We start from the raw sequence: 144,179 nt of genomic DNA on the forward strand, positions 1-144,179 counted from the left end.
ATATATTTTTTTAAATGTTATTATTTTTATAGTTGTATAATTAAATTTTTTAAATATATATATATATTTGTATTTTTTGTTATTATTTGTATAGTTGTTGTATAATTGCTTTTAAATTATTTTTTTTATACATATATATATATGTTTTGTATTTGCATTTTTTTAACTCACATCCCATCCACTGACCTCCCAAGTGGATTTTGGCTCCCGAGTGGTGCAGCTGTCTAAGGCACTGCATCTCTGGTTTAAATCCAGGCTGCATCACATCTGGTTGTGATTGGGAGTCCCATAGGGGGGTGCACAATTGGCCCAGCATCGTCTGTGGTAGGCCGTCTGTCACGTCCTGACCAGTAAAGGGGTCTATTTGTTATTGTAGTTTGGTCAGGACGTGGCAGAGGGTATTTGTTTTCATGGTTTTGTGTATGTGTTTAGATAGATGGATATTTTGTGTAGAGTGTTTCTGGGGTTTATTGGTGTAAGTGTCGATGTAGAGGGGGTAGTTGATTTAGGTGGTTCGGGGCGTGTGTGTATTGTAGAGGGGTATTTGATTTATGTGTTCCGGGGTGTTGGGTATGTTCTTGTGTTTGTATTTCTAAGGGGCTGGTCTAGTGTTGTATTTCTGTGTGGGCCTGGTGTGGCTCTCAATCAGGAACAGCTGTACATTGTTGTTGCTGATTGAGAGTCATACTTAGGTCGCCTGTTTTCACCTGTTAGTTTGTGGGAGATTGTGCTGTGTATAGCTTTGTGCCTTATCGGCCTGTTATTCGTCATTGTGTTTGTTTTGGGTTTTCCCTTCTTTGCCCCAATAAAAGAAGATGAGTGTACATATTCCCGCTGCGTTTTGGTCCTCTCCTTACGACAATCGTGACACCGTCACTGTAAATAACAATTTGTTCTTAATTAACTGACTTGCCTAGTTAAATAAAGGGAATAATAAGTGCCGACACTCATGCTAAACTCCTCAGAAACCCATTCTCACGAACAGTTAGCCTACTCAGTCACTTTTGTGATTTAAAGTCGATCTAATCATATGTCATCAGATAAACAGCTATACATATTCTGTACGCTACAGTGTTTCCAATCAGAAAACCTCTCCAGTCTAAAACAACTACGGCCCAAATGTCACCTTATTCCATATGCAAAGTAGTGTACTATACGGGCTTTATGGGCCCTGGTCAAAAGTAGTGCACTATATATATAGGACGTATCCCCAAATGTGTCAGAATAGAAACACCTGCCATCTTGACCTTCTCTTGACACCAGGAAGTCCTGAGAGGTAGGCATTAATAAGTCATAACACCTCTGCTATCGTGACACATGACACAGGGTTCACTAAGGCTCAGTCCCAAAGGGCATCCTCTTCCTTATATATGTATATATGGTGTGTGGGACCTGTGGTCTCTGGTCAACAGTAGTGCACTATATAGGGAATAGGGTGTCCTTTGGGATGAATTCTGTTCACCTCCACACTCAGGATCTGCACTTCGAACAGCCCTGCCTGCCGCAGTGTGTTTGACAGATGATAGTTAATGAACAAGCGGTACAGTACTCTACATATAGTAGAGTACTCTATATACAGTATAGTACTCTACAAACAGTACAGTACTCTACACACAGTACAGTACTCTATATACAGTATAGTACTCTACAAACAGTACAGTACTCTACACACAGTACAGTACTCTACACAAGGTACAGTATTCTACACACAGTACAGTACTCTATATACAGTACAGTACTCTACACAAGGTACAGTACTCTACACACAGTACAGTACTCTATATACAGTACAGTACTCTACACACGGTACAGTACTATATATACAGTACAGTACTATATATACAGTACAGCACTCTACATAGAGCACAAAACTATACATACAGTACAGTACTTTACAGTACAGTACTTTATACACAGTACATTACTCTACATACAGCACAATACTCCACATACAGTACAGTACTCTACATATGGTACAGTACTCTATATACAGTACAGTACTCGGTACACAGTACAGTACTCTACATACGGTATAGTATTCCACACACAGTACAGTACTCTACATACAGTACAGTACTCTACAGTATAGTACTCTACAAACAGTATTCTACTGTACAGTACTCTACAGTACAGTACATTACTCTAAAGTACAGTACTCTACATACAGTACTCTACAGTACACTACCCTACGTGCAGTACTCTACAGTACAGTACTCTACATACAGTACAGTACTTTACATACAGCGCAGTACTAAACAATTCAGTATTCTACATTACAGTACTCTACAGTACAGTACATTACTCTACAGTACAGTACTATAAATACAGTACTATAAATACAGTACTCTACATACAGTACTCTACAGTACAGTACATTACTCTACAGTACAGTACTATAAATACAGTACTATAAATACAGTACTATAAATACAGTACTCTACATACAGTACTCTACAGTACAGTACATTACTCTACAGTACAGTACTATAAATACAGTACTATAAATACAGTACTCTACATACAGTACTCTACAGTACAGTACCTTACGTACAGTACAGTACTCTACTGTCACGACTTCAGCCGAAGTCGGCTCCTCTCCTTGTTCGTGCGGCGTTCGGCGGTCGACGTCACCGTCTTTCTAACCATCGGCGCTCCATTTTTCATTTATCCATTTGTTTTGTCTTGTTCCCTGCACACCTGGTTTTCATTCCTCAATCAATCTACATGTATTTATTCCTCTGTTCCCCCTCATGTCTTTGTCTGTGATTGTTTCGTGTTACGTGTCATTTCTGACGCACTATTTTCTGCTGTGCGTTTATTCCGTGTTTTATATCACGAGGTATGTTTATTTGTTTGTACTTTATTATTGTGACTGTTTGCGCATTTTTGAACTTTGGCATATTGGATGGAGGTTTCGACGCAGTGGCGTCCGTCTGTTGGTTTCTCCTGCCTTAATAAAGTGTGCGCCTGTTCACAACTCTGCTCTCCTGCTCCTGACTCCGCTCCCAGTACGCACACCATTGGCATCTACAGTACAAAACGGTACGGTACTCTACAAACAGTAATCTACAGTACAGTACTCTACATACTGTACATTACTCTACATACAGTACAGTACAGATCTCTACATACAGTACTCTACAGTACACTACCCTACGTGCAGTACTCTACAGTACAGTACTCTACAATACAGTACAGTACTCTACAGAACAGTACACTACAAGCAGTACAGCACTCTACATACAGTACTCTACAGTACAGTACTCTACATAGAGTACAGTAATCTACAGTCCATTACTCTACATACAGTACAGTATATTCTACATACACTACTCTACAGTACAGTACTATACAGTTCAGTATTCTACATACAGTACAGTATATTCTACATACAGTACTCTACAGTAAAGTACTCTACAGTTCAGTACTCTAAGTACTATATAGCACTCTACATACAGTGCAGTACTCTACGTACAGTACCCCTCATATAGTACAGTACCCTACAGTACAGTACTCTACATACAGTACTCTACATACAGTTCAGTACTCTACCGTACAGTACTCTACATACAGTACAGTACTCTACATACAGTACAGTACTCTACAGTACAGTACTCTACATACAGTACAGTACTCTACATACAGTACTCTACATACTGCACTCTACATACTGTACTCTACATACAGTACTCTACAGTTCAAAAATCTAGTACAGTACAGTACTCTACATACAGTACTCTAGTACTGTACAGTACTTTACATATATTTCTCAACACACAGTACAGTACTCTGCATACAGTACTCTAGTGCAGAACATTACTCTACATACAGCACATTACTCTACACACAGTACAGGTCTCTTCATACAGTACAGTAGTCAAAACACAGTACAGTACTCTACATACAGTACAGAACTAGGACTGAGGTCAGGGCTTTGTGATGGCCACTCCAATATCTTGACTTTGTTGTCCTTAAGCCATTTTGCCATAACTTTGGAAGTATGCTTGGGGTCATTGTCCATTTGGAAGACCCATTTGCGTCCAAGCTTTAAGTTCCAGACTGAAGTCTTGAGATGATGCTTCAATATATCTACATCATTTTCATACCTCATGATGCCATCTATTTTGTGAAGTGCACCAGTCCCTCCTGCAGCAAAGCACCCCCACAACATGATGCTGCCACCCCCGTGCTTCACGGTTGGGATGGTGTTCTTCGGGTTGCAAGCCCACCCCTTTTTCCTCCAAACATAACGATGGTCATTATAGCCAAACAGTTCTATTTTTGTTTCATCAGACAAGAGGACATTTCTCCAAAAAGTACAATCTTTGTCCCCATATGCAGTTGCAAACCGTAGTCAGGCTTTTTTATGGCGGTTTGGAACAGTGGCTTCTTCATTGCTGAGGGGCCTTTCAGGTTATGACGATATAGGACTCGTTTTAATGTGGATATAGTGAGGAAAAAAAGTATTTGATCCCCTGCTGATTTTGTATGTTTGCCCGCTGACAAAGAAATGATCAGTCTATAATTTTAATGGTAGGTTTATTTGAACAGTGAGAGACAGAATAACAACTAACAAATCCAGAAAAATGCATGTCAAAAATTTTATAAATTGATTTGCGTTTTAACGAGGGAAATAAGTATTTGACCCCCTCTCAATCAGAAAGATTTGTAGCTCCCAGGTGTCTTTTATACAGGTAACGAGCAGAGATTAGGAGCACACTCTTAATAAAGGGAGTGCTTCTAATCTCAGCTTGTTACCTGTATAAAAGACACCTGTCCACAGAAGCAATCAATCAATCAGATTCCAAACTCTCCACCATGGCCAAGACCAAAGAGCTCTCCAAGGATGTCAGGCACAAGATTGTAGACCTACACAAGGCTGGAATGGGCTACAAGACCATCGCCAAGGAGCTTGGTGAGAAGGTGACAACAGTTGGGTGCGATTATTTGCAAATGGAAGAAAGACAAATCTCCCTCGGCCTGGGGCTCCATGCAAGATCTCACCTCGTGGAGTTGCAATAATCATGAGAACGGTGAGGAATCAGCCCAGAACTACACGGGAGGATCTTGTCAATGATTTCAAGGCAGCTGGGACCATAGTCACCAAGAAAACAATTGGTAACACACTACGCCATGAAGGACTGAAATCCTGCAGCGCCCGCAAGGTCCCCCTGCTCAAGAAAGCACATATACATGCCCGTCTGAAGTTTGCCAATGAACATCTGAATGATTCAGAGGACAACTGGGTGAAAGTGTTGTGGTCAGATGAGACCAACATGGAGCTCTTTGGCATCAACTCAACTCGCCGTGTTTGGAAGAGGAGGAATGCTGCCTATGACCCCAAGAACACCATCCCCAACGTCAAACATGGAGGTGGAAACATTATGCTTTGGGGGTGTTTTTCTGCTAAGGGGACAGGACAACTTCACTGCATCAAAGGGACGATGGACGGGGCCATGTACTGTCAAATCTTGGGTGAGAACCTCCTTCCATCAGCCAGGGCATTGAAAATGGGTCGTGGATGGGTATTCCAGCATGACAATGACCCAAAACACACGGCCAAGGCAACAAAGGAGGGGCTGAAGAAGAAGCACATTAAGGTCCTTGAGTGGCCTAGCCAGTCTCCAGACCTTAATCCCATAGAAAATCTGTGGAGGGAGCTGAAGGTTCGAGTTGCCAAACGTTAGCCTCGAAACCTTAATGACTTGGAGAAGATCTGCAAAGAGGAGTGGGACAAAATCCCTCCTGAGATGTGTGCAAACCTGGTGGCCAACTACAAGAAACATCTGACCTCTGTGATTGCCAACAAGGGTTTTGCCGCCAAGTACTAAGTCATGTTTTGCAGAGGGGGTCAAATACGTATTTCCCTCATTAAAATGCAAATCAATTTATAACATTTTTGACATGCGTTTTTCTGGATTTTTTTGTTGTTATTCTGTCTCTCACTGTTCAAATAAACCTACCATTAAAATTATAGACTGATCATTTCTTTGTCAGTGGGCAAATGTACAAAATCAGCAGGGGATCAAATACTTTTTCCCTCACTGTAGATACTTTTGCATCTGTTTCCTCCAGCATCTTCACAAGGTCCTTTGCTGTTGTTCTGGGACTGATTTGCACTTTTCGCACCAAAGTACGTTCATCTTTAGGAGACAGAACGCATTCCCTTCCTGAGCGGTATGACGGCTGCGTGGTCCCATGTTGTTTATACTTGCGTACTATTGTTTGTACAGATGAACGTGGTACCTTCAGGTGTGGAGGTCTTGGCTGATTTATTTAGATTTTCCCATGATGTCAACTAAAGAGGCACTGAGTTTGAAGGTAGGCCTTGAAATGCATCCAAAGGTACACCTCCAAATGACTAAAATGATGCCAATTAGCCTATCAGAAGCTTCTAAAGCCATGACATATTTTTCTGGAATTGTCCAAGCTGTTTAAAGGCACAGTCAACTTACTGTATGTAAACTTCTGACCCACTGAATTTGTAATACAGTGAATTATAAGTTAAATAATCTGTCTGTAAGCAATTGTTGGAAAAATGACTTGTGTCATGCACAAATTAAATGTCCTAACCGACTTGCCAAAACTAGTTTGTTAATAAGAAATTTGTGGAGTGGTTGAAAAACTAGTTTTAATGACTCCAACCTAAGTGTATGTAAACTTCTGACTTCAACTGTACACGTACACACACACACACACCTGATCCATCCGGTGACGATGAGCAGAACAAACAACACTAGCAGGATATTATAGCTGCCTTGGTCTATAATGATGTTAATACTACGTGTAGCTGGTCTATAATGATGTTAACACTACGTGTAGCTGGTCTATAATGATGTTAATACTACGTGTAGCTGGTCTATAATGACGTTAATACTACGTGTAGCTGGTCTATAATGATGTTAATACTACGTGTAGCTGGTCTATAATGATGTTAATACTACGTGTAGCTGGTCTATAATGATGTTAATACTACGTGTAGCTGGTCTATAATGACGTTAATACTACGTGTAGCTGGTCTATAATGATGTTAATACTACGTGTAGCTGGTCTATAATGATGTTAATACTACCTGTAGCTGCCTTGGTCTATAATGATGTTAATACTACGTGTAGCTGGTCTATAATGATGTTAATACTACGTGTAGCTGCCTTGGTCTATAATGATGTTAATACTACGTGTAGCTGGTCTATAATGATGTTAATACTACGTGTAGCTGGTCTATAATGACGTTAATACTACGTGTAGCTGGTCTATAATGATGTTAATACTATGTGTAGCTGCCTTGGTCTATAATGATGTTAATACTACGTGTAGCTGGTCTATAATGATGTTAATACTACGTGTAGCTGGTCTATAATGATGTTAATACTACGTGTAGCTGGTCTATAATGATGTTAATACTACGTGTAGCTGGTCTATAATGATGTTAATACTACGTGTAGCTGGTCTATAATGATGTTAATAGTACGTGTAGCTGGTCTATAATGATGTTATTACTACATGTAGCTGGTCTATAATGACGTTAATATCACCTTTTTGGAGCCATCTGTCAGGAAGTCCTGTAAACTTTATTCCAGGATTCGTCTAAATTGGCACTGGTTTAGTGGCAGTAGCTCCATGCTGAGTGTATATCTGAGCCTCAAATGGCACCCTATTCCCTATGTAGTCCACTATTTTTGACTAGTGCCCATAGGGCTGATAGGGCTGGTTTAAAGTAGTGCACTACATAGGGAATAGGGTGCCATTTGGAATACAGCCTCTGGCTTAGTTTCATTTGCCATTTGGGATGTGGACCTGTGTGGAGAACAATAAGACTGATTAATCCCGACTCTAGCCGGGGCTCAATAACCACGCAAATATTTGCTAATGGTATTAAACCTCAGATGAACAAGGTGTACAGTAGCTGCATCTCCTTGGGTCTGAACAGTCAGTCAGCGTTGATTACACTGAACTCCATGTGTACTGTACTGTATGTCCCAAATGCACCTTATTTCCTCTAAAGCACTACTTTTGACCAAAGCCCATATTGTTAAATAGGGGCCTTGTACCATTTGGATGCATCCTATGACAAACGGAATTATTGTCTAGTCTAAATCATATGCTTGTCATATATATATATATATACACATTACTGTGAATTTTATACAATATAAGTTAATTGATGGTTGAAATGACTGCTGTGTACTGTATGTTTTGACATTTTTGTGGTAGGTGTATTTGTGGTTATACAGGCGGACAAGCCTATGAACTAGTGCATTCATAGCAAACCAAACTGCTACAGTAGTTTTTTCATCTAAGTACTTCTCAGATACCTGTTTGTGTCATTCATAAACTTAACGAGAGCTTTTCATATCAATCAAGAAGCTTCTATAAAATACACCTGCAATCAAAACATAAACAATAAACTGTACAGCCAGAGGGTTAAAGTTATAAACAAACAAATCCACAAGCTCAGATGCTTCCCTTAGCCTTGTTAATACAATGCAATCACTAGTTAATCATATACAGTACGTTATCTGATAATTCCACTTGATAAACAGTATATTCCCCGCAATTGTAATTTCATCCTTCTCTAATTCCCGAGAGGAATATTATTAAATTTCATCTACCATCAAAGTGCTTTATAATAAAACACTGGCTATGTAGCTAGCTAGTTGACCACTGTCTTGCTTTTTAATGCATCAATGGCTAATTAGTAGCTAGCTAGCTGACTGTGTTATATACAACACTGACTGTGTAGCTAGCTAGCTGACCGTGTTATAAACAACACTGGCTGTGTAGCTAGCTAGCTGACTGTGTTATATACAACACTGACTGTGTAGCTAGCTAGCTGACCGTGTTATATACAACACTGGCTGTGTAGCTAGCTAGCTGACTGTGTTATATACAACACTGACTGTGTAGCTAGCTAGCTGAGATAACCACTGGTATATATGGTAAAAACTAAATTTAAAGGCTAAAAAAATAAGCAGCACTCAAGGCCATTCTATGACTGCAACATTCTAGAAGTGGTGAGATGATGCTTAGCCAATTACACATTGGTTTGGTGTGATTGAAAATGACACCAAATGACACCCTATTCCCTACACAGTGCACTACTTGTGACCAGAGACCTATCAAAAGTAGTGCACTATGGAATAGGGTGTCATTTGGGATGCAACCCTACCTTCTAGGGGCTTCGTCTTACTCTACCAAAGGAGGTTGGTAGCTCCAAAATTAGGGAGGACGGACACGGGTAATGGCTGGAGCGGAATAGTGGAATGGTATCAAATACATCAAACATGTTTTCCTTATGTTTGATGCCATTCCATTCCACTGTACTCTACTCAATCTACTTTGTATCTCTGACCCTCTAGAACTGGGGTATTCAACTCTGACCCTCTAGGACTGGGGTATTCAACTCTGACACTCTACGACTGGGGTATTCAACTCTGACCCTCTAGACCTGGGGTATTCAACTCTGACCCTCTAGAACTGGGGTATTCAACTCTGACCCTCTAGACCTGGGGTATTCAACTCTGACCCTCTAGAACTGGGGTATTCAACTCTGACCCTCTAGAACTGGGGTATTCAACTCTGACCCTCTACAACTGGGGTATTCAACTCTGACCCTCTACAACTGGGGTATTCAACTCTGACCCTCTAGGACTGGGGTATTCAACTCTGACCCTCTAGAACTGGGGTATTCAACTCTGACCCTCTAGGACTGGGGTATTCAACTCTGACCCTCTAGAACTGGGGTATTCAACTCTGACCCTCTAGGACTGGGGTATTCAACTCTGACCCTCTAGGACTGGGGTATTCAACTCTGACCCTCTACAACTGGGGTATTCAACTCTGACCCTCTAGAACTGGGGTATTCAACTCTGACACTCTACGACTGGGGTATTCAACTCTGACCCTCTAGAACTGGGGTATTCAACTCTGACACTCTACGACTGGGGTATTCAACTCGGACCCTCTAGACCTGGGGTATTCAACTCTGACCCTCTAGAACTGGGGTATTCAACTCTGACCCTCTAGACCTGGGGTATTCAACTCTGACCCTCTAGAACTGGGGTATTCAACTCTGACCCTCTAGAACTGGGGTATTCAACTCTGACCCTCTAGAACTGGGGTATTCAACTCTGACCCTCTACAACGGGGGTATTCAACTCTGACCCTCTAGGACTGGGGTATTCAACTCTGACCCTCTAGAACTGGGGTATTCAACTCTGACCCTCTAGAACTGGGGTATTCAACTCTGACCCTCTAGAACTGGGGTATTCAACTCTGACCCTCTAGGACTGGGGTATTCAACTCTGACCCTCTAGGACTGGGGTATTCAACTCTGACCCTCTAGAACTGGGGTATTCAACTCTGACCCTCTAGGACTGGGGTATTCAACTCTGACCCTCTAGAACTGGGGTATTCAACTCTGACCCTCTACAACTGGGGTATTCAACTCTGACACTCTACGACTGGGGTATTCAACTCTGACCCTCTACAACTGGGGTATTCAACTCTGACCCTCTAGAACTGGGGTATTCAACTCTGACCCTCTAGAACTGGGGTATTCAACTCTGACACTCTACGACTGGGGTATTCAACTCTGACACTCTAGGAAAATTTCGATTTTGTCTCATCACTGCAACTCCCCAACAGGCTCGGGGAGTCTCCAACAGGCTCTGCACCAATGTTTTGGAGGAAGCACCGTTCAACTGGCGACCAGAGTCAGCCTGCAGGCACCCGGCCTGCCACAAGGAGGCGCTACGAAGCAATGAGCCAAGTAAAGCCCCTCCCGGCCAAACCAACCCTAACCCGGACGACGCTGGACCAATTGTGTGCCGTCCTATGGGACTCCCGACCACGGTCGGTTGTGGGACAGCCCGGGATATGAACCCGGGTCTGTAGTAACGCCTTAGACCACGGCACCACTCAGGAGGCCCCTACTGCTTTTCTGTTCTACCTGATAGTAAATTACACACACCTTGTGTCCCAGGTCTAAATCAGCCCCTGATTAGAGGGGAACAATGAAAAAAAACTCAGGTCCAGAGTTGAGTTTGAGAGATCTAGGAGCTATTGTAATGGGATCAATCATGGGTTCAAATACTATTCAAAATAATTGTAAATACTTTTATCTGCGTTTGATTGAGCTTGCCTGGCACAATGGAACCAATAGAATAGTCACAAGGAGTGCAAACCCCACCCATTTGGCACTTCAGGCAGATTAGAACAAACACTGAACATATTTGAAAGGTTTTGAATACTATTTGAACCCTGGTCTGAATAGGATGTCGCTGAACTGTGACCACTTCACTACAGTACATAAACCAACACTCCACTCATCCCGGGAGACAGACCAGACCCGCAGCAGGCTACTTTACTCAGAGAGAGACAGTCAGCATCCAGCCAACCCGCCAGCCAACCAGCCAGCCAGCCAACCAGCCAGCCAGCCAGCCAGACAGCCAACCAGCCAACCAGCCAGCCAGCCAACCCGCCAGCCAACCAGCCAACCAGCCAGCCAGCCAACCTTCCTAACCACCAAATAGGTAAGTAGGCATAAACCCTTGTCTTTCTGTGGCTTTCTTATGTACTGGTAACAGAAACAGGATTGTTGGAAATATGTTTTTTTAATTAATAAATCTAGATGTATTTTTTTTTCTTCACCTAGCCAATTGTAAACTTTTCCTACTCTCATTTTAAAAGTTTCATTCGTCCATGCTTATTAAATTGATTGGCAATGTTTACCTTTTGATTCCTGAATTCTGATCGGCATGAAACCTGTTGTTTATACAGTTGTGTTTACTGAAGACAACCAGAGCATCGTACATCCCTGACCTGTACTGCATCAGTCACTGCTTCCTCTATATCTTTCTGAGTTCTATGTTTAAACGTTTAAAATCTGTGGTCAGGATTAAGATAAACGGGAACAACTTAATATTTTGAAGTCATAAAGCGCAATTGTTCCTGGAGACATTAACGTGCTAATATCATCGGCTGTTTGATCATTACTATGTACACACACACACACACACACACACACACACACACACACACACACACACACACAGACGCACACGCACACGCACACACAGTACAAGTCATGCAGTGAACTGTTAAAGGTAACATATTGCATGGAGGCAAAACAGTCATGTCATTTCCTGTGATTATAAACAAAACATTATGAACACCTGTTCTTCCCATGACATAGACTGACCAGGTGAATCCAGGTGAAAGCTAAGATCCCTTATTGATGTCACTTGTTAAATCCACTTCAATCAGTGTAGATGAAGGGGAGGATTACAGGTTAAAGAATGATTTTTAAGCTTTGAGACAATTGAGACATGGATTGTGTAAGTGTGCCATTCAGAGGGTGAATGGGCAAGACAAACGATTGAAGTGCCAGGCGCACCGGTTTGTGTCAAGAACTGCAACGCTGCTGGGTTTTTCAAGCTCAACAGTTTCCTGTGTTTATCAAGAATGGTCCACCACCCAAAGGGCATCCAGCCAACTTGTCACAACTGTGGGAAGCATTGTAGTCAACATGGGCCAGCATCCCTGTGGAATGCTTTCGACACCTTGTAGAGTCCATGACCTGATGAATTGAGGCTGTTCTGAGTGACTGCAAACTCAATATTAGGAGGGTGTGCTTAATGTTTAGTAGACAAAGTATTTGTTTCACAAATTAAAGAGGGGAAGATATAGAAGAGAGGGAGAATAAGAGAAAAGCAGAGTTAGGAGAGAGATGATGGAGAGAAATAGAAGAGAGAAAGAACAAGAGAGAGAGAGAGAGAGCGAGAGAGAGAGAGAGAGAGAGAGAGAGCGAGAGAGAGAGAGAGAGAGAGAGAGAGAGAGAGAGAGAGCGAGAGAGAGAGAGAGAGAGAGAGAGAGAGAGAGAGAGAGAGAGAGAGAGAGAGCGAGAGAGAGAGAGAGAGAGAGAGAGCGAGAGAGAGAGAGAGAGCGAGAGAGAGAGCGAGAGAGCGAGAGAGAGAGAGAGAGAGAGAGAGAGAGAGAGAGAGAGAGAGAGAGAGAGAGCGAGAGAGAGAGAGCGAGAGAGAGAGAGCGAGAGAGAGAGAGAGAGAGAGAGAGAGAGAGAGAGAGAGAGCGAGAGAGAGAGAGACAGAGTGAGAAGTGTGATGAGAGAGGCAGTTATGAGGGCAAAAGTGGGTGCAACTCAATATTAGGAAGGTGTTCCTAATGTTTGGCACACTCATTGTATACTAAGTTGTGTGAATAGGGTGCCATTTTGGACACAGGCTCTTCCCATTGTACTGGCAATGACAGAAAGTGTAATAACACTGAGCTATATCGCAGTTAAAAGTGGAAAAATGTGATGTTATTTTCTGACTGTGTTAGTAGATTAGTATCTTTGTCCTTTTCTAGGGTTCTATTAGGTCCTATCTAGTCAACAATTCATCTCAAAGCTCATTGGAGGAGTAGGTCCAATTAATCTCAATGCTCATTGGAGGAGAAGGTCCAATTCATCTCAAAGCTCATTGGAGGAGTAGATCCAATTAATCTCAAAGCTCATTGGAGGAGTAGGTCCAATTAATCTCAACGCTCATTGGAGGAGTAGATCCAATTAATCTCAATGCTCATTGGAGGAGTAGGTCCAATTAATCTCAAAGCTCATTGGAGGAGTAGGTCCAATTAATCTCAATGCTCATTGGAGGAGTAGGTCCAATTAATCTCAAAGCTCATTGGAGGAGTAGGTCCAATTGATCTCAATGCTCATTGGAGGAGTAGGTCCAATTAATCTCAAAGCTCAGTGGAGGAGTAGGTCCAATTAATCTCAAAGCTCATTGGAGGAGTAGGTCCAATTAATCTCAATGCTCATTGGAGGAGTAGGTCCAAAAGAAGGACCTTGGAATCCTCTCTTCCAATGGTTTGGAAATGAGGAAATTAGCACGGCGGAAGGAAAGCTTTCAGTCACAGCCTGGACTCAAAAGTCTTGATCGACACAATCAGTGTCCCATTGGAAAAACACCTGTCCGTATAATACAGTAATACACAGTCAATAGCTTGAAGGTCATTTAGCAGACACTCTTATCCAGAGCGACTTACGGTTTAAGTGCTTCGCTCAATGGCAAATCAACAGAATTTTCACCTTGTTGGCTCGGGGGAGTCGAGCCAGCGACCTCTCTGTTACTGGCTCAACTCTCTTAACGGCTAGGCTACCTACCTGTACAGGACAGGTGCATAGGACAGGAGATGTGACTTTTACATGATGCAAATGAAGTTCCATCCAGGCAGCTCTTCATTATATAAATAATGTCTGTCTGTTTGTTCAAGGTTCGCACAGAAACAACACCCTCGTTCCACATCAGTGACATCACTGTCTCAGACATGCGTTCCCGAATGGCACCCTGTCCCCATAGGGCTCTGGTCTAAAGTAGTGCACTATGCAGGGAATAGGGTGTCATAGGGCTCTGGTCTAAAGTAGTGCACTATATAGGGAATAGGGTGCCATAGGGCTCTGGTCTAAAGTAGTGCACTATGCAAGGAATAGGGTGTCGTAGGGCTCTGGTCTAAAGTAGTGCACTACGTAAGCAAATAGGGTGTAATTTAGGACGTAGCCTGACTGGGAGGGACAGACAAAATCAACAGTGTAATCAAAACCATTGAAACGACCATGCAAATGTTTGGACATGTTGAGGCAGCAGGTAGCCTAGTGGTTAGAGCGTTGGACTAGTAAACAAAATCCCTGAGTTGACAAGGTAAAAATCTGTCGTTCTGTCCCTGAACAAGGCAGTTAACCCACTGTTCCTAGGCCACCATTAAAAATAAGGATTTGTTCTCAACTGACTTGCCTAGTTAAATAAAGGTAAAACAATAATAAATTACAGTTGAAGTAGGAAGTTTACATACACCTTAGCCAAATACATTTAAACTCAGTTGTTCACAATTCCTGACATTTAATCCTCGTAAAAATTCCCTGTCTTAGGTCACTTAGGATCACCACTTTATTTAATAAGAATGTGAAATGTCAGATTAATAGTAGAGAGAATGATTTATTTCAGCTTTTATTTATTTCATCACAAGTTTACATACACTTTATTAGCATTTGGTAGCATTGCCTTTAAATTGTTTAACTTCGGTCAAATGTTTTGGGTAGCCTTCCACAAGCTTCCCCCAATAAGTTGGGTGAATTTTGGCCCATTCCTCCTGACAGAGCTGGTGTAAATGAATCAGGTTTGTAGGTCTCCTTGCTCGCACACGCTTTTTCAGTTCTGCCAACATATTTTCTATAGGATTGAGGTCAGGGCTTTGTGATGGCCACTCCAATACCTTGACTTTGTTGTCCTTAAGCCATTTTGCCACAACTTTGGAAGTATACTTGGGGTCATTGTCCATTTGGAAGACCCATTTGCGACCAAGCTTTAACTTTTAAACTGATGTCTTGAGATGTTGCTTCAATATATCCACATAATTTTCCTACCTCATGATGCCATCTATTTTGTGAAGTTCACCAGTACCTTTTCCAAGCTGTTTAAAGGCACAGTCAACTTAGTGTATGTAGACTTCTGACCCACTGGAATTGTGATACAGTGAATTATAAGTGAAATAATCTGTCTGTAAACAATTGTTTGAGAAATGACTTGTGTCATGCACAAAGTAGAAGTCCTAACCGACTTGCCAAAACTATAGTTTGTTAACAAGAAATTTGTGGAGTGGTTGAAAGACTAATTTTAATGACTCCAACCTAAGTGTATGTAAACTTCTGACTGTTAAGTCTCCTATTTAGGGAGCTTTGAGTGGTTCTGGACCTGTTCACCGACTGACATATTTGTCTAGAGTCACAACTGATCCAAATGGAATGAAATATAAATATTTTTTTAAATCACAGGGCTTTTTTTGCGCCGTTATTAAAATGACATTTTTCACTGCAGTTTACAGCGTTCCCCAAACTCGGTCCTATTGACCCTAAAGGGTGTACATTTAGTTTCTTGCCCTAGCACTAAACAACTAATTCAAATCATGACCTCATCATCAAGCTTCGATTATTTGAATCAAAAACCAAAACGTGTACCCCTTTTTGTACTCACTTGAAATCAATAACGCAATTATTCAGTGCAATGTGGTGTTGTAGGCTAGTCTAGGTAGGATCATTGTTTTGTCCCTAAACAAGATCGACAGGGATCTTGTTTAGGGACATGACTTAAATGTAAATGTAAACAGGGAGCTTTTGAAGCTGAATGCCTCATGTCTTTACTGTTCTTTCATGTGCAACGAAGAATGTGCAACGAAGAATCATTACACAGGTGCACCTTGTGCTGGGAACAATAAAAGGCCAATCTAAAATGTGCAGTTTGTCAGACAACACAATGCCACAGATGTCTCAAGTTTTGAGGAAGCGTGCAGTTGGCATGCTGACTGCAGGAATGTCCACCAGAGCTGTTGCCAGATAATTTAATGTTAATTTATCTACCATATGCCGCCTCTATAGAATTTGGCAGTACATCCAACCGGCCTCAAAACTGCAGACCACGTGTAACCACGTCATCCCAGGACCTCCACATCCGGCTCCTTCACCTGTTGGATCATCTGAGACCAGCCATCCGCACAGCTGATGAAAGTGTTGGTTTGCACAACCAAAGAATTTCTGTACAAACTGTCAGAAACTGTCTCATATGTGTACTTGTCATCCTCACTAGGGTCTTGACAAGTTTGGCATCGTAACTGACTTCAGTGGTCAAATGCTCACCTTCGATGGCCACTGGCACGCTGGAGAAGTGTGCTCTTCACGGATTAATCCTAGTTTTAACTGTACAGGGCAGATGGCAGACAGCGTGTATGGCATTGTGTGGGCGTTTTGCTGATGACAACATTGTGAACCGAGTGCCCCATGGTGGCGGGGGGGGGTTATGGTATGGGCAGGCATAATTTAATTGAGCATGTTTGGAATGCTCTGGATTTACATGTTCAAAAGCATGTTCCAGTTCCCTCCAAAATCCAGCAACTTCACAAAAGCCATTGAAGAGGAAAGAGGAGCGGGACAATATTCCAAAGGCCACAATCAACAGTGTGATCAACTCTATGCAAAGGAGATGTGTCGCGATGCATGAGGCAAATGGTGGTCACAACAGATACTGACTGGTTTTCTGATACACATTCCCTGCTTTTTTTTTGTATCTGGGACCAACAGCTGCATATCTGTATTCCCAGTCATGTGAAATCCATAGATTAGGGCCTAAGGAATACATTTTTAACTGACTGATTTCCCTATATGAACTGTAACTCAGTAAAATCTTCTAAATTGCTGAATAGTGCATTTATATTTTTGTTCAGTGTAGAAAGTATTTAAATCATTCAAGCCCTTTTCCACCACATTTTTGAATAATAATAAAAATATGTATGTATGTATGTATGTATGTATGTATGTATGTATGTATGTATGTATGTATGTATGTATGTATGTATGTATGTATGTATGTATATATATATGTATATATATATATATATATATATACACTGCTCAAAAAAATAAAGGGAACACTTAAACAGCACAATGTTACTCCAAGTCAATCCCACTTCAGTGAAATCAAACTGTCCACTTAGGAAGCAACACTGATTGACAATAAATTTCACATGCTGTTATGCAAATGGAATAGACAACAGGTGGAAATTATAGGCAATTAGCAAGACACCCCCAATAAAGGAGTGGTTCTGCAGGTGGGGACCACAGACCACTTCTCAGTTCCTATGCTTCCTGGCTGATGTTTTGGTCACTTTTGAATGCTGGCGGTGCTTTCACTCTAGTGGTAGCATGAGACGGAGTCTACAACCCACACAAGTGGCTCAGGTAGTGCAGCTCATCCAGGATGGCACATCAATGCGAGCTGTGGCAAGAAGGCTTGCTGTGTCTGTCAGCGTAGTGTCCAGAGCATGGAGGTGCTACCAGGAGACAGGCCAGTACATCAGGAGACGTGGAGGAGGCCGTAGGAGGGCAACAAACCAGCAGCAGGACAAGCACTGCCAGAGCCCTGCAAAATGAGCTCCAGCAGGCCACAAATGTGCATGTGTCTGCTCAAACGGTCAGAAACAGACTCCATGAGGGTGGTATGAGGGCCCGACGTCCACAGGTGGGGGTTGTGCTTACAACCCAACACCGTGCAGGATGTTTGGCATTTGCCAGAGAACACCAAGATTGGCAAATTTGCCACTGGCGCCCTGTGCTCTTCACAGATGAAAGCAGGTTCACACTGAGCACATGTGACAGACGTGACAGAGTCTGGAGACGCCGTGGAGAACGTTCTGCTGCCTGAAACATCCTCCAGCATGACCGGTTTGGCGGTGGGTCAGTCATGGTATGGGGTGGCATTTCTTTGGGGAGCCGCACAGCCCTCCATGTGCTCGCCAGAGGTAGCCTGACTGCCATTAGGTACTGAGATGAGATCCTCAGACCCCTTGTGAGACCATATGCTGGTGCGGTTGGCCCTGGGTTCCTCCTAATGCAAGACAATGCTAGACCTCATGTGGCTGGAGTGTGTCAGCAGTTCCTGCAAGAGGAAGGCATTGATGCTATGGACTGGCCCGCCCGTTCCCCAGACCTGAATCCAATTGAGCACATCTGGGACATCATGTCTCGCTCCATCCACCAACGCCACGTTGCACCACAGACTGTCCAGGAGTTGGTGGATGCTTTAGTCCAGGTCTGGGAGGAGATCCCTCAGGAGACCATCCGCCACCTCATCAGGAGCATGCCCAGGCGTTGTAGGGAGGTCAAACAGGCACGTTGAGGCCACACACACTACTGAGCCTCATTTTTACTTGTTTTAAGGACATTACATCAAAGTTGGATCAGCCTGTAGTGTGGTTTTCCACTTTAATTTTGAGTGTGATTCCAAATCCAGACCTCTATGGGTTGATAAATTAGATTTCCATTGATTATTTTTGTGTGATTTTGTTGTCAGCACATTCAACTATGTAAAGAAAAAAGTATTTAATAAGATTATTTCTTTAATTCAGATCTAGGATGTGTTGTTTAAGTGTTTCCTTTATTTTTTTGAGCAGTATATATATATATATATATATATGTTTATAGCTTAATCATATTTGTACTATGCACTTGAGCTTGTGTCCTGAACAGTGACCTAAACAAATATCATTATGTTCCAGACCTTTCTAGAACTATTCAGCATTACTACACTATATATTGTTCATGGTCCTCTCATGATAAGTAAATACTTTTTGTTATGTCTATTTAGCTGAAAATCTACATTATACCGTTCCACTTATTTAACTTTAATTTAATTAGGCAAGTCAGCTAAGAAACAAGTTCTTATTTACAATGATGACCTACCGTAGCCAAACCCTAACCCGGACGACGCTGGGCCAGTTGTGAGCCGCCCAGTGGGACTCCCAATCACAGCCAGTTGTGATACAGCATGGAATCTAACTATGGTCTGTAGTGACGCCTCCACCACTGAGATGCAGTGCCTTAGACCGCTGCGCCACTCGGGAGCCCCTCTCCACTCGGGAGCCCGATTTAACAGGCTAAAGCAGTGGTGGAAACCAATGATGTAGATCAGAGGTGCATGGTGGGTAATTTATAGGAGGACAGGCTCACTGAAATGGCTGGAACGGAATCAATGGAACGGTATCGAACACATCAAACATATGGAAACCACCAGCCATTATAATGAGCCCATCCTCCTACAACTCTTCCCACCAGCCCCCTGTATATAATTGCTGATGCTGGATTGCTGATGCTATGTGTTGAAAGAAAAATCTAATTCCAAATGTTCCCCCATTAAAACCATTTATGATCATTGGAATTGAAATTTCAGTGTACTTCCTGTATTGACAGGAATTTAAATGCCAGTGTACTTCCTGTATAGACAGGAAGTGAAATGGAATTGACATCAACCTTGGAACTTTCTGTAACCTATTTCAGCTCAGTGCAGGAAGTAGAAAAACAGCCAACAACCACTATAGTATATACTCTTTCAACTCTTTCAGTGATTTTCAACTCTTTCTGATTGAAACCAAGTTAACACTCAATATTTCACCTCTAGCAGACACTTGCTATTTAAAATGCTATTTTAAGTATGGCTCCATGGCTGATGCCCTTGCCTGAGGACAATGCTATTTCATACTTCTATATGCATAAATCAAGCCAATACTTCTCTAATCTGAAGAGAACTGAAGTTAATGCCAGGAGGGATAATTAATTGGATAGCTACGACCACAGTCTCCGAGAGAGGCCAAGTCCAATATTGATCCCCATTCATAAAATACTCATTATTCTCTCAATAAAGGAGGGATCAAATCAAATCAAATTGTATTGGTCACGTACACGTGTTTAGCACAGATGTTATTGTGAGTGTAGTGAAATCCTTGTGTTCTAGTTCCGACAGTGCAGTAATATCTAACAATTCATATCAAATTTCTAATACACACAATCTAGGTATAGGATGAAGCCGTTTAGGGCAAAATATTGATTATATCGCAAAATCACCCTCTTCCCTATATTGTGCACCACTTTAGACCAGAGCCCTATGGCACCCTATTCCCTATACATAGTGCACTACTTTTGACCAGAGCCCTATGGCACCCTATTCCCTACATAGTGCACTACTTTAGAACAGAGCCCTATGCCACCCTATTCCCTACATAGTGCACTACTTTTGACCAGAGCCCATAAGAAACAAGGTGCCATTTGAGACACATTTAAAGTTCCATAGGACTCTGAATGTTAAAAACATTATGAACACCTGCTCTTCCCATGACATAGACTGACCAGGTGAATCCAGGTGAAAGCTATGATCCCTTATTGATGTCACTTGTTTAAATCCACTACAATCAGTGTAGATGAAGGGGAGGAGACAAGTTAAAGAAGGATTTGTAAGCCTTAAGACAATTGAGACATGGATTGTGTATGTGTGCCATTCAGAGGGTGAATGAGCAAGACCGATTTTTTAAGTGTCTTTGAACGGGGTATGGTAGTAGATGCCAGGTGCATCGTTTTATGTCAAGAACTGCAACACTGCTGGGTTTTTCAAGCTCAACAGTTTTCTGTGTGTATCAAGAATGGTCCACCCACCCAAAGGACATCCAGTCAAGTTGACACAACTGTGGGAAGCATTGGAGTCAACGTGGACCAGCATCCCTGTGGAACGCTTTCGACGAATTGAGGCTGTTCTGAGGGCAAAATGGGGGTGCAACTCAATATTAGGAAGGTGTTCTTAATGTTTTGTACACTCAGAGTATAGGGAATTGGGTGCTCTTTAGGACACAACCCTTTTGTAGAGTTTAAACTCCAGAGTAATGATGGATTATGGCTCCACTAGAAAACAGATAGGCGGTCCATACAGCCTTACCTTATACATCAACAATATGGCCATGTTGTCATCACATCCTTCCTGCAGACACGACCAACGGCTAACGTGGGATTGTCACTTTATGCTGAAACAGTTGTTTGAGTTTTAATGTGACACACACAGTGGAGTTGGATAACAAACAGAAGCCCACACACATCTACCTTCGTGACTAGATGTTGATAACGTCGATCATCATTTTCCGCTTTAGGTACACAACAAGAAAATGAAAAAATAAATAAATAATTGAAAACGCGACAGGAGGAAACTCTGACACGAAAGTCATTATCATTTTAGTGCCAAACCGTAACAAACCATTGCAAAATGTTATGCAACAGAAGGTACGTATTTCTATTAGTGAAAATCAGCTAGGTCACCTTTCCGATTGGGCAAGTTTCCTTAAATTTGGGTCCTAGTGAACACAACCCTGAACTTATTCAATGATAAATTCTGCTTTTCGTTTCTGTTTCCTACACAAGATAATGTGGACCAGGCATTAAGGAGAATGCCATGTAATAGTAACAAAAATACCTAGCTTGTTAGCTAGCACCTGTTAATGCTAATTTCTGTTTTCCTTATCTGTTCGTGGGCCTACGCTAAACACGACCCAGGACTGAGGTAACAGCCAGCCTCTCTCTCCAGTCTTTACCAATGTCTTCCAGTATAGTAGCTTGGTCCTTGGATTACATTCAAGGAGACATCACCTGTACTCTCCTCTCCTCCCCATATCATCCCTCCTCACCTCCCGTCCCTCCCTCTCCACCCCTCCTCACCTCCCATCCCTCTCTCCACCCCTCCTCACCTCCCTTCCCTCTCTCTACCCCTCCTCACCTCCCTTCCCTCTCTCCACCCCTCCTCACCTCCCTTCCCTCTCTCCACCCCTCCTCACCTCCCTTCCCTCCCTCTCCACCCCTCCTCACCTACCTTCCCTCTCTTCACCCCTCCTCACCCTCTCCACCCCTCCTCACCTCCCTTCCCTCTCTCTACCCCTCCTCACCTCCCTTCCCTCTCTCTACCCCTCCTCACCTCCCTTCCCTCTCTCTACCCCTCCTCACCTCCCTTCCCTCTCTCCACCTCTCCTCACCTCCCTTCCCTCTCTCTACCCCTCCTCACCTCTCCTCCCTCCCTCTCTCTTCCCCTCCTCACCTCCCTTCCCTCTCTCCACCCCTCCTCACCTCCCTTCCCTCTCTCCACCCACCCATCCTCACCTCCCTTCCCTCTCTCTTCCCCTCCTCACCTCCCTTCCCTCTCTCCACCCCTCCTCACCTCCATTCTCTCTCTCCACCCATCCTCACCTCCCTTCCCTCCCTCCACCCCTCCTCACCTCCCTTCCCTCTCTCCACCCCACCCCTCCTCACCTCCCTTCCCTCTCTCCACCCCTCCTCACCTCCCTTCCCTCTCTCCACCCCTCCTCACCTCCCTTCCCTCTCTCCACCCCTCCTCACCTCCCTTCCCTCTCTCCACCCCTCCTCACCTCCCTTCCCTCTCTCCACCCCTCCTCACCTCCCTTCCCTCTCTCCACCCCTCCTCACCTCCCTTCCCTCTCTCCACCCCTCCTCACCTCCCTTCCCTCTCTCCACCCCTCCTCACCCCTCCGCACTCTTGCTGGGGGGATACCTAGTGAGTTGTACAACTGAATTCCTTCAACTAAAATGTGTCTTCTGCATTTAACCCAACCTCCCTCTGAATCAGAGAGGTGCAGGGGGGCTTCCTAAATGGACATCCACGACTTCAGCGCCCGGGGAACAGTGGGTTAACTGCCTTGCAGGAGTATATGTCTATGTGTTATCCTGAGTGCACATACGTGTGTTGCTGACATCATTCTACGCTTCTTCCATTCAGTGATTGTTTCTGCATTGGATTGTGCGACCTCTAAAAGGGTCCCCCATGCAGCTCACCGAGGAAGTGGCACGGCAGAACAGTTCCTATACGTGTGTGATCGATGATGCAACAACATCTCATCAACTCACTGCAGAAACAGACGTCACGCTGGCAGCTATAAACCTGTTTGAGGTTAGTACAAGTTCCAACGCTTTATTGTTCATTGAAATGTCCATTTAAAATATGAAATGTGTCTTTGGCTTGTCAAGGTAGTGGGGGAGGGAGGGAGGGGAGTGAAAGGTAGTGGGGGAGGGGAGGGAGGGAGGGGATTGTGAGTAGGAGGGGAGGGGAGTAGGAAATGAGGGGAGAGGATAAAGAAGGATGCATAGCACTTTTTCAAAACATTTACAGAACGTCACCAACCCTCTCGCCTCATGATGTACAAAATAGATAATCTACAGTTAAACCCCATCCACTCATAGGCCACACCTCCATGACACCCCCACAGGGAACCAAAGATGCAAAACAAAGTGGAGCCTCTTTGGTTATATTATCTTTGTTCTGTTGTTTTGCTGTACTCAGTATTTTCCAGGGTTCACTGCTTATTCATGAAGGAAACTGAACTTTTCCATTCCAATACCTGTTGTCCTCAATGCCTCTCTACGTGAGGAGTTAGGATCTAATACAAACGTGCAGAAACAGGAAATGTGATGTCATCCAATACATACAAATCTTTCAGTTTACCTGAATTGACTGAAGGGAAATGGAATTAACCCTTTCCTTACCTCGGTCCCCATCGTTTCCTTACCTCTGTCCAGTGGGCTAGGGGAGGTGAGGTGTCCCAGCTGGAGGGCTTGGTGAGGAGGAACCCAGGGGTACTGAGGGAAGAGGATGACTCTGGTGCCTCTCTGGTCCACCACGCTGCTGGTGCAGGAAACGTCCCTGTTATTAGGTTCATCTGCAGCAACACACTCAGAGATGGTGAGGCTCCCGCTCAGCGCCATGTCATTCTAGGATCTGCATCCTAAACGGCACCCTATTCCCTATGTAGTGTACTTCTTTCGACCAAGGTCCATAGGGTTCTGGTTAAAAGTAGTGCACTATATATGGAATATGATCCTATTTGGGACGCACACTAGAACATGGTTGTTCAACTGAGTTCTGTTTGTTTTTTTAAAATGTATATTGCTTATCCTTTTCCTCTGCTAAATTGCGTGTGTGTGTGTACCGTCATTGTGCGTGTGTGTATGCGTCTGTTTATACATATGTCTGTTTATCCGGTGACTGTGTGTGTATGCATATGTTTCCTACCTCTGTCCTCTCTCCCCAGAGTGGAACCTGTATGATGATGAGGGGTCTATGCCGCTGCATTGGGCCGTGGAGAGGAACCAGTCAGAGAGCTGCAGGGCTCTGTTAGAGTTGGGGGCCGAACCCAACGTCCTCAACAAGGCCTTGATGTCTCCTCTACACCTGGCTGTCAGCCACCAACACAACCACCTGGTCAAGGTGAGACACAGCCTATACCGGCACGTACCTTCCCCTTCCAAAACCCTGCTGATTTCCCATCCTCTCAGGGGAAAATGTATGAATTTATGGTTGGATCAGAATCACAATTATAATCATTGACCGGTACGGAGAATTAAGCAAAACCACAAGACCAAATTCTTATCTCTGTTAATGGCGAATTTAGCAAAGGGACGATTTTAGCTACCTAGCCAACGAGATGCAACAATTAAAATAAAAAAAATTCTGTCAGTGAAATTTGGCTTCTGATGTAATGTGATTGGTGGGAAGCCAAATCCAATCTGGCTTCCCTTCTTTTTTTTCCCCCATTTTTTGTTGTTGTTGGGCCAAGACCATTCACAGCTGAACTCACTCAGTTAGGCTCAACGCTGATTGGCTATTATTTTTATACATTTTTTATCAAGGGTGGCCAAATTCTCACTAGCTTCCCTTGCATGCTGCGGGCGACAACAATGTCATACTCTTTTTGACCAGACAGAATCAAATAGATGGGTTACACATGCTGAGACAGAGGGGGCGCTGTTTCTCTCACTCAGATGCTTTTTCCGGTGAGATACATTCAGCCTCTTGCAAATTGAAGGAAATGTATGAAACACAGAGACGAAAGATACAAATAATGTATGTGTTTTTATTTTTTGCGGGTACATTTTTGTGGGGGAAGCCTGGCTTCCCTTGGCATCCTGGAATACCCGCCACTGATTTTAATAGTAATGTTAAATAATACACATTGCCTGTTAATTGGGATAGAATCCCACTGACGGGATTGCTAGCATGGCGCGAAATTCAAAACAGAAATTTCTCAAACAATCAACTATTTTACACCATTTGAAAGATAAACATCTCCTTAATCGAACCACATTGTCCGATTTCAAAGAGGCTTTACGGCGAAAGCATAAAGTTAGATTATGTTAGGAGAGTACATAGCCAAAAAAGTACACACAGCCATTTTCAAATCAAGGACAGGCTTCACCAAAAGCAGAAAACCAGCTAAAATTATGCACTAACCTTTGACAATCTTCATCAGATGACACTCCTAGGACATTATGTTAGACAATACATGCATTTTTTGTTCTATCAAGTTCACATTTATATCCAAAAACAGCATTTTACATCGGCGCGTGTCGTTGAGAAAATGTGTCTCCCCCAAAACTGCCAGTGAATTTACAAAAAAATACTCATTATAAAACGTGGTTAAAGTATTAAACTGTTATTCAAAGAATTATATATTAACATCTCCTGAATGCAACCGCATTGACAGATTTCAAAATAACTTTACTGGGAAAACACACTTTGCAATAATCTGAGTACTCTGCTCAGAAAAATACACTACGCAATACAGATAGCCGCCATGTTGGAATCATCTAAAATCATAAATAACATTAGAAATATTCCCTTACCTTTAATAATCTTCATCAGAAGACACTTCCAGGAATCCCAGGTCCACAACAAATGTTTTTTTTTTTATGAAGTTCATAATTTATGTCCAAATAACTCCATGTTGTTCCGTGTTGTTAGCGCGTTCAGTAGGCTACTCAAAATGTAGGGCGCATCTAGTGGAAGCCATAGGAAGTGCAAAATGAATCCTTTGTCACTGTGTGGCAATTACTCGAAAATAGTACAGCCACAAGATTTTAATTTCCTGCTTGTACTTTTTCTCAGGTTTTTGCCTGCCATATGAGTTCTGTTATACTTAGAGACACCATTCAAACAGTTTTAGAACCTTCAGAGTGTTATCTATCCAAATCTACTAATAATATGCATATTCTATTTTCTGGGCCAGAGTAGTAACCTGTTTAAATTGGGTACGTTTTTCATCCGTCCGTGAAAATACTACCCCCTAGCCCCAACAGGTTTTAAGCTAATTATATTATTTGACTGTTGGCTCCCGTTTAAGTTGATTCTGACGTTAATGACATTTGTTTTCTATGATAATTATTAGGTGGAGGTCACTGGCTACAATGATATCTTCAACCTAGCCTTTGCTATAAAGTTAGAGAAAAAAGTCGAGGAAAAGGTAACTTAACAGAACATGTTTTAGTTTCACCTGAAACAATATATTTATCCGGTCATAGACACGTTGTCCTCCATCTTGCCTTACAAACACTACACTTGTACGTTCAGTAGAGGGGCAAGACTCCGGGAAGATGATATACGGTGTGATGAAAATACGTTACGATGTAAACAGGCCATGTTCAAAACAACTGGAACTGGGACCTTGGAAATCTCTAACTTCTGACTTCAGTGCGTTCAAGACAACTGGGAACTCGGGGAAAAAAACGAGCTCTGACTTGTAAAAATAGTTTTTTAATGGTCATCCAACTTGGAATTCAAACTTGGGAACTCTGGACTCTTTTCTAGAGCTTTCCGACCAGAAGATCACTGACGTCATGATTTGACCTTGTATTTTTCAGTTTCCAGTTGTCTTGATATGACGAGGGCCCGTATCCACAAAGCATCTCAGAAAAAGTCTACGCTAGGATTTGTTGTTGTTGTCTTGAAACAGGTTTTTAACAGGATTCCTAAGAGTAGGTTTTAGGATGATGTAAAATCACTGACCAGATAAAAATCAACTCATAACGTTAATTTCATCATGACAGTTTGAGGTAACGCAAAGAAAAGATAGTGATGACGCTCATCGATATTGTTGGAAATTGGGGGATAACCAATCACGATGAGGCATCGCCAGCTGTGAACTCTGTAGCACACGTTGCTTCAGACAACCGCGTGAATGTGACGGTGCGTCACATTTTTTCAATAGTAAAACATTTGAAAATATTTTCATCTGACACGATCACCTTGCCTACTCTTAATTATTGCCTAATATGTTGGCATGCGTAACGTTTTTTTACCAATTCTGATGGTTGTTAAAAGCTGAATTTTGACAAAAGTTCCCATTATATCAACACACTCATCCCGTTTAACAACTCTAAATCTCTTTGTCACAGTAGACATCAAGTCACTTGCTGATAATGTTGAACACAATGTTGCATAAAATGTTTGAAAGGCATATCATTATCTACTAAAACATTTAAAGTTAAGTTATGCCCTAGATGCCTTAAGTTGCCTGATTTATAGGCATGCCAAAATAAGACATGTTTTTTAACAATGTGATGTTGCGCTCCAAATGAATACCATGAGAACATGATGTACAGTTGAAGTCGGAAGTTTACATACACCGTAGCCAAATACATTTAAACTCAGTTTTTCACCATTCCTGACATTTAATCCAAGTAAAAATTCCCTGTCTTAGGTCACTTAGGATCACCATTTTATTTTACGAATGTGAAATATCAGAATAATAGTAGAGAGAATGATATATTTCAGCTTTTATTTTTTTCATCACATTCCCAGTGGGTCAGAAGTTTACATACACTCAATTAGTATTTGGTAGCATTGCCTTTAAATTGTTTAACTTGGGTCAAACGTTTCGGTTAGCCTTCCACAAGCTTCCCACAATAAGTTGGGTGAATTTTGGCCCATTCCTCCTGACAGAGCTGGTGTAAATGAGTCTGGTTTGTAGGCCTCCTTGCTCGCACACGCTTTTTCAGTTCTGCCCACAAATTTTCTATAGGATTGAGGTCAGGGCTTTGTGATGGCCACTCAAATACTTTGACTTTGTTATCCTTAAGCCATTTTGCCACAACTTTGGAAGTATGCTTGGGGTCATTGTCCATTTGGAAGACCCATTTGCGACCAAGCTTTAACTTCCTGACTGATGTCTTGAGATGTTGCTTCAATATATCCACATAATTTTCCTACCTCATGATGCCATCTATTTTGTGAAGTGCACCAGTCCCTCCTGCAGTAAAGCACCCCCACAACATGACGCTGCCACCCCCGTGCTTCACGTTTGGGATGGTGTTCTTCGGCTTGCAAGGCTCCCCCTTTTTCCTCCAAACATAATGATGGTCATTATAGCCAAACAGTTCTATTTTTGATTCATCAGACCAGAAGACATTTCTCCAAAAAGTACGATCTTTGTCCCAATGTGCAGTTGCAAACCGTAGTCTGGCTTTTTTATGGTGGTTTTGGAGCAGTGGCTTATTCCTTGCTAAGCAGCCTTTCAAGTTATGTTGATATAGGACTCATTTTACTGTGGATATAGATACTTTTGTACCCATTTCCTCCAGCATCTTCACAAGGTCCTTTGCTGTTGTTCTGGAATTGATTTGCACTTTTCGAACCAAGTTACATTCATCTCTAGGAGACAGAACGCGTCTCCTTCCTGAGTGGTATGATGGCTGTGTGGTCCCATGGTGTTTATACTTGCGTACTATTGTTTGTACAGATGAACGTGGTACCTTCAGGCATTTGGAAATTGCTCCCAAGTATGAACCAGACTGGTGATGGACTACAATAGGTCTTGGCTGATTTATTTTGATGATGTCAAGCAAAGAGGCACTGAGTTTGAAGGTAGGCCTTAAAATACATCCACAGGTACACGTACAATTGACTCAAATGATGTCAATTAGACTATTAGAAGCTTCTAAAGCCATGACATCATTTTCTGGAATTTTCCAAGCTGTTTAAAGGCACAGTCAACTTAGTGTATGTAAACTTCTGACCCACTGGAATTGTGATACAGTGAATTATAAGTGAAATAATCTGTCTGTAAACAATTGTTGGAAAAATTACTTGTGTCATGCACAAAGTAGATGTCCTAACCGACTTGCCAAAACTATAGTTTGTTAACAAGACATTTGTGGAGAGGTTGAAAAACGAGTTTTAATGACTCCAAGCTAAGTGTATGTAAACTTCTGACTTCTACTGTAGTTAATAAAAAAATGGTGGACATAACATGTTTATTTATTAGCCTAGTATTTAGGCATATAATTGTGAAATAGGCTTCATGTGGAATCATTGTCAAAAGCTCAAGAGATACTGTTCCATGTACGTCTGGATTATTTATAGATAAAGTTCCATATAGAAATATTAAAATATTATTTTGAACAACTCTAAATCAATTGTCTGAGGAACTAATGACTCACTGCATTTTACTATTAGCGTTTTTGCCTCAAGGAATCATCTGTTTTATGTAACCATACGAAACAGAGGGGTTAGAGAGACAATAGAGCCCTGGGCACCAGGTCATTAGGACCTGATGGAGGGACAATAGAGCCCTGAATACCAGGTCATTAGGACCTGATGGAGGGACAATAGAGCCCTGGGCACCAGGTCATTAGGACCTGATGGAGAGACAATAGAGCCCTGGGCACCAGGTCATTAGGACCTGATGGAGGGAAAATAGAGAGCCCTGGGCACTCAGGTCATTAGGACCTGATGGAGGGACAATAGAGCCCTGAATACCAGGTCATTAGGACCTGATGGAGGACAATAGAGCCCGGGCACCAGGTCATTAGGACCTGATGGAGGGAAATAGAGCCTGGGCAGCAGGTCATTAGGACCTGATGGAGGGAAAATAGAGCCCTGGGCAGCAGGCCATTAGGATCTGATGGAGGGACAATAGAGCCCTGAGTACCAGACCATTAGGACCTGATGGAGGGACAATAGAGCCCTGGGCACCAGGTCATTAGGACCTGATGGAGGGAAAATAGAGCCCTGGGCACCAGGTCATTAGGACCTGATGGAGGGAAAATAGAGCCCTGGGCACCAGGTCATTAGGACCTGATGGAGAGGCAATAGAGCCCTGAGTACCAGGTCATTAGGACCTGATGGAGGGACAATAGAGCCCTGAGTACCAGGTCATTAGGACCTGATGGAGGGACAATAGAGCCCTGGGCACCAGGTCATTAGGACCTGATGGAGGGACAATAGAGCCCTGGGCACCAGGTCATTAGGACCTGATGGAGGGACAATAGAGCCCTGGGCACCAGGTCATTAGGACCTGATGGAGAGACAATAGAGCCCTGGGCACCAGGTCATTAGGACCTGATGGAGGGAAAATAGAGCCCTGGGCACCAGGTCATTAGGACCTGATGGAGGGACAATAGAGCCCTGGGCACCAGGTCATTAGGACCTGATGGAGGGAAAATAGAGCCCTGGGCACCAGGTCATTAGGACCTGATGGAGGGACAATAGAGCCCTGAATACCAGGTCATTAGGACCTGATGGAGGGATAATAGAGCCCTGGGCACCAGGTCATTAGGACCTGATGGAGGGAAAATAGAGCCCTGGGCAGCAGGCCAATAGGATCTGAGGGAGGGACAATAGAGCCCTGAGTACCAGACCATTAGGACCTGATGGAGGGACAATAGAGCCCTGGGCACCAGGTCATTAGGACCTGATGGAGGGAAAATAGAGCCCTGGGCACCAGGTCATTAGGACCTGATGGAGGGACAATAGAGCCCTGAATACCAGGTCATTAGGACCTGATGGAGGGACAATAGAGCCCTGGGCACCAGGTCATTCGGACCTGATGGAGAGACAATAGAGCCCTGAGTATCAGGTCATTAGGACCTGATGGAGGGACAATAGAGCCCTGGGCACCAGGTCATTAGGACCTGATGGAGGGAAAATAGAGCCCTGGGCACCAGGTCATTAGGACCTGATGGAGGGACAATAGAGCCCTGGGCACCAGGTCATTAGGACCTGATGGAGGGAAAATAGAGCCCTGGGCACCAGGTCATTAGGACCTGATGGAGGGACAATAGAGCCCTGAATACCAGGTCATTAGGACCTGATGGAGGGAAATAGAGCCCTGGGCACCAGGTCATTAGGACCTGATGGAGGGAAAATAGAGCCCTGGGCAGCAGGCCATTAGGATCTGATGGAGGGACAATAGAGCCCTGAGTACCAGACCATTAGGACCTGATGGAGGGACAATAGAGCCCTGGGCACCAGGTCATTAGGACCTGATGGAGGGAAAATAGAGCCCTGGGCACCAGGTCATTAGGACCTGATGGAGGGACAATAGAGCCCTGAATACCAGGTCATTAGGACCTGATGGAGGGACAATAGAGCCCTGGGCACCAGGTCATTAGGACCTGATGGAGAGACAATAGAGCCCTGAGTACCAGGTCATTAGGACCTGATGGAGGGACAATAGAGCCCTGGGCACCAGGTCATTAGGACCTGATGGAGGGACAATAGAGCCCTGAGTACCAGGCCATTAGGACCTGATGGAGGGACAATAGAGCCCTGAATACCAGGCCATTAGGACCTGATGGAGGGACAATAGAGCCCTGGGCACCAGGCCATTAGGACCTGATGGAGGGACAACAGAGCCCTGAGTACCAGGCCATTAGGACCTGATGGAGGGACAATAGAGCCCTGAATACCAGGCCATTAGGACCTGATGGAGGGACAGTAGAGCCCTGAGTACCAGGCCATTAGGACCTGATGGAGGGACAACAGAGCCCTGAGTACCAGGCCATTAGGACCTGATGGAGGGACAATAGAGCCCTGGGCACCAGGCCATTAGGACCTGATGGAGGGACAATAGAGCCCTGAGTACCAGGCCATTAGGACCTGATGGAGGGACAATAGAGCCCTGAGTACCAGGCCATTAGGACCTGATGGAGGGACAATAGAGCCCTGAATACCAGGCCATTAGGACCTGATGATCGTTAGCGAGTTGGGTACTACCAACGCATGTCCAGAGCGAATAAAATGAGATTACCGTGACTCAGCGGTCAAGTGGAACTTAAATGCGGTCATTACTCATGACTGCCCATGTGGTGCTAATACGGTCACCACAACAGCCCTACTTACGATAAATGTTCTATTCTGAGATGCTTTGTGTATATGGGCCCAGCTTTCAGTCACTCTTTAAATATCCCCACCAGCACTGGGCCCAGCTTTCAGTCACTCTTTAAATATCCCCACCAGCGCTGGGCCCAGCTTTCAGTCACTCTTTAAATATCCCCACCAGCGCTGGGCCCAGCTTTCAGTCACTCTTTAAATATCCCCACCAGCACTAGGCCCAGCTTTCAGTCACTCTTTAAATATCCCCACCAGCACTGGGCCCAGCTTTCAGTCGCTCTTTAAATATCCCCACCAGCACTGGGCCCAGCTTTCAGTCAACCTTTAAATATCCCCACCAGCACTGGGCCCAGCTTTCAGTCACTCTTTAAATATCCCCACCAGCACTGAGCCCAGCTTTCAGTCACTCTTTAAATATCCCCACCAGCACTGGGCCCAACTTTCAGTCACTCTTTAAATATCCCCACCAGCACTGGGCCCAGCTTTCAGTCACTCTTAATCTATCGCCACCAGCACTGCCTGAAATTGCAACTTTAGAGCATGTTTTTAAGGACACACCTCACATATTGCCCCTCCCACCTCAGATATTGCCCCGCCCACCTCAGATGTTGCCCCTCCCATCTCAGATATTACCCTTCCCACCTCAGATTTTGCCCCTCCCACCTCAGATATTACCCTTCCCACCTCAGATGTTGCCCCTCCCATCTCAGATATTGCCCCTCCCACCTCAGATTCTGCCCCTCCCACCTCAGATGTTGCCCCTCCCATCTCAGATATTGCCCCTCCCACCTCAGATTCTGCCCCTCCCACCTCAGATGTTGCCACCCCTCTCACCTCATCACAAGGACCACATATACGAATCTAGGGTTTGAATAGTAGAATAGATGCGGGCATAGTTTGAAAATAGAAATTGCAAACATGTGTACATTTGACAATAGTGCTGGCTTAACACCAGCCGAAAAACAGAGGCCTATGACTCTTCTGTCCTTACCCTCCCAGACACCTGCTACTTTCCAACAACATATTGTACCTGCCCTTGTGTTTCCTTTACACCTGGCTGTTAGCCAGACATTCAACAGCCTGGTAGAGGTGAGTTACTGTTACCCTAACCTGTCCTTGCTTTCTACACCTGGCTGTCAGCCACACACTCAACAGCCTGGTAGAGGTGAGTGTCCAGTTCCCACTGAACCGAAACTGGTGGGGCAGGGGCATCTGGTAACCCAGTGGTCTGCCAGGGGTCAAGGGTCAATGGATCCAAGACATGAATGTATCCATTTGAATGGACATGAGTGGATGAATGTAACCGGCCAGATCACCCTGGAGAGACACATGAGGGAAGGCATCTTGACCAGAAGCTGGTCTCCCTAAGCCTTAAGCTAAGAGTCAGTTGTGTTCCAGAGGTGTGTATGGATGTGGGTGACTGAGTGTGGGTGATTGAGTGTGGGTGACTGAGTGTGGGTGATTGAGTGTGGGTGACTGAGTGTGGGTGATTGAGTGTGGGTGATTGAGTGTGGGTGACTGAGTGTGGGTGACTGGGTGTGGGTGACTGAGTGTGGGTGACTGGGTGTGGGTGACTGAGTGTGGGTGACTGTGTGTGGGTGACTGAGTGTGGGTGATTGAGTGTGGGTGATTGAGTGTGGGTGACTGAGTGTGGGTGACTGAGTGTGGGTGACTGAGTGTGGGTGACTGAGTGTGGGTAATTGAGTGTGGGTGACTGGGTAGGGTGACTGAGTGTGGGTGACTGAGTGTGGGTGACTGAGTGTGGGTGATTGAGTGTGGGTGATTGAGTGTGGGTGATTAAGTGTGGGTGACTGGGTGTGGGTGACTGAGTGTGGGTGACTGGGTGTGGGTGACTGAGTGTGGGTGACTGGGTGTGGGTGACTGAATGTGGGTGACTGGGTGTGGGTGACTGAGTGTGGGTGATTGAGTGTGGGTGACTGGGTGTGGGTGACTGCGTGTGGGTGATTGAGTGTGGGTGACTGAGTGTGGGTGACTGAGTGTGGGTGATTGAGTGTGGGTGACTGAGTGTGGGTGACTGAGTGTGGGTGACTGGGTGTGGGTGATTGAGTGTGGGTGACTGGGTGTGGGTGACTGCGTGTGGGTGATTGAGTGTGGGTGACTGAGTGTGGGTGATTGAGTGTGGGTGACTGAGTGTGGGTGACTGAGTGTGGGTGATTGAGTGTGGGTGACTGAGTGTGGGTGACTGAGTGTGGGTGACTAAGTGTGGGTGACTGAGTGTGGGTGACTGAGTGTGGGTGACTGAGTGCGGGTGGCTGGGTGTGGGTGACTGGGTGTGGGTGATTGAGTGTGGGTGACTGAGTGTGGGTGATTGAGTGTGGGTGATTGAGTGTGGGTGACTGAGTGTGGGTGATTGAGTGTGGGTGACTGTGTGTGGGTGATTGAGTGTGGGTGATTGAGTGTGGGTGACTGAGTGTGGGTGACTGAGTGTGGGTGACTGAGTGCGGGTGGCTGAGTGTGGGTGACTGAGTGCGGGTGGCTGGGTGTGGGTGACTGGGTGTGGGTGATTGAGTGTGGGTGACTGAGTGTGGGTGATTGAGTGTGGGTGATTGAGTGTGGGTGACTGAGTGTGGGTGATTGAGTGTGGGTGACTGTGTGTGGGTGATTGAGTGTGGGTGATTGAGTGTGGGTGACTGAGTGTGGGTGATTGAGTGTGGGTGACTGTGTGTGGGTGACTGTGTGTGGGTGACTGAGTGTGGGTAACTGAGTGTGGGTGACTGAGTGTGGGTGACTGAGTGTGGGTGACTGAGTGCGGGTGGCTGAGTGTGGGTGACTGGGTGTGGGTGATTGGGTGTGGGTGACTGAGTGTGGGTGATTGTGTGTGGGTGACTTAGTGTGGGTGATTGAGTGTGGGTGACTGGATGTGGGTGACTGGGTGTGGGTGACTGAGTGTGGGTAACTGAGTGTGGGTGACTGAGTGTGGGTGATTGAGTGTGGGTGATTGAGTGTGGGTGACTGAGTGTGGGTGACTGGGTGTGGGTGACTGAGTGTGGGTGTAAATAATGTGGTCACTCTGGGGTTAGATCATGTGGCTGGGGAAACCTGAATAGAAAGGCTTCAGCCACACATTGTGCTAAAGATGATTGAACATGAGAACCCTTGGCTCTAGGAACTTGTTGGCTCGTAGGACCTTGTTGGCTCGTAGGACCTTGTTGGCTCGTAGGACCTTGTTGGCTCGTAGGACCTTGTCAGCCTTTCTGTTGTCTGTTCTGGGGTGACAATACCAGCTGTCCCTGTGGCAGGAAGCCGAGAGCGGAGAGAGGTATTTATGTATCACTGAAGGACTCATTATTCCTTTGTGTGTGTGTGTGTTCATGTGTGCGTGTGTGCGTGCGCCTGTCTGTCTGTCTGTCTGTCTGTCTGTCTGTCTGTCTGTCTGTCTGTCTGTCTGTCTGTCTGTCTGTCTGTCTGTCTGTCTGTCTGTCTGTCTGTCTGTCTGTGTGTGTGTGTGTGTGTGTGTGCGTGCGTGCGCCTGTCTGTCTGTCTGTCTGTCTGTCTGTCTGTCTGTCTGTCTGTCTGTCTGTCTGTCTGTCTGTCTGTCTGTCTGTCTGTCTGTCTGTCTGTCTGTCTGTCTGTCTGTGTGTGTGTGTGTGTGTGTGTGTGTGTGTGTGTGTAGCTCCTGTTGTCCCACTATAAGACAGAGTCTAACCTAGAAGGCTGTCTGGGCAACACTCCTGTCATGTTCGCCTGCTCCATCAACAACACTGAGGCTCTCTCTATACTGGTGAGTATTCACAGTGACATTCGTACTGTAAGTGGCTGTAAATGTACAGATATACAGTAAATACGAAACACATAATTGTTTTTACAAGTTGAAACTTTGCTGGGGCTATACTTGTGAACATTATAAAAAGTTTAAGTTTAACCATGAGACGATTAAAAAACGTTAGCTGTTCCCATTACACAACCTGGCGCATTTAGCCATATGCTAACTTCACCAGGTGGCCGTGATTGTATCCGGTTCAAATTCTGTACGAGCAAATGAAAATGATCGACGTAGTTAGACGTGACAGAAGACTTTTCTATCAGAGCGTTCTTAATTTATAGCAATCATACGGCACCATCTGCAAATCAAAGTCACTAAAACGAACATCATTTTTCAGATGGATGTTAATCTCAGGGTTGCGAGCCTGACTCCTGGTGATTTTATACCGACGGTATAACTCAGCCTCCGACGGTATAACTCAGCCGCCGACAGTATACCTCAGCCTCCGACGGTATAACTCAGCCTCCGACGGTATAACTCAGCCTCCGACAGTATAACTCAGTATAACTCAGCCTCCGACGGCATAACTCAGCCTCCGACAGTATAACTCAGTATAACTCAGCCGCCGACAGTATAACTCAGCCTCCGACGGCATAACTCAGCCACCGACAGTATAACTCAGCCTCAGACGGTATAACTCAGCTTCCGACGGTATAACTCAGCCTCCGACAGTATAACTCAGCCTCCGACAGTATAACTCAGCCTCCGACAGTATAACTCAGCCTCCGACAGTATAACTCAGCCTCCGACAGTATAACTCAGCTTCCGACGGCATAACTCAGCCTCCGACGGCATAACTCAGCCACCGACAGTATAACTCAGTCTCAGACAGTATAACTCAGCCTCCGACAGTATAACTCAGCCTCCGACAGTATAACTCAGCCTCCGACAGTATAACTCAGCCTCCGACAGTATAACTCAGCCTCCGACAATATAACTCAGCCTTCGACGGTATAACTCAGCCTCCGACAGTATAACTCAGCCGCCGACAGTATAACTCAGCCTCAGACAGTATAACTCAGCCTCCGACAGTATAACTCAGCCTCCGACGGTATAACTCAGTATAACTCAGCCTCCGACGGTATAACTCAGTTTAACTCAGCCTCCGACGGTATAATTCAGCCTCCGACGGTATAACTCAGCCTCCGACGGTATAACTCAGCCTCCGACAGTATAACTCAGCCTCCGTCGGTATAACTCAGCCTCCGACAGTATAACTCAGCCTCCGACGGTATAACTCAGCCTCCGACAGTATAACTCAGCCTCAGACGGTATAACTCAGCCTCCGACGGTATAACTCAGCCTCAGACAGTATAACTCAGCCTCCGACGGTATAACTCAGCCTCCGACAGTATAACTCAGTATAACTCAGCCTCCGACAGTATAACTCAGTATAACTCAGCCTCCGACAGTATAACTCAGCCTCCGACGGTATAACTCAGCCTCCGACGGTATAACTCAGCCTCCGACAGTATAACTCAGTATAACTCAGCCTCCGACAGTATAACTCAGCCTCCGACGGTATAACTCAGCCTCCGACAGTATAACTCAGTATAACTCAGCCTCCGACAGTATAACTCAGTATAACTCAGCCTCCGACAGTATAACTCAGCCTCCGACGGTATAAGACAGCCTCCGACAGTATAACTCAGCCTCCGACGGTATAACTCAGCCTCTGACAGCATAACTCAGCCTCCGACGATATATCTCAGCCTCCGACAGTATAACTCAGCCTCCGACGGTATAACTCAGCCTCCGACGGTATAACTCAGCCTCCGACAGTATAACTCAGCCTCAGACAGTATAACTCAGCCGCCGACAGTATAACTCAACCTCCGACGGTATAACTCAGCCTCCGACAGTATAACTCAGCCTCCGACAGTATAACTCAGCCTCCGACGGTATAACTCAGCCTCCGACGGTATAACTCAGCCTCCGACAGTATAACTCAGCCTCTGACGGTATAACTCAGCCTCCGACAGTATAACTCAGTATAACTCAGCCTCTGACGGTATAACTCAGCCTCTGACGGTATAACTCAGTATAACTCAGCCTCCAACGGTATAACTCAGTCTCTGACGGTATAACTCAGTATAACTCAGCCTCTGACGGTATAACTCAGTCTCCGTCGGTATAACTCAGCCTCCGACGGTATAACTCAGCCTCCGACGGTATAACTCAGCCTCCGACGGTATAACTCAGCCTCCGACGGTATAACTCAGCCTCCGACGGCATAACTCAGCCTCCGACGGCATAACTCAGCCTCCGACGGCATAACTCAGCCTCCGTCGGCATAACTCAGCCTCCGACAGTATAACTCAGCCTCCGACAGTATAACTCAGTATAACTCAGCCTCTGACGGTATAACTCAGTCTCTGACGGTATAACTCAGTATAACTCAGCCTCCAACGGTATAACTCAGCCTCTGACGGTATAACTCAGTATAACTCAGCCTCTGACGGTATAACTCAGCATAAGTCAGCCTCCGACAGCATAACTCAGCATAACTCAGCCTCATGTGTTTAGCACGTGTGAGCTAGTTGACAGGTGAGTGCTAGACTCTTTCTCAATTCATCCATCCTCGATTCCTTTCCTAATTTCCTTCTACCCCAGCACATTGACTCCGTACCATTACTCCTTGTATAAAGCCTAGTTATTATTACACTTGGGACAGACCAAATGAAGGAGAAAAGAAGTAAACCTTGACTTGTATAGGCTGATACTGAATTTGTTAATGGAACTAATCAGTGCCACATGGTGAGGTTAGCATAGGGGCTAAATGTGCCAGGTTATGTAATGGGAACAGCTAACATGTAGCCTTTCATCACGCGCAACTACGTTGACAATTTTAATTGGCTGATGCTTAAACTTGAACTAACACTTAAAGGCCCAGTGCAGCCAAAAACAGCTAGTTTTCAGTTTCCCCCTCCCAGTCAAACCACTGCCAGACAGTCATAGCTACAGTCTTGCTTGAGAAATGGCATTTTTGCCAAGAAGCTATAATTGTTTCTTGTTGACTAGTTGAAGGGAAGGTACTTGTTACCCAGAAATGGTTTGATAATGAGATAAAAATGGCTGCATTGGACCGTTCAACTTTGTGTAATGTTAGCAATGGGCCGCTTTGATTATAGAGGAGATATTTTCCTGATAACCAATCTTTCTTTTCTTAATTTTTTTACCAGTAGATAATAAAAGGAAATAGCTTTTCTCGAGAAAGAGACAGTTCTGCGATTGACAATTGTATGAAAATTGCATGACAAGACTATCAATGCTATTGCAAACCACTGCCTCTTCCCCCTAACACATCTCTGTACCTGTTCTCTGTCCAAACCACTGTCTCTTCCCCCTAACACATCTCCTTACCTGTTCTCTGTCCAAACCACTGTCTCGTCCCCCTAACGCATCTCCTTACCTGTTCTCTGTCCAAATCACTGTCTCGTCCCCCTAACGCATCTCCTTACCTGTTCTCTGTCCTGTAGCTGAAGCACGGGGCACAGCTCTGTAGTCAGAACAAGCTAGGCCACTTCGCCATCCACGCAGCTGCCTTCGCAGGTGCAAAGAAAGCCATGGAAGTCATCCTCAAAGCTGGTACGTCTTTACGATGATAACAATAAAGGACTGCATTTGCTTTTCCACTTTGTCTATGGTCCTACTGTAAGGATAATCATAAAGTGTGGTATCTATAAAAGGTTTTTCATTAGGTGTCCCCTATTATGTGTCCCCTCCCCCCCATTACCATTGTATAGTTACCATCTGACTATGTATCCAGGGGCGTCATGCACACCAAAAGTCTGAGGGGGCACAAAGTACATGAGGATAGCTGGGGTGACAGCCACTGTTTACTTCTGAAGTTAACTTTAGCGCCGCCCTAAATAACCTGATTCAAATTCGACATAAACCTTCAAATAGGTATGTAATGACACATTATATAAACTCTTTATAGTGTTTTATTGACACTTTAGAGGTGATCACTTGGACAAATCGGGTGAAAAAAAGCCGTTTCCTCACACAACATATCTCCCCTTTTCACTATCACTCAGTAGGTTTCGCACCCCCACCCTCCCCCCCACGAGTTCCCTTCACTGGAACTAAGGGGCCTAGCCCAAACCATGTAAAAATGCCCAGGACCATTATTATTCCTTCCACCAAACTTTACAGTTGGCACTATGCATTGGGGCTGGTAGTGTTCTCTTGGCATCCGCCAAACCAAGATTCATCCGTCGGAATGCTAGATGGTGAAGCATGATTGATCACTCCAGAGAATTTCCACTGCTCCAGAGTCCAATGGCGGCGAGCTTTACACCACTCCAGCCGTAGCTTGGCATTGCGAATGGTGATCTTATGCTTGTGTGCGGCTGCTTGGCCATGGAAGCCCATTTCATGGAGCTCCTGGCGAACAGCCGTTGTGCTGACTGACGTTGCTTCCAGAGGCAGTTTGGAACACGGTAGTGAGTGTTGCAATCAAGGACAGATGATTTTTATGTGCAATGCGCTTCTGCACTCGACGGTGACATTCTGTGAACTTATGTGGCCTACCACTTCGTGGCTGAGCCGTTGTTGCTCCTAGACGTTTCCACTTCACAATAACAACACTTACAGTTGACCGGGGCAGCTCTAGCAGGGCAGAGACTTGACGATCTGATGAAAAGTGGCATCCTATGACGCTGCCACTTTCAAAGTCACTGAGCTCTTCAGTACGGGCTATTCTACTGCCAATGTTTGTCTATGGAGATTGCATGGCGGTGTGCTCGATTTTTATACACCGGTCAGCAACGGGTGTGGCTGAAATATCCAAAAACACTAATTTGAAGGGGTATCCACATACTTTTGGCATTGTATCTATATATACCACTACAGCTGCCAAACACAGAGGAGAAGAGCAGATGCAGGTTTGAATGAATTTAGCTCTATGGTCTCTTTTTCGTGGATGTACATTGTAGCTCACCAGCGTCTAAAACACTTGGTTTGGAATGTAATTACATGCTAACATGGCTAGTATCTAACCTTAGCCAGCTGGAACCAGCTACATAGCACAGGTTCTCCATATGACGTTGAGAAACAGTGCATTGTGGGTAGTTCCGAAGATATCTGTACTTATGTTATTAAATAGGTTAAAAACCTCAAAATATAACTATGTCTTTAACCAGATCGTAACTACAACTAAGTTACTAAGTCTTTAACTACACAGTGTTGTTACTTTGGTGAGTAAAACTCATGCTCCCTACCCTTTAACTCTAAAACCTTTTTAATTTAAAAAATGTCCTCTCCGCTGTCAGGAAGGGGGACCGCTAAAATGTTTTGCTTGCAAGGTGGGGGACATTTTTGTTGTTGCTTAGGACCTCCAAAAAGCTAGGGCCAGCTATGAATACATGTGTGGGTATGGAAGTAGGTATGCAGACCCGTGAGCCACTGCGGACCCCCTTTGATGAAGTCAGATTTTATTGTGGCCCACACCCCCCATCAACGTTGTTCCTCTTTGCACTGACTTTTACACGGCGGTCATTTTGTGTCAGAATGGTCATCCACGGAGCCACACGAAAAACCAGAGATCACATCACGGACTCACTGTTTACCAAACCTGTTTACACATCATCATAACAGGACACAGGATGTGTTTAATCCAACAGCTAAATATTTGTGAAGGTTCTGTCGTCAGAGTTGGACCAAATGAGAATTCACATTCTTAAGGCCAGGCCTAGCCAGATATCCACAGATGGCAAGACTAAGGGGAAATGAGTTGAGTTAGAATACTCAGATGATCGTTCACTTGTCATCCTAGTTTCCATTAAACTGAAAGAAAAAACAGAACACAGTATAGAGTAATTATCTTGAACATGATATACACTGATAACTTAGAAGTTCAACTTAGTGTATCTCCTGTAAACAGAACAGCTCTCCGTGTAGTGTCTGGCCTCAACAGAACAGCTTTCCGTGTAGTGTCTGGCCTCAACAGAACAGCTTTCCGTGTAGTGTCTGGCCTCAACAGAACAGCTTTCCGTGTAGTGTCTGGCCTCAACAGAACAGCTCTCCGTGTAGTGTCTGGTCTCAACAGAACAGCTCTCCGTGTAGTGTCTGGCCCCAAAAGAACAGCTTTCCATGTAGTGTCTGGCCTCAACAGAACAGCTTTCTGTGTAGTGTCTGGCCTCAACAGAACAGCTCTCCGTGTAGTGTCTGGTCTCAACAGAACAGCTTTCCATGTAGTGTCTGGCCTCAACAGAACAGCTTTCCGTGTAGTGTCTGGCCTCAACAGAACAGCTTTCCGTGTAGTGTCTGGCCTCAACAGAACAGCTCTCCGTGTAGTGTCTGGTCTCAACAGAACAGCTTTCCGTGTAGTGTCTGGCCTCAACAGAACAGCTCTCCGTGTAGTGTCTGGCCTCAACAGAACAGCTCTCCGTGTAGTGTCTGGTCTCAACAGAACAGCTCTCCATGTAGTGTCTGGCCTCAACAGAACAGCTCTCCGTGTAGTGTCTGGTCTCAACAGAACAGCTCTCCGTGTAGTGTCTGGCCCCAAAAGAACAGCTTTCCATGTAGTGTCTGGCCTCAACAGAACAGCTTTCCGTGTAGTGTCTGGCCTCAACAGAACAGCTCTCCGTGTAGTGTCTGGTCTCAACAGAACAGCTTTCCATGTAGTGTCTGGCCTCAACAGAACAGCTTTCCGTGTAGTGTCTGGCCTCAACAGAACAGCTTTCCGTGTAGTGTCTGGCCTCAACAGAACAGCTCTCCGTGTAGTGTCTGGCCTCAACAGAACAGCTCTCCGTGTAGTGTCTGGCCTCAACAGAACAGCTCTCCGTGTAGTGTCTGGTCTCAACAGAACAGCTCTCCATGTAGTGTCTGGCCTCAACAGAACAGCTCTCCGTGTAGTGTCTGGTCTCAACAGAACAGCTTTCCATGTAGTGTCTGGTCTCAACAGAACAGCTTTCCGTGTAGTGTCTGTCCTCAACAGAACAGCTCTCCGTGTAGTGTCTGGCCTCAACAGAACAGCTCTCCGTGTAGTGTCTGGTCTCAACAGAACAGCTTTCCGTGTAGTGTCTGGCCTCAACAGAACAGCTCTCCGTGTAGTGTCTGGCCTCAACAGAACAGCTCTCCGTGTAGTGTCTGGCCTCAACAGAACAGCTCTCCGTGTAGTGTCTGGCCTCAACAGAACAGCACTCCGTGTAGTGTCTGGCCTCAACAGAACAGCTTTCCGTGTAGTGTCTGGCCTCAACAGAACAGCTCTCCGTGTAGTGTCTGGCCTCAACAGAACAGCTCTCCGTGTAGTGTCTGGCCTCAACAGAACAGCTCTCCGTGTAGTGTCTGGCCTCAACAGAACAGCTTTCCGTGTAGTGTCTGGCCTCAACAGAACAGCTCTCCGTGTAGTGTCTGGTCTCAACAGAACAGCTCTCCGTGTAGTGTCTGGCCCCAAAAGAACAGCTTTCCGTGTAGTGTCTGGCCTCAACAGAACAGCTTTCCGTGTAGTGTCTGGCCTCAACAGAACAGCTCTCCGTGTAGTGTCTGGTCTCAACAGAACAGCTTTCCGTGTAGTGTCTGGCCTCAACAGAACAGCTTTCCGTGTAGTGTCTGGCCTCAACAGAACAGCTTTCCGTGTAGTGTCTGGCCTCAACAGAACAGCTCTCCGTGTAGTGTCTGGCCTCAACAGAACAGCTCTCCGTGTAGTGTCTGGCCTCAACAGAACAGCTCTCCGTGTAGTGTCTGGTCTCAACAGAACAGCTCTCCATGTAGTGTCTGGCCTCAACAGAACAGCTCTCCGTGTAGTGTCTGGTCTCAACAGAACAGCTTTCCGTGTAGTGTCTGGTGTCAACAGAACAGCTTTCCGTGTAGTGTCTGTCCTCAACAGAACAGCTCTCCGTGTAGTGTCTGGCCTCAACAGAACAGCTCTCCGTGTAGTGTCTGGTCTCAACAGAACAGCTTTCCGTGTAGTGTCTGGCCTCAACAGAACAGCTCTCCGTGTAGTGTCTGGCCTCAACAGAACAGCTCTCCGTGTAGTGTCTGGCCTCAACAGAACAGCTCTCCGTGTAGTGTCTGGCCTCAACAGAACAGCACTCCGTGTAGTGTCTGGCCTCAACAGAACAGCTTTCCGTGTAGTGTCTGGTCTCAACAGAACAGCTCTCCGTGTAGTGTCTGGCCTCAACAGAACAGCTCTCCGTGTAGTGTCTGGCCTCAACAGAACAGCTCTCCGTGTAGTGTCTGGCCTCAACAGAACAGCTCTCCGTGTAGTGTCTGGCCTCAACAGAACAGCTTTCCGTGTAGTGTCTGGCCTCAACAGAACAACTCTCCGTGTAGTGTCTGCCCTCAACAGAACAGCTCTCCGTGTAGTGTCTGGCCTCAACAGAACAGCTCTCCGTGTAGTGTCTGGTCTCAACAGAACAGCTCTCCGTGTAGTGTCTGGTCTCAACAGAACAGCTCTCCGTGTAGTGTCTGGTCTCAACAGAACAGCTCTCCGTGTAGTGTCTGGTCTCAACAGAACAGCTCTCCGTGTAGTGTCTGGTCTCAACAGAACAGCTCTCCGTGTAGTGTCTGGTCTCAACAGAACAGCTCTCCGTGTAGTGTCTGGTCTCAACAGAACAGCTCTCCGTGTAGTGTCTGGTCTCAACAGAACAGCTCTCCGTGTAGTGTCTGGTCTCAAGAGAAGGACGCAAGAGAAGGACCAAGAACAGGACAGGAAGACACTTAGGAACATTAGTGTTGAATATTTTCCTGGTATTTTACAAATGTTCCATCCTGAGTAACACTGTATTTCCCAACAAAACCAGAAGTGACATTCAAAAGCATATAAATATGTCTGGATTTGATTAGAGTTTTTACCAGCATGAAGATTCCAACCTGATGCTACCTGAGCCTGATGAGACATATATTAAATACATTTAATGAGCCCTACGTTAACAACGTTTAATGAACCCTACGTTAACAACGTTTAATGAGCCCTACATTAACAACGTTTAATGAGCCCTACATTAACAACGTTTAATGAGCCCTACATTAACAACGTTTAATGAGCCCTACATTAACAACGTTTAATGAGCCATACATTAACAACGTTTAATGAGCCCTACATTAACAACGTTTAATGAGCCATACATTAACAACGTTTAATGAGCCCTACGTTAACAACGTTTAATGAGCCATACATTAACAACGTTTAATGAGCCATACATTAACAACGTTTAATGAGCCCTACGTTAACAACGTTTAATGAGCCATACATTAACAACGTTTAATGAGCCATACATTAACAACGTTTAATGAGCCCTATGTTAACAACGTTTAATGAGCCCTACATCAACAACGTTTAATGAGCCATACATTAACAACGTTTAATGAGCCCTACATTAACAACGTTTAATGAACCCTACATCAACAACGTTTAATGAGCCATACATTAACAACGTTTAATGAGCCCTACATTAACGACATTTAATGAGCCCTACGTTAACAATGTTTAATGAGCCCTACGTTAACAACGTTTAATGAGCCCTACATTAACAACGTTTAATGAGCCCTACATTAACAACGTTTAATGAGCCCTACGTTAACAACGTTTAATGAGCCCTACATTAACAACGTTTAATGAGCCCTACATTAACAACGTTTAATGAGCCCTACATTAACAACGTTTAATGAGCCCTACGTTAACAACGTTTAATGAGCCCTACGTTAACAACGTTTAATGAGCCCTACATTAATGACATTTAATGAACCCAAGCCCAAAAAGCCCAAATGATTTTTCCATTATAAATGCCCATAGATGTGCTTTCATACTGTATATGGCCTGGATATACTGCACAACTTTCAAACCGTGATAAAACAGAGGAGAACATGTGATTCTGGTGCAGCACATGCTGCCTACAAAGCGAACTTGATTTGAAAAAGCCATATCTCAGACTGGCCAATAAAAATAAAAGATTAAGATGGGCAAAAGAACACAGAAACTAGACAGAGGAACTTTACCTAGAAGGCCAGCATCCCGGAGTTGCCTCTCTTCACTGTTGACTTTGAGACTGGTGTTTTGCGGGTACTATTTAACGAAGCTGCCCGTTTAGGACTTGTGAGGCGTCTGTTTCTCAAACTAGACACTCTAATGTACTTGTCCTCTTGCTCAGTTGTGCACCGGGGCCTCCCACTCTTTCTATTCTGGTTAGAGCCAGTTTGCTCTGTTCTGTGAAGGGAGTAGGACACAGCGTTGTACAAGATCTTCAGTTTCTTGGCAATTTCTCACAAGGAATAGCCTTAATTTCTCAGAACAAGAATAGACTGACGAGTTTCAGAAGAAAGTTATTTGTTTCTGGCCCTTTTGAGCCTGTAATCAAACCCATAAATGCTGATGCTCCAGATACACAACTAGTCTAAATGAGGCCCGTTTTATTGCTTCTTTATTCAGCACAAAAGTTTTCAGCTGTGCTAACATAATTGCAAAAGGGTTTTCTAATGATCAATTAGCCTTTTAAATTTTTTTTTATTTATTTATTTTATTTCACCTTTATTTAACCAGGTAGGCAAGTTGAGAACAAGTTCTCATTTACAATTGCGACCTGGCCAAGATAAAGCAAAGCAGTTCGACAACATACAACAACACAGAGTTACACATGGAGTAAACAACATACAGTCAATAATACAGTAGAAAAAAAATAAAAATAAAATGATGATGATGATCAACTTAGATTAGCTAACACAATGTCCCATTGGAACACAGGAGTGATGGATGCTGATAATGGGCCTCTGTACGCCTATGTAGATATTCCATTAAAAAAAAGCTGTTTCCAGCTACAATAGTCATTTACAACATTAACAATGTCTACACTGTATTTCTGATCAATTTGATTTATTTTAATGGACAAAAAATGTGCTTTTCTTTCAAAAACAAGGACATTTCTAAGTGACCCCAAACTCTTGAACAGTAGTGTGTATATATATATATAAGCTCTAATAGGTGTTTTGAATTAGTCGTCACCCTAGAAAGCGGCATCCATTTTGTTGTGTTTGGCTTTGAAACAACATCCACAACGACCATGTTTTACACTTAGTCTCTGTTGTTGAACTTCTTTCTTCAAATTGACCAATCACAGTGAGGTGAGTTTTAAAAGCCTGATTCTGTTTTGGTGATGTGTTTTTGATGTGATTTTCAATGTGCTTGCATTGACGTCAGAGTGGTTAGAGGGACAATAGAGCCCTGAGCACCAGGCCATTAGGACCTGATGATCGTTAGCGAGTTGGGTACTACCAACGCAAGTCCAGAGTGCATAAGACTCGTGACTCATGACTGCCGGTCACCACAACAACCCTACTATTGAGATCCACTCTTTGTGTGTGAGTTTAGTTTCAAATGCAGTGTACACACATCCACTGACTTTCAGGTGCTGGCTATGAAATGAACACTCCTGTGTTTGTGTGTTGTCCAGGAGAAGAGATGGGTCATTCCATAGAGGAACACATTAACGTCCTGGATAAGTCGTGCTGTAGTCCTCTGCACATGGCGGTCAGGGGAGGAAACGTGGACATCATTAAGTTCTGCATCCAGAAAGGAGCTAAGATTGACCAGCAACAGGTAACAGAAGAGATTATATGATTGGTTCAGAAACAGGAACATAAACATATGTGATCATATGATTGGTTCAGAATCAGGTACATCAACATATGGGATCATATGATTGGTTCAGAAACAGGTAAATCAACATAAGGGATCATATGATTGGTTCAGAATCAGGTACATCAACATATGGGATCATATGATTGGTTCAGAAACAGGTAAATCAACATAAGGGATCATATGATTGGTTCAGAATCAGGTACATCAACATATGGGATCATATGATTGGTTCAGAAACAGGTAACAGAAGGGATCATATCATTGGTTCAGAATCAGGTACATCAACATATGTGATCATATGATTGGTATTTCTAATCTAGGAAATTCATTTATTCATTCGTTTAGATGAGGGGCTCATTGGACTGCACCAGAAGACCACACGCTTAAGTAATGATCTCCTCAGGATATTCCAGGCAAATAATCATTTTATTTTAGGATTTATAATCTCTACTCCCACTCCACCGGTGTAGCAGAGTCTGGGACTGATCCCACCATCTGTAAGATTGCTTTCCAAATGACACTTACTGTACTGACCTCCACTTCCTGTACTGACCTCCACTTCCTGTACTGAGCTCTACTTACTGTACTGACCTCTACTTACTGTACTGATCTCTATTTACTGTACTGACCTCTACTTACTGTACTGACCTCTACTTAATGTACTGACCTCCAAATCAAATCAAATCAAATTTATTTAAAAAGCCCTTCTTACATGAGCTGATATCTCAAAGTGCTGTACAGAAACCCAGCTTAAAACCCCAAACAGCAAGCAATGCAGGTGTAGAAGCACGGTGGCTAGGAAAAACCTCCACTTACTGTTCTGACCTCCACTTACTGTTCTGACCTCCACTTCCTGTACTGACCTCCACTTCCTGTTCTGACCTCCACTTCCTGTACTGACCTCCACTTCCTGTACTGATCTCCACTTACTGTTCTGACCTCCACTTCCTGTACTGACCTCCACTTCCTGTACTGACATCCACTTACTATACTGAATGGCATGTGGTGTGGAGCTGAGTGGAGTGGGGAGATCTCTGCTCTGTTCCTGCCCTTCATGCTTATGACCGCTTAACATTTTACCGCGAAGGTCTAAATCAGGGTCACACACACCGTTTCTTAATAGTCTTAAACAAATCAAATCAAATCGTATTAGTCACATGGGCCGAATACAACAGGTGTAGACCTTACAGTGAAATGCTTACTTACGAGCCCCTAACCGACAATGCAGTTTCCAAAAAATATGGATAAGAATAAGAGATAAAAGTAACAAAAGAGCAGCGGTGAAAAACCAATAGTGAGACTATATACAGGGGGGTGCCGGTACAGAGTCAATGTGCCGGGGCACCGGTTAGTCGAGGTAGTATGTACACGTAGGTAGAATTATTAAAGTTACTATGCATAGATGACAACAGAGAGTAGCAGTGGTGTAAAGAGAGGGTGATGGGGGGGGGGGGGGGGGCACTGCAAATAGTCTGGTTAGCCATTTGACTAGATGTTCAGGAGTCTTATGGTTTGGGGGTAGAAGCTGTTTAGAAGCATCTTGGAACTAGACTTGGCGCTCTGTTACCGCTTGCCATGCGGTAACAGAGAGAACAGTCTATGACTGGGGTGGCTGTTGCGGCTGGAGTCTTTGACACGTTTTATGGGCCTTCCTCTGACACTGCCTATTATATAGGTCCTGGATGGCAGGAAGCTTGGCCCCAGTGATGTACTGGGCCGTTCGCACTACCATCTGTAGTGCCTTGCGGTCAGAGGCTGAACAGTTGCCATACCAGGCAGTGATGCAACCAGTCAGGATGCTCTCGATGGTGCAGCTGTAGAACCTTTTGAGGATCTGAGGACCCATGCCAAATCTTCTCAGTCTCCTGAGGGGGAATAGGTTTTGTTGTGCCCTCTTCATGACTGTCTTGGTGTAATTGGACCATGTTAGTTTGTTGGTGATGTGGACACCAAGGAACTTGAAGCTCACAACCTGCTCCACTGCAGCCCCGTCGATGAGAATGGGGGCGTGCTCGGTCCTCTTTTTCCTGTAGTCCACAATCATCTCCTTTGTGTTGCTTACGTTGAGGGAGAGTTTGTTGTCCTGGCACCACACTGCCAGGTCTGTGACCTCCTCTCTATAGGATGTCTCGTCATTGTCGTTGATCAGGCCTACCACTGTTGTGTCATCGGCAAATTTAATGAAGTTGTGCCTGGCCGTGCAGTCATGAGTGAACAGGTAGTACAGGAGGGGACTGAGCACGCACCCCTGAGGGGCCCCCGTGTTGAGGATCAGTGTGGCAGATGTGTTGTTACCTACCCTTACCACCTGGGGGCGGCCCGTCAGGAAGTCCAGGATCCAGTTGCAGAGGGAGGTGTTTAGTCCCTTAGTTTACTGATGAGCTTTGAGGGCACTATGGTGTTGAACGCTGAACTGTAGTCAATGAAATGCATTCTCACATAGATGTTCCTTTTTGTCCAGGTGGGAAAGGGCAGTGTGAAGTGCAATAGAGATTGCATCATCTGTGGATCTGTTGGGGCCGTATGCAAATTGGAGTGGGTCTAGGGTTTCTGGGATGATGGTATTGATGTGAGCCATGACCAGCTTTTCAAAGCACTTCATGGCTACAGATCAAATCAAATCAAATGTATTTATATAGCCCTTCTTACATCAGCTGATATCTCAAAGTGCTGTACAGAAACCCAGCCTAAAACCCCAAACAGCAAGCAATGCAGGTGTAGAGCAGATGTGAGTGCTACAGGTCGGTAGTCGTTTAGGCAGGTTACCTTAGTGTTCTTGGGCACAGGGACTATGGTGGTTTGCTTGAAACATGTTGGTATTACAGACTCGGACAGGAAGAGGTTTAAAATGTCAGTGAAGACACTTGCCAGTTGGTCAGTGCATGTTCGCAGTACACGTCCTGGTAATCCGTCTGGCACTGCGGCCTTGTGAATTTTGACCTGTTTAAAGGTCTTACTCACATCGTCTGCGGAGAGTGTGATCACACAGGCTTCCGAAACTTCTGGTGCTCTCATGCATGTTAATGTTGCTTGCCTCAAAGCAAATAAGTATAAAAGTAGTTTAGCTCGTCTGGTAGTCTTGTGTCACTGGTCAGCTCTTGGCTGTGCTTCCCTTTGTTGTCTGTAATGGTTTGCAAGCCCTGCCACATCCGACGAGCATCAGAGCCGGTGTAGTATGATTCAATCTTAGTCATGTATTGACGCATTGCCTGTTTGATGGTTCGTCGGAGGTCATAGCGGGATTTCTTATAAGCTTCCCGTGTTAGAGTCCCGCTCCTTGAAAGCGCCAGCTCTAGCCTTTAGCTCAGTGCGGATGCTGCCTGTAATTCATGGCTTCTGGTTGGGGTATGTAAGTACAGTCACTGTGGGGATGACGTCATCAATGCACTTATTGATGAAGCCAATGACTGAGGTGGTGTACTCCTCAATGCCATCGGAGGAATCCTGGAACATATTCCATTCTGTGCTAGCAAAACAGTCCTGTAGCTTCCTTTCACCACTTTTTTATTGATCTAGTCACTGCTTCCTCCTTTAATGTTTGCTTGTAAGCAGGAATCAGGAGGATAGAATTATTGTCAGATTTGCCAATTGGAGGGCGAGGGAGAACTTAGTATGTGTCTCTGTGTGTGGAGTAAAGGTGGTCCAGAGTTCTTTTTCCTCTGTTTGCACATTTAAAATGCTGGTACAAATTTGGTAAAACGGATTTAAGTTTCCCTGCATTAAAGTCTCCGGCTACTAGGAGCGCCGCCTCTGGGTGAGCGTTTTCTTGTTTGCTTACTGCGGAATACAGCTCATTCAATGCTGTCTTAGTGCCAGCCTCTGACTGTCGTGGTATGTACAGTAACAGCTAACAAGAATACATATGAAAACTCTCTCAGTAGGTAGTGTGGTCTACAGCTTATCATGAGATACTCTACCTCAGGCGAGCAATAGTTTGAGACTTCCTCAGGTATTGTTCACCAGCTGTTGTTTACAAAAAAATACATAGACCGCCTCCCCTTATCTTGCCAGATGCCGCTGTTCCATCCTGCCGGTACATCAAAAACCAGTATGTTGTATGTTTTATGTTGATGTTGTCATTCAGCCACGACTCCGTGAAGAATAAGATGGTACAGTTTGGAATGTCCCGTTGGTAGTTTAGTCCTCCACGTAACTCGGCGATTTTATTGTCCAAAGATTGCACGTTTGCAAGCAGAATGGAGGGAAGTGGGGGTTTATTCAATCGCCTGCGAATTCTCAGAAGGCAGCCCGACATTCGCCGCCTCTTTCTCCGCCTCCTCTTCACGCAGATCACGGGGATCGGAGCCTGTTCCCGAGGAAGCAGTGAATGCTTCGCGTTGGGCTCGTCAGAGTCGTGAAAGGAAAAAGAGGATTCTTGTAACGAGTGCACTGAGAGTTGGGAAGCAAGTTCAGGGAGTGAGTGCTTTAATAAATGAACGTAACATACAGTAATACAAAACAAGAAACCATGAACAACGCACAGACATGACATAGAAACAGAAACAGTGATGCCTGGGGAAGGAACCAAAGGGAGTGAAATATATAGGGAAGGTAATCAAGTAAGTGATTGAGTCCAGGTGAGTCTGACGATGTGCAGGTGCACGTAATGATGGTGACAGGTGTGTGCCATAACGAGCAGCCAGGTGACCTAGAGGCCGAAGAGACATGACAATTCTGCCAGTTCGTGGTGAGTAATCGCAGTTCTGATGACCAGAAGTTATTTTCGGTCATAAGAGACGGTAGCGGCAACATTATGTACAAAAATAAGTTACAAACAACGTAAATAAACAAAACAAAAAAACACAATCGGCTGGGGGCACGTAAAACGGCTGCCATCCTCTCCGGCGGTATCTACTTTGGTTATGGGTTATTGGCCTAACAAAAGAAGACATCTGTACCATGTCAGATATAGAGTTGAAATAAATAACATTTTATGTTTGCATCCCAATATGACCCTTTATATACATAAAACAATTTTTTTACATAGAAATTACCATTTTCTGCATTAGATTTTTTTAAATGTATTATTAATTATGGAATTATGAATAACGTTAATAACATTCCACCCATGAGGTCATTTGACTTCAGGAAAGGGCTACGGGCTTGTGTTACCACCTCTCACCAAGAGTGTATCCCAAATGGCAACCTATTCCCTATGTAGTGTGTTACTTTTGACCAGAGCCCTGGTCACTGTGTGTGTGTGTGTGTGTTTGGTGCGTGTGTGTGTGTCTGTCTGTGTATGTGTGTGTTCTCACTGTGTGTATATTGTACCGTACTCCAGATGGACCGGTCCACAGCTCTGCACTTTGCCTGTTCCCAGGGAGCTACAGAGGCAGTTAAACTGATGCTGTCTTCTTACAGTAGAGTGGACAGCATCATTAACCTACCTGATGGAGCCTACCAAACACCTTTACACAGGTGGGAGACTTTGTTCAATCATTTATTTATTTGATTTATTCATACATTTTCCATACATTTATTTGCATGTTTGTTCATTAGTTAATTAATGAATTAATGAAATACTTTGTTCTTTTGTTCGTTAATTTGTTCATCCATTCGTTCAATCGTTCGTTTATCCGTGAATTCCTTTGAATGTTAAAGTCATGAACCGATCCATCATAATAAGAAATCATCATTCTATTCTATGGTGTGACAGAATCAAACATGTTTCAGGAGTCAAGGTAACGGTTGCTCGGTGACAAAGCTTGTGTTTGGTAATGTAAGAACTGGGGGAAATAGCTTGAATAATATTTGTAGTGAAAGATAGATAAGAGACATTGCCTCAAAACGTATACCTTTTTGACTGCGTCCCAAATTGCAGCCTAGTGCCTATACCCTGTGCGCTACCTTTGACCAGAGTCCTATGTTTCTAGTCCTTTGTCTCCATGACTAGTAACCGCGGTAACTATCCAACAGCAGTGTGTGCTGTGTAAAGAGGAACATGACTTGGCTACACCTGGCTAAAACCTACATCATAACATATCTACCCTCATAGAAAAAAAAAGGGAATGATACTTTAGATATAAAAAGCTATACTGCGTGGTTAAGAAAGTATGGGATGACTGGTTATTCAATTATATTTGTGATCGTAAGGATATGCCTCAGTCTCACATCCACTTTATTTAACAGCTGTGTGATGGCAACAGGAAACAGAATAGAAACAGGTTCTGACTCAACGGAAAAGGAACACGCTTTTTATTTAAAAAATTTTTAAAAACATTTAGCTATTTAGACTGTATTCTTCAGCTACGCGTTTTATGAACGCTTAATAACAAGTCAATGGAAAATCAAAACCTCATTATTTTCATGATGTTCAGCCTGACTTCATTTCAGATCCAAATGTAAAAAAAATCGAACGGACTAATAATTCTGTTGTGTAGTACAATAAGAAGTAGAATGGGAAAAATGGACATCTAAAGATTCTCCCTGCCTAGATCTACAGATCAGTACAGATCAATGGAAGGAGTTGAAAGGAGAAAGTCACTTTCTTCCCTATACACAGCAGTGCACTACTTTTGACCAGTGACCAAAGGGGTCTATAGGGTGCCCTTTGGAATGATATGGGCTCTGTTCAAATGTAGTGCACTATGTAGGGAATAAGGTGCCATTTGTGCCACAAACATTAAGCAGTACCCCATAATTTACATTTACATTTAAGTCATTTAGCAGACGCTCTTATCCAGAGCGACTTACAAATTGGTGCATTCACCTATAATATCCAGTAGAACAACCACTTTACAATAGTGCATCTAAATCTTTTAAAGGGGGGGGGGGGTTAGAAGGATTACTTTATCCTATCCCAGGTATTCCTTAAAGAGGTGGGGTTTCAGGTGTCTCCGGAAGGTGGTGATTGACTCCGCTGTCCTGGCATCGTGAGGGAGCTTGTTCCACCATTGGGGTGCCAGAGCGGCGAACAGTTTTGACTGGGCTGAGCGGGAACTGTGCTTCCTCAGAGGTAGGGAGGCGAGCAGGCCAGAGGTGGATGAACGCAGTGCCCTTGTTTGGGTGTAGGGCCTGATCAGAGCCTGAAGGTACGGAGGTGCCGTTCCCCTCACAGCTCCGTAGGCAAGCACCATGGTCTTGTAGCGGATGCGAGCTTCAACTGGAAGCCAGTGGAGAGAGCGGAGGAGCGGGGTGATGTGAGAGAACTTGGGAAGGTTGAACACCAGACGGGCTGCGGCGTTCTGGATGAGTTGTAGGGGTTTGATGGCACAGGCAGGGAGCCCAGCCAACAGCGAGTTGCAGTAATCCAGACGGGAGATGACAAGTGCCTGGATTAGGACCTGCGCCGCTTCCTGTGTGAGGCAGGGTCGTACTCTGCGAATGACATCACAATACCCCATAATGACATCACAATACCCCATAATGTCAAAGTGAAAACAAGTTTTTAGAAAAACCTTATTTACATAGGTTTTCAGACCCTTGTCTATGAGACTCGAAATTTAGCTCGGGTGGATCCTATTTCCATTGATCATTGTTGAGATGTTTCTACAACTTGATTGGAGTCCACCTGTGGTCAATTCAATTGATTGGACATGATTTGGAAAGGCACATACCTGTCTATATAAGGTCCCACAGTTGACAGTGCATGTCAGAGCAAAAACAAAGCCATGAGGTCGAAGGAATTCTATGTAGCGTTCCGAGACAAGATTGTGTCAAAGCACAGATCTGGGGAAGGGTACCAAAACATGTTTGCAGCATTGAAGGTCCCCAAGAACACAATGGCCTCCATCATTATTAAAAGGAATGAGTTTGGAACCATCAAGACTCTTCCCAATTGAGCAATCGTGGGGAAGGGCCTTGGTCAGGGAGGTGACCATGATCCCGGTTGTTACCCTGACAGAGTTCCAGAGTTCCTCTGTGAAGATGGGAGAACCTTCCTGAAGGACAACCATCTCTGCAGCACTCCACTAATCTGGTCTTTATTGTAGAATGGCCAGACGGAAGCCTCTCCTCAGTAAAATTAACATGACAGCCCGCTTGGAGTTTGCCGAATGGCATTTAAAGAACTCTCAGACCCTGCTCCAGAGCGCTCAGGACCTCAGTCTGGGGTGAAGGCTCACCTTCCAATAAGACAACGACCCTAAGCACACAGACAAAACAATGCAGGAGTGTCTTCGGGACAAGTCTCTGAATGTCCCTGAGTGGCCCCGCCAGAACCCGGACTTGAACCTGACGGTACATCTCTAGAGAGATCTGAAAATAGCTGTGCAGCAACGCTCCCCATCCAACATGACAGAGCTTGCGAGGACCTGCAGAGAAGAATGGGAGAAACTCCCCAAATACAGGTGTACCAAGCTCGTAGCATTATATCCAAGAAGACTTGGGTATGCTGTAATCGATGTTGGAGTCACTGTCAAAGGTGCTTCGACAAAGTACTGAGTAAAGGGTCTGAATACTTACATAAATATGACATTTCCGGGGTTTTTTGCTAAAAATATGTCAGGCAGCATATTATGTTAAAGCCTGCTCTTAACACGCTGAGCGACATAACACCCTTATATAGGCTACATAACACCCTTATATAGGCTACATAACACCCTTATATAGGGCACATAACACCCTTGTATAGGGTACATATACCCTTGTATAGGGCACATGCACCCTTGTATAGGGTACATAACGCCCTTGTAAAGGGTATATAACACCCTTATATAGGGTACATACCACCCTTATATAGGGTACATAACACCCTTATATAGGGTACATAACACCCTTATATAGGGCACATAACACCCTTATATTGGGTACATAACACCCTTATATAGGGCACATAACACCCTTGTATAGGCTACATAGCACCCTTGTATAGGGTACATAACACCCTTATATAGGGTACATAACACCCTTATATAGGGTACATACCACCCTTATATAGGGTACATAACACCCTTATATAGGGTACATAACACCCTTATATAGGGTACATAACACCCTTATATAGGGTACATAGCACCCTTGTATAGGGTACATATACCCTTGTATAGGGTACATGCACCCTTGTATAGGGTACATAACACCCTTATATAGGGTACATAACACCCTTATATAGGGTACATAACACCTTTATACAGGCAGCAGGTAGCCTAGTGATTAGAGAGTTGGACTAGTAACCGAAAGGTTGCAAGATCGAATCCCCGAGCTGACAAGGTAAAAATCTGTCGTTCTGCCCCTGAACAAGGCAGTTAACCCACTGTTTCCAAAAGAAGAATTAATTAAACAAATAAGAATTTGTTCTTAACTGACTTGCCTCGTTAAATAAAGGTAAAATAAAATAAATAAAAAATGTAACATCTCTCTGTCTCTCAGTGGAGGTTACTGAGGGGAGGATGGCTCATAATAATGGCTGGAACGGAATGACATCAAACATGTGGAAACCATGTGTTTGATGTATTTGATACCATTCCGCTTCAACCATTACCACGAACCTGTCCTCCCCAATTAAGTTGCCACCAACCTCCTGTGCTGTCTATATATGGAAAATGGCAGTGTAAGCCAGTGTTACCCAACTCTAGTCTTCGAGTACCCCAAACAGCCAGTGGTGGAAAAAAATACCCAACTGCCATACTTGTGTAAAAGTAAAGAAACCTTAATAGAAAATAACTCAAATAAAAGTGAAAGTCACCCAGTAAAATACTACTTGAGTAAAAGTCTGAAAGTATTTGTTTTTTAAATATCAAAAGTAAATGTAATTACTAATATACCAAAGTAAAAGTAATCCACATTTCAAATACTTTACAATAGGCAAACCAGAAAGCACAATATACATTTTTTTTATTCACAGATAGCCAGGGTCACGCTCCAGATATAATTTACAAATGAAGTGTTTAGTGAGTCCCATAGATCAGAGACAGCAGGAATGTTCTCTGTTTAGTGAGTCCTCCAGATCAGAGACAGCAGGGATGTTCTCTTGAATTGGACCATTTTCCTGTTCTGCTAAGCATTCAAAGTGTAAACGAGTACTATAGGTTTTCAGGGAAAATGTATGGAGTAAAAAGTACATTATTTTCTTTTAGGAATGTAGTGAAGTAAAAGTAAATGCCAAAAATATATATAGCAAAGTAAAGTCAAGTCACCACAATGCTTAAAAATATGCATGTTTTGGAATATTTTTATTCTGTTTAGGCTTCCTTCTTTTGAATCTGCCAATTATGTTAGTATTGTGGATGTAACTACAATGTTGTTATCCAGCCTCAGTTTTCTCCCATCACAACCATTCGACTCTATAAGCATTTTAAAATGACCATTGGCCTCATGGTAAAACCCCTGAGCGGATTCCTTCCTCTTCTGTAACTGGAAGGACGCCTGTATCTTTGTAATGACTGGGTGTATTGATACACCATCCAAAGTCTAATTAATATCTTCACTGTGCTCAAAGGGAGATTTAATGTCTGTTTTTTTTTTTTACCCATCTACCAATACTGTATGTGTCTTTATTTGCGAGGTTTTGGAATACCTCCCTGGTCTTTGTGGTTAAATATGTTTTTGAAATCCACTGCTCGACTGCAGGAACACATATTTTGTATGTGTGGGGTACAGAGATGAGGTAATCATTTAAACATCATGTTAAATACTATTATTGCACCCAGAGTGAGTCCATGCAACTTATTATGTGGTTTGTTAAGCACATTTTTACTCCTGAACTTATTTATCCATAACAAAGGGGTTGAATACTTATTGACTCAACACATTTCAGCTTTCCATTTGTTATGAATTTGATTAAAAAAATCAAACCAGCATAATTCCATGTTTACTTTATGGGGTATTGTGTGTGGGTGCCACTGACAAAAAACATGTTTTTATCAATTCTAAATGCAGGTCGGTAACACAACAAAATGTGGGAACAGTAAAGGGGTGTGAATAATTTCAGAAGGCGCTGTAGCTTTGGTTGATTCTCTTTTTCCAGGTCAACCATATTCGATCACACAGAGTTGGCGGAGTACCTAATTTCAAAGGTAAATACAGTACACACACATGCATAAAACCTACGCACGCACACACACACACACACACACACACACACACACACACACACACACACACACACACACACACACACACACACACACACACACACACATCAGAGTTGGCGGTAAACCTCATTTCAAAGGGTTAACACTACAGTAATATAGTAAAGTCCATATAGAATAAGAGCACCTCCTCCCAGCTGCCCACTGCTCTGAGGCTAGGAAACACTGTCACCACTGATAAATGTACCATAATCGATAATTTCAATATACATTTTTCTACAGCTGGCTATGCTTTCCACCTGGCTACCCCTACCCGGGTCAACAGCTCTATACCCCCCACCACAACTTGACCAAGCCTCCCCCATTTCTCCTTCACCCAAATCCAGATAGCTGATGTTCTGAAAGAGCTGCAAAATCTGGACCCCTACAAATCAGCTGGACTAGACAATCTGGACCCTCTTTTTCTAAAATTATCCACAGCAATTGTTGCAACCCTTATTACTAGCCTGTTCAACCTCTCTTTCATATCGTCTGAGAACCCCAAAGATTGGATAGCTGCCGCGCTCATCCCCCTCTTCAAAGGAGGAGACACTCTAGAACCAAACTGCAACAGACCTATACTTTTGTGTTGCCACCTTTTCATACGGGGCGCTTTCCTCAGATAATCCCATGGTCTGCTATCGCCGTAAAGCCTTTTTGAAACCTGACACCGTGGCTCGATTAACAAGAAGTTAAGCTTTATTTCGATGTATTACACTGATATTTTCGTGAATCTTGAATATTGATATTTCTGTAGTTTGAATTTGGCGCTCTGTAATTTCACTGGATGTTGTTAAATCAATCCCGCTAAAGGGATTGGCGCGCAAAGGGTTAACAAACCTCCAGACGAGCTTCAATGCCATACAACACTCCTTCCGTGGCCTCCAACTGCTCTTAAATGCAAGTAAATCTAAATGCATACTCTTCAACCAATCACTGCCAGCACCTGCCCGCCCGTCTAGCATCACTACTCTGGACGGTTCTGACTTAGAATAAGTGGACTACAAATACCTAGGTGTCTGGCTAGACTGTAAACTCTCCTTCCAGACTCACATTAAGCATCTCCAATCCAAAAATGTATCTAGAATTGGCTTCCTATATCGCAACAAAGCATCCTTCACTCATGCTGCCAAACATATCCTCGTAAAACTGACCATCCTACCGATCCTCGACTTTGGCGATGTCATTTACAAAATAGGCTCCAACACTCTACTCAACAAACTGGATGCAGTCTATCACAGTGCCATCCGTTTTGTCACTAAAGCCCCATATTCTACCCACCACTGCGACCTGTACGCTCTCGTTGGCTGGCCTTCGCTTCATATTCGTCGCCAAACCCACTGGCTCCAGGTCATCTATAAGTCTTTGCTTGGTAAAGCCCCACCTTATCTCAGCTCACTGGTCACCATAGCAGCACCCGCCCGTAGCACGCGCTCCAGCAGGTATATTTCACTGGTCACCCCCAAAGCCAACTCCTCATTTGGCCGCCTTTCCTTCCACTTCTCTGTTGCCAATGACTGGAGCGAATTGCAAAAATCACTGAAGCTTGAGACTCATATCTCCCTCACTAACATTAAGCATCAGCTGTCAGAGCAGCTCACAGATCATTACACCTGTACATAGCCCATCTGTAAATAGCCCATCCACCTACCTCATCCTCATATTGTTATTTTTTGTTGTTGTTGCTTCTTTGCACCCCAGTATCTCTACTTGCACATTCATCTTCTGCACATCTATCACTCCAGTGTTAATGCTAAATTGTAATCATTTCGCCACTATGGCCTATTTATTGCCTTACCTCCCTAATCTTACCTCATTTGCACACACTGTATATAGACTTCTCTATTGTGTTATTGACTGTATGTTTGTTTATTCCATGTGTAACTCTGTGTTGTTTGTGTCGCACTGCTTTGCTTTATCTTGGCCAGGTCGCAGTTGTAAATGAGAACTTGTTCTCAACTGGCCTACCTGGTTAAATAAAGGTGATATAAAAAATACAAAATTGCCTAGAAACCATCTCGCATAATGTGCTTCTGAATCCTAAAAGATTCCCTACAAAAAATAGTTCACCATATAAGGAATAGGACTTAACTTGTATTGATTGTTGTGTTGACAGGGTGCAGACATTGACTACATCGACTGTAAGGGTCTTTCTCCACTGCTGCTGGCTACTAACTGTGGAGCCTGGAGAACTGTTGCTCTTCTGTTGTCAAAAGGTCAGCTTTTACACTAAATCAATAACTGAATTCAAATGCAACATATCTGTGGAATGAACTCAGGTTGTGGAGTGTGTGTGTGTGTGTCTACGTGTCTGTCTGTGTGTGTGTGTGTGTGTGTGTGTCTACGTGTCTGTCTGTCTGTGTGTGTGTGTGTGTGTGTGTGTGTGTGTGTGTGTGTGTGTGTGTGTGTGTGTGTGTCTGTGTGTGTGTATGTGTGTGTGTCTACGTGTCTGTCTGTGTGTGTCTACGTGTCTGTGTGTGTCTACGTGTCTGTATGTGTGTGTGTGTGTCTGCGTGTCTGTCTGTGTGTGTCTGCGTGTCTCTGTGTGTGTGTGTGTCTTCAGGTGCCAACGTCAACATAAAGGACAAGTCAGGATGTAACTTCCTTCACCTGGCCATCCTGCAGCCCAAAGGCCTAAAGAATCTCACAGGAGACATCTTACAGGTAACACAACATGACATAACAGTAGATGTAACAGGTAGCCTAACAAATGGTATCCAATGGTAGCAGTGCTTGGAAAGGTACATTGTCTTCAGAAAGTTTAATACCCCTTGACTTATTCCACATTTTGTTGTGTTACAGCCTTTATTCGAAATTGATTGCGTTCAGTTTTTTTTCTTAACCATCCACACACAATTCCTCAGAATGACAAAGTGAAAACATGTTTTTTTTAATATTTTTAATTATGTTAGCAAATCTATTGAAAATGAAATACAGAAATATCTCACTTACGTATTCACACCCCTGAGTCAATGCTGTGTGGAAGCATCTTTGGCTGAGATTACTGCTGTGAGTGTTTATGGGTAAGTCTCCTAGAGCTTTCCACACTTGGATTGTACAACATTTGCCCATAATTATTTTTCAAAATTATTCATGGTTGTTGATTGTTGCTAGACAACCATTTGCAGAACTTTTCATAGATTTTTTTTTACTAGATTTAGGTCCAAACTGTAACTCGGCCACTCAGGAACATTCACTGTCTTCTTGATAAGCAACTCCAGTGTATATTTGGCCTTGTGTTTTAGGTTATTGTCCTGCTGAAAGGTGAATTCATCTCCCAGTGTCTGGTGGAAAGCAGACTAAACACGTTTTTTCTCAAAGATTTTAGTTTCTTTATGCCCTGAAAAACTTGCTAAAAGTTTCCTGTAGCTGCTTATAAGACTTGCACAACGTTGCGGAGTAATTTTGAACCATTCCTCCTTACAAATCTGTTTCAGTTCATCAATATTTCTGGGTTGTATTGATTGCACAGCCCTCTTCTTGTCATGCTACAGCATCTCAATTGGGTTAGTCAGGGATCTGACTTGGCCATTCCAAAACACATATGTTCTTCCTTTTCAGCCATTCTTTGGTTGATTTACTTGTGTGCTTTGGGTCATTGTCTTGTTGCATCACCCAACCTCTCTTATGCTGGCGGTCCTGACATTCTCCTGTAAAATATCTTGATACACTTTTGAATTCATTGTTCCCTCAATGATGGCATGGTGTCCAGGCCCTGAGGCAGCAAAGCAGCCCCAAACCATGATGCTCCCTCCACCATACTTTACAGTTGTGATGAGGTTTTGGTGTTGGTGTGCAGTGCACTTTTTCCTCCACACATAGCGTTGTGCATTTTTCCCTAAAGGTTTTACTTTTTTCTTGTCTGTCCACAGCACATTTTCCCAGAAGAGTTGTGGAACATCCAGGTGATCTCCGGCAAACTTGAGACGCGCCGCAATGTTTTTTCTTGTTGACAGCAGTGGTATTCCTTCGTGGTGTCCTTCCATGAACACCAATGCGGTTCAGTGTTTTTCTGATAGTGGACACATGAACACAGACTTTCATTGTTTGTAGAGTTTTCTGAAGGTCTTTTGCTGTTACCCTTGGGTACTTTCTCACATCTTTTAGGATTGCTCTTTGTGCTCTCGGAGTCGCAGGACATCCACTCCTAGGGAGATTAGCAACAGTCCTGAATCTTCTCCATTTGTAGACAATTTGTCTTACCGTGGATTGATGAACACCAAGGTCTTTAGCAATGCTTTTGTAACCTTTGCCAGCTTCGTGCATCTCTATAATGCGTCTTCTAAGGTCCTGTGAAAGTTGCTGGGATCGAGGCATGGTTCACACTAACCAATCTTTCTGGAAAAAAACAGATTTGTTATTAACAAGGTTTTCGTGCCTTTATTTATAGGGCAGGGCACCTGTGCAACCCACACCTCCAATCTCATCTCCTTAATTGAAACACCTGACTTCAAATAGCTTTTGGGGAAGTTGTTAACACAGAGGTTCACTTACTTTTTCCAGCCTGCACTGTGAATGATTACTTGTCTTCAATACAAATTTGAAAAGTACAACTGTTTGTGTGTTATTAGTTTAGTCAGATTGTGTTAGTCTATTATTGTGACTTAGATGAAGATCAGACCACATTTTTTGAGTAATCAATGCAGAAATCCAGGTAATTCCAAAGGGTTCACAAACTTTTTTTTCTTCCCCCCCAACCTGATAGAGCTTGAGAGGATCTGTAGAGAAGAATGGGAAGCATAATGCCTTCTGCTGCCAATCCTTTTCTGCCAGCTGAATATACACTGCCTACTGTTAAAGATAATTAAATGTTCTATCTATCGCCATGAACCGTTTGTCCTTAGTTTGTTTCTAGTATCAAATGAAGTTGGATTACTCTCTGTGATAGTTTATTAAAACCATTTAGAGGTTTGCCAAATGCCTCAGCCTTCTGCTGTTGCCTACTTTATCTACAGTACTGGCCGAGACAGATTGAATCAGACTTAAAGGACTTTAGTACGGAGAAAAAATGATTGAAATGTATGAAAATGTATGAAATGTATGCATTCACTACTGTAAGTCGCTCTGGATAAGAGCGTCTGCTAAAATGACTAAAAATGTAAATGTAGTTGACCTTTTGGGTGGGACAGTCTGTCTGTCTATCTGCTTTCAGGAAGTCAGGGTTGTAGTGTGTGTGTGCCGTGTGTGTACATATCTGTTTACTTACGTGTGTGTGTCCTGCCCCCTACAGCACAGCAGTATGTTGGATCTTTTGAGTACTGAAGACAACGAGGGCTGTACTCCGCTCCACTACGCGTGCAGACTGGGCATCCACGAATCTGTCAAAAACATCCTGGTTCTACAGGTCTCTCTGGAGCGCAAGTCCAAGGACAAGAAGTCAGCCCTGCACTTCGCTGCCCAGTGAGTGTTGTTAGGAGAAGTGGTGGATGCATTGCTGAGACAATGCTGAAACATCAAACCATGGGGGTTTGATGTTTCAATGCCACGTTTTCATTTTCACTCCAATTCTCAGACATTATTTACAAAATATGCATTTGTGTTTAGTGAGTCCTCCAGACCAGATGCAGTAGAGATGACCTTGTGTTCTCTTGATAAGTGCATGAATTGGACAATTTTCCTGTCCTGCTAAGCATTCAACATGCAATGAGTACTATAGGTTGTCAGGGAAAATATATGGAGTCAAAAGTACAGTATTTTCTTTAGGAATGTGGTGAAGTAAAGGTTGTCAAAAATATAAATAGTAAAGTAAAGTAGATACCCCCAAAAAACAACTTAAGTACTTTAAAGTATTTTTACTTAAGTTCTTTACACCAGTGATGATGACTCAATCTTTGCAAGAGGGAGGGTGAATTCTGATTCCATCGGTCCTCATCTTGCGGCTCAGACACTTCGTTCAGGATAAATGGAGTTAGCCATTTAGCAGAGGGGAATCCTACGAAGGAAGCTAGATGTTCTCAGGGTTTTCTAAAGCGAGCCAGCTTCAGTTAGCTTCACATTCCAGCTCAGGCTTCATCCGTAGTACTATGACGGTGGATATTGCTCTTCCGCCTACCGCTAACTTTAGCCAGGCTTGTAACTGCTCGTACATGTCACACGTGGCTAGTCGAACACCAAACTCTTCACTGGGACAATGCTGAAACATCAATCCATGGGCGAGTCAGTGACACATTTTCATTTGTGCCGAAATAAAAATGAAAGAAAAGTTATCTGCAAGTTTGCTCTTAGAAATGCCGTCTTTTATTTTTTTATTACTTATCGTTATGTGCTTATTAATGCATGAGCACCTTTTTTTCTCCACTCCTATCGATAAAATAATTTTATAATAATACTTTGATTTGTCATACAAAAGTTTTCCTGTGCGTGAAATTTCAAATGCATCATTACTAAGTAATGTGATAGGTATTATCATAAAATTAAAAAAATTCAAACAAAATAACATTTGATTAATTAAATATTTAATCAGTCTTCTTCCTCAAATGAATGGAATGATGATGCAATGAGGAGCAGGTTAGTTCCTAAGGATTCATATAGATTTACCTGACTAAAAGGTGAGCCACATTCGTATGACTGGTTGTCCTGAGTTGACAGTGTCTCAGAATTTGTGGGCAGAAGGGGCAGATTGGCCATCTGGCAATTCTGGCAAATGCCAGATGGGCTGGACCATTTTTTTGTTGGGTGGGCTGGTCGATATTGACACAAAAATATAGTTTTATATATTTAAAAAAAAAGCAATATAAAAAGGTGACATGGCTGGCAGTCCAAGGGGCTCTTCAGATTTTCTTTGTAAAGATTTTTTTTTTTATAGCAATTTCACTGTTATACTAATCTATATGAAGCCTTTGGCTGATCAGTGGCCAACGGCCTGGCCGCCCTATCAAGATTGTCCGGCCCGGTTTTCTGATAGGCTGAGCTGAGGTCATGCAAACTCACATTCAAAGTCAAACGCTGCAAAGAGACCAGCTCTGACTCCTGTCCTCCGTTAGACAGCCAAGATCATGGATAGTGAAAAAATAGAAAGGGTGCCTACGTAACAGTATTGTTTCTATCACCTCAACCTGGGCTTGAACCAGGACCCTCTGCACACATCAACAACAGTCACCCTCCATGCATTGTTACTGTCACAGGCGTCGTAAGGAGTGGACCAAAATGCAGCGGGTATATTGATCATCTTCTTTACTTTATTAAAGAGAAGACACTTAAACAAAACAAATGACGAAAACAGTCCAGTAAGGTGCACAGACTATACTAGGAACAACCACCCACAAACACAAGTGAAAAACGAACACACTTAAATATGGCCTCCAATTAGAAACAACTACAACCAGCTGCCTCTAATTGGAGGTCATTGAAAAACTAACATAGAAATAGAAAAGCTAGATAAACACATATAAATAGAAAATATAGAACATAAACCAAAAACCCCAAACCACACAAAACAAACACCCCCTGCCACGCCCTGACCAAACTACAATGACAATTAACCCCTTTTACTGGTCAGGACGTGACAGTTACCTATCACTCTAACTGTGCAGAGCAAAGGGAACCAACAACTTCAAGGTCTCAGAGCGAGTGACATCACCGATTGAAATGCCACTGCTAACTAGCTAGCCATTTCACACCGGTTACACCTATATACGTGGGTATTATATATTTAGTTAGCGACCTAATTAATGTTTTGATTTTTCTTGAACACTAAAGTTAATTTGACAATTATATTAGTTAGTGCACATAAAGATCTATGTAATTCATCACTATTGAACAAAACAAAAAAAATCGTGAAATTCTGGAGTCCTATTTTGACAGTAAAATATAACTATAGTCTAATTGTTAACCCAAAATGCATGACAATCACTGGATTAGTTTGCTCGTCAAAATATCTTGAATCGTTTATTCCTGCTTGGACATGTTAGATGAAAAAAAATCGTATTTCTTGATATACCTCAGTAATCTATTTATTATTTACTTCTTAATAAAGCACTTTTAATGACTTTATCAGATGATTAATCAGAATTTCAGTCTGACCAAATCATGGCCTGGTGCCACCAACTGTAAGGGTCAGACACAACAATAGCCTTTGCTAGTAGAGAGTACTTAGCCATCTTTTATTTTAACCTTTATTTAACTAGGCAAGTCAGTTAAGAACACATTCTTATTTATAATGACGGCGGACCAAAAGGCCTCCTGCTGTAACGGTTGTCGTAGAGAGGGGACCAAAGCGCAGCGTGTTGATTGCTCATGATGAATATTTATTTAAACTCTTTAGAACACAAAATAACTCTTTAGAACACTAAAGAACTCTTTAGAACACTAAAGAAAAAAATAACAACGAGAAAGCGCAGAGTTCTGTCAGGTACATAAACTAAACAGAAGACAACTACCCACAAACACAGGTGGAAAAAAACCCTACTTATGTATGATCTCCAATTAGAGACAATGAGGGCCAGCTGCCTCTAATTGGAGATCATCCCGAAAAACAACAACATAGAAATAGAAAAACTAGAACCTAAACATAGATATACAAAACATAGAAAAATACAAAACACCCCCTGTCACGCCCTGACCTACTCTACCATAGAAAATAACATCTTACTATGGTCAGGACGTGACATCTGCGGGGACGGGGGTCTGGGATTAAAAATAAAAAATAAATACAATATAAATATAGGACATAATAAACATCACAACAGAGAGACACCACAACACTACATAATATGAGACCTAAGACAACAACATAGCAAGGCAGCAACACAACATGACAACAACATGGTAGCAACACAATATTGTAGCAGCATAAAACATGGTACAAACATTATTGGGCACAGACAACAGCACAAAGGGCAAGAAGGAAGAGACAACAATACATCAAAGCCATCACTAGCCGGCTGACACCCTGTACCTTATACCCTTTAAACATATAGTTGGAATCACTGGCCACTTTAATAATGGAACACTAGTCACTTTAATTGGGGCGGCAGGTAGCCTAGTGGTTAGAGCATTCGAATAGTAATCAAAAGGATGCAAGATTGAATCCCCGAGCTGACAAGGTCAAAATCTGTCGTTCTTCCCCTGAACAAGGTAGTTTACCCACTGTTCCTCAGCCGTCATTGTAAATAAGAATTTGTTCTTAACTGACTTGCCTAGGTAAAATAAAAAAAAATGTAGGTACTGCTTTAAATCAAATCAAATCAAATGTATTTATATAGCCCTTCTTACATCAGCTGATATCTCAAAGTGCTGTACAGAAACCCAGCCTAAAACCCCAAACAGCAAGCAATGCAGGTGTAGAAGCACGGTGGCTAAGAATAACTCCCTAGAAAGGCCAAAACCTAGGAAGAAACCTAGAGAGGAACCAGGCTATGAGGGGTGGCCAGTCCTCTTCTGGCTGTGCCGGGTGGAGATTATAACAGCACATGGCCTAGATGTTCAAATGTTCATAAATTACCAGCATGGTCAAATAATAATAATCATAGTAGTTGTCGAGGGTGCAACAAGTCAGTAACACAAGAGTAAGTGTCAGTTGCCTTTTTCATAGCCGATCTTTGAGAGTATCTCTACCGCTCCTGCTGTCTCTAGAGAGTTGAAAACAGCAGGTCTGGGACAGGTAGCACGTCCAGTGAATAGGTCAGGGTTCCAGCAGGTCTGGGACAGCAGAATCTGGGACAGGTAGCACGTCCGGTGAACAGGTCAGGGTTCCATAGCTGCAGGTAGAACAGTTGGAACTGGAGCAGCAGCACGGCCAGGTGAACTGGGAACAGCAAGGAGTCATCAAGCCAGGTAGTCCTGAGGCATGGTCCTAGGGCTCAGGTCCTCCAAGAGAGAGAAAGAAAGAAAGAGAGAAAGAGAGAATTAGAGAGAGCATATTTAAATCCACACAGGACACCGGAAAAGACAAGATAAATACTCCAGATGTGACAGACTGACCCTAGCCCCCCGACACATAAACTACTGCAGCATAAATACTGGAGGCTGAGACAGGAGGGGTCAGGAGACACTGTGGCCCCATCTGATGAAACCCCCGGACAGGGCCAAACAGGTAGGATATAACCCCACCCACTTTGCCAAAGCACAGCCTCCACACCACTGGAGGGATATCTCCAACCACCAACATACCATCCCGGGACAAGGCCGAGTATAGCCCACAAAGATCTCCGCCACGGCACAGCCCAAGGGGGGGCGCCAACCCAGACAGGAAGACCACGTCAGTGACTCAACCCACTCAAGTGACGCACCCCTCCCAGGGACGGCATGGAAGAACACCAGTAAGCCAGTGACTCAGCCCCCGTAATAGGGGTAGAGGCAGAGAATCCCAGTGGAAAGAGGGGAAACCGGCCAGGCAGAGACAGCAACTCATCTCATATGTATATAATGTATTCTATTCTACTGTATTTTAGTCAATGCCACTCCAACATTGCTCATTCTACTAGTTATATATGTTTTTATTCCATTCTTTAACTTTTAGTTTTGTGTGTATTGTTGTGAATTGTTAGATACTACTACACTGTTGGAGTTAGGAACACAAGCATTTCCATACACCCACAACATCTGCAAAATATGTGTATGTGACCAATACAATTTGATTTGACTTTGATTTGAACAAATTGTGGTAAAAGTAAAGGTGTGTGAGTACTATCTGAATGCGCTGTACGGCACTTTAACCTAAGTCTTGGTTTTCATTACATATAAGGTTTAAGGAGACAGACAGACATGCAGACAGACACTAGTTACCACAGCCACAAATGGCTATACCTTGCCTATTTCTATGATTTATTATCTTCAAATCAGATTTCAAACCTAACTCTAACCATAACCTTAACCACACTGGTAATGTTATGCCTAACCCTGACCTAAAATTATGACCATAAAGCAACATTTCGTTTTCATTAATTTTCACGATATAGCTAATTTTACTTTGTAGCTGTAGTAACTAGTGACAACCTGTCATGAAGGCAAAGTGTGGCTACTTTGAAGAATCTCAAATATAAAATATATTTTCATTTGTTTAACACTTTTTTTGGTTACTACATAATTCCATATGTAGTAACCCTGATGTCTTCACTATTGTTCTACAATGTAGAAAATAGTAAAAAATAAAGAAAACTCTTGGAATAAGTAGGTGTGTCCAGACTTTTGACTGGTACTGTATATTATTTCCTCCCCCTCATCCCCCTCCTCACCCTCATCCCCCTCCTCCCCCCCTCCTCCCCTCACCCCCCTCCTCCCTTTCATCCCCTCATCCCCCTCACCCCCTCACCCTCCTCCCTCTCCTCCCCCTCACCCCCTCATCCCCCTCTAACCCCTTACCCCCCTCATCCCCCTCACCCCCCTCATCCCCCTCCTCCCCCTCCTCCCTCTCATCCGCCTCATCCCACACACCTCTAACTCTCCTCTCATCAGGTATGGTCGTATTAACACCAGGTAAACCTCTAACTCTCCTCTCATCTCATCAGGTATGGTCGTATTAACACCTGCCAGCATCTGCTGGAGACCATCACAGACTCCCGCCTGTTGAACGAGGGGGACGAGAGAGGCCTGACTCCCCTACACCTGGCCTCTGGAGGGGGACACACCAAAGTGGTGGAGCTGCTGCTTCGTAAAGGAGCTCTCTTTCACAGGTACTAGCACTGACACGCCTGTACATGACTAGGCTGTTCACAGTGAGGCACTAACACGCCTGTACATGACTAGGCTGTTCACAGTGAGGCACTGACACGCCTGTACATGACTAGGCTGTTCACAGTGAGGCACTGACACGTCTGTACATGACTAGGCTGTTCACAGTGAGGCACTGACACGCCTGTACATGACTAGGCTGTTCACAGTGAGGAAGACAGTGGCACAGATTTTGTCATTAAAGGTTTGCAACAGATCAATCTGTAAATATTGGCGTAGGAGTAGGATCACCAACATTTCTGTAAATGTCCCAAAAGCCCCTTGTTATTCTGAAATCCCAGATGGAATATTACTAGAATCAGGAGGGAATAAATAGGTAATCCGGGATTCTTCAACTGAGATTTCTGGGAAATGTAGCTGAACCCCTGGTGTGTTATTGTCACTGGTGTATTCTGTCTCGTCTCTCTCTTCCTTAGTGATTACAAAGGGTGGACCTGTTTACACCATGCGGCGGCAGAAGGGTACACACAGACCATGAAGATCGTCCTGGCCAACAACATCAAACTACTGGACAAGCTGGATGAGGATGGGGTTCGGACAACCTTTGTTTCATTCAGACCACTGTCGTGTCTCTGACTCCTTTAATGTGATGACAAGCTATTTTATCAAATCGATTACCAAACGTTTGATTGATTAAGTGATTGAATTAAACCATACAACATTCAACTCGTTAATAACATGGGGCACCACGGAAGAGTTACTTCATATAGAGCGGCTACCTCCCAAATCCACTCTTAAAGTAAAATTATTGGTAATCTGCACGAATCATCCATACACCAATTGTCTCAATTATTTATTTACTAACTAATTAAACAATTACAGATTATACAATACATTATAACATTATACTGTAAATACCATCCCTAGTGGGCTAAACAAAAACAGTTTGGTTATAGCATGATAAATTCAGAGAGGAAAGGGGGGGACAGAGGAATACAAAGGAACATGGGTCTCTATTGGACATGGGAATCTATTCTCGCATAAATATGAACGCATATGTTATTTTATAATCGCTCGTTCGGATAAAGAAATGTAATCAGTATTTACGATGGAGCTGGTGATATGAGGCTCTGGTTTGCCCAGTCGAGGTCGCCATTCTGCTTTGTAGACTCTTCCGGGTCGTCGTGGAGTGAGATGTTCATCTGTGTCGGTCAATGTTCTTACTAGATTTGCTACCTTTCCAGCTGCAGTCTATTAGGCTGTAATCTAGGACTCACTTCTTCTTGAGAGATCAATAGTTCAGAGTTCAAACCATTTCACGTGTGGAGCAAGCTCTCATGCTTTCTGGCCGGTAGAGTTGAAATTAAACTTTTTAAACGTGAGGATAAGTCCTCGCGGTATTTGGAACTGAGGTGACATTTTGTCACGGGGGCTTTTATTCTAGAGTGGAAAAGAGGTTGGTTTGTCATTTCCAACCAATGCCTGTTCACTTGGGCGTGATGACTGACTGGGCACAAGTTACCATAAAACAAACACTTTTCATTTTAGAAGACTAAATCACATTGTTATCTTTTCAAAGGTATTCTTATACTTTGTCAAACATTTTATCCAACATTCAGATGCAAGCCTCGTAACTGAGGAACCTGTATAAACAGAGTTGGGGTAATGTGGCCGTTTCCACATTCTCTAAATTAGGAATAATGTTTAATTCTCCAATTCGGGGAGGTAGGAGTATTTGGCAGGAATGTTCCTTTGTTCTACTGTGACCCTCTCTCTCCCATACTGCATGGTCAGGCAGACAAGAGTCTCTGCAAGGAATTTATGATGTGGTTTTAAAGTCATAAAACTGACCTGTTCCCTCCTAACAGGAGAGGGGGGGTTGTCCACATTTCTTCTAGCCGAATCACTGAAAGGGCTAGCGTCATGACACAACCTTTACATTTCATTCAGACTACCTTTACATTTCATTCAGACATCCTTTACGTTTCATTCAGACCACCTTTACGTTTCACTCAGAACACTTTTACCTTTCATTCAGACCACCTTTACATTTCATTCAGACCATCTTTACATTTCAGACTACCTTTACGTTTCATTCAGACAACCTTTACGTTTCACTCAGACCACCTTTACGTTTCATTCAGACCACCTTTACATTTCATTCAGACCATCTTTACATTTCAGACAACCTTTACGTTTCATTCAGACAACCTTTACGTTTCATCCAGACAACCATTACGTTTCATTCAGACAACCTTTACGTTTCATTCTGTCTTTCGCTAAGTTCAGGACATATCAGTTTTGTATACACAATTACATTTTTAGCTGCCATATGTAAAAAAAATAAAATTAAAATAAAAGATATTTAGCCTAGCTAGACATTCTAACAGCAATCATCACCCCTGTTGGAAGTAAGATTATTTATTTTGAAATGCTTTTATTCTGCAGAGACTTCTCACTGAATGAATGAATCTTTAAACGTTCCTCGAGATGTGTTGATTAGGTGACGATGTGAATTCACAAATCTTGTGTTGTTGTTCTGATCAGAGCACAGCACTGCACGTGGCAGCCAGGGAGGGCCAAGTAGCTGCAGTGAGACTGCTGCTACAGAGAGGGGCAGAGATCAGCCTCAACAAGAGCCACGCCTCCTTCTTCCACGAAGCACTGCAACACAGGAGGAAGGATGTGGTCAATGCCATCATCGACAGTGACAGGTTTGATCAGTCATGTGGGCTGAGGGTTGCAAAATTGCCCAAATCCCCTAGGTTTGGGTTCCTGGTTGGAATATTCCAGAACGTTAGTTCAGGTCATCCTCGACAGTGACAGGTTAGCAGTTTCCTGGAATTAGGAGGAAGTAAGCAGGTAATCTATAGTCCTCCAACCAACATTTCTGGAACACCTACAGATTTGGGGAAAGTTACTGGAATTTTACAACCCCAGTCCAGTCGGTCCCTAACCCTTTTGTGCCATGACTAGGTCAGGTCATCAGGACAGGAACAACTCTGAGCCCTGTAGGCTGGATACTTTCAAAGACTTGTGAATGTTCTTGGATCCTTCCAGATAAGCACAGTGCTGTGTCCATGCATAATTTGTTTGTTTGTTTATTGCAGATGTAGTGACACCCTGATGACGTTCAAATTTGATGCTGGCCAACGTTGTCCAGTGTTGGACCTGGTTGACTTGCTGCCAGAGTCTTGCAAGGTTTGCCCTCACACACCTGAACAATTCTAATACAGTATATTATTGTGAAATGATGGCAACATGCAGCAATGAAACGGTGTAAACGGTATATATGCCTACTGTGTGTAGTCATCTTTGTTGTAGGCTTGGGCATTGACTTTATAAACAAATCTGTAGGAAAAGTGTGCAGCGTCGCAAAATACCAGTAACTTTCCTAAAATTCTCTGTTTTTCATGAAATCCCAGTTGAAGGTTTCCCAAAATCAGGAGTGAATAAGGAGGAAATCCAGAATCCTCCAACCAGGATTTCTAGAAAAATTGGGAATTTATTAAGGAAAGTTAATGTAATTTTGCAAAGCTAACCAACAGTGATTAACCAGATGACAATGTTCCCTGTTATCTCCCTGTAACCTGCTCAGCACCTACTGGACCGCTGCATCAGAGAGTCAGAGGATGATGACAACAGTCCTGACTATCATGTGTGTGTAAATTCTACAGTGTGACTTTAATTGTGAAACGTGAAGTCTTAGTGTCCCTGACTGGTTTCCATTTTTTTTTTATCATCGTCCTAACACTACCATACACACTTAAAACTGTATACTTATAGAAAAGGATTGACTTATTTGCTCTCACTTTTTCATACAATTATACATGTTGTTTTTCTTTCTATTGTGTAGATTGAGTACAATTTCCAGTGGCTTCAGGCACCGATAGCACTAAAGAAACACGCAAAGACTAACAAAAGCCTGAAGGTCCAACCCCTCGCCGCTCTGAATGTAAGTAATTCCAATACAAGTACAATACTCTCTCCTTAGCTTTCTATTGTTAATCTACTGTAAGAGCAAGGCTGCGCTGTTACGGAATGTGGATCCCTGTGACAGACAGATCTATAAACAGTCTGTTGAAGATCTACTGAGAATGAAACGTTTGGGTACCAAAGATCCATTCATTGTTGGAAGTATCAAGATCACCAGGGTTCTGGGCATCAAGATCACCAGGGTTCTGGGCATCAAGACCACCAGGGTTCTGGGCATCAAGACCACCAGGGTTCTGGGCATCAAGACCACCAGGGTTCTGGGCATCAAGACCACCAGGGTTCTGGGCATCAAGATCACCAGGGTTCTGGGCATCAAGATCACCAGGGTTCTGGGCATCAAGATCACCAGGGTTCTGGGCATGAAGATCAACAGTTCTGCGTGGTGAACTACAACCTGTTGTTCTCTCTCTCTGAGGCGATGGTGAACTACAACCTGTTGTTCTCTCTCTCTCTCTGAGGTGATGGTGAACTACAACCTGTTGTTCTCTCTCTCTCTCTGAGGCGATGGTGAACTACAACCTGTTGTTCTCTCTCTCTCTGAGGCGATGGTGAACTACAACCTGTTGTTCTCTCTCTCTCTGAGGTGATGGTGAACTACAACCTGTTGTTCTCTCTCTCTCTGAGGCGATGGTGAACTACAACCTGTTGTTCTCTCTCTCTGAGGTGATGGTGAACTACAACCTGTTGTTCTCTCTCTCTCTGAGGCGATGGTGAACTACAACCTGTTGTTCTCTCTCTCTCTGAGGTGATGGTGAACTACAACCAGTTGTTCTCTCTCTCTCTCTCTGAGGCGATGGTGAACTACAACTTGTTGTTCTCTCTCTCTCTGAGGCGATGGTGAACTACAACCTGTTGTTCTCTCTCTCTCTGAGGTGATGGTGAACTACAACCTGTTGTTCTCTCTCTCTCTCTGAGGTGATGGTGAACTACAACCTGTTGTTCTCTCTCTCTCTCTGAGGTGATGGTGAACTACAACCTGTTGTTCTCTCTCTCTGAGGCGATGGTGAACTACAACTTGTTGTTCTCTCTCTCTCTCTGAGGCGATGGTGAACTACAACCGCATAGAGCTCCTTACACACCCCGTCTGCAAGAAATACCTGGAGATGAAGTGGTTAGTATTCACAGTGTTCTAGCCTGCATCCTAAATGGTAGCCTATTCCCTACATAGTGCACTACTTTTAACCAGGGCCTATAGGAATATATTAAAATTCTTCTATGAAGTGGTCAGTAATTATAGTACAGTTGCAAAAATTCCTGAAACTTTCTCAAAATGTGCGAAAAAATACCAGAATTTTCTTGCCCTGTTTCAGAGTGATGGAGGTTCTTTTCCACTCTATTTTGCAGTGGGCAGGTTTTTTTTCTGTTCATCGATTCTTCTATTTCCTAACTCCAGGGTGGCCTACGGGAGCGTTGCTCACCTTCTGAACCTGTTTGTATACCTGCTGGGTCTGCTTCCTCTCACCCACCTCATAGTGAGCCTGAGACCCAGCCTGGACTACACCGGCCCTGACAACACCACGGCTGTCACCATGGTGCCCATTTCCTTCAGAGAGGTATGATACTGTACGCTAATACCCGCTGCATGGCTATCAAACAGCAGGTTTGGGGGGGGGGGCGTTAGGCTAGTGAATAACACAAGATGGAATAAAAATAACATATGACTGTTAGGATGTACAGGTTTAGTGGGCAAACAGTTTCATGAAGGGGATTTTTCATTCGGTAGCATATGAACAACACACTACTATAGAACACCATTTCCCTCTCTGTCCTGGGGATTCAAATCATCAACTCATCATCAGCGTTGAATATTTCAATATGCTGTGTAGTGCCAGGGCAACAACAAAATAAAATACATCAAAATAAACATTTACACCTTAAGGTTCTGAGGGCCGAGTTTGAGAAACGCTGCTATAGAAAGACAGGAGGTGCCTACATAGTCAAGGTTGCAGGTTATTGAGTCAATTCATAAAACACATGACAACTGTCTCTAGATAGAAGAGGCATGACACCCAGAGCTCTCACAGGACACACTATAAGGGGCTACCTCCCAAATGGCACCAGCTTCCCATATAGGGCCCATAGGGGCCTGGTCTAAAGTAGTGCACTATATAGGGTGCCATAGGGCTCTGGTCTAAAGTAGTGCACTATATAGGGAATAGGGTGCCATAGGGCTCTGGTCTAAAGTAGTGCACTATATAGGGTGGCATAGGGCTCTGGTCTAAAGTAGTGCACTGTAAAGGGAATAGGGTACTATTTGGGATACACACTAGGTGATGTCATGGCAGAGATAATGTGTTCACTCCTCACTCCCCGGTCCAGTAGGAGGAGAAGACTATTATTAATGTGGCCTTATTGGCCAGGGCCTCGTTTCCCAGGGCCTCGTTTCCCAGGGCCTCGTTTCCCAGGGCCTCGTTTCCCAGGGCCTCGTTTCCCAGGGCCTCGTTTCCCAGGGCCTCGTTTCCCAGGGCCTCGTTTCCCAGGGCCTCGTTTCCCAGAGCCTCGTTTCCCAGGGCCTCGTTTCCCAGAGCCTCGTTTCCCAGGGCCTCGTTTCCCAGAGCCTCGTTTCCCAGGGCCTCGTTTCCCAGAGCCTCGTTTCCCAGGGCCTCGTTTCCCAGGGCCTCGTTTCCCAGAGCCTTGTTGGCCAGGGCCTCGTTTCCCAGAGCCTCGTTTCCCAGGGCCTCGTTTCCCAGAGCCTCGTTTCCCAGGGCCTCGTTTCCCAGAGCCTCGTTTCCCAGGGCCTCGTTTCCCAGGGCCTCGTTTCCCAGAGCCTTGTTGGCCAGGGCCTCGTTTCCCAGAGCCCTGTTGGCATTAAGATCATAGCTAGAACCATATTATGATATCTTTAGTAGCCGAGCTGTTTCCCAAACCCATTGTTACTAAAGTTACACATGAAAACGCTTGTTATGTACTGACTTCCTACGACAACTCGTAGAACAGCTACCTACCGAGCCTTCAGAAAGTATTCACAACCCTCAACTTTTTCCACATTTTGTTGTGTTACAGCCTGAACTATTCTCACCCATCTAAAACACAATACTCCATAATGACAAAGTGCAAACATGTTCTTAGAAATTAACCTGAAATACAGAAATATCTCATATACATAAGTATTCACTCCCGCTGAGACAAAACTTTGTAAAAGTCAAGGGTTGTGAATCCTTCCTGAAGGCACCCTTTTGGCGTCACTAAACACATAATCAATAGGTTTATCCGTCTCTCTGTGACCGCCGATAACCTCAGAACAAAGTCGACAACAAATACAAAGTCGCCAATGACTTTTCAATTGTTGCAAACAAGCGAAGAATTAAAGCTTTTCTTCATATGAAAACCCGAGATGACTGCAAAATATAAATACATTATAGGCATCGTAGGCCTTTATATTTTAATCCAATTGAAATAAAGGTTATGTTCATTCAATTGAATTCTACTTTGCTAATTCTAGGCTACTGTCTAATTTTTCCCTCAATATATTTCATGATGTGTAACAACATGTGCAGAATGATCTGCCAAATGTTGTTTGACTGCACCAATCTAATTTACATAATAAAAATATCCCCATGAAAATCTGTCAGTTTAAGCTAGAGAGATATCAGTTATTTTGCAATTGATGTGTCTCAATCCATCGGTCTTCTCACGAAAACGTGTCCAGCGTCCGAATGGTTTGACCTACAAAACTATTACTAATCTATGGAAAGGGGAGACTCTGATGAACACGATGTTGTTCTCTGTTTTTCTTTACGACCACAACAAGTGTCACATCGTCTGAAGGTAACCGGTACCGTCTTTAAAAAAATGAAAAGAAGTATTGTAGTTTTGTGCCTACCCCAAAAAAAAGGGTTTAAAATGTGTAAAAAAAAAAGGAAAATATATATTTCCTGATCTTTCTCATATTGTATGTCCTAGATATAGGACAGACACTTCAAAACTGTCACGGGTGTCGTAGGGTAAAGACCAAGACGCAGCGGGAATATGTACACTCATCTTCTTTATTACAGACAAAGAAGGAAAAACCCAAAACAAAGCGATGAATAACAGGCCGGTCAGGCACAAAGCTATACAGAGCACAATCTCCCACAAACTAACAGGTGAAAACAGGCGACCTAAGTATGACTCTCAATCAGCAACAACGATGTATAGCTGTTCCTGATTGAGAGCCACACCAGGCCCACACAGAAATACAACACTAGACCAGCCCCTTAGAAATACAATACAAGAACATACCCAACAACCCGGAACACCTAAATCAAACACCCCATCTTACATAAATACATATCTAATAAACCCCGAACCACTTAAATCAAATACCCTTTCTACATAGATACACCACTAAACCCAGAAACACTCTACACAAAATAACCCTCTATATAAACACATAACCAAAAACATGTACAACAAATACCCTCTGCCACGTCCTGACCAAACTACAATAACAAATAGGCCCTTTACTGGTCAGGACGTGACAAAAACATTCTTTATTATGAATTATTTTTGGATTGTCTTTTTTGGCCTTGATGAGTGTGTTATTCAATGGGTTTCTCTGGGCTATAGTAGTACTTTTCTGTATGGGTTGATACATTTTTTATTGGGGTAAATCAAGTCGTAAATGTCATAGTATACATTTTTTGAAGCCTTTTTAATACTCATCATGAATCTTTTTTTTTTAAATCATGAACTAAAAATGATTCATCACACCTATCTTTCATTATGAACTGGAAATAATGAATCACGACTCTCGTACTGGAAGGTGCTCTGCAGAGGGTGCTCTGCAGATACTAGCAGTGGAAGCAAAATAGCCATACCTCAACCCTACTATGGTGGTGGAATATTGTAAACAGGGGATCCAATTAAAGAGGGAGGGTGCTGGAATATTGTAAACAGGGGATCCTATTTAAAGAGGGAGGGTGCTGGAATATTGTAAACAGGGGATCCTATTTAAAGAGGGAGGGTGCTGGAATATTGTAAACAGGGGATCCTATTTAAAGAGGGAGGGTGCTGGAATATTGTAAACAGGGGATCCAATTAAAGTGGGAGGGTGCTGGAATATTCTTTTTTTATTACTTTTTAAACAAACATTTCTCTGAGCAATTGTATTATGTTGAACATACAATATAGCTAATCTTTTGTCTAATTTATTTGTTAGTCTTTTTTTCTCATCTTTAATAACAAGGTTAATTTTGGACCACACTGTATCTTGTATGATAGTGTACATTCAGCATGCAGAACAGAAACAAAGGGCCATAGTGGTTAGGGCATGAAGGTTGAAATTAATTAGGTTTAGGGAAGGTTAGGTTAGGTTTAGGGATAAGGGTTAGGTTAATTAAGGTTATGGTGAAGGTTAGGTTGGGTTTAGGGATAAGGGTTAGGTTAAGTTTATGGTGAAGGTTAGGATTAGGGATAAGTGTTAGGTTAATTAAGGTTATGGTGAAGGTTAGGTTTAGGGATAAGGGTTAATTAAGGTTATGGTGAAGGTTAGGTTAGGATTAGGGATAAAGGTTAGGTTAAGAAAATGGGGTTAGGTATAGTTTCAGTAAGGGTTCGGGTTAGAGAAAGGCATACAAGTAAGTATTGGCTAAGTGTATCGCCATCCGATGCCATTCACAATCTGTTGGTTGAACATACATTACCTTTTGATGGAGCAACATTCACAATCTGTTGGTTGAACATACATTACCTTTTGATGGAGCAACATCCACAATCTGCTGGTTGAACATACATTACCTTTTGCTGGAGCAAGATCCACAATCTGTTGGTTGAACATACATTACCTTTTGATGGAGCAACATCCACAATCTGTTGGTTGAACATACATTACCTTTTGATGGAGCAACATCCACAATCTGCTGGTTGAACATACATTACCTTTTGATGGAGCAACATTCACAATCTGAATCGAACCCTAACCTTTTTTTATATTTTTTTTACCTTTGCCCCACAGCAAAACTCCTTCCTGTCCAGTTGCATGGTGATGGTGCTAGTCATGAACATCTACTCCATGGGGAAGGAAGTGATGCAGATGTACCATCAGGTACTGTAACAGCTCCAGGAACTGATCTAGAATCAGCTTACTTTCCCGAAATCCTAACATCACATCGCAAATGAATATACCGGAGTAGGACAATGTTGCTCTAAGCACTGATCTAGGATCAGTTAACCTTCCAAAAAGTCAGAGCCTTACATGTGCATTACTATACCAGATTAGGACAATGTTGCTCCAGATACTGATCTACAATCAGTTTACTGAAGTTTTAAACTTAAGAGGACATTTCAAACTGAAATCAATCTTTGTCGGACGTATTCATACCTTGGGAGGGTTCTAAAGTCGAGCTGTACTTAAATTATCTAGTGCCGATTTATTTTACTCTTCCTGGAAATAAATAGTGCAGAGGTGTTTTATGGATACATGTAATACATGCTATGTGACATACAGCATGGACACAGGCCGGCTTTAGGATATTTTATTTATTTTTTATTTCACCTTTATTTAACCAGGTCGGCAAGTTGAGAACAAGTCCTTTATTTAACCAGGTAGGCAAGTTGAGAACAAGTCCTTTATTTAACCAGGTAGGCCAGTTGAGAACAAGTCCTTTATTTAACCAGGTAGGCCAGTTGAGAACAAGTTCTCATTTACAACTGCGACCTGGCCAAGATAAAGCAAAGCAGTTCGACAACATACAACAACACAGAGTTACACATGGAGAAAAAAACAAACATGCAGTCAATAATACAGTAGAACAATAAGTCTATATACAATGTGAGCAAATGAGGTGAGATAAGGGAGGTAAAGGCAATAAATTGGCCATGGTGGCGAAGTAAATACAATATAGCAATTAAAACACTGGAACGATAGATTTGACAGTAGATGAGTGTGCAAAGTAGAAATACTGGTGTGTAAAGGAGCAAAATAAATAAATAAATACTGTAGGGGAAGAGGTAGTTGTTTGGGCTATTTATAGATGGGCTATGTACAGGTGCAGTGATCTGTGAGCTATATATATATATAGTCACGACCCAAATTTGGGTCAAGGAAGGTTTTGAATGGGTCTGGTGTGTCTGAGTTAAAAAAAATATATATATTATTTAAACATTTTTGGGGGGGGATTTCATGAAAAAAACCTCTAAATACTTAAACTAGGTAGAAAGTGTGTAGAAATGTTAATTATCGTTAAAAAAATATATCATTTGATCTCTTCCATCACAGTATTTTAAATACAGAGCTTTTAGCAGTTCTATTTTGGTTGATTTTGTGTCTCAAGCCAGTGAGTTTAATAACATTCTTCATCAAGAATATTGGAAACATTTAAATATTGACAATGAAAGAGGTGGGAATGCTGTTCCCTTGTCATATAATTGCAACATTTACTATCAATATAGCATTAAAAATAGTTTTTTTAGATGTGCTAATATTGGATTGCGAATGAGATAACCTGTTATAATTTGGGTTGCAAGGCAAAATCAGTTGTGAACCACTGTCCTAAAGCCAGGCTGTCTCCACGTATCCTAAAGCCAGGCTGTCTCCACTGTCCTAAAGCCAGGCTGTCTCCACGTATCCTAAAGCCAGGCCATCTCCACGTATCCTAAAGCCAGGCCGTCTCCACGTATCCTAAAGCCAGGCTGTCTCCACGTATCCTAAAGCCAGGCCGTCTCCACTGTCCTAAAGCCAGGCTGTCTCCACTGTCCTAAAGCCAGGCTGTCTCCACTGTTCTAAAGCCAGGCTGTCTCCACGTATCCTAAAGCCAGGCTGTCTCCACGTATCCTAAAGCCAGGCTGTCTCCAAGTATCCTAAAGCCAGGCTGTCTCCACTGTCCTAAAGCCAGACTGTCTCCACGTATCCTAAAGCCAGGCTGTCTCCACGTATCCTAAAGCCAGGCTGTCTCCACGTATCCTAAAGCCAGGCTGTGTCCACGTATCCTAAAGCCAGGCTGTCTCCACGTATCCTAAAGCCAGGCTGTCTCCACTGTCCTAAAGCCAGGCTGTCTCCACGTATCCTAAAGCCAGGCTGTCTCCACGTATCCTAAAGCCAGGCTGTGTCCACGTATCCTAAAGCCAGGCTGTCTCCACATATCCTAAAGCCAGGCTGTCTCCACGTATCCTAAAGCCAGGCTGTGTCCACGTATCCTAAAGCCAGGCTGTGTCCACGTATCCTAAAGCCAGACTGTGTCCACGTATCCTAAAGCCAGGCTGTCTCCACGTATCCTAAAGCCAGGCTGTCTCCACGTATCCTAAAGCCAGGCTGTCTCCACGTATCCTAAAGCCAGGCCGTCTCCAAGTACCCTAAAGCCAAGCCGTCTCCACTGTCCTAAAGCCAGGCCGTCTCCACGTATCCTAAAGCCAGGCCGTCTCCACGTATCCTAAAGCCAGGCCGTCTCCACTGTCCTAAAGCCAGGCTGTCTCCACTGTCCTAAAGCCAGGCTGTCTCCACTGTTCTAAAGCCAGGCTGTCTCCACGTATCCTAAAGCCAGGCTGTCTCCACGTATCCTAAAGCCAGGCTGTCTCCAAGTATCCTAAAGCCAGGCTGTCTCCACTGTCCTAAAGCCAGACTGTCTCCACGTATCCTAAAGCCAGGCTGTCTCCACTGTCCTAAAGCCAGGCTGTCTCCACTGTCCTAAAGCCAGGCTGTCTCCACGTATCCTAAAGCCAGGCTGTCTCCACGTATCCTAAAGCCAGGCTTTCTCCACGTATCCTAAAGCCAGGCTGTCTCCACTGTCCTAAAGCCAGGCTGTCTCCACGTATCCTAAAGCCAGGCTGTCTCCACGTATCCTAAAGCCAGGCTGTCTCCACGTATCCTAAAGCCAGGCTGTCTCCACGTATCCTAAAGCCAGGCTGTCTCCACGTATCCTAAAGCCAGGCTGTCTCCACGTATCCTAAAGCCAGGCTTTGTCCACGTATCCTAAAGCCAGGCTGTCTCCACGTATCCTAAAGCCAGGCTGTCTCCACTGTCCTAAAGCCAGGCTGTCTCCACGTATCCTAAAGCCAGGCTGTCTCCACGTATCCTAAAGCCAGGCTGTCTCCACGTATCCTAAAGCCAGACTGTGTCCACGTATCCTAAAGCCAGGCTGTGTCCACGTATCCTAAAGCCAGGCTGTCTCCACGTATCCTAAAGCCAGGCTGTGTCCACGTATCCTAAAGCCAGGCTGTCTCCACGTATCCTAAAGCCAGGCTGTCTCCACGTATCCTAAAGCCAGGCTGTCTCCACGTATCCTAAAGCCAGGCGGTCTCCACGTATCCTAAAGCCAGGCCGTCTCCACGTATCCTAAAGCCAAGCCGTCTCCACTGTCCTAAAGCCAGGCTGTCTCCACTGTTCTAAAGCCAGGCTGTCTCCACGTATCCTAAAGCCAGGCTGTCTCCACGTATCCTAAAGCCAGGCTGTCTCCACGTATCCTAAAGCCAGGCTGTCTCCACTGTCCTAAAGCCAGACTGTCTCCACGTATCCTAAAGCCAGGCTGTCTCCACTGTCCTAAAGCCAGGCTGTCTCCACTGTCCTAAAGCCAGGCTGTCTCCACGTATCCTAAAGCCAGGCTGTCTCCACGTATCCTAAAGCCAGGCTGTCTCCACGTATCCTAAAGCCAGGCTGTGTCCATGTATCCTAAAGCCAGGCTGTCTCCACTGTCCTAAAGCCAGGCTGTCTCCACGTATCCTAAAGCCAGGCTGTCTCCACTGTCCTAAAGCCAGGCTGTCTCCACGTATCCTAAAGCCAGGCTGTCTCCACGTATCCTAAAGCCAGGCTGTCTCCACGTATCCTAAAGCCAGGCTGTCTCCACGTATCCTAAAGCCAGGCTGTCTCCACTGTCCTAAAGCCAGGCTGTCTCCACTGTCCTAAAGCCAGGCTGTCTCCACGTATCCTAAAGCCAGGCTGTCTCCACGTATCCTAAAGCCAGGCTGTCTCCACGTATCCTAAAGCCAGGCTGTCTCCACGTATCCTAAAGCCAGGCTGTCTCCACGTATCCTAAAGCCAGGCTGTCTCCACGTATCCTAAAGCCAGGCTGTGTCCACGTATTATATATATATATATATGATACGTGGAGACAGCCTGACTCACCAGCTGAGAATCGTTGCTTTAGGATACTCCCAAGATATTAAAACATCTGACAAGATGAAGAAACCTAGAGAGAAACCTAGAGATGAACCAGTCTCCGTGGAGTGGCCAGTCCTCTTCTGGGGTTGTGACAAGGTAGGGGGGTATACAGAATATAGCCCTATTTGGAAAAAGACCAAGTCCATATTATGGCAAGAACAGCTAAAATAAGCAACGATAAATGACAGTACATTATTACTTTAAGAAATGAAGGTCAGTCAATCTGGAAAATTTCAAGAACTTTGAAAGTTTCTTCAAGTGCAGTAGCAAAAATACATTAAGCACTAGGATGGAACTAGCTCTCATGAGGACTGTGACAGGAAAGGAAGACCCAGAGTTACCTCAGCTGCAGAGGACATGTTTATTAGAGTTACCAGCCTCAGAAATAGCAACCCAAATAAATGTTTCACAGTTCAAGTAACAGACAGATCTCATCATCAACTGTTCAGAGACTGCATGAATCAGGCCTTCATGGTCAAATTCCTGCAAAGAAACCACTACTAATGGATACCAATAAGAAGAGACTTGCTTTGGCCAAGAAACACGAGCAATGAACATTAGACCGGTGGAAATCTTTTCTTTGGTTTGATGAGTCCAAATGTGAGATTTTTGGTTCCAACAGCCGTGTCTTTGTGAGACGCAGAGTAGGTGAACGGATGATCTCTGCATGTGTGGTTCCAACCGTGAAGCATGGAAGAGGAGGTGTGATGGTGTGGGGGTGCTTTGCTGGTGACACTGTCTGTGGTTTATTTAGAATTCAAGGCACACTTAACCAGCATGGCTACCACAGCATTCTGCAGTGATACGCCATCCCATCTGGTTTGGGCTTAGTGGAACTATAATTTGTTTTTCAACAGGACAATGACCCAACACACCTCTAGGCTGTGTAAGGGCTATTTGACCAAGAAGGAGACTGATGGAGTGCTGCATCAGATGACCTGGCCTCCACAATCCCCCGACCTCAACCCAATTGAGATGATTTGGGATGAGTTGGACGCAGATTGAAGGAAAAGCAGCCAAAAAGTGGTCAGCATATCTGGGAACTCCTTCAAAACTGTTGGAAAAGCATTCCAGGTGAAGCCGGTTGAGAGAATGCTGTCATCTAGGCAAAGGGAAGCTACTTTGAGGAATCTGAAATATAAATATATTTTGATTTGTTTAACAATTTCTTTGTTACTGCACTATTCCATATCTTATTTCATAGTTGTGATGTATTCACTATTATTCTATAATGTAGAAAATAGGAAAAAATAAGGAAAAACCCTTGAATGAGTAGGTGTGTCCAACCTTTTGACTGGTACTGTAGGTGTAGCGTGATTTTACACAGTATGAGCAGGTGGAGGACATGCAGACCATCACTCATCATGATGAATCATGACACAACCAACCTTTGTGTGGCCGAGAAGCATTCTGTAATAGGGCATTTTTACAGAAATCTGTTTGAAATGTTGGAATATTGTTCTGCAGCTGGATCTACTAGGTCACATTTACATTTTTGTCATATAGCAGACGCTCTCATCCAGAGCGACTTAGTCAGTATATTTAACTGAGTTATGTAATTCAAAGGCAGTGAAAGGTGTGTTCAGTAAGATACATAATTTGAATTTTAAGGCAAAATCCTAAGTTGAGAAACACTCAAAGAAAGTGTTGTAACTCACGCATTGAAGTCAATTGGTTGCTGAGGCTCTGAGATCTAGTTCCAGCCTAATGTAAATAACATTCTCTGGTTGCTGAGGCTCTGAGTTCTAGTTCCGGCCTAATGTAAATAACATTCTCTGGTTGCTGAGGCTCTGAGTTCTAGTTCCGGCCTAATGTAAATAACATTCTCTGGTTGCTGAGGCTCTGAGTTCTAGTTCCGGCCTAATGTACATAACATTCTCTTGTTTTCCCTCAATAGCGTTTGAGTTACCTGAAGGACATCTCTAACATTCAGGACTGGTACTCAATCATCTTCTCTCTTCTCTTCGTTATCGCCCTGTTCTTCAACGCTGAGGGGTCCTGGCACTGGCAGGCTGGGGCACTGGCCATAATCATGTCATGGGTTAACTTCCTCCTCTATCTCCAAAGGTAATTATCAACTGTCCAAACAATATAGCCCATTCGTCTCTGTCTAGAGAGATAAGAAAGCGTGTTTACTGTCATTTAGAGATTGTTAATTTTCTGATGATTGTTCGTGCTTGGTTGACATTCCTTGGTTAACGGAAATACGCTGAGATCCAACAAAAACAATTGGTTCCAAAGTTTAACAAACCATACAACTCTATGCACAACAGCTACTTACAGCTATGACATTACACCTTGACATTGTACAAATCTATTTTGGTTATTGATCTAAAGTAAGTGAAGTGGATTTACACCCGATGTAGGAATTACAGCATTGGAGTTACATCATCGGTCCCTTATCTGTACTATACAGAAATAAATCATTATGAATGTCATTCTCTTCACAGTGATTTATCCTGGATAGGTACACCGAGGAAGATATACCAAATAACACCAAATTTGGTTGGTCCGGACCAGACCAAATATAAACCAATCAAAGACGTCAATCTTTCACAAGTTTAGACATCACAGTAGAGTTCAGTACAGTACAGTACAGTACAGTACAGTACAGTACAGTACAGTACAGTACAGTACAGTTCAGTTCAGTTCAGTAGAGTTCAGTGCAGTACAGTAGAGTTCAGTGCAGTAGAGTTCAGTGCAGTGCAGTAGAGTGCAGTAGATTACAGTAGAATACAGTAGAGTACAGTAGAGTACAGTAGAGTTCAGTACAGCACAGTGCAGTAGAGTTCAGTGCAGTAGAGTACAGTACAGCACAGCGCAGTAGAGTTCAGTAGAGTTCAGTAGAGTTCAGTTCAGTACAGTAGAGTTCAGTAGAGTTCAGTGCAGTAGAATACAGTAGAGTACAGTACAGCACAGCGCAGTAGAGTTCAGTACAGTAGAGTACAGTAGAGTTCAGTACAGTAGAGTACAGTAGAGTTCAGTTCAGTACAGTAGAGATCAGTAGAGTTCAGTACAGTAGAGTTCAGTGCAGCACAGCGCAGTAGAGTTCAGTACAGTAGAGTACAGTACAGCACAGCACAGTAGAGTTCAGTACAGTAGAGTACAGTAGAGTACAGTAGAGTTCTGTTCAGTACAGTAGAGTTCAGTAGAGTTCAGTACAGTAGAGTTCAGTGCAGCACAGCGCAGTAGAGTACAGTAGAGTACAGTAGAGTACAGTACAGTTCAGTACAGCACAGTGCAGTAGAGTTCAGTACAGTTCAGTACAGCACAGTGCAGTAGAGTTCAGTACAGTAGAGTTCAGTACAGTAGAGTTCAGTACAGTAGAGTACAGTACAGTACAGTAGAGTTCAGTACAGTAGAGTTCAATGTTTTATTTGTTTTCACCTACACACACACTTTTCCACACTTTTATTACGCTGTGGACCCGAAGACCACATATGTAATATAAACGTGTAGGGGGTGTACAGTGTACACTCAATGAAAATGTGTTTATTTTACACATTCTTCACAGAAAATTGGCCAAGGCCAATGAGTCTCAGGTTGAAAAAAGTATTAATTGTATCCTTTTTCTTTTAGTAAACATTGAAAATGGGTACCAAAGACTCGAACACCACAAGGGTTAAGACCTTTTCTAGTACATGTTTTCTAAGACCCCCTTTCCATTTTTTGTACCAGAAATCAAAGCCATTACTTACGCCTCATTTTTCACATAGAAAATAGTTGAAAAATGTATCTATGCTTTAAATTCCCTGAAATATAGACTCTTAGCTTTCATTGGACACCCAATTTGATAGGGTCAAATGAACTTCACGTCGGTACTCATGGGTCCACGTTGGTACACATGGGTCCACGTTGGTACTCATGGGTCCACGTTGGTACTCATGGGTCCACGTTGGTACTCATGGCTCCACGTTGGTACTCATGGGTCCACGTTGGTACTCATGGGTCCACGTTGGTACTCATGGGTCCACGTTGGTACTCATGGATCCACGTTGGTACTCATGGGTCTACGTTGGTACTCATGGGTCCACGTTGGTACTCATGGGTCCACGTTGGTACACATGGGTCCACGTTGGTACTCATGGGTCCACGTTGGTACTCATGGATCCACGTTGGTACTCATGGGTCCACGTTGGTACTCATGGATCCACGTTGGTACTCATGGGTCCACGTTGGTACTCATGGGTCCACGTTGGTACTCATGGGTCCACGTTGGTACACATGGGTCCACATTGGTACTCATGGGTCCACGTTGGTACTCATGGATCCGCGCTGGTACTCATGGTTCCGCGTTGGTGCTCATGGTTTCATGTTGGTACTCATGGGTCCACGTTGGTACTCATGGTTCCGCGTTGGTACTCATGGGTCCGCGTTGGTACTCATGGGTCCATGTTGGTAATCATGGGCATTGTGTTTTCTCTTTCCAGGTTTGAGCACTTTGGGATCTACGTGGTGATGTTTCAGGAGATCGCAAGAACGTTGTTTAAAATCCTACTGCTATTCTTCTTTCTGATGCTGGCTTTTGCCTTGGTCTTCCATGCCCTCATGCTCAACCAGGTGACGAGAGACATTAGAAACAGTGGTCTCACTTTAAACAACACATTGTTTTGTATAAGTCCTACATAGGTCATTTGTAATTTCTTCAAATCAATGAAGGTATATGAGATGGAAAGAAGATGGAAATAAAATCTGTTTAAAGTCAAATCTAATCAAATCAAAACAAATGTTATCGGTGCCGTACACATGGTTAGCAGATGTTAATGCAAACGTAGTGAAATGCTTGTGCTTCTAGTTACGACAGTGCAGTAATATCTAACAATTCCCCAACAACTACCTAATACACACAAATCTAAATGGGTGAATGAGAATATGTACATATAAATACATGGATACATAGGCAAGGTGCAATTGATGGTATAAAATGCAGTATATACATATGATATGAGTAATGTAAGATATATAAACATTGTTAAAGTGGCATTGTATAAAGTGACTAGTGATCCATTTATTAAAGTGTCCAGTGATTGGGTCTCAATGTAGGCAGCAGCCACTCTGAGTTAGTGATGGCTGTTAAGCAGTCTGATGGCCTTGAGATAGAAGATGTGTTTCAATCTCTCGGTCCCAGCTTTCCCTCAGTCGTGTTCTGTCTTCCCTCTGTTTTGTTCAGTTTTAAGCTAAACTGTTTTTCTTCTTCTCTCGTTTGTCTTTTTAGGAAGAGTTTGAGCGACTGGATTTGTCATTGATCCAGATCTTTGTGATGATGGTCGGGGAACTGAATTACCAAAGCAATTTTCTGGACATATACCTACACAACAAATTTCCATTTCCCTTCATCACTTTCTACATGTTGGTTTTGTTTATCATCTTCATGCCGATCCTGCTGATGAACATGATGGTAAGCATCTCCATGATGACCCACTGTCTGGGAATCCCCAGTGGTGCAGCGGTCTAAGGTGTCACTACGGACACCCTGGTTCAAATCCAGGCTGTATCACAACCGGCCGTGATTGGGAGTCCCATAGGGCGGCACACAATTGGCCCAGCATTCTCTCTGGGTTTGGGCGGTGTAGGTCATCATTGTAAATAAGAATTTGTTCTTAACCGACCTGCCTAGTTAAATGAAAAATGACTGATGTCCCGGCCTGCACTAAAAACCTCATCCAATTTCCCTTTTAAGAGTTAATTTCCTGCAAATCTACACATTTTGCCATGGGGCGGAGAGAAGCAATTTTACTCCTTTGCCAATGTGGAGTTTTACAGCAAATTTCCTGCAATTCTACACATGTTGCCATTCTTCCATAAGGAAGAGAAATGTTTTCTGTTTTTAGTATATCTGAAAGTGACTCACAAAATCAATGGTAATCGGTAATTCGACCAAGTTTAAATATGTGGCCGATTTACCAATCTACAAATGTACCAATATAAAACAAATGTTGTCTAATTGAGTGACAGTCAGTGACTGACTTAACAAGAGAAAAACTAATGATGCACAACCTCATGTTGAAATTTCACCTTGTGTATTCTACTATTCTACCTAGCAACAGTTAAGTTGAGACCCTGACTTGAGTAATTTTTAAACTTTTTTTTTATACTTTGGAAATTGATCCGCGGGCCATCAAAAGTTGCCCACCGCTGATCTACAGCTACCCTTTGGTGTCCTATCCATGGTGTCCAAGTACATCCCTGCATAGCCATGGTATTTGTCATTGACTACTTGATTGTTGAGAGATCTCCATTTTAAAAACGAAATAGACTCACCGTTGCTATCACAGTCATTCCAAATGGTTTAACAGAGCAAATGAAATGTGACCATACTTTATCACTCGTATATCATCAATGATGTTATATTGGTCAAAATAGCATTTGCAAAACCATAAACAGTTATTGTTTCAATTCAACCCAGAATTCAACCAACTAATTAACTATAAAATAGGCCTAAGGTTTCCATCTCTGGTTGATTTCTAATATAATGATATTTAAAGTCGGGGAACTGAATTACCAAATATCAACATTTGAAGGAGGTGTATCTTCTGCTTGGGTAGTTCCATCTTTGAATTACAGTAGTCTGACTATAAATTACAGTAGTCTAACTTTAATTCCAGTTTGTCTACAAAGTTAAAAAATAGGACTAAATCAAATCATGTAAAGTGCATTTGATTTGATTTACTGATTCTTTAACTTAGATTTGTGTTTGAGATAGAGAGTTGAATCCAAAATATAAATTATTAATTTGTAGACAACTGGAATTTAAGGCAGAAGTCAGTGGCACAAATTGAACTATCCAAGCAAAAGATAACTATCCTTTAATGTTGACATTTGGTTTCATTTAACAACCAAACACAATTCAATAACTTTTGAAAATACAACACACGTTTCCAACTCAACCAAACATAAAAGTTAAAGGATGGGATTAAGCCTGTGGCTCAGATGGACCTATCCAATCAGTAGTTACTAAGCTGTGGCTCAGATGGGCCTATCCAATCAGTCTTCCCTGTGGCTCAGTTGGTAGAGCATGGTGTTTGCAATGCCAGGGTTGTCGGTTTGATTCCCATGGGGGGCCAGTACAAAAAAAAATGTATGAAATGTGTGAAATGTATGTATTCACTACTGTAAGTCACTCTGGAGAAGAGCGTCTGCTAAATGACTAAAATGTAGATACTAAGCTGTGGCTCAGATGGACATATCCAATCAGTAGATACTAAACTGTGGCTCAGATGGACCTATCCAATCAGTAGATACTAAACTGTGGCTCAGATGGATCTATCCAATCAGTAGATACTAAGCTGTGGCTCAGATGGACCTATCCAATCAGTAGATACTAAGCTGTGGCTCAGATGGACCTATCCAATCAGTAGATACAGTGTCTTCAGAAAGTATTCACACCCCTTTACTTTTTCCACATTGTGTTGTGTTACAGCCTGAATTTAAAATGGATTACATTGAGATTTTCTTTCCACTGGCCTACACACAATACCTCATAATGTCAAAGTAAAATTATGTTTGTGTAACCGATGTGAAATGGCTAGTTAGTTAGCGGTGGTGCGCGCTAATAGCGTTTCAATCGGGTGGCGTCACTCGCTCTGAGACCTGAAGTAGTTGTTCTCCTTGCTCTGCAAGGGCCGTGGCTTTTGTGGCGCGATGGGTAACGATGCTTCGTGGGGTGTCAGTTGTTGATGTGTGCAGAGGGTCCCTGGTTCAAGCCCAGGTTGGGGCGAGGAAAGGGACAGAAGTTAAACTGTTACATTTGACAACATTTTTGTTGTATTTATTTAAAATGATAAGCAAAAGGTTGAATACGTGTCAACATGTATTAAACCCTTTTGTTATGGCAAGTCTAAATAAGTTCAGGAATACAAATGTGCTTAACAAGTCACATTAAAAGTTGCATGGACTCTGTCTGTGCATAATAATAGTGTTTAATATGATTTTTGAATGACTACCTCATCGCTGTACCCCACACATACAATTATCTGTAAGGTCCCTCAGTCAAGCAGTGAATTTTCAGCAGAGATTCAACCACAAAGACCAGGGAGGTAATACAATGCCTCGCAAAGAAGGGCACCTATTGGTAGATGGGTAAAAAAAAGCTGACATTGAATATCCCTTTGGATGGTGTATCAATACACCCAGTCACTACAAAGATACAGGCGTCCTTCCTAACTCAGTTGCTGGAGAGGAAGGAAACCACTCAGGGATTTCACCATGAGGCCAATGGTGACTTTAAAACAGTTACAGAGTTTAATGACTGTGATAGGAGAAAACTGAGGATGGATCAACAACATTGTAGTTACTCCACAATACTAACCTAATTGACAGAGTGAAAATAAGGAAGCCTGTACAGAAAAAAAAACATATTCCATCCTTTTCCAACAGGCTAACGTAATACTGCAAAAATATGCCAATTTTTTAAACTTTTTGTCCTGAACACAAAGTGTTATATTTTGGGGCTAACACATCACTGAGTATCACTCTGTAGCGTATATGCTGGGAATCGAAAAGCAAGTGCAGGTGGTGAGTTTAATAACAAATGGAACATCGAACAATATAACAAACACGAGTAGCGTATAGACAAGAAACTCATGAACAATACTGAATGGGGAAAGAACCTAAGGGAGTGCCGGATATAGAGGAGGTAAGAATGGAGTCCAGGTGTGTCTGATGATGACGTGCAAGTGTGCATAACGATGGACCGGTGGTTAGGATAACGGCGACGTGGAACGCCGGAGGGGAGGAGGTGGAGTAGACGTGACACACTCTCCATATTTACAAGCATAGTGGTGGCTGCATCATGTTATGGGTTTGGTTATAATTGATAAGGACTGGGCAGTTTTTCAGGATAAAGTGTAAACAGAATGTAGCTAAGAACAGGTGAAATTCTAGAGGAAAACTTGTTTCAGTCAGCTTTCCACCAGACACTGGGAGATGAATTCACCTTTCAAGCAGGACAATAACCTAAAACACAAGGCCTAAATCTACACTGGAGTTGCTAACCAAGAATACAGTTGATGTTCCTTACAGTTTTGACTTCCATCTACTTGAAATCTTTAAATGGTTGTCTGTAACGTTCGGCGTCAGGTAATGAGGAAGCGGACCAAAGCGCAGCTGGGAGCGAACACATGTTTATTCAACACACTGGAATAAACACGTACACCAAAACAAGAAAAGATGCCGATACGTTAACTGCTCGGACAAAGAGACAACACCCCACAAACAGCGTGGGGAAAACAGCAACTTAAATGTGATCCCAATCAGAGACAATTAGCGACAGCTGTCTCTGATTGGGAATCGACAGAACCCAACATAGAAATAACCCACCTAGAGCCTACACAAGGCTAAAACGTAAACATAAAACAAACCAAGGAAAAATACCCAACATGACACACCCTGACCCAAAATACCCGAGTTCACCTGGTCAGGGCGTGACATTGTCTAACAATGATCAATTCATTTGACAGAGCTTGAATAATTAAAAAAAAGAATAATGGGCAAATGTTGCTCAATCCAGGTGTGGAAAACTATTAGAGACTTACCCCGAAAGACAGCTGTAATTACTGCCAAAGGTGAGGGAAATAAGCTGTTTGTGCTTATGGAACATTTCTGGGATATTTTATTTCAGCTCATGAAACATGGGATCCAACATGTTTATTTTTGTTCAGTATACACCACCGTTTAAACGTTAGGGGTCACTTAGAAATGTCCTTGTTTTTAAAATAACATCAAACTGATCAGAAATACAGTGTATTCATTGTTAATGTTGTAAATTACTATTGTAGCTGGAAACAGCAGATTTTTTATGGAATATCTACATAGGCGTACAGAGGCCCATTATCAGCAACCATCACTCCTGTGTTCCAACGGCACATTGTGTTAGCTAATCCAAGTTTAGCATTTTAAAAGGCTAATTGATCATTAGAAAACCATTTTGCAATTATGTTATCACAGCTGAAAACTGTTGTTCTGATTAAAGAAGCAATAAAACTGGCCTTCTTTAGACTAGTTGAGTATCTGGAGCATCAGCATTTGTGGGTTCAATTACAGGCTCAAAATGTCCAGAAAAAAATTACTTTCTTCTGAAACTTGTCAGACTATTATTTTTCTGAGAAATATAGGCTATTCCATGCGAGAAATTGTCAAGAAACTGAAGATGTCGTACAACGCTGTGTATTACTCCCTTCTCAGAACTGCGCAAAATGGCTCTAACCGGAATAGAAAGAGGAGTGGGAGGCCCCGGTGCACAACTGAGCAAGAGGACAAGTACATTAATGTCTAGTTTGAGAAACAGACGCCTCACAAGTCCTCAACTGGCAGCTTCATTAAATAGTACACGCAAAACAACAGTCTCAACGTCAACAGTGAAGAGGTGACTCCGGGATGCTGGCCTTCTAGACAGAGTTCCTCTGTCCAGTGTCTGTGTTGTTTTGCCCATCTTAATAATTTATTTTTATTGGCCAGTCTGAGATATGGCTTTTTCTTTGCAACTCTGCATAAAAGGCCAGCATAGTGTGTGGTTAGAGGGGTGTGGTTAAATGCGGAAGACACATTTTAGTTGAATGCATTCAGTTGTACAACTGACTAGGTATCCCCCTATATTTAATACGTTTTGTCTAGTCAATGAGACCAGGCTGAATAATGATATGTCTGTATTGAATTTTGTCTTCATTTTGGCAGATTAATGAGTTTGACACCATTGATCTAAGGGATTAATCTCAACAGTCTAAAGTGGCTTCCTCTCTGGTCTCCTTTACTTAGATCTTTCCTTGTCTCTTTATTGATGAATGGAAGATGGAGAGGAAACCGCTTCAGACTACTGAAAGACAGCCCCACTTTCCGCAAGGAAAAAAGACTATGGGAGGTCAATGCTAATTGTCAATGGATAGCTGCCAACCCACCAAAATATTGATGGTTCCTATTGGTGTCCCTTTGTGTGTACTACAGATTGGATTGGCTGTCGGTGACATCGCTGAGGTACAGAGAAGTGCCGCTCTGAAGAGAATAGCCATGCAGGTGTGTAGCTGGATAACAATCAATCCACTTGATATGTTTTTTGATATTTTATTGCTTATGTTAGGATGTTTTGAGGAATTGTTACACATTTTGAATAGCTAATGGGTAGTTGTTTTAGTGTCATTGTAAAATGTGTTCTGATTGGGTCAACATCATTTCTTCATCATACTGTACTAGTATACCAAAATATAGCTTAACCTTTCTCCAAATACTCAATATGACAAAATCCCTTGCGGATATTGATGACTGAAGGCATTGATGTATTTCTATGTCAGATTGAACTCCACACCAATCTGGAGGAGAAGATGCCATACTGGTTGTTGAAGAGAGTGGACCAATCATCCATCACCATCTATCCCAACCGCAAGTGCTCCAAGGTAGGTATGGTGCCTGGTCCTGGATTCGTAAACCATCTCATAGTAGGATTCAAATCTACAAGACGAAACTAATACTCTAGTAGATCAGTTCTCCTATTCAGAGACACTGTTTGAACGTAGCCCTAGTGCTCAGAGTCGCATTCACTGGAGGGAAAACAACACCTAAATTGAAAAGTAGAGTTATTGGTGACTGGTGTAGATTGATGTCTTCTCTATCGAGGGCTTCAATAACAAACGACATAGAGAACGGAGGACGATCAATGTAGATTATAACACTGAGTGTACAAAACATCGAAAGCGTTCAAAAGCGGAGGCAAAAAAAAAAAATGAAAAAAAAAAAATGAACAGCAGAATCCCTTACAGTAGAGTTACAGGCTAGCCGTATGTAGGTGTCTATTGATGTCATTCAACAGCAATCTACACACAATACACCCATAACGGCAAAGCAAAAAACAGACATGTGTTGATGCACAGATCTGGGGAAGTGTACCCAAGAACACAGTGGCCTCCATCATTCTTAAATGGAAGAAATTTGGAACCACCAAGACTCTTCCTAGAGCTGGCTGTCCAGCCAAACTGAGCAATCTAGGGAGAAGGGCCTTGGTCAGGGAGGTGACTAAAAACTAGATGGTCACTCTGACAGAGCTCTAGAGTTCCTCTGTGGATATGGGAGAACCTTCCAGAAGGACAACCATCTGTGCAGCACTCCACCAATCAGGCCTTTATGTTCGAGTGGCCAGACGGAAGCCACTCCTCAGTAAAAGGCACACGACAGCCCGCTTGGAATTTGTAAAAAGGCACCCAAAGGACTCTCTGACCATGAGAAACAAGATTCTCTGATCTGATGAAACCAAAATTGAACTCTTTGGCCTGAATACCAACACATCAGCCAACAGCATATGTGGGAACTCCTTCAAGCATTTCTCATGAAGCTTGTTGTGAGAATGCAAAGAGTGTGCAAAGCTGTCATCAAGGCAAAGGATGTCTACTTTGAAGAATCTCATATATATATTTTGATTTGTTTAACACTTTTTTGGTTACTACATGATTCCATATGTGTAATTTCATAGTTTTGATGTCTTCACTATTATTCTACAATGTTGAAAATAGTAAAAAATAAAGAAAAAAAAATCATTCAATGAGTAGGTGTGTCCAAACTTCTGACTCTATATTCAACATATATGATGTCCTTAGAGTTTCTCTATCTATATGCTAAATAATTAAAGAACTGTGCAGTATTCCCTGGTAACCTGTTGTTTGTTCAAATGGTCTCTATATACTGCAGTTGTGGAGTCAAGGAGAAGCCAACGAAGTGCGTACTCATCTATTGACCAACTCATCAAATTCAACCTCTGTCGAAGCTGAACTACGCAAACAGAAGCAAAGGTGACACATATAGATCCGAAAGGGTTGTTGTGGGTTGTATGGTGTGTAAAGGAGGGCTAGGGGTTGTATGGTGTGTAAAGGAGGGCTAGGGGTTGTATGGTGTGTAAAGGAGGGCTAGGGGTTGTATGGTGTGTAAAGGAGGGCTAGGGGTTGTATGGTGTGTAAAGGAGGGCTAGGGGTTGTATGGTGTGTAAAGGAGGGCTAGGGGTTGTATGGTGTGTAAAGGAGGGCTAGGGGTTGTATGGTGTGTGAGCAGCCTCTAGTGGTCTTGTCTGACAGACTGAAGGAGATATCCAGTGTTTATATTTCTATGTTATAGACTGAAGGAGATATCCAGTATTTATATTTCTATGTTACAGACTGAAGGAGATATCCAGTATTTATATTTCTATGTTATAGACTGAAGGAGATATCCAGTGTGTATATTTCTATATAATCCCATTCAGACTGAAGGAGATATCCAGTATTTATATTTCTATATAATCCCATAGAGACTGAAGGAGATATCCAGTATTTATATTTCTATGTTATAGACTGAAGGAGATATCCTGTGTGTATATTTCTATATAATCCCATACAGACTGAAGGAGATATCCAGTATTTATATTTCTATGTTATAGACTGAAGGAGATATTCAGTGTGTATATTTCTATGTTATAGACTGAAGGAGGTATCCTGTGTGTATATTTCTATATAATCCCATACAGACTGAAGGAGTTATCCAGTGTGTATATTTCTATGTTATAGACTGAAGGAGATATCCAGTGTGTATATTTCTATATAATCCCATACAGACTGAAGGAGATATCCAGTGTGTATATTTCTATATAATCCCATTCAGACTGAAGGAGATATCCAGTGTGTATATTTCTATATAATCCCATTCAGACTGAAGGAGATATCCAGTGTGTATATTTCTATATAATCCCATACAGACTGAAGGAGATATCCAGTGTGCTGGAGAAGCAGCACGACCTGATGAAGCTGATGATCCAGAAGATGGAGATCATATCGGAGGCAGACGAACATGACGGGCCCACAGAGGTCAAAGGTTACAGGCAGAGGTCAAACTGGGGTCAAGCCAAGTGCTCTAAGTGGATCCCGCTGATGAAGGCCATCAAGCGCAAGAACGTTTGAGTACTTCACCTTAACTGGTGACCATCCAAGTATGCGACAACTAAAGATATTACCGCTATTAAGACATATTATTATAGCACATTTAAAATACATTAGAATGTCATCTGTAGATACACAATCATTTAACTGATTTCAAATGTCTTGCAGGATAGTATGATTAGCATAAATGAGCTATCAGTAGGGATACTAATGCCGATGCACTTTGATTGTTGATTTCCCATTTATTATTCAGAATGTCATTAAGCCATTCTGTTGTTTCCTCTCTCTCTCTCTCTCTCTCTCTCTCTCTCTCTCTCTCTCTCTCTCTCTCTCTCTCTCTCTCTCTGTCTCTCTCTCTCTCTCTCTCTCTCTCTCTCTCTCTCTCTCTCTCTCTCTCTCTCTGTCTCTGTCTCTGTCTCTGTCTCTCTCTCTCTGTCTCTCTAAGTCTCTCTCTCTCTCTCTCTCTCTGTCTCTCTGTCTCTCTCTCTCTCTCTCTCTCACTCTCTCTCTCTCGGCAAATGCCATATTTGTCTCTCTGACTTCAGACCTACTGTATGCTTGTATGCATGTAATAATTATTACATAAGATCTACATAATTTGAAATAGTGGGTTATTGCATGAGATTGAAATAACTTGAAATAGTGTGTGGTTGCATATGAGTGAAACAATATTGGAATTAGTGTATATATTTTATATTGTAACCCATTTGAAACCCTGCTGTAACTGAATGGTTATATTTTGCATGGAACTAATAAAAAGTGTCAAATCGTCCTCATACTGTATATGTGGCGGGAAATAACACTGGAACTATTGGTCCCACTTTATCTGGATGGTCCCATCTGATGACCTACAGATGGTCTGGATAGTCCCATCTGATGCTCTACAGATGGTCTGGATAGTCCCATCTGATGCTCTACAGATGGTCTGGATAGTCCCAACTGATGCTCTACAGATGGTCTGGATAGTCCCAACTGATGCTCTACAGATGGTCTGGATAGTCCCAACTGATGCTCTACAGATGGTCTGGATAGTCCCAACTGATGCTCTACAGATGGTCTGGATAGTCCCATCTGATGCTCTACAGATGGTCTGGATAGTCCCAACTGATGATCTACAGATGGTCTGGATAGTCCCAACTGATGCTCTACAGATGGTCTGGATAGTCCCAACCGATGCTCTACAGATGGTCTGGATAGTCCCAACCGATGCTCTACAGATGGTCTGGATAGTCCCAACTGATGCTCTACAGATGGTCTGGATAGTCCCAACCGATGCTCTACAGATGGTCTGGATAGTCCCAACCGATGCTCTACAGATGGTCTGGATAGTCCCAACCGATGCTCTACAGATGGTCTGGATAGTCCCAACTGATGCTCTACAGATGGTCTGGATAGTCCCAACTGATGCTCTACAGATGGTCAAACTATCAACTAACTATCGGTTGATATGCAACTGCTTGCTAATGTTTCAGTTAGGGTTAAGCTAAGGGTAAAGGTAAGGGTTGAGGTTAGGATAAGGATTAGGTTATGGTTGGTGGACGGTTAGTTGAAATGTTGTTGACAGTTATTGAACATCTTCTAAACATCTACAAACCATCTGCTTGGGACTATCCGAGTTATACCGACATATAAACCACAAACTAGTCAGTATTAACCCATTTCTTATAGACTCCAAAGACTTTCTCGAAAGGGACAGGTTACGTGTGTATTGAGTAAGGCCGCCACATTTACCGTTAAATCGTGTAACCGATGATTATGGATGAAGACCGTCAGGACTATAAAATAACAGTCATAAGGCCATCCGAATGAATAAGGCCTTAGCTAAGTACACAGTTAAATTGAAGGGAACTACATATTTAAAAAAAATGTTTTTCCAGACTTCAAAAAAGGTCTCCTGATGTGTTTAAAGCATTAGAACATATTAGAACTTTAAATGTTGTGGTTCATCCATTAAAAAAAACTGTACTTGAGAGTGAAAGCCTTGACGCAGTTGATGAGCCTTACAAAATACTAGCCTGTTAGCTCTTTGGGTTTAGAACAGGGCTGGGTAAGAGCGATGGGGTGTGGGCTGGTGTAGTGAAAGGCTAGCCAGGGCTGGGTAAGAGCCAGGGGGTGTGGGCTGGTGTAGTGAAAGACTAGCCTGTTAGCTCGTCGGGTTTAGAACAGGGCTGGGTAAGAGCCAGGGGGTGTGGGCTGGTGTAGTGAAAGGCTAGCCATGGCTGGGTAAGAGCCAGGGGGTGTGGGCTGGTGTAGTGAAAGGCTAGCCTGGGCTGGGTAAGAGCCAGGGGGTGTGGGCTGGTGTAGTGAAAGGCTAGCCACGGCTGGGTAAGAGCCAGGGGGTGTGGGCTGGTGTAGTGAAAGGCTAGCCAGGGCTGGGTAAGAGCCAGGGGGTGTGGGCTGGTGTAGTGAAAGGCTAGCCACGGCTGGGTAAGAGCCAGGGGGTGTGGGCTGGTGTAGTGAAAGACTAGCCTGTTAGCTTGTTGGGTTTAGAACAGGTCTGGGTAAGAGCCCGGGGGTGTGGGTTCTCTCAGCTGAGCGGTAGTTCTTTATGCCCTGGGCTGTAAAACACACACTGTGGGAACAACAGTGTGCTTATAGAACATTCTGACATCATAACGTTTAACGTTTGTGGCCCACGGATGCGTCCCAAATGGCGTCCTATTCCTTTAACATTACCCAACATTCCCTGCTTTTCCAGAATCCTAGTTGAAGGTTTCCTCCCTCCGTTCTCAATTCTTCCTGATTCGAGGAACACTCAAACAGGAATTTGTGTGAAACCTGGGAATTCTAGTAAAGGCACAGTAAATGTCCAGGTCACAGTAAATTCCACAAAACCGTTGCATCTCTTCTAGTGTGCAATCTGTTGAATCTGTACTAAGTGGTAGCATAACAGATAGCATAGTTAGCCCCGGTGTCAGCAAAGGGTTCTAGGACAAATGGATTAGCAAAATGTGCCAATACCAGGACAAAGTAGAACAGGAGATTTTAACATATTAGATGGTGGTCTGCTACTAGCAGCTGTTGTTTACCAATTCACATAGCCTTATCCCTAAACATGGATTAAGTGTAACATCTTAAGTAACTTCTAAAGTTGTTTAAAAGTCCCAACATCGAAAATAAATTAGTCAATGCACAATGCAAGTTTACTGTTAAACCATTTAAATCTGCATCAAATATAGCTTGGTCAAAGGGTAATACATACATCTTAAAGTTTACTGTTAAACTATTTAAATCTGGTCTCAAATACAGGTTGACTCTGTTAAAAGGAGTCACAGATATCCTCCTCAATGATTCCATTGTCTTTGTCCTAAATGGTACCCTATTCCCTGTAGGGAACTAATTTTCTATCCGGGTCCACAGAGCTCTAGTCAAAAGTAATGCCCTAGAAAGGGGAATAGGGTGTCCGTTGAGATGCATACATACCCTCTCAATGACCATATGTTCATCTCTTGTCACACACCACTCGTTCCGCTCTGCAGCTGTGGAACCACAGTGGTGACCATGGGAACCAAGAGTCAGTTGGGGGAAGAAAACACAAAATGGCCACCGCTGATGTCATAGCTTGAGCTTTGCACCTGTCCCCCTCTGTCTATCAGGCACACCACTGAGTGGACTGTGGTTGTGTCACAAATGGCAATCTGTAACGTTAACAACTACCCTACTACCCGTAGGGCTCTGGTGAAAAGTAGTGCACTATATGCTGCAGGAGATAGTGTTCCATTTGGGAACCACATAAATAACTTGATTGAGGTAAAACCCCCTGAGAAACCATGTTGTTGGGCAAATTATTAAAATGTCCCCTTCAAAACCATATGTATAACTGCTAAGCCTTAGGGTAATTATTCCCATGGCCAAAACAATAAGCATGTACAGTATAGCCATCCGTTACTCTAATGGTTTGGGACCCTTCTTAAATAGTGCTCTATGTTTCTAACCCTACCTACAGCACATGGTGCTCTAGTGGTTTGGGACCCTTCTTAAATAGTACTCTATGTTTCTAACACTAACTACAGCACATGGTGCGCAAATGGTTGGGACCCTTCCTTCAGTATATTGTACTCAAATGGTTTGTTAACCTACTTATATAGTAATATAATGGTTTGGGACCCTACCTTTAGAATATAGTACTCTAATGGTTTGGTACCCTGCCTACAGTATATAGTACTGTTTAATATAGTACTATAGTCACGACTTCCACTGAAGGTGGCTCCTCTCCCTGTTCGGGCGGCGCTCGGCGGTCGTCGTCGCCGGTCTACTAGCTGCCACCGATCCCTTTTTCCTTTTTGTTTGGTTTAGTCTGTCTTGTGTTTCACCTGTGTCTAGTTTAGGTTAATTAGTGGGGTATTTAATCTCGCCCTACCAGTGTGGTTTCGTGCTGGATTCTTTGTGTACCTGTCGTTGATTTGGGTTGCGTTTTATTTTGTTCTGTTAGACAGGTGTATTTTCTGGACTGTGTTCCGGATTATTTCAGTGGGCTGCTGTTGTGGTCCTGTGCCTGTTCTATGGATGGACTCTTTAATAAACGCCTTCTCTATATTATTACTCTCCTGCGTCTGACTTCATACCCACCTCACCTAGGGAGCTATTGACAACTATATAGTATATAGTACTGTACTGTTTTTATAAGTACGTTTGTTAACCTACTTATATAGTACTCTAATGCTTTGGGACCTTAAATACAGAGTGTGGAACTCTAATGGTTTGGGACCCTACTTACGTTATATAGTACTCTAACGGTATGGAACCCTACTTATGTTATATAGTACTCTAATGGTTTGGGACCTTAAATACAGAGTGTGGAACTCTAATGGTTTGGGACCCTACTTACGTTATATAGTACTCTAATGGTTTGGGACCTTAATAAATACAGAGTGTGGAACTCTAATGGTTTGGAACCATATTTGAGGGATTTTTTTTTTTTTTACTTGACTAAATAGAGGAACAAATTATAAATACATTTCCCTTGTTTCCCATATTCTTCTGACTTCGCTCTTTGGCTGGAATTAATGTGTGCATCCTAACTGGCAGCATATTCCCTATAAAGTGCACTACTTTTGAAAACAACCCAGAGCCCTATATTCCCTGGTCAAAAGTAGTGCACTACATGGGGGATAGTGTGCCGGTTGTGACACAGAAAAATATCTTGCTGGGATTAAATATTTTCCTTGTAGCCATTTTCCTTGTTATTTAGAAAAGTATTACAGTGAATCAGATACATAAATCCTATTCAAAAATGAAATTCCCTTTGCGTGCACTTCTCTGGTAGAGTGAGTCCATAGAGTCCCTGGCCTGATGGATGAATGTCCTGGTGGTAGATGGGATATTTTATTTAACTGTTATTTTACCAGGTAAGTTGACTGAGAACACATTCTCCTTTACAGCAACAACCTGGGGAATAGTTACAGGGGATGAATGAGCCAATTGTAAGCTGGGGATGATAAGGTGGCCATGATGGTATGAGGGCCAGATTGAGAATTTAACCAGGACACCGGGGTTAACACCCGTACTCTTACAATAAGTGTAATGGGATCTTTAATGACCTCCGAGAGTCAGGACACACGTTTAACATCCCATCCAAAAGACAGCACCCTACACAGGGCAGCGTCCCCAATTACTGCCCTGGGAAATTGGGATATTTTTTAGACCAGAGGAACAAGTGCCTCCTACTGGCCCTCTAACACCACTTCCAGCAGCATCTGGTCTCTCATCCAGGGACTGACCTGGACCAACCCTGCTTAGCTTCTAGAAGCAAGCCAGCAGTGGGATGCAGGATGGTATGCTGCTGGCTAATGGTGATATGGGATAGGGATATGACACATGTTCTACTATGTATACACGAGTAGCATGATGCAGAGCAGTGGTTCCCAAACTTTTTATAGTCCCGTACCCCTTCAAACATTCAACCTCCAGCTGTACCCCCTCTAGCACCAGGGTCAGCGCACTCTCAAATGTTGTTTTTTTGACATCATTGTAAGTCTGCCACACACACACACACACACTATAAGAATGAGTGTGAGTTTTTGTCACAACCCGGCTCGTGGAAGGCGACAAAGCTCTTATAGGACCAGGGCACAAATAATAATATAATATAATAATAATCAATCATTTTACTTATTATTTAGCCATCTTACATAAACAATTGTGAATAACTCACCACAGGTTTATGAGAAGGGTGTGCTTGAAAGGATGCAAATAACTATGCAATGTTGGATTGTATTGGAGAGAGTCTCAGTCTTAAATCATTTTCCACACACAGTCTGCGCCTGTATTTAGTTTTCATGCTAGTGAGGATCGAGAATCCACTCTCACATAGAGACGTGGTTGCAAAGGGCATCAGCGTTTAACAGCACGATTTGCCAAGGCAAGAAACTCTGAGCACAGCCCTATCCAGAAATCAGGCATTGGCTTCTGATTAAATTCAATTTTCACAGAACCGCTTGTTGCAGTTTTGATGAGGCTCTCTTTTTCAGATATTGGTAAGTGGAATTGAGGTAGCGCGTGAAAGGGATAACAAATCCAGTTGTTTGAGTCGTCCGTTTCGGGAATGTACCTGTGTAAATGCGCACCCAGCTCACTCGGGTACTTTGCTATATCACATTTGACATTGTCTGTAAGCTTGAGTTCATTTGCATTCAAAAAATCATACAATGATGGAAAGACCTGTGTGTTGTTCCTGTTAAAAGCTCTTAAGGATCCACCCCTATTTTTCAATTTTCACCAAAAATGACATACCCAAATCTAACTGCCTGTAGCTCAGGCCCTGAAGCAAGGATATGCATGTTATTGGTACCATTTGAAAGGAAACACTTTGAAGTTTGTGGAAATGTGAAAAGAATGTAGGAGAATATAACACAATAGACCTTATAAATGAAAATTATGAATTTTATGTACCATCATCTTTGAAATGCAAGAGCAAGGCCATAATGTATTATTCCAGCCCAAGTGCAATTAAAATGTTGGCTACTAGATGGCAGCAGTGTATAAGCAAAGTTTTAGACTGATCCAATGAGCCATTGTATTTCTGTTCAAAATGTTGTATCACGACTGCCCAAATGTGCCTAATTTATTAATAAATTAATAACTTTTCATGTTCAAAATGGTGCACTCTCCTCTGGCAAAATCAGATATGTCTATGTCCTGGGAAATGTTCTTGTTACTTACAACCTCATGCTAATCACATTAGCCTACATTAGCTCAACTGTCCCGTGGATGGGACACTGATCCCGAAGAAGTTAAATGTGCAACCAGAGGGGTAAAAAAACTCTAGACCACCTTTAATCCAGCCACAGAGATGCGTACAAAACTCTCCCTCACCCTACATTTGGCAAATCTGACCATAATGCTATCCACTTGATTCCTGCTTACAAGCAAAACTTAAGCAGGAAGCACCATTGACTTGCTCAATATGGAAGTGGTCAGATGACGCAGATGCTACGCTACAGGACTGGATTCATCCAATAGCATTGATGAGTATACCATCTCAGTCATTGGCTCCATCAATAAGTGCATCGAAGATGTCGTCCCCACAGTGACCGCACGTACATATCCCAACCAGAAGCCATGGATTACAGGCAACATCTGCAACGAGCTAAAGGCTAAAGCTGAAACTTTCAAGTAACGGGACACTAATACGGACGCCTATAAGAAATCCCGCCATGCCCTCAGACGAACCATCAAACAAGCAAAGTGTCAATTTAGGATTAAGATTGAATCCTACTACACCGGCTCTGGCAGAGCTTGAAAACTATTACGGACTACAAAGGGAAACCCAGACGCGAGCTGCCCAGTGATATGAGCCTACCCGATGAGATAAATGCCTTTTATGCTTGCTTTGAGGCCAGCAACACTGAAGAATGCATGAGAGCACCAGCTGTTCTGGACAACTGTGTGAAAATGCTCTCGGTAGCCGATATGAGGAAGACCTTTAAACAGGTCAACATTCACAAAGCCACAGGGCCAGACGGATTACCAGGACGTTTACTCAAAGCATGCGCTGACCAACTGGCAAGTGACTTCACTGACATTTTCAACCTTTCCCTGACCGAGTCTGTAATACCTACATGTTTCAAGCAGACCACCATAGCCCTGTGCCTAAGGAAGCGAAGGTATCCTGCTTAAGTGATTACCGCCCCATAGCACTCACGTCGTTAGCCATGATGTGCTTTGAAAGACTGGTCATGGCTCACATCAACAGCATCCTCCTGGATACCCTAGACCCACTCCAATTCGCATACCGCCCCGACAGATCCACAAATGACGCAATCTCAATCACACTCCACACTGCCCTTTCCCACCTGGAGAAAAGGAACACCTATGTGAGAATGCTATTCATTGACTACAGCTCAGCGTTCAACATCATAGTGCCCACAAAGCTCATCACTAATCTAAGGACCCTGAGACTAAACACCTCCCTCTGCAACTGGATCCTGGACTTCCTGACGGGCCGACCCCAGGTAGTAAAAGTAGGCAACAACACGTCCGCCACACTGATCCTCAACACTGGGGCCCCTCAGGGGTGTGTACTTAGTCCCCACCTGTACTCCCTGTTCACCCACAACTGCGTGGCCAAACACGACTCCAACACCATCATTAAGTTTGCTGACGAAACAACAGTGGTAGGCCTGATCACTGACAATGATGAGACAGCCTATAGGGAGGAGGTCAGAGAACTGGCAGTGTGGTGTCAGGACAAGAATCTCTCCCTCAGTGTGAGCAAGACCAAATCACCAACGAACTGTAATGGTCCAAACACACCAAGACAATCGTGAAGAAGGCACGACAAAACATTTTCCCCCTCAGGAGACTGAAAATAATTGGCATGGGTTCCCAGATCCTCAATAATGTCTACAGCTGCACCATCGAGAGCATCCTGACCGGTTGCGTCACTGCCTGGTATGGCAACTGCTCGGCATCTGACCTTAAGGCGCTACAGAGGGTAATGCGTACGGCCCAGTACATCACTGGGGCCAAGCTTCCTGCCATCCAGGACCTCTATACCAGGCGGTGTCAGAGGAAAGCCCATAAAACTGTCAGAGACTCCAGTCACCCAAGTCATAGACTGTTTTCTTTGCTACCACACGGCAAGCGGTTGCGGAGCACCAAGTCAAGGACCAAGAAGCTTCTAAACAGCTTCTACCCCCAAGCCATAAGACTGCTGAAATGGCCACCGGACTATTTACATTGATACCCCCCCCCCCTTTTTTTGTACACTGCTGATACTCAGTGTTAATTATCTGTGCATAGTCACTTCACCCCGACCTACATGTACAAATTACCTCAACTAACCTGTACCCCTGCACACTGACTCGGTACCGGTACCCCCTCTATATAGCCTCGTTATTGTTATGTTATTGTGTTATTTTTTACTTTAGTTTATTTGGTAAATATTTCCTTAACTCTTCTTGAACTGCACTGTTGGTTAAGTGCTTGAAAGTAAGCATTTCACAGTAATGTCTACACTTGTTGTATTCGGCGCATGTGACAAATAAAGTTTGAATTGATTTGTTTTATAAATAAGTTCAAGGTACTCCCGACGGTCCTGCTGAAGTTTTCATGTGGAAAACGGTTGGAGAAGGAGTGGGATTAACAGAAGCATGGGAATGTGTCCTTGGATCAGGAAGCATTCCTGACCAATGAGAGAGACAGAGGGAAATTTGAGAAATACGGAGCTGACAGACAGAGTGCAGGAAACGTATTGCCCTCTCACTGATGAATGAACAAAAGAGAGAGTGCCCTAAGAGAGAAAGGGAAACAGTGACTGTATGTAAGCCTTATGTGCAGCAAACAATCCATATACACCAACACTGAGTGGGGCTGTTGCAGTTTCGCTAGTGTTACTACCATTTAGCCTTCAAAGGGTGTTTAAACCCAGATCAGTAACACCTATGGGTCTGTGAAGTTTCTAACTTCCTCTAACACTATATCTCAGAAGGGATAATGTAACAACAGAAACATCCTAAAAGCCACAAGTCACATATACCTAATTGATGGTGTGTCTATGAATTCATAAATGTATTTTAACCATACAAGTGCAATGTCAAGCTTCAGAAATAGCAACGGACATTTTCTTGAAGGGAATAATGGAACCCTGGGAAGCACGCTGGGCGAAAGGCAGGTGCTTCAGTGGAGTGCTGGGGATGCGTCCCAAGTAACATCCTATTCCATATGTAGCGCGCTTCTTTTTACCAGGGGGCCAATAGGGCTCTGGTCAAAAGCAGTGGACTATATAGAAAATAGGCTGCCATTTGGGAGGTAGTCCTGGTGTGAATTAGACAACCTCCAATCAGCTGTCTGGATACTGTGGAGAGCAGCGTTGTACAGTAGCTCTCCTCCAATCAGCTGTCTGGATACTGTGGAGAGCAGTGATGTACAGTAGCTCTCCTCCAATCAGCTGTCTGGATACTGTGGAGAGCAGCGGTGTACAGTAGCTCTCCTCCAATCAGCTGTCTGGATACTGTGGAGAGCAGTGGTGTACAGCAGCTCTCCTCCAATCAGCTGTCTAGATACTGTGGAGAGCAGCGATGTACAGTAGCTCTCCTCCAATCAGCTGTCTAGATACTGTGGAGAGCAGCGGTGTACAGTAGCTTTCCTCCATCCCTCCATCTCTCCATTCATCCTTTCCCCTCCATCCATCCATCCCTTTATCTTTCTAGTGAATTTGGCATGGCCCCGTCTGACACCACAATGGAGAATGGATCTCAGCTGTGCCTTGTAGATTATCGTTGGCACAGCGTTGCTATTGTAATAAAATCACAATTTCAACCCAATTATGGAGGGAATTACATGACTACTCATAGATAGATATCTGATGTACTGGGAATATTTCCTCAGAACAAGGAGGATGATTCTGACTGTGTTGCTGTGGGGAGAAGGTTATCTCCACTTCACAGTAATCATTCTGATCTGAGCGGAATGGACGGGTGAAATCAAGTTCAGGGCCTTGTTACCCAGCGGCCTTCATAGTGTTAAGATCCTCGTTAGAACTTTCTTACGATGTGTCTTTAATAGCCAATGTATTTCCCAGAGCCTTCTGGCTCCTAAAAACCTTCGCTCATCTACAAGTTGTCCAGACCACTCAAAGAGCAGCCAAAGAGCATTTTTAGATGCTTGTTTTTGCCCTTCTGCATCACTGGGGTGGCAGGTATCATAGTGGTTAGAGCGTTGGACTATAAAACCGAAAGGTTGCAAGATCTAATCCCTGAGCTGACAAAATCTGTCCAAAAAATATGTTGTTCAAGGCAGTTAACCCCACTCTTCCCTGGTAGGCTGTCATTGTAATTAAGAATTTGTTCTTAACTGACTTGCCTAGTTAAATGAAACTTTATTCACAGAAGAATTCTGCTAAACATAGACTCAAGATGTTTAGGCTATGTGTCTAACAATTTAAATTTTTAGCAGAATGGATCCTAGATCTGTGGTTAAGGCTTCTGGCTTGACTTGAGAGTGGGGTTGAGAAACGGGTTGCACTGCAGATGAAAGAAAGGAAACAAGAATAGGAAGCAGCCTAAGACACCGATACAACAACTGCATCCAAAATGGCACCTTATTCCCCATAGGGCTCTGGTCAAAAGTAGTGCACTACATATAGGCAATAGGGTGCCATTTGGGACACAGACAATGGTGCATTGGGGAATCCCTTGATAAAGCAAAATGTGGACTAAGTCATGCCTAGGACACCAATACCTAAGTCATGCCTAAGACACCAATACCTAAGACATGCCTAAGACACCAATACCTAAGACATGCCTAAGACACCAATACCTAAGTCATGCCTAAGACACCAATACCTAAGACATGCCTAAGACACCAATACCTAAGACATGCCTAAGACACCAATACCTAAGTCATGCCTAAGACACCAATACCTAAGACATGCCTAAGACACCAATACCTAAGACATGCCTAAGACACCAATACCTAAGACATGCCTAGGACACCAATACCTAAGTCATGCCTAAGACACCAATACCTAAGTCATGCCTAAGACACCAATACCTAAGTCATGCCTAAGACACCAATACCTAAGACATGCCTAAGACACCAATACCTAAGACATGCCTAAGACACCAATACCTAAGACATGCCTAGGACACCAATACCTAAGTCATGCCTAAGACACCAATACCTAAGTCATGCCTAAGACACCAATACCTAAGACATGCCTAGGACACCAATACCTAAGTCATGCCTAAGACACCAATACCTAAGACATGCCTAAGACACCAATACCTAAGACATGCCTAGGACACCAATACCTAAGACATGCCTAAGACACCAATACAACAGTTGCATGCCTAGTTAAATAAAGGTTAAATACAAAATATAAAAAATAATGCTGCATTGGGGAATCCCCTGATAAAGCACAGGGTTCCCCTCTAACCCCTACCCCCTTGCCACGCCCTAGTCATGCCAGTGCTCCAAATGTCATGGGAAAAGCTGACAGCTGTGGCCGAAGCACGTGGGCCGCGTGTGAAAGGACGCTACATCTGCGGTAACCCAATCTCTCTGTGAAACGCACACAGGATTAGCCTCTTTTGATAAGGTCTTCAGACATTTCTGTTACCAAAGGGGAACAAGATGTGTGAGGGTGGGACCATGGGACGGGAGAGATGTACACTACTCCAGGGGTTCTCAGACAACTCCTCGGGACCACCAGACATTTCACAATGTTGTTGTAGCCCTGAAATAGCTCACCCACCTGATTCACCGAGTCAAGGGCTTGATAATTAGTGGAGTAGTTGAATCAGGTGTGCTAGCTGTGCAATAGTTAAAATACATGTGAGAGCTGGGGGTCACTGAGGAGAGGTTGGATAACGGCTGGGGGTCACTGAGGAGAGGTTGGATAACGGCTGGGGGTCACAGAGGAGAGGTTGGAGAACGGCTGGGGGTCACTGAGGAGAGGTTGGAGAACGGCTGGGGGTCACTGAGGAGAGGTTGGAGAACGGCTGGGGGTCACAGAGGAGAGGTTGGAGAACGGCTGGGGGTCACAGAGGAGAGGTTGGAGAACGGCTGGGGGTCACTGAGGAGAGGTTGGAGAACGGCTGGGGGTCACAGAGGAGAGGTTGGAGAACGGCTGGGGGTCACTGAGGAGAGGTTGGAGAACGGCTGGGGGTCACAGAGGAGAGGTTGGAGAATGGCTGGTGTAGTGTACTTCTCTCCCATACCACTACACAATCAATTTGATTGTGCTGTATACTGCCATCTACTGTAGCTAGCCTGAGGATTGTTCTGAGAGGAACTAGGATGAGGAAACTGAGGAATGTTCTGAGAGGAACTAGGATGAGGAAACTGAGGCATGTTCTGAGAGGAACTAGGATGAGGGAAACTGAGGATTGTTCTGAGAGGAACTAGGATGAGGAAACAGACATGTTCTGAGAGGAACTAGGATGAGGAAACTGACATGTTCTGAGAGGAACTAGGATGAGGAAACAGACATGTTCTGAGAGGAACTAGGATGAGGAAACTGACACATGTTCTGAGAGGAACTAGGATGAGGAAACAGACATGTTCTGAGAGGAACTAGGATGAGGAAACTGACACATGTTCTGAGAGGAACTAGGATGAGGAAACTGACACATGTTCTGAGAGGAACTAGGATGAGGAAACTGACACATGTTCTGAGAGGAACTAGGATGAGGAAACTGAGGCATGTTCTGAGAGGAACTAGGATGAGGATACTGAGGAATGTTCTGAAACGTTTTCTGACAACAAGCTAGAAGTGTATGAAGTAAGCTGCTGTAAAATGAAGTGTTTGTTCACAGTACACTGTAATGGCTCTAGGGAATTTTTCCTAGCCACCGTGCTTCTACACCTGCATTGCTTGCTGTTTGGGGTTTTAGGCTGGGTTTCTGTACAGCACTTTGAGATATCAGCTGATGTAAGAAGGGCTATATAAATACATTTGATTTTTTATTTTTTTTATGTACATCAGTAAAGAGCACTATATAGGGAATAGGGTGACATAGGGCTCTGGTCTAAAGTAGTGCACTATATAGGGAATAGGGTGCCATAGGGCTCTGGTCTAAAGTAGTGCACTATATAGGGAATAGGGTGCCATAGGGCTCTGGTCTAAAGTAGTGCACTATATAGGGAATAGGGTGCCATAGGGCTCTGGTCTAAAGTAGTGCACTATATAGGGAATAGGGTGACATAGGGCTCTGGTCTAAAGTAGTGCACTATATAAGGAATAGGGTGCCATAGGGCTCTGGTCTAAAGTAGTGCACTATATAGGGAATAGGGTTCCATAGGGCTCTGGTCTAAAGTAGTGCACTATATAGGGAATAGGGTGCCATAGGGCTCTGGTCTAAAGTAGTGCACTATATAGGGAATAGGGTGCCATAGGGCTCTGGTCTAAAGTAGTGCACTATATAGGGAATAGGGTGCCATAGGGCTCTGGTCTAAAGTAGTGCACTATATAGGGAATAGGGTGCCATAGGGCTCTGGTCTAAAGTAGTGCACTATATAGGGAATAGGGTGCCATAGGGCTCTGGTCTAAAGTAGTGCACTATATAGGGAATAGGGTGACATAGGGCTCTGGTCTAAAGTAGTGCACTATATAGGGAATAGGGTTCCATAGGGCTCTGGTCTAAAGTAGTGCACTATATAGGGAATAGGGTGCCATAGGGCTCTGGTCTAAAGTAGTGCACTATATAGGGAATAGTGTGACATAGGGCTCTGGTCTAAAGTAGTGCACTATATAGGGAATAGGGTTCCATAGGGCTCTGGTCTAAAGTAGTGCACTATATAGGGAATAGGAAGCCATTTGTGACCCAGAATTGGTACTGTAGGTTTTCACTTTGCCCCTGTCCCAGTAGATAAATAAACCTCTATCATTACCTTTTTTAATTTTTAATTGTAATTTCACCTTTATTTAACCAGGTAGGCCAGTTGAGAACAAGTTCTCATTTACAACTGCGACCTGGCCAAGAATAAAGCAAAGCAGTGTGACAAAAACAACAACACAGAGTTACACATAAACAAACGTACAGTCAATAACATAATAGAAAAATCTATATACAGTGTGTGCAAATGGCGTCAGGAGGTAAGGCAATAAATAGTCCATGGTATCGGAGTAATTACAATTTAGCAAATTAACACTGAAGTGATTGATGTGCAGATGAAGATGAGCAAGTAGAAATAATGGTGTACTAAAGAGCAGATAGGTAAGCAGAAAAGATATGGGGATGAGGTAGGCAGTTGGGTTAGGTATTGTTACACTACAGTGCAGTCCAGTAGGTCACAGTGTGTCCTTCGATTGTCTGAGAAATGGACGGAATTACAGATCCAGAAAATATGTATTGTTTGGGAAACAATTTCAGAACATCTGGGAAATTCTACCATAATCCTATTTCCAGATAATGTCCCAGTCATACATTGTTTATAGATGCCTAATCAGTAACAAAGGAGTAACCAGTCATCCCCAATACCAAAGTGTAGTATGCTGGAGGAAAGGTCACTGTGGTTTAGAGAGAGAGAGAGAGAGAGAGAGAGAGACAGAGAGAGAGAGAGAGACAGAGAGAGAGACAGAGAGAGAGAGAGAGACAGAGAGAGAGAGAGAGACAGAGAGAGAGCGCGCGAGAGAGAGAGAGACAGAAAGAGAGAGAGAGAGACAGAGAGAGAGAGAGAGAGAGAGACACAGAGAGACAGAGACAGAGAGACAGAGAGAGAGAGAGAGAGAGAGAGAGACAGAGAGAGAGAGAGACAGAGAGAGAGAGAGAGAGAGAGAGAGAGAGAGACAGAGATGGAGAGAGAGAGAGAGAGGGGTGGGGAAATGTTGCTGAAAACACTGTCACCCTGCCAATTCCAGGACACTTAAATTAGCCGGATGAGAGGTGTGGCAGGTTTCAGTTTTACAAAGACTTGACTCGCTATACAATAGAGGTTAAGAGAATACACACTTCATTCTGAACTAAACTTTCGATCTACTGGTAGGCTAAGACAAACTACATGATAACAATGGCAGCATTCCTGAACTAGGAATGTCATTTTGACATCTGAGGATGAGACGGATCAACAAAGGACATTTTTAAATCCTTTTTTTTCCCATTTCATTTTGGTTGAAGAAGCAGCCTTCACATTCCTGGATCAGAAGAACTGGAAACGTCTATTTCAAAACCACCTATGGACAGAAATAGTATCAAAGTAGAGGTGGTTTAATAAGGGATATCCCACCTGTAACTCTCCAGTGACTCCCCTGTCCTGCTACAGGGCACAGGTGAAACAGGCAGACATGTCCACGGGCTCTGTAAGCGATGGAGAGGACATTGAGACACGTCATAAACGGACTGACGCACCGTTAGAAAGCATCAAAACCAAACGAAACATTGCACAGAGACATTACACTTCCACCGAGTACTCAGACGACGAGTTCGGTACTGACGACGGTTACCAAGTCAAAACCAAGCGATCGCACAGCACCGCTGCCGGAGGAAAACAACTTTTCAAAGGAGGTCATCCTAAAGATGGTCGGCAGACGCAAAGGAACGCCGCAAACGCCAGAGAGAGGGCGAGGATGAGGGTGCTGAGCAAAGCGTTTTCAAGACTGAAAACGTGCCTGCCGTGGGTACCGGCCGATACCAAACTGTCCAAACTGGACACGCTGAGACTAGCGTCGAGCTATATATCACACCTACGACAGCTACTACAAGACAACCACTTCGAGAGCAGCTTTGTACACCCTGTCAACCTGGTAGGAAGCCTTATATATTAGACAATGTCTCTGTCTGTTCACAGACTTCACCTTGTCAACTTGGGTATAAAAGACACAAATGTCTATAATATTTTTTTTATTTATTTTTTTACGTTTAAACGTTGGTCATTTATCAGACTCTCTTATCCAGAGCAACTCATTACTATTGCATGTAGATAAAATGTGCTGTGTAAAATGTGTAGGAAAATGTGCTGTCTAAAATGTGTAGGAAAATGCAACAAACAAATTTCATCCATAGTTTTTTGCGGAAAGGGGTGGTGAGAGTCAGACCATTGATGAGTCTACTGTGTGACTGAATTACGTAGGCTAAGATACTGTTACACCATGATGATAAATCAAATATGATTCCTATTCCTGCTGCCTTTTTTGTTGTTGCAATATTTATTAATATATCCTGTCTATTTATTCAATCGATCTCTCTCTCTCTCTCTCTCTCTCTCTCTCTCTCTCTCTCTCTCTCTCTCTCTCTCTCTCTCTGTCTACAGACTTGGCCATTCGTGGTAGGTAGATCAGAGGACAACAAAGACATCTCTGCAGCCGGACTGTGTGGAGTTATATCATAGGACAGGAGAGATCTCTCTCTCTCTGCTGGGACAGTCCTGTTCTACCCTGGCTGCTGGCACACTATTCTTCACATAGTGCACTAAAGTACTGCACTATACTGGGAATAGGGTGGATACCATTTGGAACTCATTTCAAGTATTTTTTTGTCCTATATATAACAAAAAAATCTCTCTCTCTCTTTCTCTCTTTCTCTCTCTCTCTCTCTCTCTCTCTGTCTCTCTGTCTCTCTCTCTCTCTCTCTCTCTCTCTATCTCTCACAGAGTATTCATTTTGAACTCTATTCCAACTTTAATTGTAATGCACTGAGGAGAGTCTTTGGGAGCATGTTTATCATTTTATAATAAATCTGCCGATAAGCATCTAGAATGGCCAGTTTCTTCAAAGCGATGGAGTGGACACTCTTAAAGCAAGACAAGGAGAACATTTCCTTAATGAGGAAGCTCTGTTAGGGGGAGAAAACAGCCGTTTTTATATGGTTGTTTCATTGTTATGCAGAGTCTTGTTCTGTTAGTGGTCTAAGCACAGTACCCTGTGTTTTGTTATTTCAAGCCATGCTGTAAATAGCAACGTACAATAATGCTTTACACTGGATGCAGTTTTGTGTTTCATTTCCATTCGTTTGGAGAAAAGATAATCAGGAACAGGCCTACGTCATACAATTACAGATTGTTGATGTCCAATGTCAGTCACCCAAAAGACATAGCAATATCCAATACCCCAATACCCAATACCCCAATATCCAATACCCAATACCCAATAACCCAATACCCAATACCCCAATACCCAATACCCAATACCCCAATACCAAATACCCAATACCCCAATACCCAATACCCCAATACCCAATACCCCAATACCCAATACCCCAATACCCAATACCCGATACCCAATACCCCAATACCCCAATATCCAATAACCCAATACCCCAATACCCAATACCCAAAACCCCAATACCACAATACCCAATACCCGATACCCAATACCCCAATACCCAATACCCCAATACCACATTACCCCAATATCCAATACCCAATACCCCAATACCCAATACCCCAATACCCAATACCCAATACCCAATACCCGATACCCAATACCCCAATACCCAATACCCCAATATCCAATACCCAATACCCCAATACCACATTACCCCAATATCCAATACCCAATATCCAATACCCCAATACCCAATACCCCAATACCCAATACCCCAATACCCAATACCCAATACCCCAATACCCAATACCCAATACCCAATACCCAATACCCAATACCCAATACCCCAATACCACATTACCCCAATATCCAATACCCCAATACCCCAATACCCAATACCCAATACCCCAATATCCAATACCCCAATACCCAATACCCAATACCCAATACCCAATACCCCAATACCCCAATACCAATACCCAATACCCACTACCCCATTACCCCAATACCCCAATACCCAATACCCCAATACCCCGATACCCCAATACCCCAATACTCCAATACCCCAATATCCAATATCCAATATCCAATACCAATACCCCAATACCCCAATACCCAATATCCAATATCCCGATACCCGATACCCCATACCCCGATACCACGATTACCCAATACCCCAAAACCCAATACCCAATACCCCAATACCCCAATGTCCAATACCCCAATACCCAATACCCAATAACCTAATACCCCAATGTCCAATACTCCAATACCCAATACTCCAATACCCCAATATCCAATACCCAATACCCAATACCCAATACCCCAATACCCCAATGTCCAATAACCCAATACCCCAATGTCCAATACCCCAATATCCAATATCCTGATACCCGATACCCCATACCCCGATACCCCAATACCCCAATACCCAATACCCAATACCCCAATACCAATACCCAATATCCAATATCCCGATACCCCATACCCCGATACCACGATTACCCAATACCCCAAAACCCAATACCCAATACCCAATACCCCAATACCCCAATGTCCAATACCCCAATACCCAATACCCAATAACCCAATACCCCAATGTCCAATACCCCAATACCCAATACTCCAATACCCCACTATCCAATATCCAATACCCAATACCCAATACCCAATACCCCAATACCCCAATGTCCAATACCCCAATACCCCAATGTCCAATACCCCAATATCCAATATCCTGATACCCGATACCCCATACCCCAATACCACGATACCCCAATACCCAATACCCAATAGCCCAAACCCAATACCCAATACCCAATACCCCAATACCCCAATGTCCAATACCCCAATACCCAAAACCCAATAACCCAATACCCCAATGTCCAATACCCCAATACCCAATACTCCAATAACCCAATATCCAATATCCAATACCCCAATACCCAATATCCAATATCCAATACACAATACCCAATACCCCAATACCCCAATACCCAATAACCCAATACCCCAATACCCAATACCCCAATACCCCAATATCCAATACCCCGATACCCCATACCCCAATACCCCAATTTCCAATACCCCAATACCCAATATCCAATACCCAATACCCCAATACCCCAATACCCCAATACCCCAATTTCCAATACCCAATAACCCAATACCCCAATGTCCAATACCCCAATATCCAATATCCAATTCCCCAATATCCAAAACCCCAATATCCAATATCCAATAACTAATACCCAATACCCAATGCCCAATACCCCATATCCAATACCCAATACCCAATATCAATACCCCAATAACCCAATATCCAATACCCAATAACAAATATCCCATTCCCAATACCCAATAACAAATATCCCATTCCCAATACCCAATACCCAATAACAAATATCCCATTCCCATTCCCAATAACCAATAACAAATATCCCATTCCCAATACCCAATAACCAATAACAAATATCCCATTCCCGATATCCCAATTCTCAATATACAGTGTTCAATAGTGATAAACATTATCTAAATGTACAGAATGTGGGTTTGGTACTTTCCCAGTGTTAGTTTGCCCGTGTGAAAAAGTTATATTTGTTTCTCATAAAAAAAAGGTACTTTTATTCAGTCACAGTACATCTGTCCATTAAACCGTTCTGTAATCAATTAGATCCTCCCAAAGCCCTTTTTAGAAGGGGCCCAGTTTCACAGGCCATGACAGAGGGCACTCTCTCAAAGAGTTATCCACATTTACTCCGTCCCAAATGGCACCCTATTCCCTATAGCCTATACTGCACTTTGTTCAACCAAAGACCATATGGCTCTGGTCAAAAGTAGTGCACTTTAAAGGGAAAAGTTTTGGAACAAAAGCCTTGCGTGATCCACATTGCGTCACAGCTATATACGCATTATGGTTGTCGTGGTTATTATATCTGATAGGACCAGCTAGACACATAAACCCATCTAGCTTGAACTGGGCCCTAGGTTTTCCTTTAATAACGTTTCAACAAGTGGAGTCTATGATGACGACACACACGTACACGTGGATTTTATGTTGTGGATATGTGGTAGTAGAGTAGGGACCTATGGGAACACACGTAATGTGATGTGAAATATATTATGAATGTATTGTAATTTTAAAAAAATTATATATATTATATATATATATATATAATATATTATTTTTTTTAAATTACAATACATTCATAATATATTTCACATCACATCACATTACGTGCAAAATTAAGGCAGTTATATATATATAAAACTGCCTTAATTTTGCTGGACCGCAGGAAAAGTAGCTGCTGCCTTGGCAGTAATGGGGATACATAATAAATACAAATACAAACGTCTTTGATGACGTGGTAATGATGAGAAAGTATCAGCCCTCCTGATTAGGTCTCATCCCTCCTGATTAAATCTCAGCCCTCCTGAATAGATCTCAGCCCTCCATGAGGTCCCTACTACCCTCTCCAGACGGTATGTTAGTTAGGCTATCCCACATTCATTCCCAGTGCAGCCATAACACACCACTTCAACAGACTCTTTTAACCTTAGTCAGTGTTCCAGGCCTAAATTAAATTCACGGAAGGTAATATCACTGCACCCAGACATGACAAGGATCTCTTGATCTACCAGCAGTTTCTTTGGTATAATCCCCAAACTATACGTGTTGGAAGCCATGTTGGGACACACACACACACACACACACACACACACACACACACACACACACACACACACACACACACACACACACACACACACACACACACACACACACACATACACATACACATACACAAACACACACACACACACACACTGATAATCAGAACGTGCAGACAGAAGAGCGGAAGATGGGAGAGACTTTTCATCGGGCTCCTGGAGGGTTGCAGCTGTTTGGTGGTTGGTGAGTTTCTCAGGGCTGTGAACTCGTCTAATGGGACACACAAGGCACTCTGATGGGCCAGGCCAGCTGATGAGCCAGCCTCCCACATTCACCCCCTGGTTCTTCCTCACACCAACAATGGGATTTACATTCATTTATGTCCTCTCAGAGGCTCCTTTCCATAGCGCCCTAAATAGCTAGATGCAAGTATCTGGGAAGTACTATAGAAGGACCTGCCAGTACTATAAAATTCCCTGCAACTGTAGTACTACAGACGGACCTGCCAGTACTATAACATTCCCTGCTACTGTAGTACTACAGACGGACCTGCCAGTACTATAAAATTCCCTGTTACTGTAGTACTATAGAAGGACCTGCCAGTACTATAAAATTCCCTGTTACTGTAGTACTACAGACGGACCTGCCAGTACTATAAAATTCCCTGTTACTGTAGTACTACAGACGGACCTGCCAGTACTATAAAATTCCCTGTTACTGAAGTACTACAGACGGACCTGCCAGTACTATAAAATTCCCTGTTACTGAAGTACTACAGACGGACCTGCCAGTACTATAAAATTCCCTGTTACTGTAGTACTATAGAAGGACCTGCCAGTACTATAAAATTCCCTGTTACTGTAGTACTACAGACGGACCTGCCAGTACTATAAAATTCCCTGTTACTGTAGTACTACAGACGGACCTGCCAGTACTATAAATTCCCTGTTACTGTAGTACTATAGAAGGACCTGCCAGTACTATAAAATTCCCTGTTACTGTAGTACTACAGACGGACCTGCCAGTACTATAAAATTCCCTGTTACTGTAGTACTACAGACGGACCTGCCAGTACTATAAAATTCCCTGTTACTGTAGTACTATAGAAGGACCTGCCAGTACTATAAAATTCCCTGTTACTGTAGTACTACAGACGGACCTGCCAGTACTATAAAATTCCCTGTTACTGTAGTACTACAGACGGACCTGCCAGTACTATAACATTCCCTGTTACTGTAGTACTACAGACGGACCTGCCAGTACTATAAAATTCCCTGTTACTGTAGTACTACAGACGGACCTGCCAGTACTATAACATTCCCTGTTACTGTAGTACTACAGACGGACCTGCCAGTACTATAACATTCCCTGTTACTGTAGTACTACAGAAGGACCTGCCAGTACTATAACATTCCCTGCTACTGTAGTACTACAGACGGACCTGCCAGTACTATAACATTCCCTGTTACTGTAGTACTACAGACGGACCTGCCAGTACTATAACATTCCCTGTTACTGTAGTACTACAGAAGGACCTGCCAGTACTATAACATTCCCTGCTACTGTAGTACTACAGACGGACCTGCCAGTACTATAAAATTCCCTGCTACTGTAGTACTACAGAAGGACCTGCCAGTACTATAACATTCCCTGCTACTGTAGTACACCAGAAGGACCTGCCAGTACTGTAGAATGAACTGCCAGTACTACAGAATGACCTGCCAGTAATATAGAATGACTAGATAGTACAATAGAAGGACCTGCCAGCACTAAAGTATGACCTGCCAGTACTACATAATGACATGACAGTACTATAGAAGGACCTGCCAGTACAATAGAATGACTAAATATTACTATAGAAGGACCTGCCAGTACTATAGAATGACTAAATATTACTATAGAAGGACCTGCCAGTACTATAGAAGGACCTTCCAGTACTATATAATGACATGACAGTACTAAAGTATGACCTGCCAGTATTACAGAAGCACCTGCCAGCACTATAAAATGACCTGCCAGTACTATATAATGACCTGCCAGTACTATATAATGACATGACAGTACTATAGAAGAACCTGCCAGCACTATAAGGTGCCATTTGGGATGCGTACAAAGTTATGAGAACAGTATCAGATTATCACTGAGGGAGGATGCTGTGAAGACGGCTTGACATTAATCAAAGGATTATCATCGACCCATAAAGTTGCAAATGGTTGCCTCCCAAATGGGGACCCTTTTCCCTTTATAGTACACAGGACTTTTTGTCAAATACAGTGCACTCTATAGGGAATTTAGGATGACTTTTAGTACACATCCCTTATCTGGCACTTGACTGTTAATACAGAGCCAACCACCGGAAACAATGTATTTTGTTTTTGACAACACTGGTTTTGAAACGTCACCATGAAACATATGAAAAAGGGTTGCTCATCCAATAGCTTTGACATGCATGTCCATGGCTATCAAAGCGTGATTGTTATTTGGCAAAAGATAAGAATACTTATTAAACAGCAATACAGTATTTAGAAACTTAAAGAGATTCTCTAGTACTTTTGTTTACTTGTTAGGCAGTAGTTCTGAAAGTACCGCCCATGAGCCAGCAGTGGTCCCCAAAGATTGCACACTATGTCAAAAATGTGCAGATATGTGCACCACATTATTGCTCTCTCTCTCTCTATCAATTCAATTCAAGGGGCTTTATTGGCTTTGGAAACATATGTTAACATTGCCAAAGCAAGTGAAGTAGATAAACAAAAGTGAAATAAACAAAAAAAATTAACAGTAAACATTACACTCACAGAAATTCCAAAATAATAAATACATTACAAATGTCATATTATGTAAATATACAGTGTTATAACGATGTGCAATTGGTTAAAGTACAAAAAGGAAACTAAATAAATATGGGTTTTTATTTACAATGGTGTTTGTTCTTCACTGGTTGCCCTTTTCTTGTGGCAACAGGTCACAAATCTTTCTGCCGTGACGTCACTCTGTGGTATTTCACCCAGTAGATATGGGAGTTTATCAAAATCGGGTTTGTTTTCTAGTGTTTTGTGAATCTGTTTAATCTGAGGGAAATATGTGTCTCTAATATGGTCATACATTTGGCAGGAGGTTAGGAAGTGCAGCTCAGTTTCCACCTCATTTTGTGGGCAGTGTGCACATAGCCTGTCTTCTCTTGAGAGCCATGTCTGCCTTTCTCAATACCAAGGCTATGCTCAATGAGTCTGTACATAGTCAAAAGTTTCCTTAAGTTTATGTCAGTCACAGTGGTCAGGTATTCTGCCACTGTGTTCTCTCTGTTTAGGGCCAAATAGAATTCTAGTTTGCTCTGTCTTTTTGCGAATTCTTTCCAATGTGTCATGTAATTATCTTTTTGTTTTCTCATGATTTGGTTGGGTCTAATTGTGTTGCTGTCCTGGGGCTCCGTGGGGTCTATTTGTAGTTGTGAACAGAGCCCCAGAACCAGCTTGCTTAGGGGACTCTTCTCCAGGTTAATTTCTCTAAAGGTGATGGCTTTGTTAAGGAAGGTTAGGGAATCACTTCCTTTTCGGTGGTTGTAGAATTTAACGGTTCTTTTCTGGATTTTCAAATTAGCGGGTATCGGCCTAATTCTGCTCTGCATGCATTATTTGGTGTTTTACGATGTACATGGAGGATATTTTTGCAGAATTCTGCATGCTGAGTCTCAATTTGGTGTTTGTCACATTTTGTGAATTCTTGGTTGGTGAGCAGACCCCAGACCTCACAACCACAAAGGACAAAGGGTTCTATAACTGATTCAAGTATTTTTAGCCAGATATTAATTTGTATGTCGAATTTTATGTTCCTTTTGATGGTATAGATGGCCCTTCTTGCCTTGTCTCTCAGATCGTTCACAGCTTAGTTACCTGTGGCACTGATGTTAGGCCAAGGTAGGTACAGTTTTTTCTGTGCTCTAGGGCAACGGTGTCAAGATGGCATTGGTATTTTGTGGTCCTGGCGACTGGACCTTTTTTGGAACACCATTATTTTTGTATTACTGAGATTTACTGTCAGGGCCCAGGTCTGACAGAATCTGTGCAGAAGATCTAGGTGCTGCTGTAGGCCCTCCTTGGCTGGGGACAGAAGCACCAGATCATCAGCAAACAGTAGACATTTGACTTCAGATTCTAGTAGGGTGAGGCTGGGTGCTGCAGACTGTTCTAGTGCCCTCGCCAATTCGTTGATATATATGTTGAAGAGGATGGGGCTTAAGCTGCATCCTTGTCTCATCCCACGGCCCTGTGGGAAGAAATGTGTGTGTTTATTGACAATTTTAACTGCACACTTGTTGTTTGTGTACATGGATTTTATAATGTCATATGTTTTCCCCCAACACCACTTTCCATCAATGTGTATAGCAGACCTCCATGTCATGTTGAGTCGAAGGCTTTTTTGAAATCAACAAAGCATGAGAAGACTTTGCCTTTATTTTGGTTTGTTTGTTTGTCAATTAAGGTGTGCAGGGTGAATACGTGGTCTGTCGTACGGTAATTTGGTAAATAGCCAATTTGATGTTTGCTCAGTACATTGTTTCCACTGACGAAATGTACAAGTCTGCTGTTAATGATAATGCAGAGGATTTTCCCAAGGTTACAGTTGACACATACCCCATGGTGGTTATTGATGTCAAATTTGTCTCCACTTTTGTGGATTGGGGTGATCAGTCCTTGGTTCCAAATATTGGGGAAGATGCCAGAGCTAAGGATGATGTTAAAGAGTTTTAGTATAGCCAATTGGAATTTGTTGTCTGTATATTTGATCCCTTCATTGAGGATACCATCAACACCACAGGCCTTTTTGGGTTGGAGGTTTTTTTTGTTGTCCTGTAGCTCATTCAAGGTAATTGGAGAATCCAGTGGGTTCTGGAAGTCTTTAGTAGTTGATTCTAAGATTTGTATTTGATAATGTACAGTTGAACTTGGAAGTTTACGTACTCCTTAGCCAAATACAATTAAACTCAGTTTTTCACAATTCCTGACATTTAATCCTAGTAAAAATTCCCTGTTTTAGGGCAGTTAAGATCACCACTTGATTTTAAGAACGTGAAATGTCAGACTAATAGTTGAGAGATGATTTATTTCAGCTTTTATTTCTTTCATCAAATTCCCAGTGTGTCAGAAGTTTACATTCACTCAATTAGTATTTGGTAGCATTGCCTATAAATTGTTTAACTTGGGTCACACGTTTCGGGTAGCCTTCCACAAGCTTCCCACAATAAGTTGGGTGAATTTTGACCCATTCCTCCTGACAGAGCTGGTGTAACTGAGTCAGGTTTGTAGACCTCCTTGCTTACACATGCTTTTTCAGTTCTGCCCACAAATTTTCTATAGGATTGAGGTCATGGCTTTGTGATGGCCACTCCAATACCTTGACTTTGTTGTCCTTAAGCCATTTTGCCACAACTTTGGAAGTATGCTTGGGGTCATTGTCCATTTGGAAGACCCATTTGCGACCACGCTTTAACTTGTGTCATGCACAAAGTAGATGTCCTAACCAACTTGCCAAAACTATAGTTTGTTAACAAGACATTTGTGGAGTGGTTGAAAAAATAGTTTTAATGACTCAAACCTAAGTGTATGTAAACTTCCGACTTCAATTGTATATGCTTTTGTTCATTGTTATAGAGCCAAACAGATTGGAGAAGTGGTTTACCCATGCATCTCCATTTCCTTCTTTTTCCGTAGTGTATTTCTGTATTGTTTTAGTGATTCACCATAGTGAAGGCATAGACTCAGGTTTTCTGGGTCTCTATGTTTCTGGTTGGACAGGTTTCTCAATTTCTTTCTTAGGTTTTTGTATTCTTCATCAAACCATTTGTCATTGTTGTTAATTTTCTTCTGTTTTACTGTTTGATAGGGAAGCTGAGAGGTCAAATATACTGTTGAGTATTTCTACTGCCAAGTTTACACCTTCACTATTATAGGGGATTTTTTTGTCCAGGAAGTTGTCTAAAAGGGATTGTATTTGTTGTTGCCTAATTGTTTTTTTGGTAGGTTTCCACACTACTTTCCTTCCATCTATAGCATTTCTTATTATTACTCAGTTCCTTTGGCTTTGATTCCTCATGACTGAGTATTTCTCTGTTAAAGTAGACTGTGATTTCTCTCTCTCTACTCTCTACTGTGTGTGTCTTGCTAGCTGTCACTCAAATGGTGAAGGGCTGAAGCTCATTGGTTGAAACTCAATTTGCTACGGGGGTTGGCCCCACGCGAGGGTAAATGTAGAGAAAACAGTTGCCTTCAAACTAGGGATTTCGTGGCTAATTGATGCAAGACAGTTTTTCTGCTTATAAATTAAGCATATATAAACTACACATTGACACATCCAGCCCAAAGTGGAAGGTTTAAAACATTAAAAGACTTACTAGTCACCAAAGGTACATGTCTTTAAGAGCAATGTAATTTTTACAAGCTGGGGCAAGGTGGCTTCCACACTGCATAAACAGCACCATCTTGTGGTGGCAGGAGAACGCTCAGGCAGGCGGAAGTATCCTGTCCATCTGTAGTCAGTACTCCACAAAGGAAACCTCCATGACTGACAGAGGTGACAGAGGTGTTGTGTTTTGTATCTCACGTTGTAGTCTAGTAGGGGAGAGTAGGATAAGATGAGTCTGTATTCTAGTAGGGGTTGAGTGGAGTAAGTTGAGGCGCTTAGTCTAGTAGGGGAGAGTGGGGTAAGTTGAGATCTCTTGGTCTAGTAGGGGAGAGTCGGGTAAGTTGAGATCTCTTGGTCTAGTAGAGGAGAGTGGGGTAAGTTGAGATCTCTTGGTCTAGTAGGGGAGAGTAGGGTAAGTTGAGATCTCTTGGTCTAGTAGGGGAGAGTGGGGTAAGTTGAGATCTCTTGGTCTAGTAGGGGAGAGTAGGGTAAGTTGAGATCTCTTGGTCTAGTAGGGGAGAGTAGGGTAAGTTGAGATCTCTTGGTCTAGTTGAGGACTCTTAGTCTAGTAGGGGAGAGTGGGGTAAGAGGAGCCACCTCGTGTTTCTAGGACACATAAAATTCATAATTTGACCAAATGTTTAGAAAGAGGTCATCATTTCATGGAATCTGTGAAGGAAGAAACCACAAGGAAAAAGTGGTAAGCAAGTTAGGTACAAAACAACAGATTTTCACAAAGTCAAATATGGTGAATTCTATCACGATGCTCGTATCTAAACCAAAGTAGATTGTTTTAAGATTTTTTTTAAAGTTTTACAAAGTGCATCCTTGAAGCTATGTTGGCTAATATAGACATTTGTTTTCCTTGGGGTAAGTTGAACCGATGGCCAGCATGCCCAATACAAATGATGACTACATTTTCTACATTTTATGCATAGTATTTTTTGCAATGTGTCATGCATATGAACGTTTGTTACAGAGCAGACATCATCATGTAGAAATGGAAAACAAGGTTCTTGAGAGAGCAGCCAAGAAAGTGAGAGAAGGGAAGAAGTCCATTTGAGCACCAGCAAGTGATGAACATCCCAGACAACTGGTCAAGATATAGGAGGGTAAGGTATATTTAGCGGATACACTACATGATCAAAAGTATGGGGACACCTGCTTGTCAACATCTCATTCCAAAATCATGGGCACTAACATGGCGTTGGTCCCCCCTTTGCTGCATCAACAGCCTCCACTCCTCCACTCCGCTCTAACAGTTGACCGGGGCAGCTCTAGCAGTTGACCGGGGCAGCTCTAGCTGTTGACCGGGGCAGCTCTAGCAGTTGACCGGGGCAGCTCTAGCAGTTGACCGGGGCAGCTCTAGCAGTTGACCGGGGCAGCTCTAGCAGTTGACCGGGGCAGCTCTAGCAGTTGACCGGGGCAGCTCTAGCAGTTGACCGGGGCAGCTCTAGCAGTTGACGGGGGCAGCTCTAGCAGTTGACCGGGGCAGCTCTAGCAGTTGACCGGGGCAGCTCTAGCAGTTGACGGGGGCAGCTCTAGCAGTTGACCGGGGCAGCTCTAGCAGTTGACCGGGGCAGCTCTAGCAGTTGACCGGGGCAGCTCTAGCAGTTGACGGGGGCAGCTCTAGCAGTTGACCGGGGCAGCTCTAGCAGTTGACCGGGGCAGCTCTAGCAGTTGACCGGGGCAGCTCTAGCAGTTGACGGGGGCAGCTCTAGCAGTTGACCGGGGCAGCTCTAGCAGTTGACGGGGGCAGCTCTAGCAGTTGACCGGGGGCAGCTCTAGCAGTTGACCGGGGCAGCTCTAGCAGTTGACGGGGGCAGCTCTAGCAGTTGACCGGGGCAGCTCTAGCAGTTGACCGGGGCAGCTCTAGCAGTTGACCGGGGCAGCTCTAGCAGTTGACCGGGGCAGCTCTAGCAGGGCAGTATTTTGACAAACTGACTAGTTGGAAAAGTGGCATTCTGTGACGGTGCCAAATTGAAAGTCACTGAGCTCTTAAGTAAGGCTAAGGTCATTCTACTAAAAATGTTTGTCTATGGAGATTGCATGGCGGTGTGCTGAATTTTATACAACTGTCAGCAATAGGTGTGGCTAAAATAGCCGAATCCACTAATTTGAATAATTAAGTTAAAGTTGCATGTACCTCGTTATTCTATCTGTATTTTCAATAGAAATTCTTCCAATATCAAAACACTGCTTTGAAATATACTGAACAAAAATATAAATGCAACATCCAACAATTTCAAAGATTTTACCGAGTTACAGATCATAGAAGGAAATCAGTCAATTGAAATATATTCATTAGGACCTAATCTATGGATTTCACATGACTGGTCCACCCACTGGGGAGCCAAGCCCAACCAATGATAATACGTTTTACTGTCTTTATTACAGACAGACCCCCCCCTCCCCTGATGAACCCTCAGGTGAAAAACCCAGATGTGGCGGTACTGGGCTGGCAGGTTACACATAGTCTAAGGTTGTGAGGCCGATTGGATGTACTGCCAAAGTTTCCAAAACAACATTGGTCGAGAAATGAACATTAAATTCTCTGGCAACAACTCTGGTGGACATTCCTGCAGTCAGCATGCCAATTGCACACTCCCTCAAAACTTAAGACATTTGTGGCATTGTGTTGTGTGACGAAACTGCACTTTTTAGATTGGCCTTTTATTGTCCCCCAGCACGAGATGCACCTGTGTAACGGTTATGAACGAGGTGGATGGATTATCTTGGCAAAGGAGAAATGCTCACTAACAGAGATGTAAACAAATTTGTGCACAACTTTTGAGAGAAATAAGCTTTTTGTGCGCGTTTATGGGATCTTTTATTTCATATCATGAAAAATGGGACCAACACTTTACATGTTGCGTTGATATTTGTGTTCAGTATAGAATGACGAACTCGCTACAACTATTCTCCTGGCTTGACTAATGTCTGGTTCACCAGACAAGAGAACAAAGTTTAATTCAGTTTGACAGATCGTAGGCTACTTCTCTCTCTTCACATTAATGTAGTTGTCGGGAAGTATTTTGCATTTGCAACCCATTTGATCAGTCCTCAAAACATTTTGCTCAACCAACAGATTTGTCGATATTCCGAATGATAACAACACACAAAGAGAGAGTACAAATAAAGTTCAGTATATATTTTAATATATCTTCCTTTTTTATTTTTATTTAATAATGCTGACAGATTGTGGCTTCCGTCATTGTAATTGTTTGCATCATTTCCAATCCCAATATATTTTTTTAAATATACAGTACCAGTCAAAAGTTTGGACACACCTACTCATTCAAGGATTTTTCTTTATTTTTTACTTTTTCTACATTGTAAAATAATTGTGAAGACATCAAAAGTATGAAATAACACATATGGAATAATGTAGTAACCAAAAAAGTGTTTAACAAAGTAGCCACTCTTTGCCTTGATGACAACTTTGCTCACTATTGGCATTCTCTCAACCAGCTTCACCTGCAATGCTTTTCCAACAGTCTTGATGGAGTTCCCACATATTTTGGCTGCTTTTCCTTCACTCTGCAGTCCAACTCAACCCAAACCATCTCAATTTGGTTGAGGTCGGGTCATCTGATGCAGCACTCCATCACTCTCCTTCTTGGTCAAATAGCCCTTACACAGCCTGGAGGTGTGTTGTGGGTCATTGTCCTGTTGAAAAACAAATGATAGTCCCACTAAGCTCATACAAGATGGCATGGCTTATCACTGCAGAATGCTGTGGTAGCCATGCTGGTTAAGTGTGCCTTGAATTCTAAATAAATCACTGGCAGTGTCACCAGCAAAACACCCCCACACCATCACCCCTCCTCCTCCATGCTTCACAGTGGGAACCACACATGCGGAGCTCATCCGTTCACCTACTCTGTTGGAACCAAAAATCTCAAAATTGGATTCATCAGACAAAAGGACAGATTTCCTCCGGTCTAATGTCCATTGCTCGTGTTTCTTGGCCCAAGCAAGTTGCTTCTTCTTATTGGTATCCTTTAGTAGTGTTTTCTTTGCAGCAATTCGATCATGAAGGCCTGTTTCACGCAGTCTCCTCTGAACAGTTGATGTTGAGATATGTCTGTTACTTGAACTCTGTGAAGCATTTATTTGGGCTGCAATCTGAGGTTCAGTCAATTGCTGATTTCTGAGGCTGGTAACTCTAATGAACTTATCCTCTGCAGCAGAGATAACTCTGGGTCTTCCTTTCCTGTGGCGACACTCATGAGAGCCAATTTCATCATAGCGCTTGACGGTTTTTGCGACTGCACTTGAAGAAACTTGAAAAGTTCTTGACATTTTCTGGATTGACTGACCTTCAAGTCTAAAAGTAATGATGGACTGTCATTTCTGTTTGCTTATTTGAGCTGTTGTTGCCATAATATGGACTTGGTCTATTACCAAATAGGGCTATCTTCTGTATACCACCCCTATCTTGTCACAACACAACTGATTGGCTGAAATGCATTAAGAAGGAAAGAAATTCCACAAATTAACTGTAACAAGGCACACCTGATAATTAAAATGCATTCCAGGTGACTACCTCATGAAGCTGGTTGAGAGAATGCTAAGAGTGTGCAAAGCTGTCATCAAGGCAAAGGATGGCTACTTTGAAGAATCTCAAATATAATATATATTTTGACACTTTTTTGGTTACTACATGATTCCATATGTGCTATTTCATAGTTTTGATGTCTTCACTATTATTCTACAATGTAGAAAACAGTAAAAATATACAAAAACCCTTGAATGAGTAGGCTGATTTAGTGGGTCTTTTCTGTCATGGCTGTGTAGGATACTTGCAGGACTTCTCATTAGTTTGGTGAGTCGCTCAAGTGGGTGTCTAGGATACAGGGTTGGGGACCATCATGATAGGAAAAAAATTAGCTCTATATATTTATAATTTATTTAAAAATGTGTGCGAATATCTGTGTAAAATTGAAGACTCTCTCACTTTGTCACAACTCCTGCCCGTCTATGTTTTCTAGACTCCCATTCACACGGGGGGCGATAGCTCTGGAGTTAGCTTGGCCAATAACATAGCTATCTAGCTATTCATTTATGGGGGGAGGCAGGTAGCTTATTGGTCAGCGCGTTGGGCCAGTAACCGAAAGGTTGCTGTATTAAATCCCCAAGCTGACAAGGTAAAAAATCTGTTCTTCTGCCCCTGAACAAGGCAGTTAACCCCACTGTTCCCCGGTAAGCTGTCATTGTAAGTAAGAATTTGTTCTTAACTGACTTGCCTAGTAAAATAACTTTTTTACATTTATCTTGCCAAATTTCGATGTGAAATAATAAAATTCATAGTTAAATATTTGCGATTGCAAATATTCTTATGCTTGCCACTGTAAACCTACAACATTATCCAAATGTGATATGCTGTTTCAATGTGTTCACTCTCATATTTCAGCTAAAAATAGAAATGTCATCACATCACAGAGAACAAGACTGGTTCAGTTATTACTTGGGGGGATTCTAATCTTGTTTGGTTTATTGTTTAAACAGTCACTGATATTTTATTTGGTTATCAATGCAAAATGCTACTTTAGATTCACAGCGTATGTAGCTAGATCAGGCCAAGGAACCAAGCCACAGTTTCATTGCCAACAATAATCAAATCCAATGTATTTATAAAGCCCTTTTTACATCAGCTGATGTCCCAAAGTGCTTTATACAGAAACGCAGCCTAAAACCCCAAACAGCAAAGCAAAGCAGATGTAGAAGCACGGTGGCTAGGGAAAAACTCCCTTGAAAGGCAGGAACCTAGGAAGAAACCTAGAGAGGAACCAGGCTCTGAGGGGTGGCCAGTCCTCTTCTGGCTGTGCCGGGTGGAGATTATAAGAGTACATGGCCATTAAGGCCAGATGGATCTAAAAAGGTGTTCAAATGTTCATTGACGACCAGCAGGGTCAAATAATAACAACAGTGGTTGCAGGAGGTGCAACATTTAAGCACCTCAGGAGTTGGCTTTTAATATTATTGATCCCCATTAGTTCCTGCCAAGGCAGCAGCTACTCTTCCTGGGGTTTATTATGGATCCCCATTAGTTCCTGCCAAGGCAGCAGCTACTCTTCCTGGGGTTTATTATGGATCCCCATTAGTTCCTGTCAAGGCAGCGGCTACTCTTCCTGGGGTTTATTATGGATCACCATTAGTTCCTGCCAAGGCAGCGGCTACTCTTCCTGGGGTTTATTATGGATCCCCATTAGTTCCTGCCAAGGCAGCGGCTACTCTTCCTGGGGTTTATTATGGATCCCCATTAGTTCCTACCAAGGCAACAGCTACTCTTCCTGGGGTTTATTATGGATCCCCATTAGTTCCTGCCAAGGCAGCGGCTACTCTTCCTGGGGTTTATTATGGATCCCCATTAGTTCCTACCAAGGCAACAGCTACTCTTCCTGGGGTTTATTATGGATCCCCATTAGTTCCTACCAAGGCAGCAGCTACTCTTCCTGGGGTTTATTATGGATCCCCATTAGTTCCTACCAAGGCAACAGCTACTCTTCCTGGGGTTTATTATGGATCCCCATTAGTTCCTACCAAGGCAGCAGCTACTCTTCCTGGGGTTTATTATGGATCCCCATTAGTTCCTGCCAAGGCAACAGCTACTCTTCCTGGGGTTTATTATGGATCCCCATTAGTTCCTGCCAAGGCAGCAGCTACTCTTCCTGGGGTTTATTATGGATCCCCATTAGTTCCTACCAAGGCAGCAGCTACTCTTCCTGGGGTTTATTATGGATCCCCATTAGTTCCTGCCAAGGCAGCAGCTACTCTTCCTGGGGTTTATTAGGGATCCCCATTAGTTCCTGCCAAGGCAGCAGCTACTCTTCCTGGGGTTTATTATGGATCCCCATTAGTTCCTGCCAAGGCAGCGGCTACTCTTCCTGGGGTTTATTATGGATCACCATTAGTTCCTGCCAAGGCAGCGGCTACTCTTCCTGGGGTTTATTATGGATCCCCATTAGTTCCTGCCAAGGCAGCAGCTACTCTTCCTGGGGTTTATTATGGATCCCCATTAGTTCCTGCCAAGGCAGCGGCTACTCTTCCTGGGGTTTATTATGGATCACCATTAGTTCCTGCCAAGGCAGCGGCTACTCTTCCTGGGGTTTATTATGGATCCCCATTAGTTCCTGCCAAGGCAGCAGCTACTCTTCCTGGGGTTTATTATGGATCCCCATTAGTTCCTGTCAAGGCAGCGGCTACTCTTCCTGGGGTTTATTATGGATCACCATTAGTTCCTGCCAAGGCAGCGGCTACTCTTCCTGGGGTTTATTATGGATCCCCATTAGTTCCTGCCAAGGCAGCAGCTACTCTTCCTGGGGTTTATTATGGATCCCCATTAGTTCCTGCCAAGGCAGCGGCTACTCTTCCTGGGGTTTATTATGGATCTCCATTAGTTCCTACCAAGGCAACAGCTACTCTTCCTGGGGTTTATTATGGATCCCCATTAGTTCCTGCCAAGGCAGCGGCTACTCTTCCTGGGGTTTATTATGGATCCCCATTAGTTCCTACCAAGGCAACAGCTACTCTTCCTGGGGTTTATTATGGATCCCCGTTAGTTCCTACCAAGGCAGCAGCTACTCTTCCTGGGGTTTATTATGGATCCCCATTAGTTCCTACCAAGGCAACAGCTACTCTTCCTGGGGTTTATTATGGATCCCCATTAGTTCCTACCAAGGCAGCAGCTACTCTTCCTGGGGTTTATTATGGATCCCCATTAGTTCCTGCCAAGGCAACAGCTACTCTTCCTGGGGTTTATTATGGATCCCCATTAGTTCCTACCAAGGCAGCAGCTACTCTTCCTGGGGTTTATTATGGATCCCCATTAGTTCCTGCCAAGGCAACAGCTACTCTTCCTGGGGTTTATTATGGATCCCCATTAGTTCCTGCCAAGGCAGCAGCTACTCTTCCTGGGGTTTATTATGGATCTCCATTAGTTCCTACCAAGGCAACGGCTACTCTTCCTGGGGTTTATTATGGATCCCCGTTAGTTCCTACCAAGGCAACAGCTACTCTTCCTGGGGTTTATTATGGATCCCCGTTAGTTCCTACCAAGGCAGCAGCTACTCTTCCTGGGGTTTATTATGGATCCCCATTAGTTCCTACCAAGGCAACAGCTACTCTTCCTGGGGTTTATTATGGATCCCCATTAGTTCCTACCAAGGCAGCAGCTACTCTTCCTGGGGTTTATTATGGATCCCCATTAGTTCCTGCCAAGGCAACAGCTACTCTTCCTGGGGTTTATTATGGATCCCCATTAGTTCCTACCAAGGCAGCAGCTACTCTTCCTGGGGTTTATTATGGATCCCCATTAGTTCCTGCCAAGGCAGCGGCTACTCTTCCTGGGGTTTATTATGGATCCCCATTAGTTCCTACCAAGGCAGCAGCTACTCTTCCTGGGGTTTATTATGGATCCCCATTAGTTCCTACCAAGGCAACAGCTACTCTTCCTGGGGTTTATTATGGATCCCCATTAGTTCCTGCCAAGGCAGCAGCTACTCTTCCTGGGGTTTATTATGGATCACCATTAGTTCCTGCCAAGGCAGCGGCTACTCTTCCTGGGGTTTATTATGGATCCCCATTAGTTCCTGCCAAGGCAGCAGCTACTCTTCCTGGGGTTTGTAATGGATCCCTATTAGTTCCTGCCAAGGCAGCAGCTACTCTTCCTGGGGTTTATTATGGATCCCCATTAGCTCCTGCCAAGGCAGCAGCTACTCTTCCTGGGGTTTATTATGGATCCCCATTAGTTCCTGCCAAGGCAGCAGCTACTCTTCCTGGGGTTTATTATGGATCACCATTAGTTCCTGCCAAGGCAGCAGCTACTCTTCCTGGGGTTTATTATGGATCCCCATTAGTTCCTGCCAAGGCAGCAGATACTCTTCCTGGGGTTTATTATGGATCCCCATTAGTTCCTGCCAAGGATGCAGCTACTCTTCCTGGGGTTTATTATGGATCCCCATTAGTTCCTGCCAAGGCAACAGCTACTCTTCCTGGGGTTTGTTATTGATCCCCATTAGTTCCTGTCAAGGCAGCAACTACCTTCCTGGGGTCCGGCAAAATTAGGGCAGTTATACAATACAATAATACATTACAATATATTCATAACAGGTGAGGTAGAGAGAGGTAGAGAGAGAGGTAGAGAGAGAGGTAGAGAGAGAGGTAGAGAGAGAGGTAGAGAGAGAGAGAGAGAGAGAGAGAGAGAGAGAGAGAGAGAGAGAGAAAGAGAGAGAGAGAGATCAGCCATTAGCCTCTCCCTGCAGGAGAAAGAGCGTTGAAAACAGCAGGTCCAGGACAAGGTAGCACATCCAGTGAACAGGTCAGGGTTTCATAGCCGCAGGCAAAACAGTTGAAACTGGAGCAGCAGCACGACCAGCTGGACTGGAGTCATCAGGCCACGTCAGCGCAGTGAACTCTCCGTAAGTGAACTCTCCGTATGTGAACTCTCCGTATGTGGAGATTCTAGTGTTGGCAGAATGTGTTCATATTTTGCAGTGACTTTACTTTTACTAAACTCTGCAAGATTGATTGTCTATTTAAACCATTAAGAGGTAGACTAATGCGTTACTTCTATACAAAAGACACATTGTTGTTCAATATTTTTGTTGATCAATAGATAATTGCGTGTCTATCTCCTGCCTTGATATTGTGTCTGAGATGAAATAGGCTATGATGTCGTGCTCCTATCACACAGCAATACTGTAACTTACCCATACTGTAGAATATTTTAAATAGGCCACCGGTCTATTTACTTTCGACCATGCTTGGCTGTTGACTGAGAGATGGATAGATGGTGTCCTAATATTTGTTGTGTAGCAGGAATAAACGAGTCTGTCAGAAAAGGAGAGACATGTCCAGCGAAAGGCCTGTATAAAATAAGTCTAATATACCTATGAGGTTACATGCTGCTATGCGATCTCCTTTACCAACTCAAAAATGCATCTGTTTTTATTATTATCTCTATGTTTAATGTCTTTATTAGCCTACCAAAACTCAAGGGGGTTTTAATATCTCATGACATTAGCCCTGTCTAAACCCTGTCTAAACCCTGTCTAGGCCCTGTCTAGGCTAGGCTACCTGGGGGCGGCAGGTAGCCTAGTGGTTAGAGTGTTGAAAAGTTGCTAGATCAAGTCCCCAGAGCATGACAAAGTAAAAATCTGTCGTTCTGCACCTGAACAAGGCAGTTTAACATACTGTTCCTAGGCCGTCATTGTAAATAAGAATTTGTTCTTAACTGACTTGCCTCGTTAAATAAAGGTTTATTAAAGCCCTGTCTATGCCGGGGGAGGGGCGGTTCTACCAAGCTATATGGAATTGTTTTAGGATGGTTATCCCAAGGATAATTTAGCTAGTTGATTTAGAATTTTAAGACCCCTTGATATGAGGGGCATCGACTCCAGGGGGTTTTAATTCCTCAATTTCCCCATGATGAATAAGACTTGCTCCACCAGATAACTACTCGTGTTTTGAGTGTGTTGATTAATTCACACTTTTCCGTAAAGCTCCTAATTGATAAATGCCAACCTTTTTTTTAGGACTTGTTTTCTCCACTCGTACAGGCCTCACAAATGTTTTAATGGGGGTTTATCAGTGGGTGCTTTAGCAACTTCATCAACCTTACTTCCTGAAGGCCTATAAAGAGCTAGTGGAAAGGAGACGAAAAAAAACCCCGCAGTTCACTCATTTCACCAGCAGAGGTCAGTACAGGCCTGCAATAGAATCATGTGCATTCGAGAAACACTGGAAACACGTTCCTCTATTTTCTTCATCAGTCATTGGTTCTCTCCGCTCATTCAGTCACCTCATGTCAATGGATAACAATGTGAATAGTCATCGCATAGTTACTTTAAACTAGCCTTTTTCTAACCACAAGTGTGTATTTAGTCTTTAATAAAAATAAAAAACATTATTTTAGCCTTTATTTAACCTTTATTTGTTTAGTCTTTAAGGTATAAAGTTAATCCTCAAATATAATAAAATTCTTAATATGATCTAGGTGTTTGTCCCCGGCTTTATTCAGGTTGAAGACATTTGTGATAATATGAAATTATGTTTTCAGCCATGATAAACTCACAAAACGCAAACACCCAAAAACAATGGGGACCAAAACGTATTTCGAAGGAGAATGTTCATGAACAGGAAGGAACAGTGTGTCCAAAGAGGGGGAGAGAGAGAGAGAGAGAGAGAGAGAGAGAGAGAGAGAGAGAGAGAGAGAGAGAGAGAGAGAGAGAGAGAGAGAGAGAGAGAGAGAGAGAGAGAGAGAGAGAGAGAGCAGGGGGGGTGGAGAGAGTGAGAGAGGGGGTTCGCTAAGGCTGCCTTTGTAGTCAATGCAGGTAGTCAAAAGCACTAACTTCATTATGAGTCACAAACGGCACCCGATTCCATATGTAGTGCACTACATTAAATCAGAGCCCTATGCCACCCTATTCCCTATATAGTGCACTACATTTGACCAGAGCCCTATGCCACCCATCTTCCCTACATAGTGCACTACATTGCTAGGGTTTCCATAGGGCTCTGATCTAAAGTAATGTTCTATGTAGGGAATACAGTGCCGTTTGGGTAGAGTTGCAGGAATATAGCTTTAAAACAGAAACATTTTCTTTCAGCCACATGGCAAAATGTGTAGAGTAGCATGAAATTAGCTATAAAACTGCACATTTTGGTATTTGCCCCGTAGCAAAAATTTGTAGAATTGTAGGAATTTTACTGCCACCCCCCAAAAAAAACAAACAAGGTACACCACTTGTCCGTGCCAGCCAGTGTATTTGTGTGTGTGTGTGTGTGTGTGTGTGTGTGTGTGTGTGTGTGTGTGTGTGTGTGTGTGTGTGTGTGTGTGTGTGTGTGTGTGTGTGTGTGTGTGTGTGTGTGGTCGCCAGTGTATGTGAGCATGTGTATTTTTGTTACGTTATTCTAAAATGTATCAAATATCTACTGTAGATAATGACAAAGCAAAAACAGGTTTAGACATTTTTGTAAATACATTACAAATAAAAAATAGAAATATCTTATTTACATAAGTATTCACACCCTTTGCCATGAGACTTAAAATTGAGCTCAGGTGCATCCTGTTTCAATTGATCATCCTTGAGATGTTTCTACAACTTGATCGGAGTCCACCTGTGGTAAATTCAATTGATTGGACATGATTTCGAAAGACACACACCTGTCTATATAAGGTTCCACAGTTGACAGTGCATGTCAGAGCAAAATCCAAGCCATGAGGTCAAAGGAATTGTCCATAGAGCTCAGAGACAGGATTTTGTCGAGGTACAGATCTGGGGAAGGCTACCAAAACATTTTTGTAGCATTGAAGGTCCCCAAGAACACAGTGGCCTCCATCGTTCTTAAATGGAAGAAGTTTGGAACCACCAAGACTTTTCCTAGAGCTGGCCGCCCGGCCAAACTGAGCAATCGGGGGAGAAGGGCCTTGGTCAGGGAGGTGACCAAGAACTTGATGGTCACTCTAACAGAGCTCCCGAGTCCCTCTGTGGAGATGGGAGAACCTTCCAGAAGGACAACCTTCTCTGCAGCACTCAGGCCTTTATGTTAGAGTGGCCAGATCGAAGGGAACATGACAGCCTGCTTGGAGTTTGCTGAAAGGCACCTAAAGGACTCTGAAACCATGAGAAACAAGATTCTCTGGTCTGCTGAAACCAAGATTGAACTCTTTGGCCTGAATGCCAAGCGTCACGTCTGGAGCAAACCTGGCACCATCCCTACGGTGTGGGGATGTTTTTCAGCAGCAGGGACTGGGAGACTAGTCAGGATCGAGGGAAAGATGAATAGAGCAAAGTACAGATGGATCTAAAAACCTGCTCCAGAGCACTCAACACCTCAGACTGGGGCGTAGGTTCACCTTCCAACAGGACATTGATCTTAATCACACAACCAAGACAACGCAGGAGTGGCTTCGGGACAAGTCTCTGAATGTTCTTGAGTTCCCCAGCCAGAGCCTGGACTTGAACCCGATCGAAAATCTCTGGAGAGACCTGAAAATAGCTCCCCATCCAACCTGACAGAGCTTGAGAAGATCTGCAGAGAAGAATGGGAGAAAGTCCCCAAATACAGGTGTGCCAAGCTTGTAGCGTCATACCCAAGAAGACTCGAGGCTGTAATCACTGCCGAAGGTGCTTCAACAAAGTACTGAGTAAAGGGTCTGAATACTTAAGTAAATGTGATATTTCTGAGTGGGGGGGTTTACATTTGCAAACATTTCTAAAAAACTGTTTTTGCTTTGTCATTATTGTGAATTGTGTGTAGATTGATGAAGGAAAACAAACAATTTAAACAATTTTAGAATAAGTCTGTAACGTAACAAAATGTGGAATAAGTCAAGGGGTCTGAATATTTCCTGAATGCACTGTATGTGAGTATGTGCCCGCCAGAGTTTTTTCTGTGTGAGCCTGCATGTGTGTGTCCTGTGACAGACTTCCTGTAGGTGACAGACTTCCTGTAGGTGACAGACCAGGTGATACAGTTACAGGCTGGGAGAAAGTGGCTGGCTGATCCTGTATGGAGACAACAGACAGGAAGGAGGATGGGAGTGGCTGGCTGATCCTGTATGGAGACAACAGACAGGAAGGAGGATGGGAGTGGCTGGCTGATCCTCTGTAGAGACAATAGACAGGCTTTGTTGCAGGATGATGGGAGTGGCTGGCGTAAAAGATGAGGATTGGTGGAGGGCTGGCGTAAAGGATGAGGATTGGTGGAGGGCTGGCGTAAAGGACGAGGATTGGTGGAGGGCTGGCGTAAAGGACGAGGATTGGTGGAGGGCTGGGGTAAAGGACGAGGATTGGTGGAGGGCTGGGGTAAAGGGGGAGGATTGGTGGAGGGCTGGCGTAAAAGACGAGGATTGGTGGAGGGCTGGGGTAAAGGGGGAGGATTGGTGGAGGGCTGGCATAAAGGACGAGGATTGGTGGCGGGCTGGGGTAAAGGACGAGGATTGGTGGAGGGCTGGGGTAAAGGACGAGGATTGGTGGAGGGCTGGGGTAAAGGGGGAGGATTGGTGGAGGGCTGGGGTAAAGGACAAGGATTGGTGGAGGGCTGGGGTAAAGGGGGAGGATTGGTGGAGGGCTGGGGTAAAGGACGAGGATTGGTGGAGGGCTGGCGTAAAGGACGAGGATTGGTGGAGGGCTGGGGTAAAGGACGAGGATTGGTGGAGGGCTGGGGTAAAGGACGAGGATTGGTGGAGGGCTGGCGTAAAGGACGAGGATTGGTGGAGGGCTGGGGTAAAGGGGGAGGATTGGTGGAGGGCTGGGGTAAAGGGGGAGGATTGGTGGAGGGCTGGGGTAAAGGGGGAGGATTGGTGGAGGGCTGGGGTAAAGGGGGAGGATTGGTGGAGGGCTGGGGTAAAGGGGGAGGATTGGTGGAGGGCTGGGGTAAAGGGGGAGGATTGGTGGAGGGCTGGGGTAAAGGGGGAGGAGAGGATCACCATGCTGGTTCTGTCTGCCTGTCAGTCAGTCCGGCAGTCTGTTTTTTGGATAGTTGCTGCTTCCACTGCTAACAACATTATTCAAGAAACCGATATTTGCCTGTGCTCTTAGGGCATGTGTAGCTATCCTCTCCCCTGTTTACAGGTAATGGGAGGGGCCCTCTGAGCCTGGCTGCTGTCTCCACATCATCCATACTCTCTGCTCAAAATGGGTTTACACCAGGACATGTCCTCAATAGGTTTGTTTTTTTCTCGCTCCACGCTGAATGAAAGACTGACTGACTGACAGAATGACATATGTTCACCTTCGGTGTCTGAGTTTTTGGACTGGGGACAGGTGTGTTCCGATGTGTTTATAAAAACAGTCAGTCAAACAACAACATCGAGGCCCATTCACACACGTTCACCATTCATTACGTCTGGAAGTCAAGTAGAATGTTTTTTTGTTTTTTTACATATTCTCATGAAACCATAAATCATATGGGAGAATGTCACGGTATTATTGGATGTGCGTTTAAAACGGTGAAGTAGTGTTACCCACTTGTATTTTCACGTGTAACACCATCATCCACCTGAATCCCTTTATCTGGGTCAAAATGATTTGTTTCCAGACCTGAATAAGAGTCAGCCTGAATAGCTTTTACACACACACACACACACCCCCTCCAGCCACGTCTCTCCCACCTTGCCCTCATTCATCATCTAACTCTACAATGATAGCCAGGCAACAGAGACGAAGACTCCCAGTCAGCCCCTCCTCTGGGTGGTGTGTGTGTGTGTGTGTGTGTGTGTGTGTGTGTGTGTGTGTGTGTGTGTGTGTGTGTGTGTGTGTGTGTGTTGTACAGGACAGGTAAGTCCCCCCCCCCAGGTATTTTTCCCATCCCTGTCAGACAGCAGGGAGTGCCCAGTGGACAAATGAAATGGGTCCCCACGTTCCTTTAAAGGGCCTAGCTGTCAGCAGTCCAAAGGGATTAGTCCATTCACAGCCTCTGTATTGTTCTCTAGGCTACAATAGGTGCTTTGGGGCCCAGCCTCTTTGTCATCGACTCTGTTGTGAGGCTTTGCTGGGTAACAAAGGTGTAACACACCTATGACTATGGATGAAAAAAATGTTTCAAACTTTTTCTTTTCTCGTTTTTTTATTATTATTATTTTTTTTTTTGGCACATGGCCTTTGGCTGTGTCCTCAGCCACATCAAAAAGAGACTTCTTGACAAAATGGAGTTTCTCTGACGGCCAGGGTCAACCCTTAGAGAAAGGGCTACTCGGAATGACCTAATATAACCCACCCATAACATATTTTTAGAACAGTTATTGTAGTGGTCTTTATATTTAATTAATTACAGCAGAATAGTAGATGGGACTGTTACTGTAGAGTGGAGACTGGATTTTGTCATGTGCCCAAACAGCAAAAAAATTCTAACTGACCTTGAAGAAAAATACCCAGAAATCCCAGACACACAGTGCCATCCTATTAACTAATACTATAAGACATGAATTAGGTGCTTTTATTCAAATAGCATTGACATCTTGAACTGTTTTCTGTTTTTTCATGGTCAATCATTCTCATCAATTAAATTACATGTTTGGAACGTTCCGGATCGAACTGCAAAACCCAAATAAATGGCAGAGTGGATTTATTATCGAACCATCAGTCTTATTTTGACAATCTGACGCCACCTTTCACCTCTCGGTAAAAAAAAAAGTCCTGTCAGACGATCTGACAGACACTTCCAAGCAACAAAAAGCACCAGATCGCTAAATCCAACTGGTGTTGTTTTTGAAAGAGGGCTGAACTCTTCATGACCACTGAAGAGGTTGCGTCCCATTCTGCACCGTATTCCCTATATCGTGCACTGTTTTGGACTGGGGCCTGGGCACTATAAAGGGAATATGCTGCTATTTGGGACGCACACAAAGAGATTTCATAGGTATCATGTAGAACGTGATGTCTGAGATATAGTGGGCAAAAGGGAGGATTGTATTGAGATACGGTTCCTCGCTTTTGTTTATTGCTTTTGAAGGGGACCAAAAGTGCTAGTCTACGGTGGGAAACAACTAAGAAAGTGTGTACATTTTATTAGTGGTCAAAATGTTGGCCAAGACTTCACATCCAGTACAGCACAAAGATTTTATATACCGTATATCAGAAAACTTTTGATGAATTAAAAGATAATGGAATTTGGTCGATGTTCTTGTTGAAAGTTGCTTCTCTGAATGTCACAATTTGTATCATTTAGTCCTCATATACTAAACAAAACATAAATACAATATGCAACAATGCATATAGTAGATCAGAAGTGAATTCGTCCTAATACGTTTGGTCCCATATAATGTAGGGACTGTTTACAGAAAGTGCTGTAATTTCTAAACGGTTCACCCTATATGGATGCAAATTAAAGCTGACAGTCTGTACTTTAACATTGTATCATTTCAAGTCCAAAGTGGTGGAGTACAGAGACAAAACAACGACAACAAGCATCACTGTCCCAATATTTCTGGTAGTCACTGTAGGTAGCTTTAATCTAACACATTACCTGAATTGACCTTTAACCCCTGATATCAGATCACGTAGTCATCAACATCACTCATCACAATGACAAGTTACCTTTAACCCCTGATATCAGATCACGTAGTCATCAACATAACTCATCAAAATGACTGGAAACTACATGACTATGCTTGTGTCCTCAATAGCACCCTATTGCCTTCTTAGTACACTACTTTTGATTAGAACTCTATGGGCCGCGGTCAAAACGACTGCATTATATAAGGTGATTTGGGACACATTCTAAGTCATGGTGGGGTTGTGTGCCAACCAAGCAAGTCCCTCATGTCTTATTAACAGTGTAGTATAAATAACTGGACACTAGTATACACAGTGACGCATCACAAAGTAACCAAGTAGCCCTATTCAATCGAACACGGTATCCAGATATCCTGGTTTCCAGGTTGAGAGTAAAAAGTGAAGGGCATGATTGAGTCATGAGTTGTTTCTAGACTCCCCTTCGACAACGGCTAGAAACTATTGACTCATTTATAGTTTATAAAAAAAATCCTGTAAATTCCCCAAGGTTACCATTTTCTTTCCTAGAATTCCCGGTAGGTAGATTCCCAGAATGTGCAAAATATCCTGAATCTTCCAACAAGGATTGGTAACTTTTTGAAAGTTACCAGAATTTTATAACCCTATTCATTTACTCCAATTTTTTTTTTTTTTTTAAAGTTAGACATGCTATAAATGTTAATTCCCTGCAAATTTTTTTTTAAATAAGTTAAACACGCCATAAATGTCTCTATTGGCATGCCTCGTGTCACCATTAATGACAGTGATGCTAGGCCAGTTAGCGCGTTGTGATGGATTACCTGTTTGTGTGTATGTCCCTTGGATAGCCTCTTGGCTTGATGGTGTATCAGATGGCTAGTTAATTACTATGCCTTCAGATGATGGGCTGGGCTGGACTGAGCTAGAGCTGACGGATCCATATGTGTGTGTGTGTGTGTGTGTGTGTGTGTGTGTGTGTGTGTGTGTGTGTGTGTGTCTTTGTGTCTGTGTGTCTATGTGTGTGTGTGTGTGTGTGTGTGTGTGTGTGTGTGTGTGTGTGTGTGTGTGTGTGTGTGTGTGTGTGTGTGTGTGTGTGTGTGTGTGTGTGTGTGTGTGTGTGTGTGTGTGTGTGTGTGTGTGTCTGTGTGTCTGTGTGTGTGTGTGTGTG

At 43.4% G+C, this 144,179-nt stretch overlaps 2 protein-coding genes across 2 annotated transcripts; both read left to right on the plus strand.

The window, feature by feature from the left end:
* Positions 1–11,495: 11,495 nt before the first annotated feature.
* LOC115195331 (transient receptor potential cation channel subfamily A member 1-like) lies at positions 11,496–98,562 on the plus strand. Its single transcript, XM_029755108.1, has 28 exons — positions 11,496–11,534; positions 23,148–23,318; positions 23,945–24,107; positions 24,457–24,632; positions 35,947–36,054; positions 39,576–39,684; positions 47,490–47,635; positions 52,959–53,095; positions 58,584–58,632; positions 60,803–60,902; positions 61,250–61,350; positions 63,917–64,086; positions 70,134–70,298; positions 70,773–70,887; positions 72,844–73,010; positions 73,407–73,497; positions 73,895–73,954; positions 74,153–74,251; positions 75,333–75,403; positions 75,686–75,845; positions 80,228–80,317; positions 86,262–86,431; positions 88,795–88,924; positions 89,580–89,762; positions 95,303–95,371; positions 95,647–95,748; positions 97,034–97,134; positions 98,070–98,562. Exons 2-28 carry the CDS (start codon positions 23,193–23,195, stop codon positions 98,269–98,271), a joined length of 3,360 nt encoding a protein of 1,119 aa, XP_029610968.1. The 5' UTR covers positions 11,496–11,534; positions 23,148–23,192; the 3' UTR covers positions 98,272–98,562.
* Positions 98,563–114,148: 15,586 nt separating this feature from the next.
* On the plus strand, positions 114,149–115,758 carry LOC115195186 (musculin-like). Its single transcript, XM_029754982.1, has 2 exons — positions 114,149–114,937; positions 115,444–115,758. Exons 1-2 carry the CDS (start codon positions 114,479–114,481, stop codon positions 115,519–115,521), a joined length of 537 nt encoding a protein of 178 aa, XP_029610842.1. The 5' UTR covers positions 114,149–114,478; the 3' UTR covers positions 115,522–115,758.
* Positions 115,759–144,179: the final 28,421 nt, after the last annotated feature.

This window comes from Salmo trutta, chromosome 6 (assembly GCF_901001165.1).
Source record: "Salmo trutta chromosome 6, fSalTru1.1, whole genome shotgun sequence".
NCBI classification, from domain to species: Eukaryota; Metazoa; Chordata; class Actinopteri; order Salmoniformes; family Salmonidae; genus Salmo; species Salmo trutta.

Excerpts from the sequence above, each read along its gene's own strand:
- LOC115195331 (XM_029755108.1), top strand. The coding sequence starts at position 23,193 with ATGCAGCTCACCGAGGAAGTGGCACGGCAGAACAGTTCCTATACGTGT. Across the intron at positions 70,888-72,843 it reads ACAAGCTGGATGAGGATGGG|AGCACAGCACTGCACGTGGC; the intron begins GTTCGGACAACC and ends TGTTCTGATCAG. Across the intron at positions 74,252-75,332 it reads AACCCCTCGCCGCTCTGAAT|GCGATGGTGAACTACAACCG; the intron begins GTAAGTAATTCC and ends TCTCTCTCTGAG.
- LOC115195186 (XM_029754982.1), top strand. The coding sequence starts at position 114,479 with ATGTCCACGGGCTCTGTAAGCGATGGAGAGGACATTGAGACACGTCAT. Across the intron at positions 114,938-115,443 it reads TTGTACACCCTGTCAACCTG|ACTTGGCCATTCGTGGTAGG; the intron begins GTAGGAAGCCTT and ends CTCTGTCTACAG.